Source organism: Thalassophryne amazonica, chromosome 11 (assembly GCF_902500255.1).
Source record: "Thalassophryne amazonica chromosome 11, fThaAma1.1, whole genome shotgun sequence".
In the NCBI taxonomy this organism is placed as follows: Eukaryota; Metazoa; Chordata; class Actinopteri; order Batrachoidiformes; family Batrachoididae; genus Thalassophryne; species Thalassophryne amazonica.
The window spans coordinates 61,506,459-61,628,354 of record NC_047113.1 but is presented as its reverse complement, the minus strand read 5'-3'; the positions used below and the strand labels follow the sequence as shown (position 1 = coordinate 61,628,354).

General features: G+C 40.4%; 4 protein-coding genes and 1 long non-coding RNA gene across 9 annotated transcripts in view; 4 read left to right on the top strand and 1 right to left on the bottom strand.

Moving 5' to 3' along the window:
- The first annotated feature begins 552 nt into the window (after nucleotides 1–552).
- On the top strand, nucleotides 553–24,031 carry gsr (glutathione reductase). 3 transcript variants are annotated; one of them, XR_004563714.1, is made up of 13 exons: nucleotides 553–883; nucleotides 5,035–5,061; nucleotides 5,150–5,238; nucleotides 8,205–8,274; nucleotides 8,403–8,550; nucleotides 8,635–8,689; nucleotides 8,780–8,879; nucleotides 9,009–9,263; nucleotides 15,590–15,701; nucleotides 18,311–18,442; nucleotides 18,596–18,729; nucleotides 22,989–23,232; nucleotides 23,341–24,031. XR_004563714.1 is itself a non-coding variant. In XM_034181949.1 (12 exons), exons 1-12 carry the CDS (start codon nucleotides 638–640, stop codon nucleotides 23,136–23,138), a joined length of 1,518 nt encoding a protein of 505 aa, XP_034037840.1. In that variant the 5' UTR covers nucleotides 553–637; the 3' UTR covers nucleotides 23,139–24,031. The 3 variants fall into 3 exon arrangements, 2 of the variants coding, with proteins under 2 accessions (XP_034037840.1, XP_034037841.1); XM_034181949.1 differs by having other exon boundaries at nucleotides 22,989–24,031; XM_034181950.1 differs by having other exon boundaries at nucleotides 749–875; nucleotides 22,989–24,031.
- A 7,389-nt stretch (nucleotides 24,032–31,420) lies between these two features.
- On the top strand, nucleotides 31,421–68,270 carry slc30a9 (solute carrier family 30 member 9). Of its 3 annotated transcripts, XM_034181946.1 has the most exons (18): nucleotides 31,421–31,531; nucleotides 31,830–32,019; nucleotides 34,819–35,019; nucleotides 35,236–35,280; nucleotides 35,539–35,638; nucleotides 35,806–35,898; nucleotides 36,002–36,084; nucleotides 42,365–42,423; nucleotides 43,154–43,221; nucleotides 43,884–44,042; nucleotides 44,980–45,115; nucleotides 45,210–45,249; nucleotides 45,358–45,429; nucleotides 46,241–46,348; nucleotides 56,651–56,816; nucleotides 64,605–64,734; nucleotides 65,047–65,160; nucleotides 65,302–68,270. In XM_034181946.1, the coding sequence occupies exons 2-18, from the start codon at nucleotides 31,911–31,913 to the stop codon at nucleotides 65,344–65,346; spliced, it is 1,728 nt and encodes a 575-aa protein (XP_034037837.1). In that variant the 5' UTR covers nucleotides 31,421–31,531; nucleotides 31,830–31,910; the 3' UTR covers nucleotides 65,347–68,270. The 3 variants fall into 3 exon arrangements, with proteins under 3 accessions (XP_034037837.1, XP_034037838.1, XP_034037839.1); XM_034181947.1 differs by lacking the exon at nucleotides 31,421–31,531 and having other exon boundaries at nucleotides 31,538–32,019; nucleotides 34,819–35,016; nucleotides 35,233–35,280; XM_034181948.1 differs by lacking the exons at nucleotides 31,421–31,531; nucleotides 31,830–32,019; nucleotides 34,819–35,019; nucleotides 35,236–35,280 and adding an exon at nucleotides 35,357–35,455 and having other exon boundaries at nucleotides 35,496–35,638.
- Nucleotides 68,271–69,747: 1,477 nt separating this feature from the next.
- LOC117520214 lies at nucleotides 69,748–70,842 on the top strand. Its single transcript, XR_004563571.1, has 2 exons — nucleotides 69,748–70,056; nucleotides 70,660–70,842. It is a non-coding gene; the product is annotated as an uncharacterized LOC117520214 (long non-coding RNA).
- Nucleotides 70,843–75,054: 4,212 nt separating this feature from the next.
- grxcr1a (glutaredoxin and cysteine rich domain containing 1 a) lies at nucleotides 75,055–83,097 on the bottom strand. The gene is made up of 4 exons (XM_034181945.1): nucleotides 82,340–83,097; nucleotides 78,558–78,797; nucleotides 76,935–77,000; nucleotides 75,055–75,471 (listed from the first exon to the last, which is right to left on the bottom strand). The coding sequence occupies exons 1-4, from the start codon at nucleotides 82,745–82,747 to the stop codon at nucleotides 75,292–75,294; spliced, it is 894 nt and encodes a 297-aa protein (XP_034037836.1). The 5' UTR covers nucleotides 82,748–83,097; the 3' UTR covers nucleotides 75,055–75,291.
- Nucleotides 83,098–116,548: 33,451 nt separating this feature from the next.
- atp8a1 (ATPase phospholipid transporting 8A1) overlaps nucleotides 116,549–121,896 on the top strand; it is a 265,900-nt gene continuing 260,552 nt past the window's right edge. Inside the window, exon 1 of the mRNA XM_034181944.1 lies at nucleotides 116,549–116,858. Coding sequence (XP_034037835.1) covers nucleotides 116,810–116,858 — 49 coding nt within the window. The 5' untranslated portion in view covers nucleotides 116,549–116,809. The remainder of the gene's footprint in view (nucleotides 116,859–121,896) is intronic.

Below are 121,896 nucleotides of genomic sequence, written 5' to 3'. Positions count from 1 at the left end.
ACTTTGATGATGATGTCGGCATCCATCCCACACAGGTGACTTTATTTTCCCAAATTTTAATTCTGTTCGGATCTGAAGCGAATCTGTGCATCTTGAAGCCCTTGTTGTGTCCATTTGTGCATCCAAATGCACCCGTCATTTTCAGTGAATAAATAAATAAAATAGCTGGATTTACCTGCAGACAGATTAACAGCAAAGGCTATTTTGGAACCAAGATGGCACCATGAGTCACGTGACTAGTTTTTTTTTTTTTTTGTTTTGTTTTTTATTTGTCGTGGCACACCAGGATGCACCCATCGTCTCATATGGCACAACACTGCCACCTCCTGGCTGTCATTAGTTAACACCAGGCCACCTACTTTCAACCTGAGTGGTCGGAGCGGTGTAAAATTATCACTTGACTACATGAACGATTTTAAAACTGTAGCTTTAAGCAGAATTAATCACTGTTGTCAGCTAATCACAATTTATATTTATGTCAATTGAAGCAGTTGCTGTAAATTGTACAGTGTGGCCGCTGTCGGGACTATTGTTTAAAGTGTTTGTGGGATTTAGGCGTATTGTTGTCATTTATAATGACGCAGCAGTGGCTTTCTCTTGACCCTCCCCTCGCGCCGTTTGTGGGAACTTCCTGGTTATGGCCACATTCATCCCTCTCATCCGCACAGCAGACCCACGATTTATCCGCAGGAAACAAATATTCTCCTTGTTCTGCAGGCTCCCGTTTAGCCGTCGCAGCATGGCTACAGATCCCACGGACACAACCCGCTTCGACTTTCTGGTGATCGGCGGCGGCTCCGGAGGTCTGGCCGGTGCTCGGCGGGCGGCGGAGTTCGGAGCTTCCACCGCCGTGATCGAGAGTCACAAACTCGGAGGTACCTGCGTGAGTACACATTAAACTCCGCCATACGCCGCCGTACTAAAGAATATATAAAAACATAGAAAATACAGTTACCAGCTTCACAGCCAAGCCCCCAGACTCATTTTGTGTTGTTTTTGTGTGGGGTCGTTCAAGTTCATGTATCACCGGGACGTACTGTAGCTAAAATTGAACGCACACCCAGTGAAAGCTGAATATGTGGAAAATCTTTCACACTGATATTCTATCTCTTTTTGGTGACAAGTCTACATTGTTTTTGGTGGTCTCCTGCAGTTCATAAGAAAAAAACTGATTTTTACTATTTTTGCAATCGTCATTGGTAAGTGCCTTTGTGTCGTCATGTACCAGTAAGTGCAGAGGTAAATAAATTTGTGATGGGATTTATTTATTTATTATAAAATTGAAATGAATGTCACATTTGACATCTATTGGGTTAACAATAGTTGGATTAAAAAATAAATAAAAATACAATAACTCACTCTAAAAAAAAAAAACTTTGAATGCTATTTTTTCTCAAATCTATTTGTTTATTAATTTTTGCACAGCACCTATAAATAATAGCAGGAGCTCACCGAAAGTAAATGTGTTTTTAAAATTGAAACGTGGTCACATTTTCTATATGAATGCATAATAAAACATTAATTCATGTCTGTATGCATTTACACATATTACTTATTTGACAGACATTTTAGGTACATGAACATAAGCAGTTAATTGATAAAGGGTGACCCTGGAAAATATTCTTTATAAATTTTGACAGTTAGTTGTTAATGCATGTCATTTACCAAAGGAAAAAATGTCAAACTGACTGGTTTCGGCTTCACAAGTGAGGATATGTTCCTTTTCTGTTTTTTGTTTGTTTGTTGTTGTTGTTTTACAGCAAACTAATTATATTTGATATTTAACTACTAATTGAACAAAAAAGTAATTTGAAGGTGTCACTTAGTGGACATTCTTATATAATTTTTCTGTGATGCTTTGAACTAAATCATAATGTTTAAATTTACTCAATAATGACAATAATAATTAGTTGCAGCCCTTGTCTATTTTTCTGTTTGCTGAGATGACAGTCCGGTGAGACAAAGTAAGAATTTTACAGAAGTAAGTAGATGATGTGAAACCAGGTAAACTCCTTCTGCTTTTAGGACTGTTTGTCACACAAGAAAAACACCTTTGTGAAAACTTGGAATGGACCTTCTCTGTGTTACAGTTTAGTGGTTGAATCATCCACCTCCATCTGTTACATCACATCCGTCTGTCCCGACAAAACCTGATTAATTGGCTCAGGAGGTCGGACACACTCTGTCCATCTGACATCTAACACCTGTTTCAGGTGTTGAATGTCACAGTCTCCCAAAAGCTGAATTACAAACCAGCAGAATGAAAAATTAATTCAAGCAAATAAATAAATAACACTGCCAAAATATTTCATAATAAAAACTAATCAATTGATTATCTTTCTTTTTACTTCACTGTCGCGGGGCATTGCTAAACACATATAGATCTGATCAGAATTTTTTCCAAAGGTAATTTAAATCAGACACTCCACCGCTTCAATTCCAAGAAACATACAGCCCAAATTCCAGTGAAGTTGGGACGTTGTGTAAAATGTAAATAAAAACAGAATACAATGATTTGCAAATCCTCTTCAACCTATATTCAGTTGAATACACCACAAAGACAAGATATTTAATGTTCAAACTGATAAACTTCATTGTTTTTGTAGAAATATTTGCTCATTTTGAAATGGATGCCTGCAACACATTTCAAAAAAGCTGGGACAGTGGTATGTTTACCACTGTGTTACATCACCTTTCCTTCTAACAACACTCAATAAGCGTTTGGGAACTGAGTTGTTGAAGCTTTCTAGGTGGAATTCTTTCCCATTCTTGCTTGATGTACGACTTCAGTTGTTCTGCAGTCCGGGGTCTCCGTCGTTGTATTTTACGCTTCATAATGTGCCACACATTTTCAGTGGGCGATAGGTCTGGACTGCAGGCAGGCCAGTCTAGTACCCGCACTCTTTTACTACAATGCCACGCTGTTGTAACACGTGCAGAATGTGGCTTGGCATTGTCTTGCTGAAATAAGCAGGGACCTCCCTGAAAAAAACGTTGCTTGGATGGCAGCATGTTTTGCTCCAAAACCTGGATGTACCTTTCAGCATTGATGGTGCCATCACAGATGTGTGAGTTGCCCATGCCATGGACACTAACACACCCCCATACCATCACAGATGCTGGCTTTTGAACTTTGCACTGGTAACAATCTGGATGGTCTTTTTCCTCTTTTGTCCAGAGGACATGACATCCATAATTTCCAAAAACAATTTGAAATGTGGACTCATCAGACCACAGCACACTTTTCCACTTTGCATCTGTCCATTTCAAATGAGCTCAGGCCCAGAGAATGCGGCAGCATTTCTGGGTGTTGTTGATGTATGGCTTTCGCTTTGCATGGTAGAGTTTTAACTTGCACTTGTAGATGTAGCTACAAGCTGTGTTATCTGACAACGGCTTTCTGAAGTGTTCCTGAGCCCATGCGATAAGATCCTTTACACAATGATGTTGGTTTTTATTGTAGTGCCGCCTGAGGGAATGCAGGTCACAGGCATTCAGTGTTGGTTTTCGGCCTTGCCGCTTACATGTACAAAGTTCTTCAGATTCTCTGAATCTTCTGACTATATTATCAACTGTAGATGATGGAATCCCTAAATTCCTTGCAATTGAATGAAACATTGTTTTTAAACTGTTGGACTATTTTTTCACGCAGTTGTTCACAAAGTGATGATCATCGCCCCATCTTTGCTTGTGAACGACTGAGCCTTTTGGGAATGCTCCTTTTATACCCAATCATGACGCTCACCTGTTTCCAATTAACCTGTTCACCTGTGGAATGTTCCAAGCAGGTGTTCATTGAGCATTCATCAACTTTCCCAATCTTTTTTGCCCCTGTCCCAGCTTTTGTGAAATGTGTTTGTTGGAGGCATCCATTTCAAAATGAGCAAATATTTGAACAAAAACAAAAAAAAGTCTATCAGTTTGAGCATTAAATATCTTGTCTTTGTGGTGTATTCAATTGAATATAGGTTGAATAGGATTTGCAAATCATTGTATTCTGTTTTTATTTACATTTCACACAATGTCCCAACTTTATTGGAGTATGTTGAATGTAATAACACTTCTTACAGCAGTGGGCATGGCGCACAAAGACGGAAGGGCTGACTCGTTGTTTGTGTTGGGTTTGTGATCGCCTTTGATTCTACTCAGGAGCATTGGTGGTGCTTAAACTCAAAGCTGGCTTGTCAATAGCTGACAGTGTACTGGAGTTTATCGGTTTAGTGTCATAAAAGTTAACTTTTCAGTTAGCGGATTAGCGGTTATTGAAGCTAACTTTTTGGTTAGCTGTGCCCACCACTGGTTCTGGCCAAAATTAAATATTTTATATTTCTTATAGGTTATGTTCACTATGTGTAAATGCAATACAGGAAAAAAAAATATGTGCAGGGTTTTTTTTTTTCTTTTTTCATTATTTTTTATAATTGTTTTATGAATTTTTAAATGTACTATGTTACACAGATTTGCAGAACATGGTGATATGATCTTCACTGTGTTCAGTGATGAAACATCATACATAAATTACATTTGTCCCCGCAGAACATGTTGCAAGAACATTTATTATCAGTTTGTTGACTTGACATGGAATGACTCTGATTGGATAAAATAATTTCCTGTAAGTGGTAAAATTGTGATGACCTTTTACAACATTTATGGTGTCAAACAACTGTGTTTTTTTCAGTTGGCTTAATTATCAGTGTAATTATTGGTGAGAAGGAAATGACCTGTAGATTTGTTAAATGTGATTGCATGAAAGCAGGCTGTTTCTCAGATTCATTGCTCACTGTGGTTAAAACATGGAAATTCATGTTTATACTCAACAGTTTTTACAAAAAAACTACCTCACCTACTACTGCTACTACTTCTACAAACCAAAGCATTTGATGGTCTGTTCATTTTGTGTACCTTTTAATTTGAACAAATTGTTTACTTATTTGTTCAAATTGTAATAATATATATATATATATATATATATATATATATATATATAATGTGTTGAATCTTAATTTCTGTATATTCTTTTTTTTTTTTTTTCAGGTTAATGTTGGCTGTGTCCCTAAGAAGGTCTTGCCCCCTCCACATTTCCTCATAATATGCATATTTTGAACTCAGTACTTTTTTGTGTGTGACGAGTCTTTCCTTTTCCACACAGGTTATGTGGAATGCAGCCGTGCACGCGGAGTATCTCCATGATCACAGCGATTACGGTTTTGATGTTGGAAATGTGCATTTCAATTGGGAGTAAGTTGTCTTTTGATGTCCTTTTGTGAAACAAAGAGCTGTTTCTTGTCTTTCCTGGAACAGTGTGATGTCTGCCTGTAATTTTTGTTGCTTCACTTTGAGCCACTTCTTCCTTTTTGTGTGTAGCTTTTGTTAGCTCACAGTGATTATGTAACATACAGCCGTGGAAGGAGTGACCACAATCTGTTGACTTATCAACCAAGCAAGCATTTACTTTCCTAACAGGGTGTGACTCTTTAAAGATATTGTTGTGAAAGTGTAGTGACACGGACCCACAACAGGGGGCGCAAATGAACGGTCAATAGATGAGCCAAAAAGTAACAATTTAATGTTGTGAAGGTGCACAACGAATACACAAACAATCTCAGAATCTGATAACAGTCAATCCATAAAGGTGACGTGTGGGCAGGCTCGAGGATAGAAGACGTCTGTCCTGAGAAGAGCCGGAACCACACGATTTCCGCCGCCACCGAACCTGGTGAATACTGGAGCCGCCAAGTCCCGAATTCCCAGGTGATCACCATCCCCGACTGTCGGATCTGGTACTGCTGGCGAAGAACAAAGACAGTCAAGTGTGGGTGTGTGTACACCCCGTAACAACAACGGTGGGAATGCCACCTCCACCTCTAACACACACTCGTGCAGCGTCTGTTTAACCACTTATCTGACGGGACGTAGGACGAAACAGTCGCGAGCCACGCCGGTCCTCTGGTTGACAGCTGCAACACAATAGCTCTTGGAATCAATTAATACAGGCAGAGAAGTTACCTCCATAGAAGTACGATATCTCGGCAACGAGGTGGAGATGACGTCTGGTCTTTATGGAGTGAGATGATGTAGAGTAGATGGGTGACAGCTGTCAAGAGATAATGAGTGACAGCTGTCACCCTCGGCTGTATCCGTGGCAGCAGCGCCCTCTCGTGCCTGAAGCCCGCACTTCAGGCAGGGCGCCCTCTGGTGGTGGGCCAGCAGTACCTCCTCTTCTGGCGGCCCACACAACAGATATGAGGGTTTAAAATCTACGAGCGTGTTACCCATGGGGATCCACAGGCCCTAAATTGGGTAGTCTTTATAAAATAGGTAGCTGACATTTTTCAAGGTTGACAATAAATTTTGCAAAGTTTCTCTAATGAGTTGGAATGGAGTGTTAGGCCAGAATGTTTTTAGAACCTTAGACCTCAACAGTTTTTAGAAGAAGAAATCAGCCCTTTTGCTTCCTGTTAATTACATCATTTTTTTAAATGTTAATTTACTGTCTTAATGTATTTAGAAATTGTTTAGGTTCTTGTTATCATATGCACACTATTGCCATTATTATTATCATTAGTATCATTATTATTATTTAGTTTTGTTTTATTATTACTTCTGTTTTGTCATTTGATTTTTAAATGGACCACAATGGAAAGTAAGTGTTTTCACTTTCTTGTCATCTCAGTATTTTTAACATTTGCAATTATATTATGCACTTAATTGAACTTACTAAGTAAAATCACGCACTCTTTCAATATATATTTCACACGCCACCCCCTGCTGGAATGGCGTGTGAGTCCAGAATATAATGATCACATGGTAGTTAGCTAATATCCATATTTCTGTGAAGGCTCTCAGTTGTCCAGGCGGTTTCCGTAGTAGAGAAGCTTGAATCTTCGACTAAATCCTCAGCTAAATTTCTTGCTCTGGTAGTCTGACTTCTGTCTTGACTCTACAAGAGCTGAGGAAATGTCCTCGTATCAAGCAACCCAGTCCAGTCGAAGATTCAAGCTTCTCTACTAATATCATAGTTTCTCTAAAAATATTAGTCCTATAAACTTTCCGTTTTGTCTGTGATCGACGTTATACACACATACGCATACATAGTTTTTTTTCTTTTCTGCATTCTGTTGCAAGCAGGTGCTTTTAATTTTACATACCCTCAAACAGAGACTGTGGCGGAAGACATCAAACACAGTAGTTTTCACTCATGGTACCAGCAACATGACACTTGACTAAACTGACTAAACCAATTGACGTATAAAAACACAATAAATTAATAACACTAACAACACTGTTAAACTAACACGAACTACAAAAACAACATTTAAAACCCCAAACTCCCATGGTGCATTACAGCACAATGTCCATTGTTCACTGTTGTTGGCTAATATCGCTAATTTCTCCAAAAAATATTACACTGGTCAACTCGATTTTTCTTGCATGGAGTTTTTCTATGGATTTTGGATAATTTGGGGCCCTGAATCCGACTCTGATGTTAGTTTTTGCCAATCACATCATGTTTTTGAGATATGAAAACATATTTCTGGTATCAAGTATTGAAGCAAAAACTGCAGTCTCGCACACCTCTTCGGCACCATAAGCGATATTATGGCTCTTGTTCACATTTTGTGAACCTGGTTTAAAAACTATGCTTTTGAAGCTGCTTTTGTACATGATTAGTGGCGTCAAACTTGTGAGTGAATGAGCAACTTTTACATAATCCAACAATACGGAACATGCAGATTGCAAAAAACGTGAAGTGATAGAGCAAATCTGAGCTCAAATTTGGATTCGGCACCCCAAAAATTACCCTAGATCAGTTCGCAAAGTCTATGCAATAATTTTTTTGTTTTTGTTGTTGTTATTGTTGACTAGTGTTAGTCCTATCGACTTTCTGTTTTCGTAGCGTTCATCCTTGACCCAAAATTCCTAAGCATACCAAAAGGCAAATGTCAGCTTTCCCCAGTTTGTCCATCATTGAAGCCATACACACACAGAGGCCACTTGCCTATTATAATATAAATTATACATGGTGGTATTATACATTTTATCCAATAATTACCAAGTATGAGAACTATACAGGAGGTGGAAACTATCAGGAAGAACTGATTTATTTTGTTGCACTTGCACGTTTTTTGAACACATAAATTACTTTTATGAGTAAGCAACTGAAAAAAGAACTTAACTTTTTACCTTATGTGTTGTGTTTGCAGAAGTCTTAAGGCCAGAAGAGACGCTTATGTTAGTCGCCTAAATCACATTTATCGCAACAACCTTGACAAGGTGATTTCCTAGTTATTTTTTATAGTGTCTCCGATCTGTATCATGCTTCTTTTATATGACTGACCTCCAGGAGAAGGAAAGTAATTGGTAATTTCGGTATGTGATGATGTTTTGTTTTATTTATTTAGGCAAAGATCAAAACGATTCATGGTTATGCTCGGTTTACAAATGATCCTGAGCCAACTGTGGAGGTCAATGGAAGAAAGTATACAGCTCCTCATATCCTCATTGCCACCGGAGGGCACCCTTCTGTTCTGAGTGATGATGACGTTCCTGGTATGAGTTCTGTTAGTTGTCATTTCCTTGAACTAGTGTTCCCATGAATGCTGATTTTTTGCAATATATTTTTGTTTGTTCCAGGAGCAAGTCTGGGCATCACCAGCGATGGCTTTTTTGAACTAGAAACTCTTCCAAAGTAAGCATACAGAAAGTCTTAATCAGTTTTTGTTCTCTTGTTGGATGTGTACTTGTGTAATTGTTCTTTGCTTGTTTGTTTACCCATCAGGCGTAGCGTCATTGTGGGTGCTGGATATATTGCCGTAGAGATGGCAGGCATCCTTAACACCTTAGGGTCCAAAACTGCTCTCATAATTCGACATACAAGTGTAAGTAAAAGCAAAGATTTGAAAGTCCATCTGTGATACTGAAATACTGAAGTGATTTTTATTATTATTATTTTAGCTCTACGATCATATAAGTATGTGGTTCTCTTCGCCTGTACGGTGTCTTTGTAGGTTTTGAGAACTTTCGACAGCTTCATTAGTGCGCACTGTACAAAAGAACTGCAAAACACGGGCATTGACTTGTGGAGAAATTCTGAAGTGGCATCTGTGAGTAAAACAGATAAGGGTCTGGTGGTGACAGTGGTTGTCAAAGATCCAGAGAACAAGAATGATGAGCAAAAGATCCGTACCATTGAGGAAGTGGACTGCTTGCTGTGGGCCATTGGCAGACAACCCAGTACATCTGGACTGAACATTGGCGCGATGGTAACAAACGCAGTGTTTCTTAGTGTTGTCAGTGCTGAAATTGCGATGTTCCAAAATTAACAAAATAACACTGATGGGTGGTGGGCAGGGCTGCATCCAGAGGGGATTACAGAGACCTTGTAACCCCCTCCACCCCACCTTTACCCATGAACAAAAAAAATGCACTCAGAATGTTTAAAAATGTTATTTATTGATAACATTCACCACTCTAGTCATACACTTAACAAAAATATAAACGCAACACTTTTGGTTTTGCTCCCATTTTGTATGAGATGAACTCAAAGATCTAAAACTTTTTCCACATACACAATATCACCATTTCCCTCAAATATTGTTCACAAACCAGTCTAAATCTGTGATAGTGAGCACTTCTCCTTTGCTGAGATAATCCATCCCACCTCACAGGTGGGCCATATCAAGATGCTGATTAGACACCATGATTAGTGCACAGGTGTGCCTTAGACTGTCCACAATAAAAGGCCACTCTGAAAGGTGCAGTTTTGTTTTATTGGGGGGGGATACCAGTCAGTATCTGGTGTGACCACCAATTGCCTCATGCAGTGCAACATATTTCCTTCACATAGAGTTGATCAGGTTGTCAATTGTGGCCTGTGGAATGTTGGTCCACTCCTCTTCAATGGCTGTGCGAAGTTGCAACATGGAGCTGTGCATTATCCTGCTGCAACATGAGGTGATGTTCTTGGATGTATGGCACAACAGTAGGCCTCAGGATCTCGTCACGGTATCTCTGTGCATTCAAAATGCCATCAATAAAATGCACCTGTGTTCTTCGTCCATAACAGATGCCTGCCCATACCATAACCCCACTCGATCCACAACATTGACATCAGAAAACCGCTCACCCACACGACGCCACTCACGCTGTCTGCCATCTGCCCTGGACAGTGTGAACCGGGATTCATCTGTGAAGAGAACACCTCTCCAATGTGCCAAACGCCAGCGAATGTGAGCATTTGCCCACTCAAGTCGGTTACGACGACAAACTGGAGTCAGGTTGAGACCCTGATGAGGACGACGAGCATGCAGATGAGCTTCCCTGAGACGGTTTCTGACAGTTTGTGCAGAAATTCTTTGGTTATGCAAACCGATTGTTTCAGCAGCTGTCCGAGTGGCTGGTCTCAGATGATCGTGGAGATGAATATGGTGGATGTGGTGGTTACACGTGGTCTGCGGTTGTGAGGCTGGTTGGATGTACTGCCAAATTCTCTGAAATGCCTTTGGAGACGGCTTATGGTAGAGAAATGAACATTCAATACACGAACAACAGCTCTGGTTGACATTCCTGCTGTCAGCATGCCAATCGCATGCTCCCTCAAAGCTTGCGACATCTGTGGCATTGTGCTATGTGATAAAACTGCACCTTTCAGAGTGGCCTTTTATTGTGGGCAGTCTAAGGCACACCTGTGCACTAATCATGGCGTCTAATCAGCATCTTGATATGGCACACCTGTAAGGTGGGATGGATTATCTCAGCAAAGGAGAAGTGCTCACTATCACAGATTTAGACTGGTTTGTGAACAATATTTGAGGGAAATGGTGATATTGTGTATGTGGAAAAAGTTTTAGATCTTTGAGTTCATCTCATACAAAATGGGAGCAAAACCAAAAGTGTTGCGTTTATATTTTTGTTGAGTATATAAATCAGAAGCCACTGTATATGAGCACCAGTGGCCACGATAATTATGATCTCACTTGTCTAAAGCCTGTATAAATGCTCATTATTATAATTAGTAGTAGTAGTAGTAGTACAACCCCAATTCCAGTGAAGTTGGGACGTTGTGTAAAACAGAATACAATGATTTGCAAATCCTTTTCAACCTATATTCAATTGAATACACCACAAAGACAAGCTATTTAATGTTCAAACTGATAAACTTTATTGTTTTTGTGCAAATATTTGCTCATTTTGAAATGGATGCCTGCAACACGTTTCAAAAAAGCTGGGACAGTGGTATGTTTACCACTGTGTTACATCACCTTTCCTTCTAACAACACTCAATAAGCGTTTGGGAACTGAGAACACTAATTGTTGAAGCTTTGTAGGTGGAATTCTTTCCCATTCTTGCTTGATGTACGACTCCGGGGTCTCCGTTGTTGTATTTTGCACTTCATAATGCGCCACACATTTTCAATGGGTGACAGGTCTGGATTGCAGGCAGGCCAGTCTAATACCCGCACTACATCTTTACTGCAATGCCACACTGTTGTAACACTGCAGAATGTGGCTTGGCATTGTCTTGCTGAAATAAGCAGGGATGTCCCTGAAAAAGACGTTGCTTGGATGGCAGCATGTGTTGCTCCAAAACCTAGATGTACCTTTCACCATTGATGGTGCCATCACAGATGTGTAAGTTGCCCATGCCATGGTCACTAACACACCCCCATACCATCACAGATGCTAGCTTTTGAACTTTGTGCTGGTAACAATCTGGATGGTCTTCTTCCTTTTTGTCCGGAGGACACAACATCCATGATTTCCAAAAACAATTTGAAATGTGGACTCATCAGACCACAGCACGCTTTTCCACTTTGCGTCTGTCCATTTCAAATGAGCTCAGGCCCAGAGAAGGCGGCGGCGTTTCTGGATGTTGTTGATGTATAGCTTTCGCTTTGCATGGTAGAGTTTTAACTTGCACTTGTAGATATAGTGACGAACTGTGTTAACTGACAGTGGTTTTCTGAAGTGTTCCTGAGCCCACGCAGTAAGATCCTTTACACAGTGATGTCGTTTTTTAATGCAGTGCCGCCTGAGGGATTGAAGGTCACAGGCATTCAATGTTTGTTTTCGGCTTTGCCGCTTACATGTAGAAAGTTCTCCAGATTCTCTGAATCTTCTGATTATGTTATGGACTGTAGATGATGGAATCCCTAAATTCCTTGCAATTGAACGTTGAGAAACGTTCTTAAACAGTTGGACTATTTTTTTTTATGCAGTTGTTCACAAAGTGGTGATCCTCGCCCCATCTTTGCATGTGAATGGCGGAGCCTTCTGGGGATTCTCCTTTATACCCAATCATGACACTCACCTGTTTCCAGTTAACCTCTTCACCTGTGGACTGTTCCAAACAGTTGTTCTTTCAGCATTGTTGACCCTGTCCCAGCTTTTTTGAAACGTGTTGTGGTGTATTCAGTTGAATATAGGTTGAAGAGGATTTGCAAATCATTGTATTCTGTTTTTATTTACATTTCACACAATGTCCCAAGCTCATTGGAATTGGGGTTGTAGTAATAATTAACATGTTGGGGTTTTTTGTTCCCTCATTATACAAGTGAATGAATGAATGAATAAGTTTATTCAGCACGCACATGAACAAAATACCAACATAATAAAAACTCTTACTAACATAACAAATCAAAAAACAAAAGAAAATACAACAATAACTCGAACGATTTCCCAAATTGGGTGCGGCCGAAAGGGCATGGGCTAAAGCAAAAGCTTATAAACGCCCACCCCGGCGTACACCAGTTACTATACACAGTTAAATACACTCAAAACGAGATAACAATCAGAAAATAACGTAACTGAACAGAACAGAACAATCAAATATATGATGTGCAAGTAAACAAAAAAGAAAATAGAACCACATAAACAATTAGCCTAACATAACATACTATAGTGAGAAATTGCATTGTTTTTATAGAACCTTTTAACACCTACCAGTGAATCACATGATTTAATACTATCAGCACAATTATTCCATATTCTAACACCTTTTCCAGGAATACAGTGACTTTTAACTGGACACCCTCATTTTAAACAACTCCTGAACGTGTAGAGGCAAAAGTTTATTTTTAACTTTGTACATGATCTGTATCGTAAAATAATCAACCAAATCTTGAAATTTCAAGATACCCAGACAAACAATTGGTTTGTTGGTTCATAGTATGGTTTTTTACTTCTAACTCTTATAGCCCTCTTTTGTAACAGAAAAACTGAATTTGTTTTTGTTTTATACGTGTTTCCCCAAACTTCAATACAATAGGTCATACAACCCCTGGCAATAATTATGGTATCACCGGCCTCGGAGGATGTTCATTCAGTTGTTTAATTTTATAGAAAAAAAGCAGATCACAGACATGACACAAAACTAAAGTCATTTCAAATGGCAACTTTCTGGCTTTAAGAAACACTATAAGAAATCAAGAAAAAAAATTGTGGCAATCAGTAACAGTTACTTTTTTAGACCAAGCAGAGGGAAAAAAAATATGGACTCACTCAATTCTGAGGAATAAATTATGGAATCACCCTGTAAATTTTCATCCCCAAAACTAACACCTGCATCAAATCAGATCTGCTCATTAGTCTGCAGCTAAAAAGGAGTGATCACACCTTGGAGAGCTGTTGCACCAAGTGGACTGACATGAATCATGGCTCCAACACGAGAGATGTCAATTGAAACAAAGGAGAGGATTATCAAACTCTTAAAAGAGGGTAAATCATCACGCAATGTTGCAAAAGATGTTGGTTGTTCACAGTCAGCTGTGTCTAAACTCTGGACCAAATACAAACAACATGGGAAGGTTGTTAAAGGCAAACATACTGGTAGACCAAGGAAGACAATAAAGCGTCAAGACAGAAAACTTAAAGCAATATGTCTCAAAAATCGAAAATGCACAACAAAACAAATGAGGAACGAATGGGAGGAAACTGGAGTCAACGTCTGTGACCAAACTGTAAGAAACCGCCTAAAGGAAATGGGATTTACATACAGAAAAGCTAAACGAAAGCCATCATTAACACCTAAACAGAAAAAAACAAGGTTACAATGGGCTAAGGAAAAGCAATTGTGGACTGTGGATGACTGGATGAAAGTCATATTCAGTGATGAATCTCGAATCTGCATTGGGCAAGGTGATGATGGTGGAACTTTTGTTTGGTGACGTTCCAATGAGATTTATAAAGATGACTGCCTAAAGAGAACATGTAAATTTCCGCAGTCATTGATGATATGGGGCTGCATGTCAGGTAAAGGCACTGGGGAGATGACTGTCATTACATCATCAATAAATGCACAAGTTAGTTTATGATGATATTTTGGACACTTTTCTTATCCCATCAATTGAAAGGATGTTTGGGGATGATGAAATCATTTTTCAAGATGCCATAGAGCAAAAACTGTGAAAACATTCCTTGCAAAAAGACACATAGGGTCAATGTCATGGCCTGCAAATAGTCCGGATCTTAATCAAATTGAAAATCTTTGGTGGAAGTTGAAGAAAATGGTCCATGACAAGGCTCCAACCTGCAAAGCTGATCTGGCAACAGCAATCAGAGAAAGTTGGAGCCAGATTGATGAAGAGTACTGTTTGTCACTCATTAAGTCCATGCCTCAGAGACTGCAAGCTGTTATAAAAGCCAGAGGTGGTGCAACAAAATACTAGTGACGTGTTGGAGCGTTCTTTTGTTTTTCATGATTCCATTTTTTTTCCCTCTGCTTGGTCTAAAAAAGTAACCGTTACTGACTGCCACAATTTTTTTCCTGATTTCTTATAGTGTTTCTTAAAGCCAGAAAGTTGCCATTTGAAATGACTTTAGTTTTATGTCATGTCTGTGATCTGCTTTTTTTCTACAAAATTAAACAACTGAATGAACATCATCCGAGGCCGGTGATTCCATAATTTTTTGCCAGGGGTTGTATATGGGACAAGTAATGAATGATACAGCATGACCAACGAATGTTGGGGGAGAAAATAATGTGCTTTGTACAAAATTGAAATAACTTTTGAAATTTTAGATTTGACATAATTTATGTGGGTTTTCCAACTTAATTTATCATCAATAAAAATGCCAAGAAATTTAGTTTCAGATACAGTTTCAATTTCAACATTGTTCAATGATAAGTTTCTATTTAAATTCTTAGGGTTATTTCCAAATATAATACCCTTAGTTTTACCAAAATGAAGTGACAATTTATTAAACTCAAACCAATATTTAAAATTTAATAATTCCGTCTCCATCCTTTCCAAAAGCTGTTCCAAATTATCCCCACTACTGAACACAGTTGTATCATCAGCAAACAAAATACAACGCACAGACTTTGACACCAAACCTATATAGTTAACATACAATAAATCACAACAGAGTATAAGTCTTAAGACTTCCCAAACTAGTAAACAAAATTTAAACCACTTACGAGTATACTTCACACAAAACAGTAATGTTGAAGAGCAGAAACCAGTGTTTAAGGGGTAAGGGAAAACTTTGGGGATTCTTTTTATTTTTTTCATCCTTGTACTACATTATGTGATGTTCTTGACTTGGCTAACAGTATGTTACAGTTTTGAAGCTTTGCTTTCATTGTCAGGGCGTGGATACAGATGAGAGAGGTCATATCTTGGTGGATGAGTTCCAGAATACAAGTCGCCCTGGGATCTATGCATTGGGGGATGTTTGTGGCAAAGCCCTCCTTACACCTGGTATGAGTGGCACTAACAGCCCAAATCTTTTATTTATCTATTTATTTATTTTAAACACAGTTATAGTAGAAACATAATTATGTCAGCTGTAGTGTTTGGCCCAAAAATGATACGAGATAACTAATACTGGAATGTCTGTAGCTGCCACGAGAGCCAGAAAACACAAGCCTGTGTTGTCTACAGTGCAAAGTATGGTGTGGGTTTTGAGTGGAAACATAATTTTGACACATATAGTGGGGTAATTTTTTCCTTCTGCTTTTCTAAATCATAATACAAGAAGGTGATTTTTTTTTATGAGTTAATGTTTTGCACAAAGATGAGGCAAAAGGTTTTAAGGTTGACATGCTCCTTTTGCATTTCTGTGAAATCTGTCTATTGTATCCCGGGCAGCACGGTGGATTAGTGGTTAGCACTGTTGCCTCACAGCTAGAAGGGCATGGGTTCGATTCCCACCTGTGGCCTTTCTGTGTGGAGTTTGCATGTTCTCCCCATGTTTGCGTGGGTTTCCTCGGGGTGCTCCGGTTTCCTCCCACATCCAAAGACATGCGGGTGAGGTGGATTGGAATAGTGATGGGATGAACAACACTGGTGCGTCAACACTGTGCCGAGCACACAAGAGTGAAACCCCGTATTGGTGCGTGTATCGCTTTAAGACAAAATCACGTGACCGATACAGGAGCTGTGTCATTCACTGCGCCAAATTGTGTTTATAAGGAAACAAACTGTATCGACATGTTGCGGATTTGTTGGATGGAGTTTTTGCTGGTGGATTTTTGCTTGCCCTCACCTTGTTCCACTGACTTCATGGATCGTTCAAAGACGTTTCCCCAGTCTGGAATAATTTTGATCTTTTGACATCAAATAAGATTACATATGTTTGTACTCCTTTACAGTACTGGAAGAATAACCAGAAAACATATCCACACCTTTATCAACTCGCACTGAAATGTTTATGCTCACCATCTTCATCTGTACCCTGTGAAAGAGTTTTTTTTTTTTTTTAAGGCAGGGGAAACTGGTGTGTAAGAGGAGAAATTGCCTTGGAGCAAAGAAACTTCAGAAACCTTTGTTCCTCAATAAAAATGCATAAATGAATCTACTTTTAGTCTTTTATTTCATATCAAGTTAACAAATTTCCATACATAAGTTACAAATTTTAACTCTGACTTTTATTACAGACAAATTTGATATATTTTACAAACCAACTCAGTTTAGCATTTACACAAACAAGGTTTTAAGCAAATTTTAAACTCTTCTCATGAACAGCTTAACTCGACACACAAATTGAGCACATGAAATTATGCAATGATGAGATCATATTTTAAATAGAGGACTGGCGATTAACTATTTCACAGGCTGATGTTGCGTTTGCAGCACGTTAGCTTTTCCATCTTATTTTCATTTTATTTACCTGCAATGATTTTATAACTACTGCAGGGGTCACTATTGAGCGACCAACACTGTCAATACAGTGCTGACACAGTTTGTGTAGTGTGTCAGTACACTCCTTGAGGTATCATCATCCCATCACTAGATTGGAATCTTTAAATTGTCGGTAGCTGTGTCTATGGGTGTGTATGTGTTTGTTTGTCTTTGTGGCCCTGTCACAGACTGGCGTCCTGTCCTGGGTGTACCCCACCTCACGCTCTATGACTGCTGGGATAGGCTCCACAGCCCCCCGTGACCCTTGATTGGACTAAGCGGTTGAAGATGTGTGTGTGTGTGTGTGGTGTGGTGTATGTGTGTGTATACCCATCTCCCTTCCCCAAAACAAGGGTAAAACACCTTGCAGCTCAACCTGAGTTTAAAAAAATAGAAATACAGTATTGTGGTGAAACCCAAAGACAGCAGTCTACATCTCACTCTGAAATCCACTAAAATAAAATGTTTTTCTGTGCAGGATTCAAGGCTGTTTATTGCCATAATCACCACAGATACATTTGTAAATATAGTCCATGGAGGAGTGACATTAGACTTCCCTGGTTTGGTGTAAAGGTGTCACTTTACGCTGTACACTTTTAAAACTCAGAAAAGGATGAAACATTATAAGGTTTCATAAAGATTGAGTTTTCTTGCATGTAAACAATAAGAAAAAGAAAAACCAAAGACTAGCAGTGTTCAAAGAATCATTTCCCTCTGTTGGGTGATGGAGGTAATAAGAAATATCTAATAACAGCAGCAGTTAAAGCTGCAGTGTGTAGGATTTAGTTCATTAGCAGAAATGGAATATAGCATTCGTAACCACCTGTTCATTCAGGTATATTTACCTTGTAACAATGACGATGCATTTTCATGAGCTTAGAATGAGCCCTTCATGTTTACATGGTAGAGGACCCCCTCATGGAGGCTACTGTCTTGATACAGTAGCGTAAAAGGGACATACTTACTCCACCTTTCATATTTTACAGTGCAGCCAGAGGAATCAGTGCTTGATCCCCTACACACTGTTTACTGGGTGCTAGTGTAGGCTAACAAGTTTGAGAACTCTCATTTTGGTGAAATGGAGGGTCATACATGTTTATTAGCCAAGGAGAAAGCAAGGGAGCATGAAATTCCCACAAAACAAAAAAAACACACTAATTCTCGCTATGTCTTCTCTGTACGGGCAGTTGCCATTGCTGCAGGCAGAAAGTTGGCACACAGACTGTTTGAGGGGAAGAAGGATTCCAAGTTGGACTACTCCAGCATTCCCACAGTGGTGTTCAGCCATCCACCTATTGGCACTGTGGGTCTCACAGAAGGTGAGTATATGATCTTCAAATGTGTAGAATCAGGCATACTGTAGACCTTTACCACTTTAAAAGGCCTCATTTTTGTCCTTTTTTTGGTGTTGTGTACTGAAAATGCTCTGTTGTTCCATTTGGCTAACCCCTTGACTCATGTTTTTGTCACAGAGGAGGCAGTTAAAAGTATGGGAAAGGAGAATGTGAAGATCTACAAGACTGCTTTCACTCCAATGTATCATGCGATCACGAGCAGGAAGAGTCAGTGCATAATGAAGCTGGTCTGTGCCGGCAAAGAAGAAAAGGTAGGAGTCATGTCTTTATGAGGTAATGGTTACGTTGTCCTTTTTATACTTTATTTATAACTTCATTTTACGAGAAACAGAACACAATACACACATGCCCTCCCACCCCCAAACAAGACATGTTAACTGAAGACGAGAGAGAAAAAAGCAACAAAAAATCAAAAAGGCAGCAATAATGGCAGTACAACCTAATAACAATAATAAATTTGTAAATGTATAAAAAACAAGCAAAAAAAAAAAAAAACATACGTTGCTCCGTCATGTTTATGGTTTATGTATTGACAAGGAGATGTTTAATTTATAGTGGGTTTTTTACATAGTCAAAGAAAAGACACTAAATCACCCAAAATTTCGCACGACAGTTATTTCTGCAGAGCATTTCCTTCATCCAGCCATTAAATGAAGGAGGTTTGTCTCACTTCCACTGGAGAAGAATGAGTCTTCACGCCATTAATAAAGCAAAAGCTTTGACCCTTACTTGCAATCTAGGAGCAGTGATCTCTGGTGGAGGAACTTTGAAAATGGAAATGTATGGGAAAGGTGTTATTTTGTCCTTTTTACCGGCTATTTTTCAAGATTTTTTTTTTTCTCCATTCCTTCATTTTCTACCACTCATCCGGGTCACGGTGGCAGCAAAGCAAGCAGCTCATCCCACGCTTCCCTGTCCTTGGCCAAGTCCTGTAACTCTTCCAGGGGGATCTGGAGGTATTCCCAAGCCATCTGGGAAATATAATCCCTCCAGTATGTCCTGGGTCTTCCCCAGGGCCTCCTCCCATTTGGACATGCCTGGAAGACCTCCCTAGGAAGATGGCCACAGGGCATCCTCACCAGCTGTCCGAACCACCTCAACTGGCACTTTTTGATGCGAAGAAGCAGCGGCTCTACTGTGAGTTCCTCCTAGATAGTCAAGCTTGCCATCCTGTCGAGGAGTGTAAGCCCAGATACCTGACTTAGCGCAGCGCATCTGAACAATTATGGCGAGATGTTACATCGATAGTAAACATAATTTTACAGATTCATTATCTAACTCATAAGAAGGAATGAAAATGCAACTGTTTTACCAAGCCATTACAACAAATAATTACCTTTGAGATGATTCGAAATGCGTTCTCCACCGCACGATGTGCACAAGACAAGCTGCAGCTGTAGATAACTTCTCTGTGATTCTGGGAGTGATGAGAGATGGTATCATCAGCCAAGTTCTGAGAGCAAATCTGTCATCGGCTACAAAATGATTATTTTATTTTATTTTTCTATAAAGTAGCATCAAGCAGGACAAAAGCAGGTCGCATTGGCACTATGAATTGCACGGCAGTGCGGGGATCAAATTCATGCAAGTGTCACGGTGAGTTTAATGTTGAAGATTTACACAGATCCGATATGTTCCAGCTTCCATATTCTGCAGACATAACAAAGCACAATATCAACATCCATACAATTCAGACTGAGCACACAATTAATTCCACATGGTAAAACCATTTTTGTATCGTACTAAATTAATTCAGCTTTGAGTAAAGTTCCGTTCCAGGTGGTTTCTAAATCCTCAGATTAGGTACAGGCCCTTCAAAAGTTACAGTACAAATCCAATAATCAATTCTTTTGCAGCTGATCATTCATGAGTCACATTTTATTCCAGGCATTGCCAGGCAATATTGTATATACATGGTATACAACTTCATACTCATGCACTGCACAGGCATGGCGCTCAGCAGGATAAACCAGTTTATCACCCAAAAGTCACGGAAAAGTAACAAGAACTACCAAAACCACTTATTTATGGAAGGAAATGTTGTCTCCTTCTTCCTCCGGTTGTGGCATTGCCAACATGCGCAGCTTTCTGGCATTTTTCAGCTGTTTATTGACGAGCTTTATGATCTATGTCGGTGCACACTGGCCACTGAGTTGCCCTGTTCCAAAATTTAGTGGGGGAGCTAAACTCCATGTGTGAATGTTCTGTCGAGTTGAGCATCCTGACAACATTGTGCTGTAATTACAGCGTGCACATGCAAATTTTAACTTTTTAAAATTGAAAAGACATTTATTGCTGTTGTATTTTCATTCCTCGGTCACTCGGTCAGTAAGGAGAGGCACGTCAACCCGACGGGGGAGGTGTGGATGGGGGAGGTGTGAAAGTCTGGGTAGAGAGAACTGCGTATGCACAGTTGTGCGGAGGGCTGGTCTCTCAACAGGAATGACATCTTGTCAGAACACCGGCACGCGTCTGTGTGACCGAGGACTCTCGTACTCATATATGGCTCTGTGAAATCACATTACCTCAGTCAAGATACAGGAGCAGCTTGTCATGTGCCAACACTGCCATCTTGTGACCATAGATGATAATGCAGTATATGTTCATCTATATAAATTGCACCGGAGTGTAAGTTGCAAGACCTCCCAAACTATCATCTTCAACCATTTTTCCGGGTTCGGGTCACGGGGGCAACAGCTTCCCTTTCCCATGCCACACTGACCACCTCTGACTGGGGGATCCCGAGGCATTCCCAGGCCAGTGTGGAGATATAATCTCTCCACCTAGTCCTGGGTCTTCCCCAGGGTCTCCTCCCAGATGGACGTGCCTGGAACACCTCCCTTGGGAGGCGCCCAGGAGGCATCCTTACCAGATGCCCGAACCACCTCAGCTGGCTCCTTTCAACGCAAAGGAGTAGCGACTCTACTCCGAGCTCCCCACGGATGACTGAACTTCTCACCCTATCCCAAACTAGTAAAAAAAAAAAAAAAAAAGACTTATGCTCCAGAAAATGTGGTATCGGTATGTATGATCAAAAATACAGTATTTTGTACTTCAAATGATCACATTCACCATAAACCACATTAACATTGCTCAGGTTCAGATGACTTTATTTACTTTATTTTTAGCCTTTCCAATTTACACAGTAAATATTCATAATAAAAATTAAATAATACATGAAAAATCAACAACACTCAGTCAACATATCATCAGATCGAGGCACGACTCAAAGAGAGAGAGCAGCAAACATCCAACAACTGCAGATCACCACATATGAGCTGATGCATGTTGTTAAAAAAAAATTTAATGCAGTGATGGTGGTGGAGTGGCGGGGGGTATATAAACTCTTGCAGTATTTGGTGTTTTTTGCTAAAGAGGCGAACATGCTGTCAACAAGAAGATGCCACATTTATGTTTTCTTTAAGAAGTCCAATATTGGCCCTGAGGCTGATTGGTGTTGGAGCTTTATCACTGGATTCCACAGCATGAAGTGCAGGGATTATACTTCTCCGTCACTGTGATGGTTTCGCACTGACGCTATACTTACAAAAGGTGAAAGCTGGACGCAAAATATCAAATGTACAGCATTCAAAACGTTCAAAAATCAGTTTTTAGAATAACGTCTGTTTGTGTTTTCCCTCCTGGCAGCGAGTCTCTGTGTCTCTTCATTTGTGTCCTGTCTGTACTCTGCTGCGGGGGGGGGGGGTTGTTTGAGTGTGTCACAGAACAGTGAAGGCAGAGTGCAGAGTTTTACAAACTTGTTTTTAAACTTTTCTTTCAAAGTCTGAAGTGTACAGAAGTGCATTGCATTCACTGGATTAAAAAATAGACACCTTATCTCGTAATTACAAGAACATTATCTTGTAATTATGAGAAAAGATCTCGTAATCACGAGATCAGGATCTTGAAATTACGACATCAGGATCTCGTAATTATGAGAAAAGATCTTGTAGTCTACAAAACCTCATGGATGGGACACCAGCCAATCAGAGGTTACTTTCCCAGCCAAAACCAGTACCTATTCGTAGTTGGGTGGACTGAGACAATGCAGATGAGGTGTTTTCCCAATGACACAAACAGGTAGTGTGACCTGGAATCAAACCCAGGTCTACATGTTGGTAGCTCATTTCCTATCCTGCTTAACTACTTGTTCTCTGTACAGTGTTAACATTGATTCAGTGTTTAGTCCTGAGGAAAACACCAAAAGCCAACTTTTACCAGTGATACCTCAAAGATTCAAATCAGAAACCTTTCCTTTGAAATCAGCATGTCTGTGCTTGTTCTCCGTGGGTCCTTATCAGTAATTTGGGGTAATATCGACATTGTTTTGAAGTGGAACATTCACTGAAGAACCTGAAAATCACATTTAGAGGGATTATTGTAAGAGTGTCTGATATTGGAAGTTGCTTTAAGGCCACAGCTGTTTGAACTATATTGTCTTAATTTTTCACTCTTGTGCACCAATTAACGGCGCAATTTCTCAAAACCTGAATGGTATCTTCTCCTCCAGGTGGTGGGGCTGCATATGCAGGGCCTGGGCTGTGATGAGATGCTGCAGGGCTTCTCTGTGGCTATCAAGATGGGCGCTACCAAAGCAGACTTTGACAACACTGTTGCCATCCACCCCACATCATCTGAGGAGTTTGTTACAATGCGTTAATGTAACCAAAGTCTCTCTTACTTTCTTATATGAGCCAGCAATCACCACCGAGCATATGAGAACATATACGTTGGCCACTTCATTTGGTACACTTGTTTCAACAAACAACTTATTTCAAGGTCTTGCGGGAACTGAGTTCTGGAAGGTTTGGCCAGGTGGGAGGGAGGTGAGGGTGGGATCAAGAGGATCTGCTGCAGTTCAGCCCAAGGAAAAGTGACTGAAGTGAGTTTGGGTCGTGGTTGTTGGTACTCAACAGGATGGGTTGAGTATTTCAGAACTTGATGATCTACTGGTATTTCACACACGGTCTACAAAAAAATGGCCCAAAAAAGATGAGGGCTGTGGTTCTCTGAGCAAAAATACCTTGTTGGTGGCAGAGGCCAGAGAAGAATGTCCAAACTGTTTTGAGTTGATAGGAAGGCTCCTTTAACTTAACTAACCACACTTTACCACCAAGAAATGCAGAAGACCATAGCTCAATGCACAACACATCAAACCTGGAAGCAGACGAGATATGGAGTCTACACTGGGCATAAGCTCACCCGTATTAGGCAGTAGAATGTTGGAACTCTGTACCCGGTCTGATGAGCCTCAGTTTCTGCTGTGACAATCAGATATTGGTGTCAGAATCTAGCATAAACAGGAAAGTGTGAATCCATCCTGGCTTGCATTGACATTTCAGGCTAGTGGAGGTGTAATGACGTGGCAGGTCTGTGCACCATCAAGACAGTCTGGGCTGAAATCTCAGGGCAATGTTTTCAGCACCTTACTGAATCTATGCCGTGAAGAATTAAGGCAGTTCTGAAGACAAAATTTGACACCACCCTGCAAGGTGTACCTAATGAAGTGGCCACTCTGCCTCTTCACTACTTAGTACTACATTTACACTGCTTGAAAAATCAGACATATTTCCACTTTCCCTTATGCAAGTGACCTTATTTATGAGAATTATTTTTCAAATTTTTACCTAAATGGACCAAGTCCAAGTTATGGCTTTAATAAAATTGTATTGTGGGTCTTGATTACACTATGTAACAAATATTTATTTTTGTTTTGTTCCTGGGTACACAGTGTGTTTTCCTAACCAGTTATGCCTTAAATAAATAGAAAATAGCTGTTATTCCACAGAAACTTTGCTTCTGTGATCGGGACAATGATATTTTGAAATTTGTCTGTTTTTCAAGAATATTCTCGATTCGCCTTCACTACTACTGAGTAGTCTTCTAGAATATTCTTTAACTGCTAGAACTGTCCAGAATTTTCTAGAAGTTTCCAGAATTATCTAGAAATTTGAAGATACTTTTAGAACTTTGTAGAATGTTAAAAAAAATAAAATCAAAGTTTGTGCTGAATGTAGTCATTTCTCCATAGACTTTAGACATAAGCAGTTGAAATATAACACTTAGAAGCCAGGAACAAAAATTGTGTTACATAGTGTTATTGATTAAAATTTTCCATTTTAATTGTGATATTAAAAAGGTGGATCTGGATGTTTCTGTTAAGTGATTGCATTCAAACCTATCTACCACTGTGTATTAGTGTGGTTTGTCAGTTATTTGTCAAATATATTGAAAACACTGCTGCTTCTTGAGTCAATGAGTTACTGTCAATGCAAGGGTATAAACATCAACTGTACTGTTACACAGAGTCAGTATACCTGCAGGTGTTTTTTTGTTTTGTCTTTTCCTACGTCATGGTGGCACAGTAGTTTTGTCTTTATTGGTGACTAATGCAGCAGTGATTTGCTTTATTTGTCAATAAAATGGTTGAAAATAAAATTGATACAGTAGATAAAATTGATGAGGATAACAAAGTAATAAACTTATTTCCATTGTGGTTTTTGGCGGTGGGGCGGTGGTGTTCAGTAGTGTGCAGGGCAAAGAACAAAAAATTAACTCTGCAAAAAGGCACAAAATACTTGGAGAAATAAAGGGCAGAATGACTTACGAATAAGATGATAATGTAAAAACATATGTGATACAACAGTGTACACCAATAATACAAATATAAACTTGCTCTTTGACATGTTTTGTGAAAGTATCTTTCATAGATAACACATTCACAGAAGCAGGTAACTGGTTCCATAGTAAAGTATCAGTAGGTTAAAAAGTGTGATTTATGTGATAACAAGCAAAGCTATTGTATTTCTGGTACAGTTATGAAATGGCAAAGTTGTTTTTTTGAATATACTGGAGATTTACTTACTATGGTAGGTGTTGCATATATAATTCAATTTCAGCTGCTGAACACGGCAGTCAACTGGTAGTGTACCTAATTTCCTAAATTCATATTCACCGATATGGCTTCTTGGAGGTAAATCCAGCATATACAGTGGGGTAAAAAAGTATTTAGTCAGCCTCTGATTGTGCAAGATCTCCGACTTAGAAAAATAACAGAAGTCTGTAATTTTCAACTATGAGAGAGAAAATGAGAAAAAAAATCCAGGAAATCAAATTGTAGGATTTTTTTTTTTTTAATTATTTGTAAATTATGGTGGAAAATAAGTATTTGGTCACCCACAACCAAGAAAGATTTCTGGCTCTCACAGACCTGTAACAACTTCTAAGCTCTTCTGTCCTCCACTCATTACCTGTATTATGGCACCTGTTTGAACTTATCTGTATAAAAGACAACTGTCCTCAGACTCCAAACTCAACCATGACCAAGACCAAAGAGCTGTTGAAGGACACCAGGAAGAACATTGTAGACCTGCACCAGGCTGGGAAGAGTGAACCTACAATAGTCAAGCAGGTTGGTGTGAATAAATCAACTGTGGGAGCAATTGTAAGAAAATGGAAGACATACAAGACCATTGATAACCTCCCTCGATCTGGGGCTCCACTCAAGATGTCATCCCGTGGGGTCAAAATGATCATGAGAACGGTGAAAAAAATCCCAGAACTACACGGAGGGACCTGATGAATTACCTGCAGAGAGCTGGGACCAAAGTAACTAAGGCTACACACTATGCAGAGAGGGACTCAAATCCTGCAGTGCCAGGTGTGTCCAGGTCCGTCTGAAGTTTGCCAGAGAACATATGGATGATCCAGAAGAGGACTGGGAGAATATCATGTGGTCAGATGAAACCAAAATAGAACTTTTTGGTTAAAAACTCAACTTGTGTTTGGAGGAACAAGAATGCTGAGTTGCATCCCAAGAACACCATACCTACTGTGAAGCATGGGGTTGGAAACATCATGCTTTGGGCTGTTTTTCTGAAAAGGGGACAGGACGACTGATCCGTGTTAAGGGAAGAATGAACGGGACCATGTATCGTGAGATTTTAAGCCAAAACCTCTTTCCATCAGTGAGAGCATTGAAGATGCAACGTGGCTGGGTCTTCCAACATGACAATGATCCCAAACACACCGCTCGGGCAACGAAGGAGTGGCTCCATAAAAAGCATTTCAAGGTCCTGGAGTGGCCTAGCCAGTCTCCAGACATCAACCCCATAGAAAATTTGTTGAGGGAGTTGAAAGTCCGTGTTGCCCAGCGACAGCAACCAAAACATCACTACTCTAGAGGAGATCTGCATGGAGGAATGGACCAAAATACCAGCTACAGTGTGTGCATACCTCGTGAAGACTTACAGGAAATGTTTGACCTCTGTCATTGCTAACAAAGATTATGTTACAAAGTATTGAGTTGAACTTTTGTTATTGACCAAATACTTATTTTCCACCATAACTTACAAATAAATTCTTTAAAAATCCTCCAATGTTATTTCCTGGATTTATTTATTTATTTATTTATTTATCATTTTGTGTCTCATAGTTGAAGTGTACCTATGATGAAAATTACAGACCTCTCTCATCTTTCTAAGTAGGGGAATTTGCACAATCAGGGACTGACTAAATACTTTTTTACCCCACTGTATCTGATAACCTCATTCTGAGTAACTTGGAGCCAAGCCTTTGTCCTCTTAGAGAGCCTACTAGTGGATCTGGAAAGTATTCACAGTACCTCAGTTTTTCTACATTGTTTTATGTTAACAGCCTTATTCCGAAATGGATGAAATGATTCCCCTCCCCCCCACAAAGAAATCTACACACAATACTTCATAATGACAATGTCAAAAAAGGTTTTTTTGAGATTATTTTGTAAATTTATTAAAAATTTAAAAACTAAGACATAGTATTCACAGCCTTTGCCATGAAGCTCAAAATTGAGCTCAGGTGCATCCTGTTTCCACTGATCATTCTTGAGATGTTTCTACAGCTTTAATTCAGTTGACTGGACATGATTTGGTCCTGATGGTCACTCTGTCAGACCTCCAGTATTCCTCTGTGGAGAGAGAAGAACCTTCCAGAAGGACAACCATCTCTGCAGTAATCCATCAATCAGGCCGGTGTAGTAGAGTGGCCAGACATAAGCCACTCCTTATTAAAAGGCACATGGTAGCCCACGTAGAGTTTGCCAAAAGGCACCTGAAGGACTCTGACCATGAGAAACAAAATTCTCTGGTCTGATGAGACAAATATTGAACGCTTTGGCCAGCATTATGCTGTGGGGATGTTTTCCAGTGGCAGGAACTGGGACACTCATCAGGATTGAGGGAAAGATGAATGCAGCAACGTACAGAGACTTGCTCGTAACCTCAGACTTGGGTGATGGTTCATCTTTCAGCAGGACAATGACCCTAAGCACACAGCTAAGATATCAAAGGAGTGACTTCAGGACAACTCTGTGAATGTCCTTGAGTAGCCCAGACCTGAATCTGATTGAACATCTTTGGAGGAATGGGCAAAACTGCCCAAAGATAGGTGCACCAAGCTTGTGGCATCATATTCAAGTAGACTTGAGGCTGTAATTGCTGCTAAAGGTGCATGAGCAAAGTATTGAGCAAAGGGTGTGAATACTTACGTACATGCGATTTATTCGTTTTTTTAGATAGATAGATAAATACTTTATTCATCCCCTATAAGGGGAAATTCATCTGCCCGAGAGCATACATACATACACAATTCATCCATACAATAAAATACCAATAAATAAGACAAATATAAAAACACATGGAAATAAAACTACATTAACAAGAAGCGTTAAACAATCTCATGGCGGCCGGGACAAATGATCTTCTATACCTCGCAGTCCTGCATCTCATAGAGAGGAATCTGTCACTGCGGTTACTTTTCTGAGCAACCACAGTGTTGTGTAGAGGATGAGATTTGTTGTTAACAATAGAATTCATAATACACCTCATCCTGCACTCCACCAGTTCACCCACAGAGACCGCCTCCCGCCCCATCACTGACACACACTTCCTGACAAATTTGTCCAGTCTGTTGCTGTCCCTGACAGACAAGCTCTTCCCCCAACACACAACAGCAAACAATACAGCGCTGACCACAACAGATTGATATAAAAGGAAAAGCATATCGTTACAAACGTCAAAAGATTTCAGTCTTCTGAGGAAGAACAATCTGCTTTGTCCCCTTTTATATGCTGCATTTACCTGCGCCGACCAGTCCAATCTATTGTCAGTGTGGACTCCAAGGTACTTGTATGTGGGGATCACCTCAGTGCCCACATTGTCCATACTGACTGGTAGGTGTTGTGCTTTCCTCTTGCCAAAGTCAACTATCATTTCCTTTGTTTTGCTGGTGTTCAACACCAGCCCATTGTACGTGCTCCAGTTGAACTCCTTGATAACTGCCCTGTACTCTGTCTCATCCCCCCCACACACACACAGGCCACCACAGCTGTGTCATCAGAATATTTCTGCATATGACATGTTGGATTCCTGCAGATGTATACGAGGTCTATTAGATAATAAACCGACCCATTTATTATTTTTTTTAACTATATGGATTTGAATGACGTGTGATTCCACCAATCATGCTTGAACCCTCGTGCGCATGCGTGAGTTTTTCACGCGTCAGTGACGTCATTTCCCTGTGGGCAGGCCTTGAGTGAGATGTGGTCCCGCCCTCTCGGCTGAATTCCTTTGTTTCACACGCTGCTCGAGACGGCGCGCGTTGCTTTATCAAAATTTTTTCTGGACCTGTGAGGAATATCCGAGTGGACACTATTCGAGAAATTAAGCTGGTTTTCTGTGAAAAGTTTAACGGCTGATGAGAGATTATGGGGTGTTTCTGTCGGTGTAAGGACTTCCCACAGAGCAGGACATCGTGCAGCGCTTCCAGGCGCAGTCGTCGGACTGTTTCGACCTGAAAACATCCTAATTTAAGGCTTAATTCACCCAGGACGTCGTGAGAGAACAGGGAAGATTCAGAAGAGGCCGGCATGAGGACTTTATGCGGACATTCCACTGTTTAAGGACATTTTTTAATGAAAGACGTGCGCGCAAATTCGCCGAGTCGTTTCCGTGATGACTCGGCAAATCTGTGTGCGCCGCGACAGGAAAAACACCTCCGTGTTGAAGACCATTTGTAAAATTCAGGCGGCTTTTGATGGCTTTCAACAAGTGAGTAACTGAGAAATTGTTTAACAGCTTGGGCATGTTCCAACTTGCCCGTTAAGGTTTCCAACGGAGGTATTTTTCCTGTCGCGACCCCCCGCGGTCGGGTCCAGCCCGACATGCGACTCTGCCCGCACGTTCTTTCATTACAAAATGTCCGTTAACAATGGAATGTCCGAATAAACTCCTCATGCCGACTTCTTCTGAAAGTTCTCTGTTCTCTGACGACTTCCTGGATCAACAGAGCCTGAAATGTGGAAGTTTTCAACTTGAAACGGCGAAACGCTGCCGCCTCGAAGCGCAGATCGCCATCAGGCGCCGTGGGCCGTCCTTACGGCGACACTACCAGACCAAAATCTCTTATCAGCTGTTAAAATTTTTACCGAAAACCAGCTGAATTTATCGAATGGTGTCCACTCAGTCTCTGAGCCATTCCTAAACAATGAAAAAATCGATGAGAGGGTGGGCCACTCCTCACTCAAAGACTGCCCACAGGCGAATGACGTAACCGACAGGCGTGAAAAAACTCTCACATGCCCACGAGGGTTCAAGCATGTCTGATGTAATCACACGTGATTCAAATCCATATGGTTTTTGAAAAAAATAATAAGGTCGGATACTTTTCTAATAGACCTCGTATATACAGTGTGAAAAGAAAAGGTGAGAGGATTTTTGCAATAGATTTGCAAAAATGTCAAAAAACGTTTTTTATGTTGTCATAATGGGGTGTTGTGAGTATAATTTTGAGGGGGAAAAAATTAATTTACTCCATTTTGGAATAATGCTGTAACATAAAATGTGGAAAAAGTGAAGTACTGTGCCACAAACTGCAAGCATTGTCAAAATGAACAATCAAAGTATAAAGCAGTAGTTTCTTTGTTTTCAGGTTAAATTTTTTGACATTCCTGTAGAGGAATTTAACGTTTTTAAGATTTAACCTTAACCTTGTTCATTGTTAGTGGCCTTGACAGCCATCAAACCCAGGATTTGGAAATGGAAGGGACTGGAAAACGAGCTTCTTTCAAGCATCATGTAAAAACATGTAGAGATCGACAGAGATAACGAAAAAGCCTCTGAGTCACTTACAGTCAGGAAAAATCCTTTCCATTGCATTGTGCGGCATTTTGACCATGTTATTTGACTTTTATTGCTGTTAATCAGAAGACAAGGCACTATTGCAGTGCCTCACCACCACCAGGTCTACATTATTTGATGTTATCATATAACATCAGAGGTCTGAAACATTTGTTAGCACCAGAAAAGCTTATGTCTGAGCCAGTAAGTTGAGCCACCAAGTTTAATTTAATTCATTCTTTGCATTGTGAAGACATATGAACATTACATTATTACTGTTTGGATTTTTGAATACATAGCGCAGACAGCACACACTGACATTGGATTTGACTCACGACCATGACATGACCTGTGTTGCAATACAACCCCAATTCCAATGAAGTTGGGATGTTGCATGAAATGTAAATAAAAACAGAATATAATGATTTGCAAATCCTCTTCAACCTATATTCAATTGAATACATCACAAAGACAAGATATTTAATGTTCAAACTGATAAACTTTATTATTTTTGTGCAAATATTTGCTCATTTTGAAATGGATGCCAGTGGGATATGTTTACCACTATACCTTTCCTTCTAACAACACTACGTACATAAAAAGTATTAAGTTTTCAGTAATTTGCAAAAAATGTATTTATTAATATGGATATTTGTTTGCATCCTACGTCAAAAACAAATATACTGAATTAAAAACACATTTTTAAAAACAAATGCCCTTGGTAAGTAAGGTTGATTGAATATCGCGATGTCTCGAAAGTCGTTTTGAAAACATTGACGCCCTCGCGAGATTAACGTCACCATCGGTCGGGTCACGTGTGTATGTTTGTAGCAGCAGTTTGGCCGTAGATTCTTTGTAGTGATTATAGATTATGCAGTGCAAACGTCATGATAGAAAGGTTTGTTTTCTTCCCCGAGTTACACTAAATAACTGGACGGGTTAGACGTTAATGAGATTTTGCTGTGCGCTTATTAGCTATGATAGCTAACAGTGTTAGCTAGCTAACTTTAGCATCTTAGCTAGCCGGTGTCGAGACATTATAAGTAGTTAACCTGTTGGCAAATCATTAAACCGAAAGCTCCTACATGTGAGCCTTACCGCTAGAATACGCGATACGTTTCTGGAGATCGTTGCCACTTTATTACTATGTGACGGTCGGCAGTGAAAGCTTGGCGTTATAATCTGTCTGGGTTAAGTTGACAGGGGGACTGTGGGGCTGTACGTGACGTCACCTAGCGATTTCCAATTCTTCAGTACCGAGTCCCGTCACAGCCACGATGTTCCCCAGCCTGGCCCACAGACCGTGGCGTGTGTTCTGCCGAGTGTCGCTACAGCACAGGGCCTCGCTGTGCCACCGATCCGCGAGGACTCCCCATATGGGCTGTGGTGAGAAATGACAGTTCAAACTATTACCTGGGTACTTTGTCCGCAGAGCAGGTAGATCAGTGGGTAAGGACGTGGGTTTGACTGGCCACAGTACCTGTCAGTTTGCCTGGAAAAGACTGTTCAGATGGATTGTTGTGAATGTGTACCGGTGTCACGATTGTCAAGCAATCCTAGAACACTCTAGTGGTGTGTTGAGATTGTCATTGTTATGAAATTGTGATGCATTTGTCATGTTTGGTGTTTTAGAAAGCTAACAAGAACTATATGGTTAATAAATCTGTACATAGCCGTTTTGATAATTCATGTATGGCCAAATTTCCGTTTTGAAATGACAATCTTAAACCTTGTCTCTGGTTCCAAAATAGTTGTAATTTTGTGTGGTTATGATGGTTGTCCTGTGCTTGAGGTCAAAAAAGAAATTATTGAGCAAGACTGGGCTTAGAACCTGAGGCCTTTCGCTCAGAAGTCTGATCCCCAACCACTTGCGATACGACATCTCACACTCTTTAGTGTATTGTAGCTTTAAGTTATCTTATATGCTATGTACAAATGGTTAACCCTAACCCTATGCAGATAGCTCAGTGGATAAAGAGCTTGCCTGCCAATATGTAAACCTGGATTCAGATTCCACTCATGCTACCTGTCTATGTCCTTGGACAAGACACTTAATCTGCTTGGTCTCAGTCCAGCCAGCTGTCAATGGGCACCACCCCTGGTCGGGGAAGTATCCTGCAATGGACTAGCATCCCTTCCAGCAGGAGTCCATTATGCCACAGAAATCGGACATAAGCATCAGCCCGATGGCCCTATAAGGACTTAAAAACCTGAACTAAACTTAACTATATTTCAGTCAGTAATAGGGTTGGGTATCAAGAACCGGTTCTTTTCAGGTATCGTTAAGAAATTATTCGATCCACTGATATCAGTAGCCACTTCTGCAACGTGGCTCTGCTTTGAACCTTGAACCAATGAAGCAGTGCTTTGATCCGCTGCTTCATTGGTTCATTGCTTCGCTCCTCTTCAGAAGCGGTAACTCTGCTTCTTAATCCCTCTCAAAGCCATTAAAATATGTAAATCGTGAGTCACTTTTGTGCGGATTAAAGTAACTGGGACTCCTGTCTTGTTGCGAGAAAGAAAGAAGAACCGTCCTCCGTTCCGTTCGCACAGCTCCAAACACTGCACTGCTCCCTGAGTCAAGTTAGAAAGATAGAGTCCGCTCGGAATTAATAACTTCAAAGCAAATCGCCATTTAAATCAAATGACAGCTCTTTCCAAACATTGAAATACAGACAATAAACTGCAATCGATCAAAATGGTTTGTTTTTTTTCCCTCCATAAATGAGACGTCCTGGCTGACGTGCAGCAGCCCAAGACTGTATGGCTGCAGAGCTGCAGACTCCAGCAGCCAACTGACTTCAGCTCAGATCATTAATGTCTGAAAAGAAATGCTTTTGACAAACACTACAGATTTTGTTCATTTCTATTTATGTCCAGAGATCAAGGGTCCGGTAACCAATTTCATGGTAACCATTTCAATTTGGCCACTAACTCACTTACAGTCCTCATGGTCTATATCTGTTTTAATTCTTTTTTCTTGTTTGTCTATATGTGGTTTTGCAGATAGTAGAAAACAGATGGACCATGTTGGCCAGTTTTTCATCTTTACAAGTACAACACATTTTTAACTTCTTAAAAAGGGCTTACATCCATGCTTTTACACTCTCCCACCAACCCACAAAGATTTCATTAAATGGTGGTGCTTGAAAAATCTTGTTTCATGGTGTCATAAAGAGGTGATGTGGAGGAAGAGACGGAATTGTGACTGCCGTATTGTGTAATTTGGATAGTGTCTTAGTGGTCACCATGGTTGCCACACAGCCAGAAGGTCCCAGGTTTGCTTCTGGCCTGGCCCTTTCTGTGTGGAGTTTGCGTGGGTTCCCTGCAGGTGCTCCGGCTTCCTCCCACTACCCAAGACATACAAGTTATGTAAATTGGAGTCTCTAAACTGACTGTCGGTGTGAATGTGTATATGTGTCAGACTACGATAGACTGACAGCCTGTCCAGAGTGTACACCACTTCTTGCCCAATGTTCAATAAGAAAGGCAGGTTCCAGCAACCCCCCCCAGTCGATGACCCTTAAATGGAATTAGTGGGTTTAAAAATGGATGGATGTAGAAATTTGTTTCCAAAGCAGTGCTTACCAATCCTGGTCTTCTGGGCCAAAAGTACTGAATGTTTTCCATATCAGTTCACTGTTTCATTGTTCAGCCAGCTGGTGATTGGCTGAACAAACTTGACTGAGCTAATCTGGCCTGGCCTGAGTACATCAGCGACAAATGGAAAACGTGCAGCATTTTGGGACCAGAAGAAACAATACTAGGAAACACCGCTATAAAGCATACCAGACTGACCACATGAATTCCAAGTGAAAACCCAGTTTGAACCATTGGTTACAAAAACATCACCTTCTGGACAGTGCCTTCAGCTCGTTGTCACATTTTCAGACAAAAGGATTATAGTTTTTGGAAACTCAAAAAGTATGAACTGTTGTCAGAGTAAAAATTTCAGAATCTTCCTATTGTCTTAATACCTTCAACATATGGGTTTTTGAAAAGTTTCAATCGGGCTGCGGTGCCCATCTATTGAATTGGTATGGGATGGCGATGATGTGGCTTCTCCCAAATCTCAGGCCTCAAAGAGGAGACAGACTGTTTCTTTTAGAAATGTTAATGGGAATCAAAACAAGCATTCACAAAGACAGCAGAGTGTTCTCATATTTCTCATGTTTCATTGCACAGGTTGGCAAAGTGTGGGCATTCACAGCTTGTGGTTCAGCCTGCCAGACTGCCGTAGAGCTTATCTTGGCTTTAGACAAGTCCAGTACTACTCTAACTCTGGTTCCAGCAAAGATGATCCTCCAAAGCCATCATCGGAAGAGGTTCCAGTTGCAGACAAGATTGGGTCTGGTGCTACAAAAGCCACTGCAGGGTCATTAGGTGATTCTCTTCACAGTTCTGACTACTCTGCAAGTTTTTGAAACGTAGTCTGTCAGGGCTTTGCATTGTTTTTCTTGTATTTTATGTTGTGTGCACTAATGATTAATAGTTCCTTTTCACAACTTCTACAGTTGTTCTGGTCTGGAGTAAATGTTGTATCTTTTGGAGGAGAAAAGCCCTCAGCTTTAAAATAATTACTAAACTGTTCTGTTGTAGGCTTGACACCTCAGACACTCAGTAAGGTTGAGACCATTCAAGTAAAAGGTAATGAACTGCTTTCACAGACACAGTACATCATATCAAACAGTTTTTAACAACAGTCTGTTGATCTGGATTTTGCATCTTGCACAATAATATGGATGTGACATTTTGGACAGTCACTGGGACTGATACTGAATTAGGATTCATTTTATTTTTTCATATTATACTAGGTCATCAGGAAAAAAAATACTGAAAGATTATAAAATATATTAACAGAGAAGAAAACCCATTTTGCTTATTTTTCTGTTGTTTTGTCCTCAGTACGGGCTGTTCTGAAGAAGAGGGAGTATGGAAGCAAGTACACTAAAAACAACTTCATCACAGCAGTCAGAGCCATGAATGAATTCTGCCTCAAATCAAGGTAATGTCTGTTTGTGAATCATTTGAGGAACTTTACATTATTTCCCATTGACTCTCACAAATAAATATTTTATCAGCAATAAAATGTGGAAAATCAAAAGCTTCTATACCTTTCAGTTAAGCCAACCTGCAGTTTTTTTGTTTCTTTGGTTGTCATCTTGATTGCAGTGACCTGGAACATCTACGGAAGATCAGAAGGCGTAGCCCCCACGATGACACAGAGGCTTTCACTGTGTTCCTGCGGTCAGATGTGGAGGCAAAGTGAGTTGCATAATCTTCTGATGCTTTTGTCCCTTCAACTTGTAGCTCAGTCTGTCAGCGTTGGGTATATATGACTTTTGTTATATTTCTGGGTACCTGGTAGAGCTGTGGATGTGTGGGGAAGTCCCGAAGCTCTTGCAAGAGAACGAAAACTCAGGAAAGAGGCGGAAAGAGAGTTCCAAGAGAGTAAGTTGTTTTCTACTTGCATTTGTTTTTGTTTTTTTTGTTTTTTCTTTTTTGGGTGGGGTGGGGAGTGGGGCAGTTTATTCCAGTTTGGTGCCTGGTTTTGTTTTGTTTTGATTGTGGTTGTAAATAGGGCTGCCAATAACGTGTACTGATGTGTCTTTAGTAATTTCTTTTGGCTCCTTCCGTTTTTGCTTGCTGCAGCTCGCTCTTCCCCCAAAAAAACTCTGTCATAATTGTGTTTAGAAACCAGTCACCATTTGTTTTATTATACATCTGTGTAGTTAATAAGTAAAATAATCTCCACGGACAATTTGCTCGCACGCGCATGTAAAATAAAAAGAAACTCCGCTCCCGCAGCTGTGGGGCTGCTGCTTGCTCCAAAAACTCTGTCATAATTGTGAAATAAAGGACAAAAGAGACATAAGTCCTGCTCACAGGCTGCTACCAGAGACAGGACATGTTCACATTTTCAGTCAAAATCCAGACATCTCCACATCACTACATATTCAGTTCCTGATTGGTCATCGCGGCACGACGAGAGGAAAAAGTTCAGATTTTTTAACTTGGAGAGGAGGGCAATGCAATGTGATGCGACGCAATATCGCGCCACAAACGCACCAATCGCTCAAAATCGCTTCACTCGCGTCGCTTCATTCGCATCCATCGCATCGTGGTGCGTGACTTGGCGCCGAAACGCATCCTTACATAGGGATTATATGGCAACCTGTCGCTGCAGTCACTTGCGTCGCGGCCGGTGTGAACGCGGCATAACACCGCAAGGGCTTCCTGATGTAACTCCAAATTTATATTGTCATGATACTAGAATTTCAAATGCAATACTGATACTGAAGAAAATACTAGATTAGATAGAACTTTATTAATCCCTTGTGAAGACTCCCTCAGGGAAGTTGAGGTTCCAGCAGTATTGTATAGCAGCACACAGGGTAAGAAGCACACAGAGTATCAAAAGTAGAAATAAAAACAATTTGCAAAATGTAAACACTTCCTTCTGCACCAGACTCACTCTTCCACCAGGGGCCTGTACTACGAAGCGGGGTTAACTTACTCAGATGTAACCCAGGGTCAACCTCTTAAACTGGGGTTGACAAAACCTGGTTTTCTCAAGTGGTGTTAATCGGTACTACGACGCTGAATAAGATGTTGATTTGTTGAACCTGTGTTAACCTAATTGGAGTTTGTGCGCGTTCACATAAAAAGGGCAGGTTGCAGCACATGTCACCATTTTTCAATGATGGCGCGGTCACCTTACTTTACCGAAGATGAATGCACGATTATTATGCGGAGCTACGAGGAATTTAAATTAATGTTAAGGGGGGAAATCGAACACATCGTCTGCCAATAAAGCAAGACAGGCTTGTTGGCAACTTATTGCTGATCGGGTAAATGCGTAAGTACAATTCAATTGTTCTCCAAATCTGTTACAGATGATTAACCTGTGGAATGTCTAATATGTGTAAAAAAATGACCTTCTGTCATTAATTACGCCCAGATGTAACACGATTCAGAAGTGGGCATAGGCCTACTAATAAATGTTAGGTTAATTTAATGTTTCCTAAATAGGCTACCTTGACTGTATGATTGCTATTCCTAATCCTGTCAATATTTCAGATGCAATAGCAGTGCCAAACGCACCTGGCAGCAGGTGAAGATGAAATATAAAAACATCCTTCAGAATGGTAGGTTTATATTCATAGCTTGATAAGCCCCACTTCGCCTAATTAATGGACATGTATTAGACCTATTTTGATATTAGTAATTACCCGCGATTGCATAAAACCCTTCTTTGATTTGCATTGCGGATAAATGGCCAGGGAAAACGACAAATGCAGCCAACAGTTTAGATAGAGCAAGTACTACCTTGCGAATCATATGACATACAGTATTCTTGCTCAGATGTTCAGCATCACCGATGGAATACATAAATTGTCCACTGGCAAAATAGGCACAAGGCACATTATCTGCTCGATCGTCGGGGCATTGCTACACTGTAAAAAATGACTTGTTTTTAGAAGAAAACGCTGGCAGCTGTGATTACCAGGGAATTCCTGTAAAACATACAGCAGCACAGTAGATAACATTACAGACATAATATGTATATGGATTTACAGTGAATGAACCACGGCTGACTCACATTAAAAGAATTGTTAAATCTACAAACAAGAGCTCTCTTTTTTTTTCACATTTAACTGCAGTATTTTTTACAGGAATTCCCTGGTAACCACAGCTGCCAGTGTGTTCCTGTAAAAACAACAGTCTTTTTTTTACAGTGTACGATGGGTGATGTTACAGACTTCTGGCCCGATCAGCTGACAAAGATAACGAATTCCCTTGGCTGAGAATCTATATCTTTCATAGAGAATATCGTCCGGGTATGCCAGCGGATTCTGGCGGTCTTTAAAAACCCTCGCCCTGCGAAGAGAGCCCCTCACAATTTGTGCCCCAATATCAAATGGATCATCCAGGTAGGCCGGCATTGTCTTTGGAGTGATTGAAGGTGGATGGACGGTACTTATAAAGGGCGTGGTTAAGCAAAAACCTCAAGCTAACCTAGAACATAACCCGCTCGGAGCAGGTTTGGCACACAGCATAAATTGCCATGGCAGCATACCTCGATCAAAACCTATCCACCTTTCATAGTACGGGTTAACCGGGACTCCACACTCATCAGCTTACTCCCAAAGTTACCCTGATAAGCCAGTAACCCCGCTTCGTAGTACAGGCCCCTGGTGTACTGTCCCTCATTGTGGCTGCTGGGAGTGTAAGGAGGTCCCTGCTCAGAATCAACCCACCCTAAGGCAGCAGGAGCGATTTGCATCCCATGGCGGGTTCTGAGAGATGCTGCTCATCAGCTCACAGGGGTGCCAACAGATGTGTTTAACATCTCCCTCTCCCAAGCTGCTTCAAGATGGCCACCATCATTCCTGTACCTAAGACCTCCACAGCATCATGTATGAATGACTATCGCCCTGTGGCGCTCACCCCAATAGTCATGAAGTGCTTTGAGCGGCTGGTGTTGGCCCACCGAAAGGAAACCATCAGGAGCACTGTGGACCCTCATCAGTATGCTTACAGGAACAATAGGTGCACATCTGATGCAGTGTCAGCAATTGTCCTCCAGGCCCTCACCCACCTGGAGAGCAGTGACACATATGTCATGCTTCTCTTCCTCGAGTTCAGTTCAGGCTTTTAATACGATCATCCCACAAACCCTCATTAACAAGCTGGCACTACTGGGGCTTAGACCATCACTGTGCAACTGGGTACTGGACTTTCTGACCAACAGGCCGCAGTCTGTGACAATCCATGGATGGTTGTCTATATCCTCCATTCTGAACACCAGCTCCCCTCAGGGATGTGTCCTGAGCCCCCTGCAGTACACTTTGCTGACTTACGGCTGCTCAGCCAAATATCCCAGCTGTCATATTGTCAAGTTTGCAGACAATATGGCCATGATGGGACTAATCTCCCACAATGATGAGGCAGTGTACCGACAGGAGGTTCAACATCTAGAGGTGTGGTGCAGAGCCAACAATCTGTATAAATGTGATGAAGATGAAGAAAGTGATCATGGACTTCAGGAGTAACCACTCCACAATCACAGGCACAGCTGTACAAGTGGTCTCCAGCTTCAAGTACCTGGATCTGCACATTCCTGACAATCTCACCTGGTCAAACAACAGCCAGCTTCCTGAAAAAGGCCCACCAATGCCTCTACTTGCTCCTCTCCCACCCGCTCTTGTCTCCAATGCAGGTGTGGTGGAGAGCGTCCTGACAGTCCATCACTGAGTGGTACATTCACTGTTCTGCAGCGAACACGAAGGCTCTGCAGCGTGTGGTGAAAGCTGCACGGAGGATCATTGAGCGTAATCTTCCTTCCATCAGTCACATTTACATCAGCCACAACAGTGAGATGGGTCCTCCGGAATTATGAAGGACCCCACTCAACCCGCCCATGGACTGTTTGTTGCTCTACGTTCAGGGAGAAGGCTGCACAGCATCAAGGCCAGAACCTCCCATCTGTGGTCCAGCTTTTTTCCGGAAGCTATCAGACTGATTAACAAAATGTCACACCCCTAACGCAACGCTGCTAAATGGGGCTGAGTGCAATGTGCTCACAATTCACTTTTTGCAGTTTACCACACTGGCTCTTCTGTTTAACTTACACTCAACAAAAATATAAATGCAACACTTTTGGTTTTGCTCCCATTTTGTATGAGATGAACTCAAAGATCTAAAACTTTTTCCACATACACAATATCACCATTTCCCTCAAATATTGTTCACACACCAGTCTAAGTCTGTGATAGTAAGCACTTCTCCTTTGCTGAGATAATCCATCCCACCTCACAGGTGTACCATATCAAGATGCTGATTAGGCACCATGATTAGTGCACAGGTGTGCCTTAGACTGCCCACAATAAAAGGCCACTCTGAAAGGTGCAGTTTTGTTTTATTGGGGGGGGGATACCAGTCAGTATCTGGTGTGACCACCATTTGCCTCATGCAGTGCAACACATCTCCTTCGCATAGAGTTGATCAGGTTGTCAATTGTGGCCTGTGGAATGTTGGTCCACTCCTCTTCAATGGCTGTGCGAAGTTGCTGGATATTTGCAGGAACTGGTACACGCTGTCGTATACGCCGGTCCAGAGCATCCCAAACATGCTCAATGGGTGACATGTCCGGTGAGTATGCCGGCCATGCAAGAACTGGGACATTTTCAGCTTCCAAGAATTGTGTACAGATCCTTGCAACATGGGGCCGTGCATTATCCTGCTGCAACATGAGGTGATGTTCTTGGATGTATGGCACAACAATGGGCCTCAGGATCTCATCACGGTATCTCTGTGCATTAAAAATGCCATCATTAAAATGCACCTGTGTTCTTCGTCCATAACAGACGCCTGCCCATACCATAACCCCACCCCCACCATGGGCCACTTGATCCACAACATTGACATCAGAAAACCGCTCACCCACACGACGCCACACACGCTGTCTGCCATCTGCCCTGAACAGTGTGAACCGGGATTCATCCGTGAAGAGAACACCTCTCCAACGTGCCAAACACCAGCGAATGTGAGCATTTGCTCACTCAAGTCAGTTACGACGACGAACTGAGTCAGGTCGAGACCCCGATGAGGATGACGAGCATGCAGATGAGCTTCCCTGAGACGGTTTCTGACAGTTTGTGCAGAAATTCTTTGGTTAGGCAAACCGATTGTTTCAGCAGCTGTCCAAGTGGCTGGTCTCAGACGATCTTGGAGGTGAACATGCTGGATGTGGAGGTCCTGGGCTGGTGTGGTTACACGTGGTCTGCGGTTGTGAGGCTGGTTGGATGTACTGCCAAATTCCCTTTGGAGACGGCTTATGGTAGAGAAATGAACATTCAATACACGAGCAACAGCTCTGGTTGACATTTCTGCTGTCAGCATGCCAATTGCACGCTCCCTCAAATCTTGCAACATCTGTGGCATTGTGCTGTGTGATAAAACTGCACCTTTCAGAGTGGCCTTTTATTGTGGGCAGTCTAAGGCACACTTGTGCACTAATCATGGTGTCTAATCAGCATCTTGATATGGCACACCTGTGAGGTGGGATGGATTATCTCAGCAAAGGAGAAGTGCTCACTATCACAGATTTAGACTGGTTTGTGAACAATATTTGAGGGAAATGGTGATATTGTGTTTTTGGAAAAAGTTTTAGATCTTTGAGTTCATCTCATACAAAATGGGAGCAAAACCAAAAGTGTTGCGTTTATATTTTTGTTGAGTGTACTTTCAGTTTAACTTATTTTAGTTATGTTTGCCTTATTGTGTATTTTATTTGTATTTATTTTGCTTTTTTTTTTTTGTTTTCTTTTGTTTGTTTGTTTGTTTTACTTTCATGCCTTCACCGGGCCTTGAGTATGGAATTCCGCTCTTTTTGTGTATTATATGCTGGAATGACAATAAATGAACGTTGACCTTGAATTTTCCCTCCGTGCAATGACTTTTTGGCTGAGACCCGAAGAGGCTCAATATACATCAAAGAAAGTCTATTGAAATGGTAAATGATGATGATTTTTTGCTGGCTAAATTGTGAAGTGAAGAGATGTGATTAAATTTCTGTGGATGATCTGAATAATTGATTTTTAAATTTTCATTGTGAGTTGTACCAAAGTCCTACTCGCTCTGTCAGTGGCAGAAATACTGAGTACCAGCATTTCTTTTGCCTGTAGTTATTTTCCACTGATATACGTTTCTTCTGTTTGACCTCCAGATATTTTTCGAAATCAGCAGTTGTTGAAGGAATACAAAGATTTTTGGGGGAACACTAAGGTGAGCATCTTATAGACACTTCTTCCAAATCATTTTACAGGTGCATAACAAAAACAGCACCGTGCACAGCAGGTTGCTCAAAAGCCTGCTGTGATTTTTGCCTGACCTTTGTCCCTGTTCCAGAGGTCACTGTATCTATGTGACAGTTGTCCTTTTGTCTCTTTACTGTGATGCTGCTATTTCTCTGTCTGTACTGTTCTGCACTCCTCTAGTATGTCCTGATAAATCCTGTATTCAGCTGGTTTGTTATGCTGGAATGCACCAACAGTGACATGATCATGACAAAGGCATAAGCTGCATATTGACAACACACCATGTAGTGTTTTTTTTTTTCCTCACAAATTAATAACTTTGTAATCCCAGAAATTGAGTTTTTGTCCTATATTTTAGGGTTATATTTTCTTGCAGATTTGTAAAGATAATATCTTTTCTACTCCTTACAATTGTTCTATTTTTTTCCTCTTTTTTAATCTGTCATAATCAAATCTAATTTTCTGGAATGTGTTCTGTATTGAATTAATTTCAAATCTGTTTTATGGTGATTCACTTTTAACTTTTGTGTTTAACTTGTATTATTTTCAACATTTTGAATTTTAATTTTTAAAGAGAAGCACAAAATAATGTGAAAGTCACAATTAATGAACTCACTCATCTTTCTTCTGTTTTTGCCTGTGATAACACTTTACTTTTCACTTTATCTTTTTTTTAAATGTCTGTTTCTGTTACGAAGCCTCGATCGGGTAAGAGGATGACATTTCTGCAAGGGCCAGGGCGAGTGGTGATGGTTGCTATTTGCATGTAAGTTTTCTTACTGCAGACATTTAAGAGGGAAATCAGTCGTGTTCTTGTCTGGTTATTGCATGTGTAGGAAAAGTACAGCTGATCTAAATATTGTCTAAACTTTGAAAGTTTCTTTTTAAATCTACAGAAAAATCTCAACTTAACCTTTGAGTCTCATTGTCAGTTAGTGTCTGCAGTTAGGTGCATTTAATGCCAGTACTGGTCCTGAAAACATACCCGGCTCTGTCTCAGGGCATCCCTACTTCCTTTAACTTTATTTTCAAGAAGCACCATATAAATTTTTAGTTTGTGGCTTCCACACACTTTGGTGATATTAACAAGTAAAGAATTTACTGAAACTTTGGGTTACACTTTGGCTCACATGAGATCCTGTGTCTGATTGGATTATGATGATTTTGTTAAAGGACATGTGCAGTCACATGAATGCACCATTTGGTTTGAGGGTCTGCTGAGAGACATGAGAATTAATTAAGTGCTTGTTATGGGAAAGCTCATATTTGTAGCTAAAGAAGTTTCTAATGTATGAAAATAGACAAGAGTTTATGCTGAAATGGAAGTGCTTTTGTCATTAATTTAGTTGTCTTTAAACATACAGGAAGCTTACTTTATGTTTTTATTGCCTCTTGTTTACTTTATGGATGTGTTTTGTCTGTTTGCAGCAACGGTCTGAATTTCTTCTTCAAGCTCCTGGCTTGGGTCTACACTGGATCTGCTAGCATGTTCTCAGAGGCCATCCACTCGCTTGCTGACACATGCAATCAGGTCCTCCTGGCACTTGGAATCAGCCAGTCTATCCGCAACCCCGACGCCGTGCACCCGTAAGTAACACGTCCTGTATATTGTGAGCAGACAATTTGGGTCAATTTGGGTCTCCTCAGATCTGAGCATTTCTCCTGTAATCCACTGGACTACAGGAGAAATGGTCAGAACGCAGTGAAGGATAGAAAGCAGTGATGACTATCACCTCATCCATTGTCAAGTCAGCAATTAACCTGATCTCTAAAACCTTTTTTTGGTAATCCAGTCATGAAATAAACATTGTACAGTGATGCCTTAGAATTATAAAATTTTCAGTAACAGTGGAATGGCTAATACAGCAGAGTGATTAGTCCATTTGCTTCCAGAGCAGAAGGTTCCCAGTTCTAGGCCATTCCTGCCCACTCTCTATGTAATGTCGAGTTGCGTTAGGAAGGGCATCTAGCGTAAAAAAACATGTGTAGCACTTCTGGGGTATTTTTTATTTATTTATTTTTGCCCTGTCTGTCCTTCTGTCTATTTTGATCCAATTTGAGCCATACTTTGGTAGAATGCTTGAGCATATGCCAAAGGCAAAGTGATTTGATTCTGAGGAAAAGTCAGTTAAAAGTTGAAGTTGCAGACCAAGGTCAAAACTTTTGCCCAATGTATATGTATAGAGGTTATTTAGAATCATATTGTTTACAGGGAAATGCTATTCTGAAGTCACATATCACCTTTATATTGGTCACACAACCTTTGACATTGACCCAAGCCCAAGGTATTAATTGTTTACTTCTAACAGTTTAAAAGTTTATGTGGATGGAACATGGTGGAAGGGTTGTATGTTAGTCGAATCACAAAGAATTAATTTGCAAGATTCTGTATCAAAGATTTAAGCCACGGGTGTTGCACTCTGAGTTACCCATCTTGCTGAGTTTCTTGGGCAGAGTCTTTGAAACTAAAGCATTTCTTGAAGACAGCAGGTAATTCATGACACCTTCTTAATGGCGTCTGCAGGTACGGCTTCTCGAACATGCGCTACATCGCCTCCCTCATCAGTGGAGTCGGCATCTTTATGATGGGAACGGGTCTCTCTTGGTACCACGGCATCATGGGATTGTTGCACCCAGAGCCAATTGAATCTCTACTGTGGGTAAGTTCATGGAGAGGCGCTTGACTTTTTAATATCATGTTGAAAACACAATAGCTGCCATAACATCAGCTGGTGTTCCATTTCTCTGTGACAGGCCTACTGCATTTTGGCTGGCTCTCTCGTGTCTGAAGGAGGTTGTTTATTACTAGAAAAATAAAAATAAAATGAATACATGGGCCTTTTCCATTTGGCCAAAGATTGTGTATTTTGTAATTAAACACGTATTTGTTTGTTTCTCTCAGCCACATTACTGGTAGCTGTTAATGAGATAAAGAAGAGTGCACAGAAGCAAGGACTGAGTTTTTATGAATACGGTATGTATGCCACAGATGTATTTTTATTGAAGTTGTCTTTTGCTACGATGGATTTATGTCATTTGGACTCCAGAAAGCTCATATGTATGAGATTAGAGATGTTACAAGGACTGATGATTTGGTACCAGGTCGAGACCAAAATTCTGAAAACATGATTTTCCAAGTTTCTGTAAAAGCTTCATTGCTTGGTGTGTCATACTGACTGCTTATTGTCAGTCTGAAATCTACTGATCAAATAATTTCTAGAACAATACTATAATATTACCACTTATTTCTTTTGGCTTCTCTAGCAAGTAATAAATGGTAAAAATTCGTGGAATGGGAAACTAGTGTTAGCAGAGGTTTGAACTCGAGGTTTTATTTCTCATTAAATTAGACATTTTCTTGAAAGTGGCATTTCGATGTATATGATATTTGCCTTGCTCATGCATCGTCCTAGCCCCTCTTCGGGCAGACTTTCATGTGGAGAGTCTTGGGCCCTCTGATGGGAGAACAGGCTATACTCTGGTGTTCAGAAAATACAGTATTTTGTAATGTTGAACAAGAATCTACAATGTTGTGGAACTCTTTGTCCACGATTTAACCAACTGTTCCCTTAACCAACTGTTTTTTGTGGGGTGGGGGGGGGGGGCAATTAATTGTAAAATAAATAAATAATAACTTATTCACAGGCTGAAATGGGATGGCAATAATTGCAAACAGTCATATCTGTCATCTGGCAACTACATGTATGAAATACATGTAGTTTTCCAAAGGCACCACAGTGGGAGTGGTGTGTGACTGAGAGGCTGCTTTTATTTATTTTTTGCAGTACTGCAGAGTCGAGACCCCAGTACAAATGTTGTGCTGCTGGAGGACACTGCTGCTGTGCTCGGAGTCATCCTGGCTGCTGGCTGCATGGGGCTGACCTCTCTAACAGGTACAGTGGTCACTAGGGATGGGTATTGATAAGATTTTATCGATATCGATGCCATTATCGATTCTGCTTATCGATCCGATTCCTTATCGATTCCCTTATCAATACCTCTTGTGAATCTAAAAGTAGGCTTTAGGGGTTTTCTATGTATTTCATTGAGTCTTAAAGTAAATAAATATGAAATTGGTCACTGTATCCTTGATTTCTGGACATAAAAATAAACAAAATGGTGTTTTGCTTTGAAGTTATTAATTCCGACTAGATTCTATCATTCTAACTTGACTTGGCAGAGAGCCGCGCAGCGTTTGGAGCTGTGTGAACAGAACAGAGGACGATTCTCGTTTCTTTCTCGCAACAAGACAGGAGTCCCAGTTAGTAACTTTAATCCGCACAAAAGTGACTCACGATTTCACATATTCAGGGATGAAAGTGGTGGAAAAACAAAAAAAGCTGAAACCCAAAATTACCCCCCCAACACCACGTGCACAAAAATGTTTGAATTCTAGAAGCTCTGAAATGCAATCTGGGACTATTCCAGACGATAAACTGCAGAGAGTGCAGCATCCATTTAGTGAGAAAAATCAACTTTTCTTATTCATATTTATTCCAGTAGTATTCTGCTCTTACTAGGATGCAGCAGTTTTCTAGCTTGGCAGATAGTTCTGGAGGAAATCACTGAAGAAATTAACACATTGAAAATATGGTTTGACTGAAACAAACAGTCATTAAACTTAAATAAGACAGGGATGAAATGGAGGTGAAAGAGTCACTAGGTGTTCACAGGAAACACTTATTTATTTCTGTATGTATGTATGTATTTATTTATGTTTATTGTTGTGTTTTTATTCAGGTTCTTTTTGTCTCTTTCTCTAAAATTGTATATAATCATTAGATTAGTTATTATTACTATTATTGTTGTGCTTGCTATTATTAATATATAAACAAATAAATTTAAAAAATATTACAATTTGTAATACATTTGACTCTTTTACGACAACAAACGCTTGACAGCTGCAACTGCTTAATGCTAACTTTAGCATTGAAAATGCCATAGACATGCTAACGTGTTAGCATCGGTCCCGTTTTTAAGTTATAAAATACATCTATCAACTGTTTCAGAAGACCATAACAGGTCAGTTTAACATAAAAAAGGTAAATAATACTCACAGCCATATGCTCTTTAGGGTTTTAGCGGGGGAAAGCAAAAGAAAAAATTAATCAGCGAAGCAATGATCGAATCACTGCTTCGATTGGTTCATGGTTCAAAGCAAAGCCGCGCTGCAGAAAAATTGATTACAGACCCACTGCAGGGTCTGTAATCAATGTAGAGAAATTATAATTTTCCTGACAAACACCCCCAAAACAACGGCCACTCTGAAGGACCGATAAGGGAATCGTTAAGTAAAAAGGTTATTGATGTCGGTGGATCGAATCATTTCTTAACGATACCCGAAAGGAACCGGTTCTCGATACCCATCCCCCCCTAGTGGTCACCCTCTATTAAGGTCACCTGTACTGCAGACTAAAAGTGGCCACATCAGAGGGGTGGCCTTTGTTGAGGGGGAGACAGAATCCAGCATATGTATCATACAGTACTCGATAACATATTGCTACAAGCGTGAAGTATGGGGAAAAGCGTCTACTTTACACTTAGAGACAAACCATGTCTTCCACTGAATCTCAGTTCAAAACCTCACAGCACAAGAATTGTATCCTTTGAAGTCACAAAAATTATGTAAAATCAAAACAAGATCAGTTAACAAAACAGTTTAACACATAAAATCTTTACTTCTGGCAACATCTGATGCCTTGGAAATGTCATCCATTGCCATCAACACATGATGAAAGAGTTTTGTCCTGTAGTGCATCTTCAGCGTTTGAAAGTTGTTGATCTGTTTTTTACCAACACTGAAATAACAGCTAACTTTCAGGAACTTTCTCATTTAAACAAATGACTTTCACCTTTTCTTCTAACATTAAAGCTTTTCTTTTCTGAGATGTGGATGTTTTGCCAACAGGAGCCATTTTTCTTTCTTTTCTTTACTGGGGTAATCTGGTAAGCTCACATTCGCGGGAGAGTTTTGATGCGACTTCTGTGGGAAAATCCATTTTTTTCTGGCCACCAGTCTGAGGTTGGTCCAATGTTCCAACTTGGAATTCAGGCTTCAGGGAGCATTCCAGTTGAACTTCTGGATTGGAACACACTATTATTCCTATCTTTACTGAAAAGGCTCAGCTTCTTCTGAGCTTCAGTGGTGTACTTTCTTATAAAATGTGACGTGGTGAACAAAACACGAGCAGACACACGATCTTGTCTGACATCTGTGCATGTTAGATAAAATGGCACCACAGTAATAACATGAAGAATGCCCAGGTTTTTCCTTTTTTTTTTTTATTTAAATGGCCATATGTGTTGGGTATTTTCTGCCTCCAAACATTCTTAAAACCTTGATAAGACAAACAGAGTCAAGAAACACCAGTGAGACAAAGTCAATTTTAGCTCGCGAGGAGTGCAAGTCAGGCTGTACACCAAAGCTACACTAAAGTCTGGCCTGTGCTCCCGCTCTTTTTATTAAGGACTTCCCTACATACATGGGCGGTACAGCTCCTAAGGGGAGGAGTGATAGCGCGTGAGCTGTTGCCGCAGAACCGCTGATTGCACAATACATTCAGGACGTTCAGAACCTTTTTAATCTTGGGCTCGATTAAGATGTGTTTAAGACATCTATCGATTAATCACACTTCTTCTGACACAAGGACTAATGTATCATAATCACACTGTGGTTGGAACATTCAATTCTCTATTCTTTATCTCACTGCTCCGCTTACGGCTGCATTCTGCCTGGGTCATCTTCACATATCCTGAAAAAGAGCTTAGCGTGCACACAGAGATACCACAACTTGCAGAAACACGTCATGTCACATATCTTAAGTAACCTTCACCCATCACATCAGTACAGTACACTTTATCAGAGCAGAGAGAACTACATTCTACCAGAGCAGAGAACACAAAACATGCATGATAAAATAAAACAGTGTATCTACAGAATAACTCCAACATTCCCCACTGTTTATCATGCATTCCAACGGTATTACATCTTCACCTAAAAGTAAACAATTGTTACTAAGCAACCACTTCTTATTCAGATTTTCAGCTGCAATTTTCAGGCACCACAGACTTTAGGTGCGTCAACAAGTCCTTGGCTAAAACGGGAATGGCTTTTACTGGGAGGAGTAGGGACACTAAAGCACAGTAGCCTGACACATTCCTAGGCAATCTGTCAAAAATTCTATTATCTCCACACCACCACCACACGCCACTTCGGCTGACTGGTATAAATGAACCGTTTATCTGTATTATTCGACTACACCACTTGTCTTATTACATTTTCAGCTAAAGCTTCATAGGCTAAAAGTGTGTTAACTCATCACGTCAACAGTTCAAGCTTGAACTGGAGTTGTGAGCTTTTCAATATCATCATAATTCTCAGCACAGTCATTATAGTTTTCTCCACTAAGGTCTGACTGTTTCAATGCTTGATATTTTGGCATAGTTTGTTGGAAAGCCAGATTACACTGTACAAATGTATTTGACACCATTTTGCCAACCATTGTTTTGATATAAGGGATCACACAACACATGCAAAGTCCAATCAGAATTAGGACTATAATAACTGGTGTCACCATTTTCAATAGTAACTGCCACCATGGTCCTGAAGTCAACCAGGACCAGGGATTCCACCGGTTCACGGCTAGGGTGTCTTTATGCATTGCATCACAAAGTTTATTCAGCTCTTCCAATGCGTCCTGCACATCCACTGAATGAATGGAGTCTGGGATGAAAGTACAGCATGTTGTGTTCAGCAGAACACAAACTCCTCCCTGTGAACCAGTAAGCAAGTCTAAAACCATGCGATTTTGCATCACCATGGTACGTAAAGCATCTATTTCAGTGTTTAGAGCTGCTACTATTTTTTCAGTTACATTCATGAACAGACCCAATCGATAATTCAGAGTTTCAATCATTAATGAATTTTTCCCCACTCCTATCCAGGGGAACAATGAATGTGCTATTTTATCTCCTACAGACCACAATTTTTGGTCCTTTGGTACATCCGAGCCCCACATGTGATCATGTGGTAACACATCTGGGTATATCAATCTCCTCCGTCTGGTGCTGCCATTCTTCTCTGTGGAGGTCCTTGGCACTACCACATATGTATGGTCAGTCACCTGGGTAGGTGCACACACACCACCCCAATTTGGTGGGAGACTCATGTACAGTCTGGAACCACAAAGCCAATAGATGTCATCATACACCGGAGTACCATTTACAGGTGGTAGCAAAAACTTACTAACATAAGCACATGATTCATCCGTTCCCCATGGACAGGAGCCTGTATAATTACATCCCCGTCCAATGTGATGAAGATAAGTACCATCCACATATTATGTTTTGGTTAGGCTTAAATTATTTGATAAAACATACGTTTGGGTACACAGACGTTTCTTAATTTTACCTACAGTTTTATTCCCTGTCCCGTAAAAGCAAATTGGGAATGGCCGTTGTGATGACAATTTAACATGATGATATTTTTGCGTTTCCCTTCAGTCTAGTCAATGGAGCAGCACTTGGGCACGCTTGTACGTCCTCTGTTGAAATCCCTATCATATAAGTGGTTGCACTGAGGCAAGTGGTGTTAGAACTGCCCCCGAAATACAGTTTGATTATGCATCCGTATGATAAGACATTCTGTCACCCTAGCAGGGTACGGTTTAGCCGTCAGAGCTGGGTGTGTTGAGGATATAGGTATTTGCGAACAAACATAACAATTAGTAACGTAATTCCATAGCCAATAAATGAACATATCTGTACCACATATTAGTATGGTATATATGAGGGTGTCCATCTGTCTCATTCACATTATGAATAAACCTCTTCTGACGTTGCTTGCGTTGTTCTCTGGCTCAGTCCACAGTGAGCTGCAATTCTTGGGTCAACCACCAGGCCAGGAATCCGAGGAGCACGAAACACACTAAGATCACAACGCAACCGGCTGCCCTACCAACAGTCCGGCAGCGGCGGCGCTGAGCACGCCGCTCCGGGGTCTGCTGTAGTTCAGTCATGATTGCTAGGATACAGTGTTGTTAACCACCTCACCTAATAGTGCAAGGATCTCCCTGCTTCACTGGCATTGAGACAATCTATTGCTAATTAAATAGACTCCCTTTGTAGCCAGACTTCCCCTTACACTGTGGAGGCAGCCAACACACGCTGTATCTTACAGTGATGTATCCACGTTGATCTCTCCGCTATCTTTACTGCAGTTGGTGTTGTTAACAGCACTTGGTATGGACCTTCCCAACGAGGACTGGACCAGTTCTTCCTCTTAATCACTCTGATGAACACCCAGTCTCCTGGCTAGACTACTGGAAGGCCGTCCTGTGGAAGATCAAAATTATTCGGCAGTAAATGTGTTTAAGTTATCTCTTTCTGTGTTAATGTCTTTTTCATAAAATTTGCTAATGTTTGTTCCTCATCTGCTGTTTTAGTATCCATGTCAAAATTGGTAGACGATATGGTCGTCCATAAAGTATCTCAAATGGTGTTAAACCTGATGGTGTTGGTGTTATTCTCATATACAATTTTACTAGGTCCAAACATTCAATCCAGGTTCGTTTTGTCTCTTCTATACATTTCCTTAATCTTATTTTTATTGTGCCCTTTGTCCTTTCCACTAATCCTGCACTTTGTGGGTGGTAAGCACAATGATTTTTTAGATTAATCTGTAGCGCTTCTCCCACATGTTGCACTATTGTATTAACAAAATGCGCTCCATTATCTGAATAGGCTGTTTCTGGTATTCCAAATCGTGGAATGATGTCTTTGCACAATGCTTTAGCCACTGTAAGTGCATCTGCATGTTTTGTGGGGAACACTTCTACCCATTTTGAGAACGCATCAATTATGACTAAACAAAATTCTTTTCCTTCATGTTTACTCAGCTGTATATAATCCATATGAATCACTTGAAAGGGATATTGTGGTGTTGGAAATTTGCCTCTTTGGGGTCTCAAATTGCCTTGTGAGTTGTGTTTCGCACATGTCATGCATGCTCTACAATGCTGTTTTGCATATGCATCGAACCCATAAAGACAAAAAATAGATTGTAATTGCGATATCATACCCCCTGATGAGACATGCGTCACGCCATGGCTCATGATAGCTGCCCATTTAAACATATTTTTTGGCAATATGGGTTTCTTTTGTGGTCATAAGTACAAATCATTTGCATATGTAGCTCCTTTATTTAACCACATTTGTTTTTCTTTTTCAGTTGCCTGCTGTTGCATGTCAGCAAGCAGTGTATGACCTAAATGCAAATCCGGAGGGGTTTCCTGTACAACAAAAATAGAAGAAGCTGCTGCTGCTGCCGCCTTCGCAGCTCTGTCAGCAAAATCATTTCCTTGTGAAACTATATCAGAGCCTTTGGTGTGAGCCGCACATTTGCATATAGCAATTTGTTTAGGCAATTTCACAGCTTTCAGTAGTGCAGTTAGGAGTGTGGCATGAGTCACTGGCTTTCCAGATGATGTCACCATTCCACGCTCTTCCCACAGTTTTGCAAACACATGCACTGTGCTGAAAGCGTACTGGCTGTCTGTATAAATTGTTACAGCCGTACCTTTAAATAAATGACAAGCTGCAGTTAGAGCTACTAATTCAGCTGCTTGCGCTGAGAATGATGATGGCAACGAAGTAGAATCCAATACTTCTGAATTTGTGACAACAGCATATCCAGATTGTGTTTGTCCATAAGCATTTTTAGTGGAGGATCCATCCACATACACAATTGTACTGTGTGGGATGGGCGTATCCAAAAGATCAACACGGGCCTTCATACAAACAGTTGCTACATCAAGACAACTGTGCGGCTCACCATCCTCAGGTAAAGGTATCAATGTGGATGGATTCAATGTTGTACATCGTTCTACCGTAAGGTGTGGTTGAGATAATAGCAAGGACATGCACGAAAGATGTCTTGCTGGGGACAAAAAGCTCATGTTTGTCTGCAACAGAAGTGCAGAAACTGCATGTGGAACTTTCAGTGTCAACTGATGGAATAGAACAACATTACTGCTACTTTGAACAGCCATAGAGGCTGCAATTACAGCTCGCACGCAGTGAGGCAATGCACTTGCTACTGTATCCAATTTGGAAGAATAGTAAGCCACTGGTCGTAATTTTGTACCATGTGACTGTACTAAGACACTTGTCATGAAATTATTTTTACAATCCACTGTTTGAGTAAATGGTTTACTATAATCTGGTAGTGTCAAAACTGTAGATGACACTAACGTTTGTTTTACTTTTACAAAAGCTTCCTCAGCTTCTTTGTTCCATTCCAACACAGTTGACATTGAAATATCATCTTTGTACATCAAATCAGAAAGTGGACTAGTCAATTCTGCATAGCAGGGAATCCATGCCCTGCAGTAATTAGTCAGTCCAAGAAATGACATCATCTGTCTTTTAGTTTGTGGTTTCGGAGCATATAAAATCGCTTCCTTCCTGTCAGACAGGATAGTACGCCCTGTGGCTGATAATTCATGTCCTAAATATTTTACTTTATCCCTACACAACTGAACTTTGTTTTTACTCACTTTGTGGCCATTATTAAATAAGAAACACAATAATGCTACTGTGTCAGTTATGCAGTTTTCTCGTGTGTCAGAGGCAATCAGAATGTCATCAACATACACTAATAGTTGGCTATCTGCCGGTGGAACGAAATTGGCTAAACATGCTGACATGACTTGAGAATAAATAGTTGGACTCTCTGCGTAACCCTGCGGTAATCTGGTAAATGTATATCGTTGTCCTTTAAAGGTAAAAGCAAACCAGAATTGACTATCTGGGTGTCAGCACTAATGAGGCATTAACTGGCACTTTATACAATTTAGTTGATGGGCTGAACTCCGTTCGTGGTCCAACTCTGCTCCAATCAGTGGCTGACAAAGCTGTCATGACTATCAGTCCCAAATCTTACCATTCTGTCAAATATGGTTTACAAAGTGACACATGTAATGGCATACCTGTGAATCTCAATTTTAAAACATCTTCAGTGGCACCTGTCACTGTTATGACGGCTGTTGAGTTGCCCATCATGAATCAAATCTGTCATTGTCAGCTTCACAGGTGAAATGTTTTTCAATTTGTTTTTCATACACTGGTGTTCCTGGCAATATGCCACTGTGGACCTTAAATACACTCTCAAATCTGCATCTAAACTCTGTCCATGGCTCTCCTTCTTTCTGAGCTGTCCTGGTAATTTCAGTATAATTTATTTTTGGTCCTACTGCTAAGTCATAATGCTGTGGTTCGTCCTCTACCTGAGGATATAATGATTTTCCAGACGGTCCTGCCGCCTGTTTCTGAGGTTCTTGTGGTTCTTGTTGTACTATTACATTTTTCTCTGCTTTCCCTACTCCTTTCTCTTTCCTCATTTTTTCTAGTCTCCTTTTCTCTGCTTCCTCCTCCCAAAACGCCACTAAATCTGCCCCTCTTGCTGTTTTTTTTTTTTTTTTTTCTCATCACCTTTATGTTCCTTTTCTAACCTTTCCTTCAACTTCTGAATACTAGTCAGGTTCAGTCGTCCGTCAAAGTCATGTTTATTTATCCAGGTCTCCAATTTCTTTGTTGCTTTTGGATTTTTTGCTTCCATAAATTTCCAGTCGTCAGTTGATAAATTTCCCTTATTTTTAGACGTCTTTCCCCCCATTTTTATTATTATTCTTTGTTATAATTTGGACTTCAGACGGGGGCACACCTAGGGTGTTCTAAATCTGAAGTTTTCACTTTCTTTGGACGTGACAATTAATTTGCCGTCGTGTGGTTGATTCCTTTCACCTCCCCGTAGGAAGCGGAATCACTTGCCTCTGCATCCACACACACGGTTGTCACTTACGTTGTCCAAAGTATTACACTTTCACACTTTTATTCCCAAAACCGGTATTACTTCGTATTTAAAACAGAGGAGTCCGTACCCTCCTTCCGGAATTTAACTACGTGCGCTCCTCGCAACCGTAGAGGAGTCCGCCCTCCTCGCGGAGTTTAACTGCTTTACATTAACAGACGATTCCACGCCATCGCTTACGGAGTTTAACTGTTTATGTGATCACACTTTTATTCCCTACCGGTACGCGTATATAAACAGAGGAGTCCGCACCCTCCTTCGGAATTTAACTACGTGCGTTCCTCGCCATCGTAGAGGAGTCCGACCTCCTTACAGAGTTTAACTGTGTTTCATTAACAGACGATTCTGTATCATCGCTTGCGGAATTTAACTGTTTATGTGATCTGATCACCACTCACTCAGTACTGTTACAAAGAAATTTTACTCACTGACTCGACTTCCTGTCTGTCTTCTTCGGGAAAATCTCGTTAACCAGACGATGCCAACGGCGGTCGACAATTGCAGACACGATCAATCGATCGGACCTTGGCCAAGGATTTACGTCTGGACTTGGCGACCCCCGCCGGACACCTCCGGTATTGTTGAGATCCCGGACGAGCCCCCAGTCAATGTTGGGTATTTTCTGCCTCCAAACATTCTTAAAACCTTGATAAGACAAACAGAGTCAAGAAACACCAGTGAGACAGAAAGTCAATTTTAGCTCGCGAGGAGTGCAAGTCAGGCTGTACACTAAAGTCTGGCCTGTGCTCCCGCTCTTTTTATTAAGGACTTCCCTACATACATGGGCGGTACAGCTCCTAAGGGGAGGAGTGATAGCGCGTGAGCTGTTGCCGCAGAACCGCTGATTGCACAATACATTCAGGACGTTCAGAACCTTTTTAATCTTGGGCTCGATTAAGATGTGTTTAAGACATCTATCGATTAATCACACTTCTTCTGACACAAGGACTAATGTATCATAATCACACTGTGGTTGGAACATTCAATTCTCTATTCTTTATCTCACTGCTCCGCTTACGGCTGCATTCTGCCTGGGTCATCTTCACATATCCTGAAAAAGAGCTTAGCGTGCACACAGAGATACCACAACTTGCAGAAACACGTCATGTCACATATCTTAAGTAACCTTCACCCATCACATCAGTACAGTACACTTTATCAGAGCAGAGAGAACTACATTCTACCAGAGCAGAGAACACAAAACATGCATGATAAAATAAAACAGTGTATCTACAGAATAACTCCAACAATATGTTTAAAAAGTGCACTGATATGGATTACTCTTTCTTTCTTTCTTTGTGTGCGTGTCATGTTGCTGTGTTTCAAGGTAACCCGCACTATGACAGTCTGGGTTCTCTAGGCGTGGGCGCCTTGTTGGGCACCGTGTCGGCCTTCCTCATCTACACCAACACAGAGGCATTGCTGGGACGCTCCATCCAGGCTGAACATGTGCAGAAACTTACAGAGCTCTTGGAGAACGACCCCGCTGTGAGGTCAGCACTGAGAAACACAAAGAATCCTAAGGCACCGCTCCACCGTAAACCGTTCCACATGGTCAAATATTGAATCAACTGAATTCAGAGTCAGAGTTGATCACCTGGTGCTTGCTGGTCTGCACGCTGATCAGCTCCTGGTGACTTGTACTTTTATCTTCATCGCTAGTAAGTATAGGAGTATAAGTCGCTTTGGTCCAAAAATGCCTCTTTAAGACAAAAGAAATTTATATATGTTGCATCGGAGTATAAGTTGCATTCATCACATCATGCAAGAAGAAGCAAAATGGATTAAATTGCTGTATTATTCATTTTTACGGTACATGTATTAAGGAGCAGAGCTAACAAGCTAATTGATGTCACTATAAGGGCACAAAATATAAGTAAACTGTTTCTTTCAGCTGCTGAACAGATAATAATGTGAGGTGAACGTACAACGCGATGAAATGTTTGAAAACCCGGTGAATCATTTCTATATTTACAACAAAAACACTGCTTTACCCATTGGAAGCTAAGAGCTAATTCATTCAAACTGCTTCTTTAAGCCACTGAAAAGGTGAAGTGAGGTGAATGTACAATGTAATTTGAAGTCCTTTTTAGTACATTTATAAAACAAACAATAATGTACCATATCTTCCAAATAGAGGAGAAAAAAAAGTCCACTTTCATTTAAAAATCTGGTCTTCCAGTAAAAAAAAAAAATTATAGTATTTGTTCAGATCAAAGAACATTTTTCTTTTGTGATCTTTTTTTTTTGTTTTACTTTATTGCCTTTATCAAACTTGCAGGCAATACAAACACAGACATTCATTCAATGCAAATATACACAACCTAACCCTCCCATAAGAGGCTATAAACAAATAAAAACAAAACCAATTACAACAACTGGGACAAAAAAAAAAAAAAAATCAGACAAACCAAAAGGTCACCTTGTCATTAAATGTTATACAGTAATTCGTGGTTGTGCAGGGTCAAAGTAAATGCATGATATAGAATTGTACATTACATTTAAGGTGTTAGCATAATTTCAGTCCCCGAATGACTGGGGCCCATCTTCTTATGAATAGTGGTACTTTAAACTGTAAAATAGCAGTCATATTTTCCATGGTATGTATCTGCTCAATCTTCTGTATCCATTGAGCTTTTGTGGGTGCACATGGTTGCATCCAATTAACAGTAATTTTTTTTTCGCAGTCATTAACAGAATATGTAACATGTAGCATTGGTCCTTAGAGAGCACATTCTCTTTTATTTTCTCCAGTAAGAAAATTAAAGGGTCCAAGGGGATCTCAACTCTAAAGACAGTGTCCAATTCTTCTTTAGTTTCCAAAATGTTTGTATCACTGGGCAGTCCCAGAATATGTGGGCATGGTCCCCAACCATGCCACAATTCTTCCAGCAAGTGTTGGGGGTATTACTTGAAAACTTTGACACCTTGAGAGGTGTTCTGAAGAATCTCAATTTCACTTTCCAGTCATTCTTTCCACATTTGGCCCCCAATCCCTTTATGACTTGCTAGACATATATTTTCCCAAGCTTCATCTTCTATAATTGCATTAAGTTATAATTCCCACTCACTTTTAATATGTAAGGTATTGTCTGAAGTGTCTTTCAAAAGATTCATATAGATATTTGACACTTGATGTTTTGATGATACATTGTGTTGAGAAATCTCTATAAAATACCTTTCAACCTCCATTGGATCTCTTTTTATATCCCAGTCTGTGTGTCTAGTGAGGTAACTTTGTATCTGCATGAATCTAAACAAGTCAGTTGTAGGCAGATCAAATTTTTCCTGGAGTTGTGAAGATGATCTTAGTGTGTTGTTTTCAAACAGTTGGTCAATGCTAACCAGACCCTTTTCTGTCCATCTCCTAAATGCCAAGTCTGTCAATGATGGGAGAAAATCAAAGTTTCCCAAAATAGGCATTACCCTTGATAAAGCCACAGAGCCTTTTATTTGTTTTTGTGTAGTGTTCCAAATCTTTAGCATGTGTTTAACCCATGTATTATCTATTTTTATCTTCTTCTGAGCCCTTTGGTCAAGAAAAGTAAGCACAGACAATGATACCTCTATCAAAGAATTCTGTTCAATGGATAGCCATCCAGTTTCTTCGGCTTTGGTCATCCATATCACTATCGCCCTGAGTTGGGCTGCACAATAGTACATTTTAAAATTAGGTAATCCCAGCCCACCCCTTTTTTTGCTTACCATCAGTATTTTTAAACGTATTCTTGGTCTTCTATTTTGCCAAATAAATTTTGAAATACGTTTTTCAAGACACTTAATTGTTGATTGTGGAACGGGAACCGGTAAAGATTGAAATAAAAAGAGGAGCCTAGGTAAAATATTCATTCTTACTGACTCTATTCTGCCAAACAGGGACAGGGGTAGTACATCCCATCTGCTTATATCTTGGTTGATCTCTTTAATTAGTTCATCATAATTACAATGGAAAAGCTGTGATGGCTTCGGTGTCAGAATGACTCCTAAATATCTAAACCCATTTTTGGATTTCCTAAATGATACTATACTATCTAATTGTTGGGGCCATTCACCACTTATCATCATTGCTTCTGATTTGCTAGTGTTTATGTTATATCCAGATACACTGTATTTTTGTAAACTATCTAAGAGTGCAGGGATTGAATCCATGGGCCGGTCTATAAATAACAATATGTCATCAGCAAATAGAGCTAATTTGTTTTGACTCCCTCCATCATCAGGGGTGCCTAATATGAGAGGGTTTGATCTTATTAGTTCTGCCAGTGGCTCTGTGCTTAAGGCAAATAAAGAAGGAGATGAGTCTCCTTGGCGAGTGCCACGGCTCAGTGGGGAAAAAGTCTGAGCAGTACCCATTTACTCTTACTCTAGAGTTAGGGTTTTGTAGAATAGGCAGATCCAGTTAATAAATGTGTCGTTGAAGCCCATATGTCGGAGAGTCTTTTGTAAGAAAGACCAGCAGGCCCTCTCAAACGCTGTCTGCGCGTCTAGGCTGAGAAGCATTGAAGGTGTGGTCCTTTTGGCTGCGATAAACTGTAGATTTAGGGCTCTCCTAACATTATCAACACCATGTCAGTTATTGATAAACCCAGTTTGATCAGGCTTTACCAGCTTATGTATGATTCTCTGAATTCTTTTTGCTATTATTGAAGTAAGGATTTTAAAATCAACACACAAAAGGCTGATGGGGCGATATGATGCACATAGGGTCGGGTCTTTATTTTCTTTGTGTATAACACTTATAATTGCCTCTGACCAAGATGCAGGTGCTTGTCCTTCTTTTATTGCATAGTTATAAACCTTGCACAGGATTGGAGTCAGCTCATCTACAAAGGTTTTATAATATTCCCCTGTGAAACCGTCGGTTCCAGGAGATTTGTTATTTTTAAGTTGTGAAATAATATCGTTGATTTCTTCTTCTGTAATTGGCATTGACACCATATCAGCCTCTTCTGATGTAAGTTTAGCCAGGTTGATGGATCTAAAAAAAGACTCCATCTTCTCATTTCTTTGTGGGTCTGACTGTTCCTCATATAGTTTTCTATAGTGTGTGGCAAAGGCCTTTGTGATGTCTGTGGGTTGTGTTAGGATTTCATCCTTATCTGGGCATTTAATTTTGTGAACTGCCCTGCTACTTTGCGCTTTCCGCAGTTGGAATGCTAGTAGTCGGCTTGCTTTATTCCCCATTTCGTAGTATTTTCTATTTATAAATCTTAAAGCCCCTTCCGTTTTGTAAGTTAATAGGTCATTCAATTCTTTCCTTGTCTCTTTCAGTGCATGTAAAGTTTCTTCTTTGTTAGATTGTTGATGCTCTCTTTCTGATTGCTTTATTTTTTCTTCTAGCTTGTTCTGACCATTCAACCTCTGTTTTTTTTAATCTAGAGGAAATTGCAATAATACAACCCCTCATCACAGCCTTAGCCCCCTCCCACAGAGTTACTGGAGAAATTGTGCTGTCCTCATTTGCCTCAAAATAATGTTTTAATTCCTGGCGGATTTCTTGTTTAATCATATCGTCATTTAATAATGATACATTGAGTCTCCAGTACTTAAATGATTTTATTGGCCCTAAATCCATCTTTAAGGTGACCGGCGCATGGTCTGATATGGTGATTGGCTCTATTTTGCACTCTTTAACCCTATACAGATCTGGTCCTGATATTAGTATCATGTCTAGCCTGGAATAGCTACCATGTACCTGTGACATAAAGGTGAAGTCCTTTTCTTTGGGACGTAAACGCCGCCATACATCCACTAGGCCAAGTTCACTTGTCATTGCCTGTAGTGTAGTTGACTTTCTAGATACAGTGCTGCCCCCTGCTGGCAACCTGTCTACATGTTGGCTCATAACACAACTAAAATCTCCCCCTATTAACACCGCCCCTTCCATTATGTCGGCTAGTAAGCCAGCTGTGTCTTTAAAAAAGACAGGGCTATCCTCATTTTGTGCATATAGATTGAGCAGAGTTATTTTTATGCCATTTATATCTCCCTTTACAATAATATATCTACTCTCTTTATCTCTAACTGTTTCTGTATGATTGAAATATACTGATTTATTAAAGAGGATGGCCACCCCTCGCCTCCTCCCCCTTTCAAAAGATGAACTGAAAACTTGATCCACCCATTCCCTTTTAAGTTTAAGGTGCTCTTTCTCTGACAAATGGGTTTCCTGGCGCATGGCTATAGAACATTGTAATTTTTTTTAAATGACTCATTTTTTTCCTTTTGATTGGATTGCCTAATCCCTTCACATTGTAAGTAATACAGTTCAAACTATTCATAACTATTCTTATGCTGTTTCATATTACTCCTTGACATTTAACCCCATATAGTGACATTCTTGCATCAGTAACCCAACCATTAATCTTTCAAGGTGACAATAACAAATAAAACAAAATATAAAACATGTATAAACCTGAACACTGAACTTCCACATACCCAGTATGTTTGCTATAAGCCTATAACCAAATAAGAAAACAAAGCCCTGTAAATTAAGCAAAGCATGTCTCGGTGTATCTTGGGCAGAGGATGGTGACAGGTCCTCTGTGGGGTAAACACAAAGTGTCTTTGCTGCTGCCGTCCTGCTCTTGGATCGGTTGCTGATCAATGCGAGTATACTCACAGTTCAGTTGAATTCCGTCCCGTGGAAAAGAAACGGGAAGTAATGATAGTCCTAACGTTTGGCACATCCAGAAAAATACAGTCTCAACATGGATGACTTCCCAGCTTATTCGATATGGGCCTCTGGATTCACAGATGGAATCCCGCCCACGGCAACCTCCTCTGTCTCACCCACGATATGCCACCCGCTGAGACATAGTTCCTCCTCCACCCGCGCTCTTTCGTCGACCTTTGGATAAATGTTATACTCGGCCAATTTTGGGAAGGCATCCTTCAGCGTAGGGTATGTATGATCCCCCGTTTCAGTGGTCAGTTTGAGTTGTGCTGGATAAAGGCACTTGGCTTTAATGCTCTTCTTTTTCCGTTGTTTGATAATCTCTCACACGCTCGCCCTCTTCCTTTGCAGTTCCGGAGAATAATCATGGTCGAAGTATATTTGTTCATCTTTGTACATTAACTGTTGGCTCCATGCTTGTCGGAGTATCTTCTCTTTGACGGAGTAATCAAGGAACCTTACGATCAGTGATCTGGGTGGATCATTGGGTTTCTTTGGTTTGGACGTCAGTGAGTGGTGTGCTCTTTCTATTTGTATAGAAACGTCTGGCATCGGTTCGAGAACTAAACGAATCAACTCCTCGACAAACTTCTTCACATCTTTCCCCTCGGTCCCCTCAGGTACCCGGTATATTCTCATGTTGTTGCATCTCATTGTGTTCTGTAATTCTTCACACCTAGCCGTCAAATCTTTCTCTCGGCGTAGCAAATAGCATATGGATCTCTCGTATCGTTTCCCGTCATCTTCGGTTTACACGTTCTTCCACCTCCGTGGTTCTTTTCTCTAGTTTTGTCATTTCCCCTTTTAGTTCTGCCATTGATGTCTCCAACTTCTTAAGGGTTTGATTATGTTTCTTCCAAGTTCTCTGACCTGAGCTTTGCAAGCTCGGCTAATATTTTAGCCTCAGGGCCTTCACTGCCTTTCGCTTCATGCTGACTTGGCTTCAAAGTATCGCTTTTCTCTTTCGAAGTCTCTGGTTTTGTAGTCGTGGCTTTTCTTGTTGTTGCCATTGTTAATATGTCATACAGCGTCGAGTAATAACTTAAGTTAGGTTATTTAGTAATTTATTGGACGGAGCTCAGCTTCTAGATTGCTGCTCACCGCATGACGTCACCGGAAGTCCTCCTTTTGTGATCTTTTCCTGGTGATTCTGAGGGCCCCTTCTGCAAGCAAAGCATCTTGGGACAGATGTACGCCACACCATAGCTTTGGGTGAGAAGCACGACTAAAAATCCCGCACTGTAGCAGGGAGCTGTCGCCCCATTACCTCCCACTCTCCTGCCGGCTGAAGACACGGACCGGTGAGCTCACCTCACAGGTGGCTTCTCCTTCTGGATGGGCTCCTTTCGTGGATCCTGTCAGCTACAAACTTGCCAGGATTACGTTTTGTGATTACAATTTGTTTGAGTCTCTTTCATAGACCTCAGTCAGCTCTTTTAGACTTTTCCTCTTCCTTGTTTAACTGTGGCTTATCAAACGGACTTTTGGAGTACAGCACTGACCTCTTGTGGATTACTTTCTATGTGGAACACTTCCCAAAATGACAGAGCGGCCCAACACAAACTTACGGTAAGTTCAGCTCACAGCTCACTATCCGTTTACCGTTCGCGTTGCTGTGGAAATGAACGTTGTTTCATTTGTGATATAACAGGGCACTGCACACACACAGACATGAATGTGTCTGTGTGTGTCCTGTGTGTTTTTACGGTGCAGTGTTATGTGTCATTATGCTCTTTGCTATTTAATAAAAACATTTATTCACATATATTCCCTGAGCTTGAAGTGAGCATGACTGATAATTGTATTTTAACTGGAGCTGACATGAGTAAAAGCTCAAAATAGTGACGCCGTGAAGATCACTCGAGGAAAAAAAAAAACACTTTAAATGTGACACGACTTGGTTTTAAACTCGTGCAGAAAGTAATCAAGCCCTGTTAGGAAGATTCCACTCCTCTTGTTTTTTACAACAAAAAGGCAATTTAATGGTGTGTTTCTCATTTCAAGTGAATCGTGATTTTTATTTATTCATTTTTTTTTCATATATAAGTTGCAGGACCTCTCAAACTAGTAAAAAAAAAAATAAAAAATTGCAACTTATGCTCTGGAAAATATGGTAAACATCTGCAATTGGAAACTACTTTTGCTGCAAATTGAAATTCTAAGAGGCATGGTTTCAGAATAATAATTGCTTCTTTAATTGGCAACATGGACCGTACTTTATTTATTTTTTTATTCTGCTCAGATTTCAGTAAACTCTTGCCTAAATGCTTTTTATATTTTGCGTGTCGTATTGAAAGTGTTGCAGCAGAGATCTGCTGTCTGGTCCAGCAGAGAAGCTGTGCTCCCTCATTAGACATTTTGTACCTGCGCTACCCCAGTAGTGGGAAAACCTCAGCTTCAGTGAGTAAAGGTCTAACAGTGTGTTGTTCCTACCTGTGCACCTCAAACAGTTGATTTCACTGATGAGCTCATCTACCTGCCTGCAGAGTTGAACTGATTCATTTAGGGGTTGGATGGAACAAATATGTGGTCAGGCATTTCCTCACTGAAACTGCCGTTTTCCACCTCTGAGCTTTCCTGACATCCTTTATTTTGATGTGAGCAGAGCCGTCCACGACGTGAAGGCCACGGACATGGGACTGAGTAAAGTTCGCTTCAAGGCTGAGGTGGACTTTGATGGCCGGGTGGTGACACGGTCTTACCTGGAGAAACAAGATATTGATCAAATCCTCAATGTAAGTTTTGCTTGTTTTTGCTTCATATACTTTATTTTTCCTTTTGAGCATTTTGGGTGCCTTCACATGTTTAAGATTGTCCCTGAAACCTGAAGACAGAATGTCACAAAATCTCTGTCCTCTTCTGATAGTTCAGGGTGGTGGCACTGAATAATTTTGCTACCCAGAATAAAACGGTACTTGGTTCTAAATTAATAGAAGTGATTTTTTTTAACATAACAATGTTTTTTTTTCCTGAGTAACTCATCTTTTTTTTAATATAATTTGTAAACTATCCAGTACAGAGTCAGCTCTGAGGTGTGACTTTTGCAGGAAATCCAGCAGGTGAAAACTCCAGAGGAGCTGGAGACCTTTATGCTGAAGCACGGGGAGAACATCATTGATACTCTGGGCGCTGAAGTGGACCGCTTGGAAAAAGAACTCAAGGTAATGAAACCTCAAACTGGCCCTGTTTGTGTCTGCTGACCTGTTGTTTCAGAAAACTCTTCCTTAGATTTTATTGGAATTATTTTACTGAGTAAAGGTATGAGTTGTTTGATTGTGTGACCTTGTTTTGTTGTCCCACAGGAGCGTAACCCAGAGGTTCGTTACGTAGATTTGGAAATTCTATAATACACATTTCTGCTGCGGAAACATCCTGTTGTTACAAAGAGAACCTGCAAGAGGAGAAACTTAAAGAGCCGAGCTACCTCTGGATCCTGATGTCTGACCCCCACAAAAACACCTTCATCTCTCCAACAAATCAACGGTTCTTGCTGTGGAACAGTCCAGAATCCTGTACAAGGGTGGTGTATGCCCCGAGAGCGAGCTTTATTTGTATTGTTTGAACTCCACCATCAGTTCAGCTTGCAAGCGATCCTCCTGCATCCAATGGTGACTCTTGTCTGTTCCATTGAATTTCAAGAGAAATTGTAACGTGTCACATGATTATTTTTATTTATTGTTTTTTTTTGTGGGGGGGGGGGGGATTTACATTCCTGAAACAATTATTTGGATATTGTTTGATCCGGGACAGGTTCTGAATGGAAAAGCAAGACTAGTATCTGCAACCAGATTTCATGTTCTGATAGAAATTCAGGAGCTATATATTTAAGCAAGATGTTTTTAATTACTAGACATATGTAGGTTTTACGTTTAAAGACAGAAAAAGTAATGATATTGATGCTACTGCAGGTTTCTTATCAAAATCTGAATTTGAAAAGATTTTTCTCACAATTACTCAAAAAATATGCAAACTTGAGAGTTTTCTGGAAGCACTAAAGAGTGGGCTCGCGCTGAACAGACAGGGTAAACATTAATGCTACTCCAATGGCCTGATTGCACACAATAATCATTTTTGATTTAAACTGGCCAACAAAAAATTGTGTTTTATAATGCAACATTTTGGATGTGCCGCGTTTCTCTGGTGCATGGTCCGGCACACAAATGCCTCCGTTTTGATGACCCTGGTACCTAGAGAAGACCAAGCGTACTCCCACATTCCATCTGACTTCCATCAACCAGTTGTCTGCCCATCCAGGACCCAAAGTGGTTCTGTTGTGTGGTTGATGTGGCACTAACACATGCTTTGCATCACTGACTCGACACAGCATTTGAAAATCCTTCACGTCCAGGTTTTAATGTTCCCACTAATGCTGGCTGATGGAATGTGTGGCTTTTTTATTGGACATGCTTTTGTTTGAGTAATTTCCTGGAACAGAGTAATTTGTTAGAAAGTAGTTCCTGGAGTCTGGTCTGTTGAATTGAAAGCCTTTGTCATTGTATAGAATCTATTCAGGCGTTGTGACAATTCCTCGGGCACAATGGTCTCACAAGAAGGAGCGGAACAGAACAGTACATACAGAACAGTTTTACCTGGCATATTCTCGGGTTTTAGCGCTGCACAGTCTTCACTGTTAAACGAGAAGGGGTGATGCAACGTTAACATGAATGGCAGTAATCCAATTCTTGACCTTCTTACAATTAAGACCATATTTTAATTATGGTCATGAGTTATTTATAGAATATTCCATTCATATTTGCATTTGGATGTTGTAGAATATTATGCACAGCCTTGTCAAATGGAACATTTTATCTTTCACCAAATTATTCTTTCCATTGCACAAATGAAAAAAAAAAAAATTATATTACGCCTAAAAGCGATGCTCGTCATTTGATGTTTTATTAATTTATAACCAAGAGAACTTACATTTTGGTGTGTGTCACTGGGCCTTTGAGATCAAGAGGTTCCAAACAGTTCAACACGAAATTAGCAGTCCAATCCAAACAATGGGACTTACCAGATTTGGTCGACATCGACATCTGTCATGGTCTTAAAATGACGACATAGTCCGTACTTGAGGCCGTGCATTGATGTCTTCATGTACAGACTGCCGTCTGTGTTCCTCAATCCAGCGAAAATTCGCAACAGATATTTGTCAAATTCATCCCACAGCGTTTCTCCTTCAAGCTGAAGATGTCCCAACGAACACTGCAAATGTCTCCAGACGGCTTACGGCGTACTGTATTTTTTTTTGTGTGTGTGTGTGTGTGTTAGAAGAACGAGCACTGACATAAGCTTGTTCAAATCGTCATCTGTCACCAAAACAAATCTCCGCCATGTTTGTTTTTAAGGTAAGCGGCCTCGCTGCTAGTGGTAGTAGCGTGCAATGGTACAAAATGTATGAAACCAAATTTGCACGGTAAATGGAACAAAATGGCAGATTGGATGAATGATTAATTTCATGTGACATGCAAACCACCAATCAAATGACAAGGATCTATTTAGGAGTTATATAAATTGCAATTACTGACTCATGGCCTCATTACGTCCCCTGTGCCGCACGTCAAAAAGTGCTGTGAATCCAACTAAAACTGGAATACACCACACCTTAATGACATTATTTCTTTACACAGTGTGTGGTCGAGTTAATCAGAACATGCTGTTAACATGGCAAGATTTTATTCAGATTATTGTCTGAATCGGGTTAATATCAGAATGTTGCTGGTGGATACCATCGTCCATGTTTCAAAGATGGGACAGAGATCTAGGAAGGGTCCAATAAATTTGAAAGGTCACCAGGCCAGTTAGCACAAGAGCTTAATGTTTGCCCCTGAAAGAGTAGCACTCAAATATGCAATTCATAGAAATATTCAAGTGAAAATACAGCGAACCTTTCAAAACTTTTTTACCCAGTAGCATGCCTCGTTTTTGCTCTTACCAACGTAGTCCCGTGACACTGGCACTTGATTGTATTTTTCCAGAGGTGAAGTGGTTCTCCTGTATGTTTTACTGCTGAAGTCTTTCATCTTTGAGAGCCACTTTTTTGTTTTTGCAGCCACAGAAGTGACTGCGCGTGGAGACACGGGTGCGTACTAACAGAGTGAAACAGCAGCAGGAGGCGGGTTCGAGTCATTTCCCTTTGGCAGAGGGTAGACATGTATTATTGAATGTGTTAATTGTGTCATTTCCCCTTTTTAGTTTGGACAGTGCTGCCACCACTGAAGGAGTTGAAGAATAAATATATGGTAATTTATTAAATTATTTTGGTTTCTTTAATTTTGTTGTGGTATGGTTCTTTTTTTATTTTTTTGGTTTTTATTTGCAGTTTTGGATGTGCCTTCATGTCAAAGATGTGCTTAATGGTATTGCATGAAGCAAGTGAGACAACAGAATGAGCTGCTTTTTGTTGCTGCTGATCAGGTAGAAATGTCTTTCACACGTGTCTGGTGCCGTGGAGAGAACCTCAACTAAATACTCAACAAAAATAAATAAATAAGCTGACCAAGGCTCCAGTCAGTAATGCTGCTCTCCACCATTAGAAATCAACTTCAGATGAGGAACTCCTAGTACAGATTGAGCTCATAGACTGTATATACTGGATAAAGCCTGAGTGACGTCACCTATAGGTTTTAGAGACCCAAAACATGATATGAAACAACAGGTGGCGATGAACTCATTAATGCATAAAGGGATGGCGCATGGGTGGGTCACGCCCCTTTGAGTCTGACTGTCAAAGCACACAGGCTAACCTCGTTTCAGTTCATATTTTGGGGGACTGCACAATGATTTTCTTTGGTGTGGACTTTAAAACTTATGAGCCAGTTATTTAAGTCAGTCACTCATCTTCAACTGCTTTTGCAGGTCTGGGTCACGGGGGCAATTAGGCCTCAAGGATGAAGCTTCCGACTGCTGGTAAAAGCGCTAACACTGTTTGTATACGACATAGAAACCCTTTAATATCCTTACATTTTTTCAATAGAATGTAGCAAATATGAATATGCGCTACCAAATGGTTGAGTTGACCGTTAAAAGGCGTGAATAGCACAGCAGAGATGTCTTAGATGATGCATTAGGACATTTTCCCAAGCAACATGGTGTATTATTCCAGGCATTTGTGATAAAACACTCCAAACAAAACACAGACTGAGTTACGGCCAGGCAGTGCAAGAGGAGTGGCTGAGCTCAAAGCAACCATGCCTACAATTATACAGAATTTTATGGCTTGAAGTGTCAAACTTAGAAGTTGGGGGAAAAAAAGTCACTCCCCATACAGTTGTCATGGAGGAAGAAACTATAGAGACCAAAACTGTTTTTGTACCAGATTAGAAACATATTTCTGCTCTAAAGTTGGACATTTTAACATGGACTTCTACGGGAACATGCTCCTTTTTGAAGCCAGCCATAAGTGGCCAGTCATAGAACTGATATTTTTCATTTCTAAGAAAGCTTCAAATGATGCCATTGAAGTTAACCTATAGATAAGCCCCTTTCCGTTAAATCTTTTATCATTACCCATAATGCAACATATGGCTATGCAACCGTGCATGCTCACAAAGTCATTGGAAGAGTTCCAGTTTGGTACTTCTTGTACACTCTGTGCAGAATTATTGCTGTTCTTTACTTCAGTGTTCTAGCAAAAAAAAAAAAAAATGCACTAAAAAGTTATTGACAGTTGCAAATTGACAGCTGCCAAAAGCTTTGGTGATGTTATAATAACCGTATTGCTGAAACATCTGAAATATTGGTGTTGAAAATGTGAATCCATGTGAACAGAAACACAAAGCAGATCTAAAGGCTGCCCTCAGATTTCAGAGCCAAGTTCTGCACTGGATGGTTTGAGGTAATCGAAGCCTGGAATGTATAAACCTGGTCTAGCTGTGAGGGATGGGGGGGTGCAGTAAGTACGGTGACGTCAATAAAAACAGTCATTTCCAACCAGTCTGCGCATTGACCGACTGTTCAAAACATTTGCACGGCGCCGCAGTTCGGACCACGCTGGACCCACTACCACCTGAAATAAACTGAGGAAGCGAGAGACAAACGGACAAACTCAACTGCAGGTTTTTTTTCTCCCCCTATCATTCATTGTTGTCTTCACATATATATATATATATATATATAATTTGGCTGTTGCGCGCGCGCGCGCCTTGTTTGTCATGTCTCGTCCGTGTCATTCCCAAAGTGCCCGTGCCGCTGCCTTCATGTCATCCCCTCCGTGTCCGGTAGAATGTTGCGTGTGCACGCTGATTTTTGTTCACCACAAAACCGTGCACCGCCTGCAGATGGTGTCGGTTATTAGAATAGAAATAAGCGTCGAAGCGCGCGCGCGCCTGGACATCATCATCAACTGCTGCTTATTTGAAAAAAAAAAAATGCGTGGATGATTTTTGTCATATATATTTTTAATGCATTGTACTTTTTTCTTTTTCCTTTTCCCACTATTTTCGTCCTGCAGATGGGGGGCGCACCAAACCTGCACAGTTGGGGTCTTGCATTTTCATACAGCCTCCCTTCCATTGATACAAGCTCGTGTCCTCCCCCAAAAAACAGCCATCGCTCATTTGCACGGATAAAAATAAATGGATTTTGTGCAACATTATTCCACCCACGCATCCCCCGTTACGCGCCCTCTTCCTGACAGCTGATTGTCTTTTTAATCGCAGGAACAAAGTGCAGAAGTCTTCTCGGAGGACGAGGCTCCATCTCCACCCTGCTCTACGCTTTTAGCCTCTTTACAGTGCTGCCTTGTCTAATGGTGTTCAAGCAGCATTGTACAGGGCTATGACAGCATAGAGAGCTCAGCCTCTGGATGGCAGCCAGAAAGTGACATCATCCGTTAAAAACACGCACTGAAAGGCCACCAGCGCACGCAAAGTGCACAAAACAGGCGTTTTGCATGTGGAGGTTAGGGGGCTTGTTGAATTATTAAAGGCTGCCATAATAATAAAGCAAGGAGTGACGTCATATTCTGTTTTTTGCATTTTGAGAATCTAACTATGCATCAAAAATAAGGTACTGTAGGTTTACAATGTAAATCGCTTTGGTTATGATTTTTATTGATTTTATAGAATTTTGTGTAACCTGCATCCTGGGTGTGAACACACAACCTCCAGGATGGGAGGCAGGCACCATGAGGCTAAGGGCCATGGGCCATAGCATCTGTCACTAGAGCACCTTTTAGCCTTGGGGTGCGAGGTTTACATACTTCTTCTACACATCACCACCTGCTGGCCTCCGTTACACACATATCCGGATGGACAATTTGTACACACTGGCCACTTCATTAGGTACACCTTGCTAGTACTGGGTTGGGCCCCCTTTTGCTTTCAGTGCTGCCTTAATTCTTCCAACGAGGTGTTGGAAACCTTTCACTAGAGATTTTGGTCCATATTGACATGATGGCATCATACAACCCCTGGCAAAAATTATGGATTCACCGACCTCGGAGGATGTTCATTCAGTTGTGTAATTTTGTAGAAAAAAGATCACAGACATGACACAAAACTAAAGTCATTTCAAATGGCAACTTTCTGGCTTTAAGAAACACTATAAGAAATCAAGAAAAAAAAAAGATTGTGGCAGTCAGTAACGGTTACTTTTTTAGACCAAACAGAGGAAAAAAATATGGAATCACTCAATTCTGAGGAAAAAATTATGGAATCACCCTGTAAATTTTCATCCCCAAAACTAACACCTGCATCATATCAGATCTGCTCGTTAGTCTGCATCTAAAAAGGAGTGAACACACCTTGGAGAGCTGTTGCACCAAGTGGACTGACATGAATCATGGCTCCAACACGAGAGATGTCAATTGAAACAAAAGAGAGGATTATCAAACTCTTAAAAGAGAGTAAATCATCACGCAATGTTGCAAAAGATGTTGGTTGTTCACAGTCAGCTGTGTCTAAACTCTGGACCAAATACAAACAACATGGGAAGGTTGTTAAAGGCAAACATACTGGTAGACCAAGGAAGACATCAAAGCATCAAGACAGAAAACTTAAAGCAATATGTCTCAAAAATCGAAAAATGTACAACAAAACAAATGAGGAACGAATGGGAGGAAACTGGAGTCAACGTCTGTGACCGAACTGTAAGAAACCGCCTAAAGGAAATGGGATATACATACAGAAAAGCTAAACGAAAGGCATCATTAACACCTAAACAAAAAACAAAGTTACAATGGGCTAAGGAAAAGCAATTGTGGACTGTGGATGACTGGATGAAAGTCATATTCAGTGATGAATCTCGAATCTGCATTGAGCAAGGTGATGATGCTGGAACTTTTGTTTGGTGCCTTTCCAATGAGATTCATAAAGATGACTGCCTGAAGAGAACATGTAAATTTCCACAGTCATTGATGATATGGGGCTGCATGTCAGGTAAAGGCACTGGGGAGATGGCTGTCATTACATCATCAATAAATGCACAAGTTTATGTTGATATTTTGGACAATTGAAAGGATGTTTGGGGATGATGAAATCATTTTTCAAGATGATAATGCATCTTGCCATAGAGCAAAAACTGCTAAAACATTCCTTGCAAAAAGACACATAGGGTCAATGTCAATGAGCAGATCTGATTTGATGCAGGTGTTAATTTGGGGGATGAAAATTTACAGGGTGATTCCATAATTTTTTCCTCAGAATTCGGTGATTCCATATTTTTTCCTCTGCTTGGTCTAAAAAAGTAACCGTTACTGACTGCCACAATCTTTTTTTCTTGATTTCTTATAGTGTTTCTTAAAATTTTTTCTACAAAATTAAACAACTGAATGAACATCCTCTGAGGCCGGTGATTCCATAATTTTTGCAAGGGGTTGTATACAGTCACCCATTCAACCAGTCTGTTCAGTGTTCTCTGGCATCAACAAGGCATTTTTGTCCACACATCTGCCGCTCACTGAAATATTGTTCTTCTTGTTCCTGGATCATTCTCTGTAAACTCTAGAGATGGTTGTGCATGAAAATGGCAGTAGATCAGCAGTCAGTTTTGGAAATACTCAGACCAGCCTGTCTTGCACCAACAACCACGCCACCTTCAAAGTCACTTAAATCCCCTTCCTTCCCCATTCTGATGCTGGATTTGAACTTCAGCAAATCATCTTCACCACATCTAGATGCCTAAATGCATTGAGTTGTTGCCATGTGATTGGCTGATTAGCTGTGTTAACAAGCAATTGAACAGGTGTACCTAATAAAGTGTCTAGTGAGTGTACAAAGCATTAACTTGCCATGTCACCATAAAGTTTCTAGTTGTGTCAGACAAGCGGACAACCACTAATATCAAAAGACAAGTCATTAACTCATATCACCTTTGCCCTAGCAAACCCAAAGCAGGTACCACAAACATTCAAGTTCTAGTATTACTACGTCCATGACTTTAACTCAGTGACTACATAAATAATGTGGCCTAAAGTCACCTCCGCACTGCAGTAGTGGCCTGTAAATTTTAATATCAAGGTTGTGTGTCCCCTTTCAGTCTGTTCAGTGCACAATGTTTCCGCAACAAATCAGCTGTTGGCATCTTTTTCAACATTGGTGCAGGCTGGCAGCAAAAATAAAATCCTATTTACAGTATACATGATTATATTGACATGTGCATTTGATTACAAGCTATACAAGATAAGACTAACCACAGATGGACTCATCCACTAAGAATCAGAATTAGCTGTGGTTTTGTAGACTGCGTATGCTAACAGTTTCTTTTTCACAGTTGAAAATGACACCTGACTTAAACCAAAACCTTTCACCACATAAGTTGTATGACATGCAAGTACACTTTCTATTTCTATATTGACAACTGCACCTGACTTTGAGATTAAAATAAACGCTTTCACCAAATATGCTAACCACTAAAGCTTGACCTCATGCTAACGCTTTCTGTGTCATTACTGAAAATTCTGTCTGGTTTGAGTTTAAACCAAAAGCTTTCAGTGCATACGTGAACACTTTGTTTCACAGTAGCAAATTGTAGGCAACTTTGAGATTAAAACGGAAGCATTCGACACACATGATAGCTGCTAACGTGTGAGCGTGAATGCTAACACTTTCTGAACACGAGTGAAAACTGTCAGTGACTTTGAGATTAACATTAAAGATTTCAACACATACAGTGTGACTGCATAAGATAATGCTTGTATCGTAATTTGAAATTGCAGTTTTTTATGTAAAATTTTAGATGTCTGAGGTTAAAAACACCCAAAAAAACCTGATTATTTTGCATGTGTACATAGAAAGCAAATAAATGCGCAACAAAAGTTGAATATTTGTGCCTAAGTGATTTATTAAAGCATCTCTTTCTCTTTTTATCTGCAAAGATTGAATGTGGTTACATGACACATTCATTTTATTGACTGATTATAACTTTTAATGCATATCCAGGAAAATTGGCCATTTTATGTGAAACTTTCCATTTGAAAGTACATCTTTGCTTCATGGTGTTCAGAGGTTTGCACATAGAATGAAAACACAGTGCTGATAACGCAGTTTTTGGCATTCCACTGTGGCCAGAGGTCCAGTTTCATGCTGACTGCAAACTGAGCCTCGGACTTTCTCTGTCTGACTCGTGTCTCTGTCTGATATGGGATTAGCATCATTAATGAAGGATCCTAGTCACCAGGCTAACAAGCTCAGGTTCACCGCGTGAAACGAGGCCAGAAATGCTTACGTGTTTGTAGCTGCAGACACTGAGTTTTTGGTTAGAATTAAAGGGGTTGTACCGTGCACAATCTGCTTTTGGTGTTGCAAGTAATAACTTGGCTTACTGTGGTGCTAAACTCTGCAGAATGTGAGAGTAGATTGTTTACATAGAAACTGCCATGCTATCAGCAAAATTTGGCTTGAATCAGTGCGTTAGAGTTTTGTAACATATGTCACAGAAGTCCATATCTGGACTCCTAGATCTTGTGAGACACACCCACTGCACCTGTTAGGCCTTACTGTGACACACCCACACACTCTGTAGGAGAGAGGAGGCGTGGCCTTAAGAAGCTCCTTTCCATTTAAAGCTACATGCACAGAAAAAAGTTGGAAAGTGTGTGTGTGTATTATTTTCTCTGAGGCTACAAAAAGCCTCCTTGTATATACAGTATTACCTTATTGAACAGGTGTATGCTATTTGTACACTAAACCATCGCTGAGGTTTAACAAACACAGCAACAACACCATCTCCATAAGTTCAGCTTTAATTAGAAATGTTTGATGTAAAAGAGTCCTGCCGTGTGTCGCTTCACCATCCACTTTCTTGCATAAGGTTTCGGGGAAGGATGGATGTTGGGTTCGGCACTTGAATCCTCACTTGCTGCAGCTCTCGCAGGGCTGCAAGCCGTTCTCGTTGCAAGAAGTGCACTTGAGGGCTTTGAAAGAATCCGTGAAGCAGTTGCGGAACACGGACATCTTGCTGCCATGGCACATCGAGCAAGGGATGAAGGCAAAGCCCCCACAGGTCTGGCACGGCTGGAGATGCTGAACCCTCTGGAGAAATGACACATTTTATATTTCAAGCATAAGCTGGATATTAAAGGTTTTCATTTAGCTGAGAGGAAAAAAAATGCTCAAAGGACCGTATCAGCCAATATGTGTTGCTGGTTTCTGTTAATTTTGGTAAACTGTTAAAATCAAGTTGCTGGGCCTGGAGCCTATCCCAGCAGTCATAGGGCATGAGGTGGGGTACACCCTGGACAGGATGCCAGTCAAACAAATACATTCACACTTGGAGGCACACCTACGGACAATTTAAAGTGTCCAATCCACCTAACCTGCATGTCTTTGGATGTGGGAGGAAGGCGGAGCACCTGGAGGGAACCCAAGCAAACACGTGGAGAACATGCAAACACCACACAAAAAGGCCACAGGTGGGAATCAATCTCATGACCTTGTTGCTGTGAGGCAACAGTGCTAACCACTAAGCTACCATGTACACTCTATGAAATGAAATACTGTTTTTACTTAATTGGTTCACTGCAAAAAGGGGGTGTCTAATAACAAGATAAAAACACTAAATCTAAGGGAAATTATCTTCCTGCATGGGCAGATAATTTCACTTGACAAGATGTCTTGAATTAAGAAGGTTAAATCTAGAAATAAGCATGTCGAACACTTAAAATAAGAAATTAACTCTTTAAACAAGATAAATTATCGAACATTTGTGGAAATGTTAAAAGCAAATGGAAAAGCAAATTGGACCAAATTTTTTTACAGTTGATTGTGTATTATGCTTCCCATTTAAATGATCAAGTTTTATTGTTGTGGTTGTATATATTCTGATATCACAAACAAGCAATACAGTCCTTTAAACCTTTAATCATAAATTGTTAATTTCAGAAATGAGAGTCATCTGGATTAAAGCTGCAAATGAGACGTAATCAGCCATGCTGGAGACTTATCATATCTGTGACCTTTCAGCACTGCATACATCTTCTAACAGCCCGCAGTAATGAGTATTCTTTATAGAATTCAAATGCCATCTGTCTGCTTTAAGATTTTTTTTTCTTGTTCAGTTGAACATCCAGATTAAAACTGAGGCATGAGGAAAAAAGTCATGCAGAAATATTCTGCACAGCATCAACAGTCTGCTAATGTGTCTTAACAAATGTGTTAGAAGCACAATATTTTAATATTATAATATTATACAATATATATAATATTATAGATCATATATATAAATATATATATTAATATTATATAATATAATATTATAACATATAATAATATAATTTTAATATTTTAATAAGCACACATTTTCTATTAATGATGTTATTTACACTGATCTTGAATCTGCACTATCACATCAACATTTAATTATCTCTTTGATGCAAAGTGAATTGTAAATTAAAACCATCCTAATTGTGACAGGAATATGTTTCTAATAAAGGGGTTTTATGTATTGGAGCAAAGTCAGTTATTCAAAATATGATTTGTAATGCAAACGCACCTACCTCAATTTTTGTGAGAAGATCTTGAAGTTCTCCTGATTCATTCATACCAAGTATTTTTTCAGCACCCTGCAACACAAGTGTCGTGTCAAAATTGAACTTGTAATGAAATGTAAAAATATTTAAGAGTCATATTGTGCACCTTTTTCAGCGAGCTAATAAAGATCACTTGTTGTTTCAGAGATACTGATGTCTGAAGGAAAAAAATCTGTACATGCAGAGGTGATGCATCCTTAAAAAAAATCTGTAAGAAACTGTTTCTGTAGCTAAGTGAGTGTGGCTTACAGCAGAAGTGAAAGTTCAGATAGGGACTTCTGTGACCAGTGTTGCCACAGTTACTTTGAAAAAGTAATCCAATTACTGATTACTCCTTGAAAAAGTAACTTAGTTACTTTACTGACTACTCAATTGTAAAAGTAACTAAGTTAGATTGCTAGTTACTTTTTTAGTTACTTTTCCCAGCTGCCGACAACAACCCTCTGCCACCTCAACATGACAATGATACCTGTTTTGCCAAAACTCACTTTATAGTCACCCTTTCTTGACTTCAATGAAAATAAATACTTGTTTTATAAAAAGTAAAATAAAGACGTCTTTCTTGACCTCATATTTAACTGTTGACAGCACTGTAACAGTAAAACTTGCCATTTCGAACCTACATTGTTTATAAAGGTAACTATTAAATTCTAACATTTTTCTAACATTTAAATTCTCTCTAAACATTTTACTTGTCGAAATTATTATTATTTTAAGCAATATTAGTTGTAGTAAAAAACGGCTTCAAAATTGCACCTTTAATCTAGGGGTGTTGTGGGGGGGGACATCCCTCCCTCACGCCCCCATTCCATCTGGATTCGCCCCTACTTTGGCGTTTGAGCACAAAGAATGGATAACATTTATTTATGCAGAAAACATGACCAGATTTACAGGTAAGAAAATTTGATTGCGTTTTCACATCATGTGGTCCTCAGAAAGAGAGTTTAGGTGCATTTGAGTGGAAAATAGTGTTAGTTGTTGACGCGTCGCGGAGGATCAGCTGTTTTAACGTGCAGATACAGAGCAGCTCAGCTCAGAATTCTAAATAAAGGAGGAAAAAAAGTATAAAAATGTCTTTGTAAAGCTCAGTGCAGGTGTGCTGATCACCGCGCTTTAAGAGGAGACGACGAGTCGAGCAGCTGCAAAAAACCGCGGATTAAAAGCTCACAGCTCACTTAAAGTGGGACTTCAGTCGAACCCCGACCTCCTGCCCACGGACCAAGTTTAATGCTGCTGTCGACCCACAATGAAAAATAATAGTAACGCACAGTGACATGGAGAAGTAACTTTAATCTGATTACTGATTTGGAAAGATTAACGCGTTAGATTACTCGTTACTAAAAAAGTGGTCAGATTAGAGTAAGTAACGCGTTACCGGCATCACTGTCTGTGACATATGTCACAGAAGTCTCAAATGAACAGTTTCAGGTCTAAATTTTTCTTACATCAGGAGAAATCCTACAGGAACAATGGTGGATCTGTGCAACACTGATGACATTCACGACCATGTTTATCTGAATAAGGCCAATAAAAAATAATTGTGCACAATATGTCCCCTTTAAATCCAGAAAGAATGAAGCTCTTGCAAACCCCAAAGTAGTGTCCATCAATGAACACCACTGGTAATGATGGAGGTTCTCCCACACGTTTGCACCGCTCCTCCAATTCCTTTCCATATTCGCTGTCCAGGGCGATGTTCTTCTCTACAAACTTCACCCTGTGGTTCTGGAAGATCTTTCGGACCAGCTCGCAGCGCTCAAATGTGGTCCGCACGACTCGGAAGCTTGTAGTATAGATCACTATCTGCCCAAACTCAAGCGATAACTCCATCTAACAAACAACAAACAGGTTTGTTTCAGTGATACTGACAGTTTTTTGTTTTTGTATTTATATCTTGTTTCAGTTGATTGTCATGGTTGAGATTAACTGAGATTAATTTGAAATTAACAGCTGCCAGGAACAATGCATTCTTTGCATCGCCTTCAGGTTACAAAGTACAGTAAGTCATGTAATTTAAATTCATTTAAATTAATTCAACTAAAGGCAGCACAGTGGCTTAGTGGTTAGCACTGTTGCCTCACAGCGAGCAGGTCATGGGTTTGATTCCCACCTGTGGCCTTTCTGTGTGGACTTTGCGTGTTCTCCCCGTGTTTGCGTGGGATCCCTCCAGGTGCTCCGGTTTCCTCCCTCATCCAAAGACATGCAGGTTAGGTGGATTGGAAACTTTAAATTGTCTGTTTTTTGTCTGTATGTGGCCCTGCAACAGACCGGTGTCCTGTCCAGGGTGTACCCCGCCTCACAGCCTATGGGCTCCTGCCCCCCGCAACCCTGGAATAAGCGGTTGAACTAACCTTTCTATAATTTTAGCTGTAATGGTTCGAATGATAGGGGGTACTGGAGAGGTCTGACCCATCCAACAATGTTGGATTTCCCAAATTAGTTTGCCATGGAATAATGTGGCAAAAGAATTCATGGCCCTGTGTGGACATTCCCACACAGGGCCATGAATTATTTTGTCAGTCAATTATTCAATTATTTATGGCTTCTGAAACTAGAGGGACTGTATATAAAAATGCTCTCTGCTGCTAGTGGCACTGCTCAGCCTCCATGACAGTAAAATCCCTGGGTGGCAGAATTCCTGTGGTGTTAGAATCCACATGACCTTAACAAGTAAAAGTTATGTGAACTTGTTGAATTAATAACCCAATAATGAATTAGGTTGACCCAAATTAACAGGTAAAATTTATGCCAATTTGTGAATTTAATTTGGACAGATGTAATTCATTTAAGATGTATCCCGCCTCATGCTCTACACTGAAAAAAGAACCAACTTAAAAATGCATTACAATTGGTAAAACCTGATGAGAATTAAGTTGTTTGAACTTAAGTTAGAAAGTTAGATCAACTCTAACTTACAAACGTAAGTTCAAACAACTTAATTCATTCAGGTTTTACCAGTTGTAATGCAATTTAAGTTGGTTCTTTTTTCAGTGTATGACTGCTGGGATAGGCTCCAGCCCGCCCCGTTACCCTTGATTGGAGTAAGTGGGTATAGGAGATTAATGAATGAATATTAGCAATTCAAGTAATTTAATCAGGTTTACTCTTTTTTTTTTAGAGGCAAGATACAAACATCATGTCACTGTTATCCAATCATCTACATTTATGTATTTCAGATCATGCTGAAGTGATCTATTTTCACTTATAAAACATCCTTTTTCATTTGATTAATTGATGCTATAAAATTATTTTAAAACTGTAAAGGCCCAAAGGGGTAAATGGTTTTTATGGCCATCACAATATGTCCTTGAGCATCAGACGTCCTTGACTCACAAGCATTTTCAGCTTCAGGCTGAAAGAAAGATTATCTCTTATGATCAGGATGAGACACCTCAAGTCCACAAGGAAGCTGTTTGTTCACACAAAGAAATGTCTCCTTCAACAAGACCACATATGTCACCTCCGTGTGAGTGTAGGTCTTTATCCAAGAATACTAGAAAGCAAAGAGCTGAGAATTCATTAACCTGATTAGGTTCTCTTGAAACACTTAACGAAATGCATCATTAAACTTTAATTGCTGTATGACCTTGTCGTCTTTTGTGAACTTCATGGGTTCCTTTACTGTAAGCAGACTGCAGTCAGAGGACATTCTTTAAGGATGCAACCCAACTCATATTTAAGAAGTGTTGCCAATCAAGTCCCTGAGCACTTTTCTCAAGACAGTACGGCATGAGAGTGAATGGAGTAGGCATCATGGGATTTAAAAAGCTTTTGGTCAAAACAGCAACCAAATAATGCCGGTGACCTACTTTGTAAGAATTATGGTTCACCAGGTGCAATTTTTCAACACTATATCGATCATAGAAGACAGAGACATTCTCTGTGTTTACAGCTGATGTACTCATAGATCTCATGTTGAGAGTTCTTTTGTGAATTTTATTAAGGGCATATTGAACAAGCAGTCAAACATACAACTGAGAAAAGGACAAAACAAACAGGCAATACAAAAAAAGAAAACAAAACATGGGTGCAATATAAAATATGTTGAGAGCCTCTCTAGGATGCTAGCCAAAGTGGAAGTGACCGTTTAGTATCACCCAAACTAGCGAATATGTTATACAATGAGCAAGGAAGGTAGACGTTGAATCTTAAGTAGACGTTCACAATGTTTATAGTATGAGTACCACCAATGGGTAACCACTAACGGTAAACCATCAATGACGATTGCTTTGTTTGCAAGACAATCTTTTCTGAATGATTACTTTATGTAGAATCCATAGGAGTGTACTGGGCAGCCGCACTGGGAGTAGTAACGTACACTCAAAGTAGCAACGAAATAACACTAATACCCATACTTTGTAATTGTTGGTACATTTGTGGTAATACAACTCTAAAGAAATATGACTGGCTTCCTGCAACTTTCCATCTACTATACCCATTTTTAATCAACCCTGTCTCAATCTTGAACGTTAGCTCCTTCTGGATTTTTTTTTTTAATCTATCACTAATGTAGCACATGAAAAAATAACCCCTGTAGAAATTTAATAATATTACCAGTTGTATATGTTGTAAGTGCACATAAAATGGAAGAACCTCACTATGCACACAGTATCTCCCAATTTGATGACTTGGTTTTGCCTTGTTGGAAAGACCACAGCAGACGGTCACCCCAATGTGTCTGGTCTGCTTGAGGTTTTCTCCTGTAATCAAAGAACACTGAGGGGGATTTTCCTTACCACTGCTGCCAGTGTGCATCACGAGTTTATTTCGTGCTCCCATCATGAAATGATTAAAATTTCCGTGACGGGGTTTTTTTAACTTACTATTACTAACTCTACGCCTCCCCTATCCCTAACCCTAACCATAACCAAACTGTACTCCTTCCCCTAACCCTACCCCCCCCCCCCCCCAACACACACACACACACACACACATCACTTTTAAATTGGTGCTCCCATTACGAAAATTTGGCACTTTTTGTGACAATATCACAAACCAATAGATTAATGTATATTTCGTGATGCTGAATCACATGACATGCCGTGAGATATGGTAGATGGGGTGGGTAAGGTCTAGGCCTTACTTGTGTATAACATCTAGAGGTTACTCGTGTTATTGTGCAATTTTATTCTTCAAAAAAAAAAAAAAAAAAAGTGGTTTGAGTTCATTACAGATGGCCTGCTGATACTCACATATTTCCTTTTCAGGGATTTCTCTTATGATGCAATCATTAAAGGTAAGTAGAACACACAGAGGGTTCGAAGCTAATAATCATAAAGCTGTAAAAAAAAATGAACTTGTTCCAAAGGTCCTTTAGGCAATACTGGGATTGTGTAAAAGCAGATCCACTTCTGGCTTTTTGAAATACTTACACTGTTGGAATTGGGCAGGTTTTCAAACAGTGTTTGACCGGCGCTGACTTTGTGCTTGACGCCCCTCACAGTTCCGTTTTTGCTCAAAATGTTGACCCTCTTGGTGGTGAACATCCAGTCTTTGGTGGCCCCCGCGTACAGCAACAGATCATCAGGTTCGCTCTCGCTGTCGTCCAGCTCAGAACCCAGGAAGACATACAGGTGGTGTGTGTTTGTGTCTCCACTTGTAGACGGCGTACTGGCCCGATCAGCATCAGAACTGCTGGTGCAGTCTGAATCCAGGGAGTCTGACGGCCCTTCATCTTTAAACATCTCCTTCAGCACCCGGCCGCTGCTCCCTGAAGCCACGCGGAACCTCACCCGCTTCTGTGGCTTCTCCTGTCCTGAGGTCAGCATCGTTGCGTCCATCAGAACACCACGAGGACATTACATGGTCCACGACTCTGCGCTCTGGCTCCTTCTGTGATGTTCAGAGATGACCATTTGCATGGTTTTGTTTCCCATGGATTACTGCTGCGTTTAATCCTCACCCTTTGAACGCATCTAAAAACAACTGAGACCCTAAGCTGCTTTACAGTCAGACTCACACGGCCACTTAATAATGCAAGCATTGCTGCCATGGCAACCCAGCACGCCGAGCCCAAGTAAAATGATAGTCATCTTTAAATTATTCAACAGAGTCTTCACCAAAGCTTTGACAGGAGACTTTTTACGGTCTGACTTCATATTAATCAAACATTTCTCTCATGCAAGGTTCAGTTACATCTGATTATACATTTTTTATGAATTACACTTCAATCTTTCACAACAGTTGATAACAAATTAAAAAGACAAATTGGAGATGTCTAATGTTTGTATTTCAATAAGTATCACATGTAATGTTTTTAAATTAAATTTAGAACTCTGGTTTATTGGAGCAGTTGGCTGTCCCTTCTGACGGCCTAAATTTTAATGGTGGTCTTGTGGAGTCTCTTTGGAGGATCTTTGGTACCACTGGAATGACTTTGTCAAGCGAGCAGTTATTTAGGGAGACTCAGGTGAGCTGTACTGCTAGCATAGTCAGCGACGACATTTCTGGCTAGGTGCTGCTTTTGTCTGGGCATGATCCTGCATAGGGGTGCTTTAGTGTTGAGAACCAGGGGTGCCGAAAAGGGGAGAGAGAATAAATTCTAGGCCCCCAATATCAGGGCCCCTAATACAATTATAATACTGACAAAATAATATTGGGGGGAGTGGCCCAGTAACATTTCTTTTATAGGGCCCAAAAACCCTGGTGGCACCCCTGTTGAGAACCCCAGCAGGTAGAGAAGACCAAGAGGACACATGTACCTTTCAGCTGGCTGTGGCCATCAGATGGATACTTGTGCTGGGTGGGGATGAATCTGGAGTTGATTCTAAGTGTTGTGTTTGCATTTTGTAGCTGTTCATTGGAACTCTCAATATGTTTTCCAAAGAGGTGCTGATTCAACTGAAAGAGGCCATAATTCATAATCAGGCTGTGAAAAAAATAAATAAATAAAAAAAACATCCTTACAATAAAAAGAAGAAATGCACTGGTAACAACAAGAAACCAAAAGGCCTGGAGGACCAACAGTACCAGTGGCACATCTAGTCGCTGCCACCCCCCAGGGAGTTTGGATTTTAAACATACATAAGACAATGTATGCATGAACACTCTGAATAAAGAATAGATAATAGAACAGAATAGAACAGCAGTAGCCAGTAAACCAGTATTGATCAGTATCGCTGGTATGTTGTGTATTTATATTTAATTTGCAAACTGTTTTCTTTTTTACTTTCACTTTTCTTCACTTTTCTGTGTGCCTCTTACCCTGTGTGCTGCTATACAATGCTGCTGGAACCTCAATTTCCCTGAGGGAGTCTTCTCAAGAGATCAGTAAAGTTCTATCTAATCTAATATAATCTAGACTAGCCTACATGGTTTTACTAAATTTATTTTAATTTGCAACTAACATAATTTAATCATTGGTCTTTATTATACAAATATATATGGCAATTTAAAGAATTCTGGGGGGGTTTGAAATTCGGGCAAATTGGGTATCCCCCCAAATAAACCCCACCTCCTATGTCTATGGGATTTGAGCTTTTTTCTTTTTCTTTATTGTTTATTTGATGAGGACAATGCACATTAATGAACACTTTGTACATTTTCATGCCTTAGTGTAAATATGCCAGATTTAGCTAAAAGCTACTTTCCATCTGTAGTCCTCAGACACACAACAACAAACAATTACAATAAATAAATTAAAACAAAACATGAGATTATGTGCAATACATCTCACCTGTGTTGACAGGTTTGATTGTTTGTGAGCCATTTTTTAAGCTAATTTTTAAAAGCACTCAGGGTGGGACTGTCTGGTATCCTTGTTGGAAGGCTGTTCCAGTTTGTACAACCCTTCACAGAGATGGTGTTTTGTCCTGTGGCAGTTCGTCTGAGGGGCACCTCACAGTCCCCTCTAGAAGCAGACCAAGTCCTGAGGTTAGGATCTCTATGTCTAATAAATTCCTCCAGAGAAACTGGTTGCAAACCCCCTGACCTGCTGACCAAGGGGTGTGATAAAATCTGGGAAAAGCCGGTTGTTGCAGAATTTGGAAATAAAAATTAGTGTATTAAAACAATAATTAGCTTTCAAGATTGCCTTAAAATTCAGCAAAAAGGCTGAAGATTTTATTTTTCCAGGGAGACGCATGTCGCACTCACCCCCCCAGGGGGCGTGCCTTTCCCACACCCAACCTAGTCACAACACCTCCCAACCCACCTGACTCTAGATCCACCCCTGAGGAGCCACCTAAAGTGTATAATGGCAGAATTCTTTCCTTGAAGATAAACCCCTTCAAAACATCTGTCCGAGTCAAAACTCTTTGAATTCAAGCTGAAAGTTGAATTGTATTGCTGTCCAGCTATTTCCGTACCTCCACCAACAACAGGCCGGCATTCAGAATGCCTCATTTCCCATCAGCCCTTTGTGGTATCATGAGGTAACAGTGTTAATAAAAGAGCTGTAGTAGGGGGTCACCTATTTCACTCTGTTAAATACTTTATAAAAAGGGGGAAAAAAGGACCTTGAAGCAAATCCTGATCACCTTTTTGGTCACTCATGTCACTGTGGAATTGTCTTGTGTATCAGTTTTTGTTATTGTCGAGTTTGTGTACCAAAATAAATAAATTCAATTCAATTCAAATTCACCTCCAGACTTCATCTGCTTTTCCCCGACTCCAGAACCGTCTCGCTACAAAACGTCATCAAAATCTTCCAGCTATTATTGGAGATATATTTGACCTCGCAGTCTCTGCGCTCCTCTGTGAGCTGAGCTCAGCACGTGGTCACAACAAAGTGACAGGATTTATATTTGGACTGTCACATTAAATGAGCAAAATTCTTGTGGACAGATCTGTGATCGGTACAGTGAAACTGACTTAATTGTGAAAGTGTAATCAATGAAATGCACCGTAAATATGAGGGAAAAACAGGTGACACATAATGTCGAGATATTCCCCAGAGGAATCAAGTCAAGGATCGAAGTGTCAGTCATTTGAAAGACACGGGTCAGGGTCAGTGACCTTCAACTGGACACATCTGAGAGAGAGAGAGAGAGAGACACACACAGAGAGAGAGAGAGAAGGATGTAGATAGTGTTCTTTTTTGTCAAAAATACATAAAACCTCACCTTGTATCAGTGTAATTTACAAAAACAAGTAGATGAGCACTCTGTGCATTCCTTTGCTATGAACAAAAACACTCTTGAAGTCCATTCTTTTAAATTGGTTCACCACAAAATGTTACATTATCTGTTCCAGACCCAAATGTGTATATTATTAAAATGTATCTTACATTGTTCAATTAAAATAATAATGCTGTGGTTTCTTTTCTAGATCTATCTCTAAATTTAATGATTTGCATTCCAGATTATACTGAACATGGAGTGAGCCTGAAGGCAGAAGGGTTTTAGCCATGCTAATGCTCCCAGAACCATTTTAACGAAAAAAAAAAAAAAAAAAAACGTCCGAAGGACTTAAATGGCATATTGAGATAGTGAGGAGCTTCCAGGCATGTGAGAGGCAAATAAAGAAAAATGCTCCAAAAGGTGGGGGGTCAAGAGGGCCCTGGTTTGGGGGGAGGGAGGTTAGCCATGCTAATGCTCCCCAGAACCATTTTACTGAAAAAAAGTCAGGATCTAAATGACATGGCGAGTAGCTTTGCTCATTAATGTTGGCGACATAAACATATTATTTACTGAAGTTGTAAATTACATTGATCATTCAATAAATCTGTCAATCGAGAATACAGACCTTTCTGTTCTTGATAGTCTAATTAGCAATGACATTTTCATGAATACTTTTAATAAACCCACATGTATGTATCATTAAAGCCTACAATAGTTTATTATTAACAAACTGTGTCAGTCTATTTAAAGTACCTTCATCTCAACACTTTCATACACCCAAACAATTTTGACACGATATATTTACATGTTTCCAGCAAACCAATAACCAAAATGTCAAAATGTTATGTTACTGCACTGAAGTAAAATGTTAAAAGCAGTGCTGCCCCCTGTGTCTAGAATGAGTAACTACATCCTTAACTGCAAGATATTTACTGTACACCTTAAAAATGTAAACAACCTTTTTTTCACATTTTCTCACTTGGTGGACAAGGAAAGTAGCTTTCAGCATCTCACACTCACTCATCTTCAACCGCTTACTCCAATTAAGGGTTGCAGGAAGCAGGATCCTATCCCAGCAGTCATAGAGTGTGAGGCGGGGTATACCCTGGACAGGATGCCAGTCTGTCACAGGACCACAGAGACACAAACAAACACATTCACACCCGCACGCACACCTACAGACAATTCAAAGTTTCAAATCCACCTAACCTGGAATGTCTTTGCATGTGGGAGGAAGCCGGAGCACCCGTAGAGAACCCACGCTAACACAGGGAGAGCACGCAAACTCCACACAGAAAGGCCACGGGTGGGAATCAAACCCATGACCTTCTTGCTGTGAGGCAACAGTGCTAACCACTAAAGCACCGTGCTGCCCGCTTTCAGCATCTGTTAAATAATTGTAAGAATTTTAATTTCTCCATAACATACATGTTACAAGAACACGTCTTGTGTCGTGACTCTTCAGAAGTGTCCATGTATAATGACAGAGCAAATCTTGTGTTTGAATTTGTCCTGCATTGCTATTACACAAAAAGCAGGGCTTCCTGCGCTCAGAAGGGGACCGATCCAGATTATCAGTGTCACGGTGACACCGATCAGCAGCCTGTTCACAGCAACACTTCAGTCTGCTTTTTATTTCACAAGTGATGAAGTGGCTTCCAGGAGATGTGTCACATGTCAGCTTAAAGTAATGACAAGGCCACTGGCTACAGATGCACTTCGACCTCAGAGGTACCGGCGGTAAGAGCGACACTCCTGTTGTCGCCTGTCACTTTGTTTGATGTGTCAGTCAGGATATCTGGAGGCTGCAGCATTATTGCTGAAGTTCCATCAGTCTGAACTCAGCAACCTCAATCCCACGGCTGGTGACTTCAATTAAATTAAAAACAAAAGTATCTTATTGCTGGTGATACCCAGTGTTAGATGTCAGTAAGGTGAACTATGGGGAACAGAAAAAAAAATGTAAATTGCAATGGAACTGAAATGAAGTTGATTCATGTGAACCTAAAAGAAAACTGAAAAGTGCACTTACAGAGTGCAGAATCCACCGCTGTCCTCCAGTCATATCTCCATACTGACGTTTTCCTTTTATCACATCACAGGTTTTTTTTTTAGCTGATTACTGATCTTTGACACTACACACTCATTTCCTTTATCCTGAACTTTGATCCCCATCACTTTTTTTTTATCCTGATTGCTCATCTTTCATCATAATCACTCATTTTATCCTGCTTGCTGAAATTTGATAACCCATTTTTTATCCTGACCTTTGATCTTGATCGCTCACCATTAATCCTGACCTTTGAGTCTGACCTTTCATCATTTTCACTCATCTTTGAGCCCAATCGTTGATCCTGATCCCTTAACTTTGATTGTGATTACTGAACTTTGATCCTAATCACTTATCTTTGCTACCAGTCTTTGATCCTGATCACTCACCTTTGATCCCGACTCCTGATATTTAACCCGTTTATGCCCAGATTTTTTTTAAAGTGTTAAAAGTTGCATTAGTACCTTTGAGATTTTTTATTGTGAGTAGAAAATGACAGTGATACACTTCAGCAACAATTGTTGCCAGTGGGGAAAAATGGGTTAATCCTGATTGTTGAGTGCAAGTGTTCATTTCTGAACACTTGCAATAATATTATTGACTGTGTTGCTCCTTTTAAGATGATGCATCCCAAACCTAAATCTGAGCCATGGCTAAATGACCTCAGCCGTGCTTGCGAGGCGTGAATGCAGGCGAGCTGAATGCAAGTGGAAGAAAGACAAACTTCATGTTTCTTATGATCTCATGAGGGACAGCTGGAAAAGATATCAAAAAATTGTTAAACAGGAAGAGACAAAACACTTTTCTGATATAATTTCCAGTCATTTTAACAAACCACGTGTTCTTTTTAAAGCAATTGATTCTATTTTAAATGTTCCCCAATCCACCTGTCTTGAGGTTTCTTTTGAGGTCTGTGAAAAATTTCTTGTTTATTTTGTTGTAAAGGTAGAAAATATTAGGGCTCACATATCCCCCATTTATGTGACCTTTCTATTGCTCACACTTGCCCTGCTGTCCTGAACCAGTTTGAGCCAGTGTCTCTCTTTACCCTCAACAAAATTGTCTCCCAGCTTAAACCCGCCAGCTCTCCCACTGATGTTATCCCACTTCGCCTTTTTAGAGGGTTGGGAGAGTATTGGTCAGAATGTCCACCAAATTATAAACAGCAGCCTTGTCTCAGGCACTGTTCCGGTATATTTTAAACAGGCCACAGCGGAACCTCTGATTAAAAAGCCAAATCTGGATCAGAACATCTTGTCAAATTTCAGACCAATATCGAAGCTTCTTTTTATTTCCAAGATCCTTGAGAAAGCTGTACTTTTACAACTGCAGTCTTATCTTGATGTTCATGGCATCCTTGATATCTTTCAATCTGGTTTTAAAGCTTTTCATAGCACTGAGTCTGCACTTTTAAGGGTTTTTAATGATATTTTACTGACCATGATTCTGGTAATGCAGCCCTTTTAATGCTTAGATTTAACAGCAGCTTTTGATACGGTAGATCGTGCAACTCTCATTGCTCGTCTGGAACAGTATGTGGGTTTAAAGGGTACAGCACTTGATTGGTTCAGGTCCTACCTGTCAGAGAAAAGTTTTAAAGTTAAAATTGGCGATTGTGTCTCCTCATGTGCTCCCCTACCTTAGGGAGTTCCCCAAGGGTCCATCCTTAGACCAGCTCTCTTCTCTCTATACCTTCTCCCACTTGGGCAAATTTTTAAAAACACAATATATATCACTTATATGCAGACGATACCCAAGTATAGCTCCCTTTAAAAAGAGGCGACGGCAGCTCTGCCACATGTCTGCTGGATTGTCTCAGGGAAATTAAAGCCTGGATGGCCCAGAGCTTTTTAAATTTTAGTGAAGAAAAAACTGAAATAATCATTTCTGACCCTAAGGGAAACTATGATGCCTTTCACAAGAACCTGGACCCCCTTTTACCTTATTTTAAACCCACAGTTTCTAATCTTGTTGTAAAACTTGACAGTGATTTTAAATTGGACCAACAGATTAACTCTGTTGTAAAAATCAGTTTTTATCACTTGAGGCTTTTATCCAAGATTAAATCTATTCTATCTTTTAGTGATTTTGAATGAGTGATTCATGCTTTAATTTCCACACGCTTGGACTACTGCAATGCACTTTATTTCGGTGTTAACCAGGCTTCCCTGGTGCACTTGCAGTTGGTCCCATCCACGCTGCTGCTCGCCTTTTAACGGGCATTAGAATGCATGAACACGTCACCCCAATCCTTGCTTCTCTTCACTGGCTTCCAGTCCATTTTAGAATACATTTTAAATTTTATTGTTCATTTTTAAAGCACTAATCGGATCAGCTACACAATGTATTTCAGATCTCTTAAATGTTTACACTCCCTCACGATCTCTTAGGTCAGCTGACCAGCTCCTCCTCATTGTCCCTAAGAGCAATTTAAAAACATGAGGAGATCGAGCCTTTTCTGTGGCGGCCCCTAAATTGTGGAATGAGCTACCACTAAAAATAAGGTTGTCCCCCACCCTACCTACTTTTAAATCTCATCTTAAAACGTATTTTTATTCATTGGCTTTTAACTCATTGTGAGAGTTGTGTGACCTCTGTTCTTGTGTGATCTCTGTTTTCTGTTTGTCTTTTTGTGTCACATCTGTTTTTGTGTGTATATCACTGTACAGCACTTTGATAAACTTTTATGTTTTTTGAAATGTGCTATATAAATAAAGTGGACTGGATTGATATTTGATTTTGATCACTCAGTTTTGATTCTGACTGCTGAAAGATCAATGGAAGGATGAGGATCAAATGAACCCTTTCAAAAATGATGTGTTTTATTGCTGTTTGTCGTGCATTGACCGTGTAGTTACAATCAGGGTCGAGGGTGTGGTTCTGACCTTTGATGCTGACTGCTGATTGATAGATGAAATATCAGCAATCCTAATTACAGGACCAAAGCAATCAGGACCAGATAACAATGATCAAATATAGCAAAGATCAAAGCTCAAATGCAAGATCCACTTCTTGATCCAATTCCATACTCAAACTGAATCGGTTGTTTCTGGACCCAAGGCCTACTTGTCCACCAAATTTTGTTGAACTCCACTTTTGTATCCTGCACAGACAGCAACAAAAACAATACCTCTGTGGTGAAGATCTCAAGATAATGAAATTGATTGTGCAAGCTGATCAAGACTAACATGAGCACAATGTACACTCAACAAAAATATAAACGCAACACTTTTGGTTTTGCTCCCATTTTGTATGAGATGAACTCAAAGATCTAAAACTTTTTCCACATACACAATATCACCATTTCCCTCAAATATTGTTCACAAACCAGTCTAAATCTGTGATAGTGAGCACTTCTCCTTTGCTGAGATAATCCATCCCACCTCACAGGTGTGCCATATCAAGATGCTGATTAGACACCATGATTAGTGCACAGGTGTGCCTTAGACTGCCCACAATAAAAGGCCACTCTGAAAGGTGCAGTTTTGTTTTACTGGGGGGGGATACCAGTCAGTATCTGGTGTGACCACCATTTGCCTCATGCAGTGCAACACATCTCCTTCGCATAGAGTTGATCAGGTTGTCAATTGTGGCCTGTGGAATGTTGGTCCACTCCTCTTCAATGGCTGTACGAAGTTGCTGGATATTGGCAGGAACTGGTACACGCTGTCGTATACGCTGGTCCAGAGCATCCCAAACATGCTCAATGGGTGACATGTCCGGTGAGTATGCCGGCCATGCAAGAACTGGGACATTTTCAGCTTCCAAGAATTGTGTACAGATCCTTGCAACATGGGGCCGTGCATTATCCTGCTGCAACATGAGGTGATGTTCTTGGATGTATGGCACAACAATGGGTCTCAGGATCTCATCACGGTATCTCTGTGCATTCAAAATGCCATCAATAAAATGCACCTGTGTTCTTCGTCCATAACAGACGCCTGCCCATACCATAACCCCACCGCCACCATGGGCCACTCGATCCACAACACTGACATCAGAAAACCGCTCACCCACACGACGCCACACACGCTGTCTGCCATCTGCCCTGGACAGTGTGAACCGGGATTCATCCGTGAAGAGAACACCTCTCCAACGTGCCAAATGCCAGCGAATGTGAGCATTTGCCCTGCTCAAGTCGGTTACGACGACGAACTGGAGTCAGGTCGAGACTCCGATGAGGACGACGAGCATGCAGATGAGCTTCCCTGAGACGGTTTCTGACAGTTTGTGCAGAAATTCTTTGGTTATGCAAACCGACTGTTTCAGCAGCTGTCCGAGTGACTGGTCTCAGACGATCTTGGAGGTGAACATGCTGGATGTGGAGGTCCTGGGCTGGTGTGGTTACACGTGGTCTGCGGTTGTGAGGCTGGTTGGATGTACTGCCAAATTCTCTGAAACGCCTTTGGAGACGGCTTATGGTAGAGAAATGAACATTCAATACACGAGCAACAGCTCTGGTTGACATTCCTGCTGTCAGCATGCCAATTGCACGCTCCCTCAAATCTTGCGACATCTGTGGCATTGTGCTGTGTGATAAAACTGCACCTTTCAGAGTGGCCTTTTATTGTGGGCAGTCTAAGGCACACCTGTGCACTAATCATGGTGTCTAATCAGCATCTTGATATGGCACACCTGTGAGTTGGGATGGATTATCTCAGCAAAGTAGAAGTGCTCACTATCACAGATTTAGACTGGTTTGTGAACAATATTTGAGGGAAATGGTGATATTGTGTATGTGGAAAAAGTTTTAGATCTTTGAGTTCATCTCATACAAAATGGGAGCAAAACCAAAAGTGCTGCATTTATATTTTTGTTGAGTATATTTTAAATTTAAATTTATTTTCATTTATATACCGCCAAATCACAACAGAGTTGCCTCAAAGCGCTTCACACAGGTAAGGTCTAACCTTACCAACCCCCAGAGCAACAGTGGTAAGGAAAAACTCCCTCTCAATCAATCAATTCAGTCAGTTTTATTTATATAGCGCCAAATCACAACAAACAGTTGCCCCAAGGCGCTTTATATTGTAACGCAAGGCCATACAATAATTACGGAAAAACTCCAACGGTCAAAACGAACCCCTGTGAGCAAGCACTTGGCGACAGTGGAGGAAGAAACTTCAAGCAGAGCAGACTCAAAGGGGTGACCCTCTGCTTGGGCCATGCTACAAAACATAAATTACAAAACAATTCACAGAACAATTCACGGACGAATATACAAGAAATGCTATTGGCACACAGGACAGGAGGATCGCCAACACGAACACAACTCCCATCTCTGGATGGAGCTGCACCTTAAACAGAGAGGAAAAAAAAAACAGAATCAGGCATCAGAAAGACAAGAAATACTGTATAATTTGTCAGCATTAAACAACAAGAAAAACAGAGAAATACTAAGGTGATTGCCGGCCGCTAGCCCTAAACTTCACTAAAAGATCCAGATTTTAAGTAAAGTTGAGGCCGCGGCCCGCTCCAATTACTAATAAAATGAATTAAAAGAGTAAAAAGCATAAAACAAAACTGTACCAGTATGCTAGCCATATGAAAGGGAAAATAAGTGCGTCTTAAGTCTGGACTTGAAAGTCTCCACAGAATCTGACTGTTTTATTGACACAGGGAGATCATTCCACAGAACAGGGGCACGATAAGAGAAAGCTCTGTGACCCGCAGACTTGTTATTCACCTTAGAGACACAAAGTAGTCCTGCACCCTGAGAACGTAAAGCCCGGGCCGGTATGTAAGGTTTAATTAGGTCAGCTAGGTACGAGGGTGCCAGTCCATGAATAATTTTATAGGTTAGTAGCAGAACCTTAAAATCTGATCTCACTGGGACAGGAAGCCAGTGAAGGGATGCCAAAATGGGTGTAATGTGGTCGAACTTTCTGCTTCGTGTCAAAAGTCTGGCTGCAGCATTTTGAACCAATTGGAGACCCCTAATGCTAGACTGCAGTAAACCAGAAAATAGAACATTGCAGTAGTCCAATCTAGAAGAGATAAACGCATGGATCAGGGTCTCAGCATCAGCCATAGACAGGATGGGACGAATATTCGCTATATTTCACAGGTGGAAGAAAGCAGTCCTAGTAATATTTCTAATGTGGAGGCCAAAGGACAACGAAGGATCAAAAATTACCCCAAGGTTCTTCACTTTGTCAGTATGATGTATAACACACGAGCCAAGGCTGAGCGTTAACTGGTCAAATTGATGCCGATGTCTCACTGGACCAAAAACCATCATTTCAGTCTTATCAGAGTTTAAAAGTAGGAAGTTTCTAGACATCCATCTTCTCACTGCTGCAAGGCAATCTTCTAAGGATTTTATATGAACGAGATTACCAGCAGTTATTGGCATGTATAACTGAGTATCATCTGCATAGCAGTGAAAGGTAATCCCAAAACGCCGCAATATGTGCCCAAGGGGTGCTATATAAAGGGAGAAAAGCAGGGGGCCTAAGACAGACCCCTGTGGAAACCCAAATTTCATGTCACTAAAGTTAGAGGTAGTGTTACTGTACAAAACACAGTGAGAACTGGTCAAGTATGACGTCAGCCATGCAAGGGCACTCCCAGTAATTCCAAAATGATTTTCCAGCCTATCAAGTAGAATATGATGATCCACTGTATCAAATGCAGCACTGAGATCTAACAGCAACAGAACCGTAGTGGTGTCCGAATCCATTGTAAGTAGAAGATCATTCACCACTTTAGTGAGAGCCATCTCTGTGGAATGATATTTTCTAAAAGCAGACTGCAGTGGCTCAAAGAGATTATTCTCAGTAAGATAGTCTACAAGCTGCCGTGACACCACTTTTTCCAGAATTTTAGAGAAAAATGATAGAGTTGATATCGGCCGATAGTTTGTCAATACACTAGGGTCAAGATTAGGTTTCTTAAGTAATGGTTTAATCACTGCAGATTTGAAACATTTAGGAACAGATCCAGAAGTTAAAGAAAGATTCATCATTTCCAGCACAGTCGGCCCAAGAGTGGACCACAGGTCCTTAAGCAGTTTTATTGGTATAGGATCAAATAAACAGGTTGTGCTTTTTGTTGACATTACGAGTTTTGTCAGCATGCCTAGTGAGATACTGTCAAATTCTGTAAATCTAGGTAATACCTCACTAGCGGCGCCCACATCAATAGCAGGGTGTAGTGGCTGGATTAAGGCATGCCGGGATATGTTTAACCTGATGTCTTCTATTTTCTTCCCAAAGTAATCCAGGAAATCTTGTGCTGTAAAAGGAGAGTGAACTACAGGTGGTTGTCCATGCAAAAGTGTTGCCACCGTGTCGAACAAGAACTTTGAGTTATGCTTGTTTTTGTTGATCAAATCAGAGTAGTAGGTCCGCTTTGTAGCCAATAATGCATGCTTATAGTCTAAAGCCGGGTTCACACGGCAGGATAATTAGGCCGATATCAGACCCGATCTTCCCCTTCCGACAATCTTAAGGACGCCCCGACAATCGTGATGACGTCAAAGATAATCTTATCAGATATTCCTCCCGTGTGTGTTGTGTTCAGAGCGCTCTGATCTGCTCGGAAGGGCGTCAGGAGCGCTCCGATCGCAAATCGGGGATATTCAACATGTTGGATTTTTTTGGTCCGATATCGCAGCGTGTGTTGTGTCCTCCGACTACAAACGAGCTCACAGCCTGCTGAATGTGACGTGCAGCCAATCAGAAAGCGAGGTGACGGACGACCGGAGTGGAAAATAAAATCAAAACAGCTGTTCTGACTTACCAGAAAGTCCGGTGGTCGCGCTGTATCCACTCCTTTAAAGAACACCTTTTCTTTCTCTTTTTGTATCGTTTTTCCATCTGTTTTAAATAGTCCACGAAGTACCTCCGTTAGTTTACTCTGAAGTCCCGTTTAATCTCGTGAGATTCTGCGAGATTTCCTGTCTGAACTGTGAATGTCAGTGCGTGAAATCTGTCCGTGTGTGGTGTTGTTATTACAGTTTGGCTGGACACCACACACTGTACAACCAAACCTGTTAGAGCTATGATTTTTTTTTTTTATCTTCACGTGTGTTGTCTCTCAGGTTTTGGGAACCTAAAGATAATTTTAAGATCCTCTTGTGTGAACCAGGCTTAAGATAGCATCACGCCACGCAAGGTGAAATACTGCTAATTTTGAACGCCGCCATTTCCGTTCTAGACCTCTTGCTTTATGCTTGAGGTCACGCAGATAATCATTGAACCAAGGTGACTGTGATTTGAGGGAGCGCGGTTTTAACACAGGTGGTGCAATCATGTCGAGTGTAGTTTTGAGCACTGAGTTTAAACTATCCACAATTCTGTCTACTGACTGGGTATTTGTCAAATGTGAAGCTAAGACATCAGGCAGTCTAGCTTCGAGTTCAGTCTTAGTTGAGGAGTTGATGCATCGCTGTAATGATATATAAGGTTGTTGTTCCACTAAACACGCAACGAAAATGTAAACTTAATAAGTGAGTGATCAGAGACCACTGATGTAAGAGGCATGATGTCAATATTCGTGACAGCAATACCACGTGCAAGAACTAGATCCAGGGTATTTCCACTAATGTGCATCGAATCCCGAATGCATTGCCGAAATCCTAATGCATCCACAATTTCCATAAATGATTTGCAGAGGGGATCAGAAGGCTTATTTATATGAATGTTAAAGTCACCAATGATCAGAATGTTATCTACACTAGTTGACAAGTTGAACACACCAAATTCATCTAAGAATTCATGGGCCAGGAGGCCTATATACAGTGGCAAAGTAATACGACTGATTTTTATTCTTCTGACCTTGGCAATGTGTAATATCTTGAGCAGAGCGAAGAATCAGATGCTCAAATGAGTTATATTTGTAACCCCCAAGGGGACGTGACTAAATGTATATGCTGGTGGGCAGGCCTCAATTTCCAGCAAAATTACTTTCAAGGGAACATATTGTAAAATAACTTTTGATTTACCTTTATGGGTAAGATATTGTTGGCAATCTGTGTTAAAGATCCACAAAGTCCCACAAACCTTGGACTTTGCAGGTACGAACTACCCTGCTATACGTAAAATGTAGTCCTGAAACAACTCATTTTGGACATATGTCACCATGCTCTGTCAGGCACATCAACTCTATCTGTATTTTTAATTACAGACTGGAGTTTTAAGCCATCTGTTCTGGTCTGTCCCATGTCTGTGTCTTATGTTAGTTGTCATTGTGTTCTGTCCCATCTGTCTTATCTGTTAGTTGTGTGGTTTTGCATGCTTTAGCTATTTTTGAGGTCCACTTTAGTTTTTAGCCTTTGTTTCTTGGTTTTGGGACTTTGTTACTTTGTGATTTGGTATTTAGTTATGGTATGTGTTTGCTTCTACTCACCCCCAGAGTTCTTTGTGGTGTGTGTCACTCAATCTTTGTCAGCCCTGTGTGTCTGTTTGAAGGCGTGTCTCTGTCACCGGTTCTCCCTCACAGCTGTTTCACATTCCCAATCACACCACATGTCACTGGTCTTGGTGTCACTACTTAAGTTTGTCACAGTGTGGTCAGTCAATCAATCAATCAACATTTATTTATAAAGCACTTTACAGCACCGACTGGTGTCCAAAGTGCTTAACATTAAAAACACAAATTCACAAAAATAAAACACATATAGAATAAAATTTTAAAACAACACATAAAAAGAACATACAAATGTCAGAACATGTCACCTCCCCACTAAGTGTTAAAAGCCAGTTTAAATAAATAAGTCTTTAACTTAGATTTAAAAAGTGCTAGGTCAGGAATAGTACGTAACTCAAGAGGTAGCTCGTTCCACAGTCTGGGGCCAGCTACCACGAAAGCATGATCACCCCAGCGTTTATATCTTGACCTTGGAACATCTAAGTAAAGCTGGCCAGACGCCCTTAATGTCCTACTGTAGGTGCGCAAAGTTAAAATTTCAGACAAGTAGGGAGGTGCAAGGCCATAAATAGCTTTAAAAACAAACATTAAAATTTTAAAATCAATTCTAAAATGAACTGGAAGCCAGTGGAGTGAGTACAGGACGGGCGTAATATGCTCACGTCTAAAAGTGTTTGTTAAAAGACGAGCAGCAGCATTCTGCACCAACTGGAGACATGCAAGAGACGACTGATTAATGCCCGATTAAAGTGCATTACAATAATCAAGTCTGGAGCTGATGAAAGCATGAATGGCTGTCTCAATATCACATCTACTGAGAAAGTGCTTTATTTTAGCCAAAAGGCGAAGTTGGAAAAAACTAGCTTTGACAACAGAGTTTATCTGTTGATCAAACCTCAAACAGCTGTCAAATATCACTCCCAAATTCTTGACAGCTGGTTTTACATAGTTAGCCAAAGCACCAAAAATTTGGTGTTACCACATTTGGTATGCCAGAGCGCTCAAACACCATGATCTCAGTTTTATCATCATTCAGGTAATGGACGTTTTGGGACAGCCACTGCTTTACATCACAAATACAATTAAATAATGATGACAAAGCATCACTCCCATTAGTCCTCACAGGTAGATAGATTTGCAGATCATCTGCATAACAATGAAAGGACAGGTTGTGCTGGGTTATAACTGACCCCAATGGCAGAATGTACCAAGAAAATAGAATGGGCCCAAGGACAGAACCCTGCGGCACTTCACAAGACAGATGAGCAGTTGATGAGGAAAGGTCCCCAGTCATGACAGAAAAGCTCCTTTCAGCCAAATATGATCTAAACCACTTAAGTGCAGTACCATGAATGCCAATAAAATGTTCTAACCGGGAGACAAGTACTGTGTCAAGTATCAAAGGCTGCTGTGAGGTCCAACAGAACCAGCACAGCAGGATTCCCTGCATCCACCGACAGAGTAATATCATTATGAACTTTTAAAAGTGCTGACTCAGTGCTGTGTCGTGATCTAAACCCAGATTGGAATTTTTTTAAGGATGAGATTGTCTTCTAAAAATGATTGTAACTGTAAAAAGACAACCTTTTCTAAAACCTTAAATAGAAATGGCAGATGAGGTCTAAAATTAGATAAAACTGACGAGTCCAGGTGAGGTTTTTTAAGAAGAGGTCGAACCACAGCATGTTTAAAAGCAGCTGGAACAGACCCTGATCTAAGACAAGCGTTGATAAAAGTTAGGAGACCCGCCCCAACAGTATTAAAAACCTCCTTCAGCACCTTAGCTGGAACAACATCTGAAGGACAACTTGTAGATTTTATGTGTTTTATAACATCAGCAAGAGATGCAAAAGAAATGGGCTCAAACTGCTCGAGCACAGCAGAATGTGCACAAGGAGCAGACAACTCAACATTACAGCTCTGATCAGCGTTCTGTCTGACTGATGAAACCTTATCAATAAAAAACTGAAGAAACTCCTCACAGGTTGAGGTTGTAGCGTCCATCAAAACAGAGGTGTGTGGATTTACAACTGAGTTTATAATCTGAAATAACACACTGGGACGATGACAACTGCTCGAAATAATATGAGACAAATATTGTGCTTTTGCCTCCTTCACAGCCTTCTGATAGTCAGTTAGACTGTCCCTCAGAAAACCCAGAGACACCTGTAGTTTGTCCTTTTTCCATTTTCTCTCCGCCCGTCTGCAGCATTGGGTGAGGGCACAGGTTGTGGCATTTAACCAGGGGTCGGATTTTGATTTCCTGGATTTGCAGTGCATTGGTGCAACAGAGTCCAAAATTACTGTGCATGTGGAGTGGAAAGAAGAGAGGATGTTATCTGGGAGTAATGGAGAAACCAGTCCATTCATGACATAAAACTGAGAGTCCATGAAGGCAGCAGCAAAGTCCCCCGCTGTCGAGGAGGTAACCAAACGGTGGCGAGAAACAGGAACAAGTGGCTTACCAGCAGATGGAGGAACAGTAAATTCAAAAATAACAGGAAAGTGATCTGAAATAGCAATGTCTGATATGTCCTTAAGTGAAACTGAGAGCCCACAAGAAATGACCAGGTCCAAGGTGTGTCCAAGATTATGTGTTGGTCCAGCCACAACTTGTGTTAGACCAAAAGAGTTCAGGAGGCTTTTAAAATCATCAGCCAGCTGATTAGAAGGACAACAGATATGAATATTAAAATTCACCAAAAAAACAGGTCCTCAGTTGCCTGGTTTTTTTGGTTCATCGTGTTCAACCTGTACTCCTGTCTGTTTGGACTAGTGCTAGGGTTGTTTATGTGGTGAGTGATGTCAAAAAGAACTGGGGTCTTTGAACAAACCACATGCACCATTTGAACAAAAAGCCCCGAATTCTCCATGTGCTAACTTTTGTTCCAGAGTCAAGGGCGGCCTCCATGTGGGCGGTCCTTAGCCTGTCGTGAATCAGTGGCTATGTGATTGGCTGCAAAGTGAAGTAGGCAGGTATAAGCGGGTGTCATGCTCACGTTGCGTTCAGGCGGTATTTAAAAATTTTATGGTGTACAGTGGTCCCTCGCTATAACGCGGTTCACCTTTCGCGGCCTAGCAGTTTCGCGGATTTCTTTAGTCCAATTTTGCTTGTGGTATGTGGTATGCACTCTGACACTAGTCGGTATCTTTGAACCCATCAGCCTCTGGTAAATAAACCACTGTCTGGTCTGTGTCTGCATTTTTGGGTTCAATCCTGCTGCACCCTAACAACATCTGATGGTTTATATTTGCTTGCTGAGAAAGAATATATACATACACACACACACACACACACACACACACACATATATCAATCAATCAATTTTATTTATATAGCGCCAAATCACAACAAACAGTTGCCCCAAGGCGCTTTATATTGTAAGGCATGTATATATATATAATGGAAACACGATAAAAGAATGCCCATTGAGTTTAATATTCATAACTGATTGAAAAGCATAGATGCCATATTGAGCCGAGCTTCCATTTTATCACGTTTCGACAAGACACCGCTTGCTGACGTTGATCTTCTTCAGCTTAATGAGCTCATCTGTTAGCCCGACTCATCAGGAGTATTAATGCAGCCTTGTAGCTGCCTCAGCTGCTGTTACAGAGAACATCTGAAAAAGCGTGTTAATTGTACCTCTTTGTCTGCACTTGTGTAAGAGATTAGGAAGAGAATGACAAATGGTTTTTAATTTTCTGCATCTCTTCTAAGCAGATGCATATTCCATGACAATTTCATTAACTGTTTGATCGGTGGCACGTTTATGAAGGCCGCAAGTGTTTACGATCAAATGAGCAATGAAATGCAGTTTCAGAAGGTGATGTGCACGCACACAACCTATCTACTGTGGGCAACGGGGAGTCACGTGACTCCACAATGACTCATCATTTGCGATTAGGAGGCCATCAAAGCCTCTTACCCACACTCATCAACAACCACAAGGGGGCAGAATGCAATTCAACTACTGGCTAAGATGTGTCCAGTCAGTCCCTGGAGACCAGGAGGCTGCTGCATGACTAGGATCAATAACTAGTGAAAAACACAAGTCACACACGAGCTGCACGTAACGTACATTTACGTTAAAAGGTGACACATGAGGTCTGTGTAGAAATTATGTTTTTGAAACTGTTTTTATGTGTTTAACACTGGTTAGTGGTTAGCACGGATGCCTCACAGCAAGAAGGTCGTGGGATCGATTCCCGCCCTTTCTGTGTGGAGTTTGCATGTTCTCCCCATGTCTGCGTGGGTTTCCTCCAGGCATTCCAGTTTCCTCCCACAATCCAAAAAAAAAAAAATTGCTTATTTCAGGTCTTGCTCCTTGCTCTGCCCCTGACCAAGGCAGCGTCTCCACATCTGGAGTTGGTCCCCGGGCGCCGGACTGTGGCTGCCCACTGCTCCTAGTGGTTGGATTGTGTCTAAGTGTAATTAGGATGGTTAAATGCAGAGGACAGATTTCGCTGTATATGTACAATGACCATAAAAGCTCTATTCTATTATATTCGATATAAATGGAATAGATATAAATTGACAACTAGGATTTTAATTAAGGGTTTAAAAACCAATCAAAACTAACCACACGGCGTTCCAGAAGTAACCAGTATGTCACCCTCTTATCAATACTCTCTTCAAAGCGCTATAGAATACCATCGCTCACAATGAGTTTTTCTTCATATCTTGGGCAATGTTCAAGCTCCAGAGATAAAATGCAACTAGCGATCATATGTATTGAAAACAAATATAAATAAATGTCATGACAAAATGGGAAAATGCATCAATGAATGTTCCCACACATTGCTGCTGGAGAATAATCAGCAAATAACAGCGATCGATTGTACGCAGTAACCTATGCAGGGTTTTAATCAGCATTTAAATATACAGTAACTTCATGTTAAATGTCCCAGAATTCTCTGAATGAATGGAACTCATCATTGAGAATTAGTCTGTAAATTAATGATTCCTTTAATGGCTCATGCAATATTCATTCCATTAAATGAATGAAAAAAAAGTCAAAATTTGTTTTATATAATGGCTAAAATAGATCCTCGTCATTTGATATTTTATTAATCAGAGGGAGTATTTCTTTACCACTGTCACCTGAGTGCTTTGGGGGTGAAGCGCCTTGAGGCAACTTTGTTGTGATTTAGCGCTATATAAATGAAATAAATTAAATTAAATTAATTAAATGCCAGATCACTTGTTGAAATAGGACATGACCCAGTCCTCCCTCCAAACACACACACACACACACACACACACACACACACACACACACACACACACACACACACACACACACACACACAGACAAAGTGCCCCATTTCCCTCGAGCAAGCTCTGGGGTATAAAAAGCTTTGATGTAGACTGCACACATGGTCAGACCTCTGTGGAGATGAGTTGCATTCAGATGTGTGTGTGATGCTGATGGAACAGGAGTCCATCTTTCAGTTCCGATCCTCATCTGCGAGATTCCCCCGTCCTCTCCAGTGTGGCAGAAAATCCATCATTGCCTAGTGCTGTAATCATCCTCTTTCTGTGTCACTTCCTGGGTTGACCTCACCGTTTCCTGCTCTTGCAGTTCATTTGACATCACACACTTTGTGTAGACAGGATCTGGGACAGAGAGCAAATCAGAGTCAATCAGGACAACTAATCCGCTGTAACTTGAACTTTCACAGCAAATTAACAGTTAACATGCCAAAATGCTTGCTGGCTATCCTACACTACACTTCTTCTTTTTTGGCAGTCCATCCAATCCAATGTTGACTGTTGCATTTGGCAAATGTAAACACGGTGCACGATGAGACAAAACAGGCAGTGTCATATCCCACTGGTCTTCGTCTTTGGACCTACACATCTGGTTTCAAGTGGTGCACAGGTGTCCCACAGACCTCGTAGACATGCAGGTTGCCCCGTAGTGACGGGTCTTGTGTCTGTTGATCTCATCCATTGATCAATGATGTGGCTCCTTTACATGCCACCTAGTGATGTGCCATTGGCCCGTGAGTTCCTCTGCTGCAGAGCACCAAGGACATCTTGCTGCCAATACCCTGGAAAAATTATACTATACTATACTATACTATACTATACTATACTATACTATACATTTCCAGGAATTTGCTTTGGATGAGTTTGAGTCTTTTCTTATTGGTAATGTGACTAATACAAGTGAGGGGGTAGCCATTCTTTCAGTACAACAAAGTGTAACCTAATTACGAGATGGAGCGAAAAAAAATAAGTTTTTATTATGAATTTAAATAATTCAACAGAATCCAACTCTTTTCTCAGCAGGCAGACTATTCTGCAAAAAGGAGCATGATAGAAAAAAAAGGCTCTGTGACCTGCTGACTTCTTTCCCTCTGGAACACACAGTACTCCTCCATTCTGTGAATGCAGTGCACAGGCTGCTACATAAGATTTAATAAGATCTGCCTAATACGAGGGCACTAGTTCATGTAGGACTTTATGTTATTAACAGAACATTAAAATGTGACCTCATATGAACAAGCCACTCAAGTGAGACTAAAGCAGGTGTAACATACATGAAACTGAAATTGTTGATGCACTGAAAAACCGAAAAGCACTATTGACTATTATACCACAGGTGCCTGGTCCTACATATAAACACAACTGAACAAGGTTGTTGGAGAAAAGTGCATAAAGGTGAGCTCAAATTTGGACAGATGGTGGCAGTTTCTGTGATGACCCAAAACCACATGTTTGCATTTTGGACTGAATTTTGATCAGTTAACATCATTTGTGCTAAAATCTTATTGTATCATTTGTTTGCATTTGAGTCACTGTAGGCCAGAATGTGTAGAGTAGGCCAGAGTGTGTGGAGTAAAAAACAAACATGATAATAAGGAAAATCTTTCAGGTCACATTGATAACAATTTAAAAAATACATAAATAAATTTATTAATAAACATTTCTGCAGATTAAATTTGATGGTAGCAGAAATCTGGATGGGTGGTTGAGTGAGTCATTGTGTGGACTGACTGGTATGCTATAAAACACAAAACCATTGCGCGCTCACATGCACGCACAATCGAAGAGGCAGGCTTCTTGTCACTGTTGCTTAGCAACTGTGGGAGCTACAGAACCAAATCCCCATGGTCGCGAGCTGATGTTGAATTAGGTGAAGTGAAGGAAATAAAGAGATTGTTTCAACTTGCATTCACAGGAGGAAGCAGAACACCATTAGGCTGTTCCTTTTTCTCTTTATTTTTGGACACTGCGTGATATCTGCCCTCTTTGTCTTGCAGGTTGCAGTTGCATCTTCAGTTCCTCAGAATGATGGGGGTGGAAACATTTATTTAATATTAATTGGAGCATGCCTTTGCCATCTTCTACTGCACAAAGTGTACACACTCTTTCTGTTTTCAGGAGCGTAATCTCATTTCACCATAATCCCTCACAGCAATATTAAAATTTTAGGCAGAACATGCAATGCAGTTTAAAGAAACACACCTCAAGAGTGGCAATGCTTCCAGACAATGTGCACAGTTTGGAGTCTCAAGCATGTGCACATGCACCACTTGACTACAGGTGCAATGGACATCCCAGGTGCCATTAAGCTGCTGTAGTGTATCTTAATGCTGCAGTTCTCTCACGCAACTGCAGTGGTGCTGCTGCTGCACAAATGCTGCCTCAGTGTGATTTATATTTCAGCTGCAGCAACAGCGCACGTTGATGTAATGTAGCATCAAAGCCGAACCCAAGAGACACGTGTGATGCTGCTTTCTTCCTATTTGCCTGTGCATGTATTATATTTGTTCATGGTGGCTGTGAACGGACTGTAAAGAATACTGCAAACTGCAGTACGTCACCCTGCATTAGATCATCTACTGAGCTGGTCTCAAGACAGTAAAACTCAGTGACTGATACAAGTGTTGACCTCGATTTGTCCCTCAGAGATCACAGCAGAACTTCACAGGTTTAGACACATTTCCTGAAACTTGAAGCATTTTTTTTAAAACAGGATCTTAGCTTTTACTCAATCATTTTCAACCACTTAGTCCAATTAAGGGTCACAGGGGGCTGGAGTCTATCCCAGCAGTCATAGATGTCTCCATATACATTTCTATACACTTTACTTTCTCTTGTTCCCCCTTTTTTAATATTATTATATTTAAGTAAATTTTGGAGGAGTGGGATACAATTAGTTATATCTAACAGCTAACGTTAGCTTATCTAACCGGCTGTAGCGTTTATCGTATCTTACAAAATAGTTGGTTCTTTTGTGTTTGATAACCCACATTAATTCATACTTTTGTCCACATTAATTTTATATGTATTTATTAATACCGTTATTGTAGGTTTAACTACGCTATTATAATTTATACACTAATTACCGTTTTTGTTTATCGTGTTAGCTTGCTGGGTACGGTTGACTTATTAACGGCTAATTTAGCTCTTCTACTATAACTATCTTATTTTCGTTATTTGCAATTTTATTTTACATGGTGTAGATTTTTAATGATTCATCAGTTTATATGTTCTTTTAAAGATATCAACATATAGTACCTAAGTTCTTAGGTTTCCATTTGATAGCATAATGATTATACTTTTTATTTTCCTATAGTATGCTAGCAGAGTTACTTTAGATAGATACCAATACACTCATAGCTTCTGTTTCTATAATAAAATACCAGATTTATAGCTTAGCCTACTAACTATATTTAATTTTACTACTAGTCTATATACTAAATTACCTATACTACAATCTTCTCCTGTGATGTCTTATCTTTCTTATGTCTTATTATTTATTATATTATATATACTTTTTTCTTGAGCCACTTGGGTGGGTAGGGAGAGTTCCCATGGGATTAAAAAGCTTTTCAACCTACCATCCGTGGTTCTCAAGACCAGGCACCCAAGTGTCTCTACTCTACTCTTTTTTACTCTCCTATTTTACTCTTCTTTTTTAGATATACCTTTATATACTGGCATAGTTCCACCTTAGAATTGGAATATAATATATAAGATATACCTTACTGAATTTTCATAGAGCATGAGGCGGGGTACACTCTGGACAGGACGCCAGTCTGTCACAGGGCCACATATATAGACAGACAAACGCATTCACACCTGCACACACACCTACAGACAATTTAAAGTTTTCAATCCACCTAACCTGCGTGTCTTTGGATGTGGGAGGAAGCTGGAGCACCCAGGGGAAACCCACGCAGACATGGGGAGAACATGCAAAATCCACACAGAAAGGCCATGGGTGGGAATCAAACCCATGACCTTCTTGCTGTGAGGCAGCAGTGCTAACCACTAAACCCTAGCTTTTATGTTGTGCAAAAATGGGACAGCCATCAGAATGGAGCACAGAAAGTGAGCTACTTTTTAATTTTTTTTTAATGATCTTTAAAGGATCCCATTATTCAGGTCACCAGGTGTCTTTAAAAAAGACATTTAAAGCTTGTAGTATGGAAGTAAATCTGTACCATTAGAGTTTGAAGTTGATTTTTTTTTTTTAAGGTTGAAATTGTTTAGCATCAAAATATTCAGCCTCAAAAACTTCAACCTAAAAAAAAAAATCAATCTAAAAAAAATTAAACCTCAAAAATTCAAATTCAAACTCCGATGGCACAGCTATACTTCCAACTGTACAGAATAGACACAAAGGTGGTATGGCCTTAACAAACAAACAAACAGTAAAAAAGGACTTGTTTCTGTGCCTGTTGCTTTAAATGCAAAGGAGCTGCAGCTTGCCACCCCCCTCTCTCTCGATTTCCTAAGGCCATGCGGGTGTGCCACACAGCACAAACTGAGGCAGAACCACCGCTGGACTGATAGTATTGCACACCGGGCATTTGCCGCTGGCCTGATGGCCTACTGGCCTGCTGATTTTTTTTTTTTTTTTTTTTACGAAGTAAAGCGAGCTGTGAGCTTTTCATCCGCGTTTTTTTTTTTTGTTTTTTTTTTTTGTAGCAGCTACGACTCGTCGTCACCTGCACTGAGCTTTACAAAGACTTTTTTTTTTTTTTAAAGTTTAACAAAATATTTTTACAGACATACACACACACACAAAAAAAATTAGAACATAGAGCAAACAACATGCAGGGGTGTACTTAAAAAAACAACATTCAAAACATTGAATTAAAAATGAGAATACAGAGTGTCATACAAATTCAGGATGCCTGGCAGAAATGTAACTCCTCCATTTGCTCCATTGAAAATGTAATTCGTTCCATTGTGAATAGTCCTATAAACAATCCTGTGCCAGTCCTCTAAAGATGGAGCGTGGGAGCTCATCTACTTTTTGGTGATTGCTTTACGGGCTGCCGTACTTAACATGCCGTGTAGACATCTGGTTTCTTTGTCTGTGTCCACTGAATGTAAAAGTCCAAAAAGAAGTTTGTCCCAATTAAAAGGGAACTTCAGACCCAGAATTTTTCCAATTTCAGAATGAATACAAATCCAAAAGCTATTGACCAGTGGACATGACCAAAACAAATGGAAGTGTTTTGCACTTTGGGCTCCGCAGTTTCTCCAACAATTGGAGGAGCTTGAATAATATTTGGTTTGTGCTGGAGTGATAAAATATCTACACAAGCTTTTCCAACCAAAACATCTCCAAACATTAGAGCTGGATATTTTCCATTGAAATGCACAATATTTAGACCAAGTAACATCAGAAATCACCATCTTTGATTCCCTTTCCCATTTTTGTTTAATATATGATGTATTTAAATCCTTGGCTGCCTGTATGTCCTTGTATAATTTCGAGATTAGTTTAAAATCTGTGCGATATGTCTTAATAAAAATTCTAAGTATTGGAGTTTCAAAAATATCCTTATTTCTAGGCAAGGTTTTTTTTGTAGATGATGACGCATTTGGAGGAACCTGTAAAAATCTGAATTACTTAGTTGATATTGCTCCCTTACTGATTGAAATTCCCTCAAAATTTCCTTATCATACAACATACAATAAGCTCTTAAGCCTAGACCGGCCCAACTTTTATATGTTGCATCTAGTTTATTAGGAGTGAAGTCCAAGTCATAAGCACACCATCTTAAAATCCTAGCTTTCTCATGCCAACCATTCTTATTAAGACAATTTAGCCAAAGTTTCAGCGGTAGATTAATCCATTGATTACCTTGTTCTATCTGCTCTTTTATCAGTCTTTTGTGGCCTAACTTTGCCTGAATTGGATAGTTTTCAGACTCAGCCATCTCTAGCTCTTTCCATCTTGCTTTATAGTCTGGATTACACCAACACACTAACGTCCGGAGTTGTGCTGATAAATAATAGTCCCTCATGCACGGTAGAGCTAATCCCCCTTTGTCCTTTGCCAGCTGTAAATATTTGTATTTTAATCTTGGTCTTTTCCCCTGCCAGATAAATCTAGAGATTAGTTTGTCCCATTCATTAAACTGTTTATCAGATATTTCAGTTGGGAGAGTTTGGAACAGATAAAGCAGTCTGGGCAGAATATTCATCTTAACTACATCAATACGTGACTCAAAACTTAAAATTGGTAGCATGTTCCATCTTTTAATAGCTTCATTAATTTTATGACTCAATGGCTTATAGTTCACATCATGTAAATTTATAAGTTTTTTAGGTATGTTCACACCCAGGTACTTCATCTGCTCCAAATCCCATTTCAATTTAACATTTGTTCCTATTTCTTGACTGGGCTCACAATTAAAGGTTAATATCTGTGTTTTTGGAATGTTAAGTTTATAGCCAGATATTGAACTGAAGTCCTCCAGGAAAGATAGCAGTTTGGGGAAAGACAAGTTTGGATTTGTTAAGTATACAAAGACATTTTTATGCTTTTTTTCCTCCTTTATTTAGAATTCTGAGCTGAGCCGCTCTGTATCTGCTGCTAAAAACAGCTGATCCTCCGCGACGCGTCAACAACTAACACTATTTTCCACTCAGATGCACCTAAACTCTCTTTCTGAGGAACACATGATGTGAAAACACAATAAAACTTTCTGACCTGTAAATCTGGTCATGTTTTCTGCATAAATAAATGTTATCCATTCTTTGTGCTCAAACGCCAAAGCAGGGGCGAATCGAGATGGAATGGGGGCGTGAGGGAGGGATGTGCCCCTCATAACACCCCTAGATTAAAGGTCCAGTTTTGAAGCCTTTTTTTACTACAACTACTAATACTACTTAAAATAATAATAATTTCGACAAGTAAAATGTTTAGAGAAAATTTAAATGTTAAGGTGCGTTTACACATAAGCAAGACGCGTTACGAATGTCATTTTTCTGTCATTCGTGACACATTCCTGACGTTCTTAATGTGACTTAACGCATCTGAATAGGTTTCTTAATAGTGCGTGTTAGTGCGTGATATTCTTGATATTCGTAGAGCATGTTTTTGCCTGTCAAAAAATCGTCCACGAATGTCACACACCACCCTCATTTCGTCTCACGTCGTGGAGGTCGCAACTGCGCGTACTGATCCATCTTGATGAGTATTGATCCTTAATAGAACGTGAAAATGTTCGTAGTGGTTCCTGTGATGGTTCTTGGAGCCCAAACTGTCACACGTTATTACGAAGTCACACGGAAACTGTCAAATTTTGACACAACTTGTAACGCGGCGTCACATTTCACTGCACGCCACGACGAATCAGTTTTCTGTCACGTGCACACAATTAAACTCGGCTCCAAATGTCGTTCCACAGTTCCTGCTGAAGCTCCTAAGGATGCTCCTGCAGGAGTTCCACCTACTGTAACTGATAAGCGGGAGAACGAGTCTGAACCAGAGGAGCGAGAGGAGACTCACGTGCAACCAGACATCTCTGCACCTCCTCCATTTCGGCAGAGGAAGAAGCACGCGCACAATTAAACCCTGCACTGCAAAACATTGTTTGATTGCTGACACCAAGTCGGCTAAAAGTCAAATTTCAGTGCTCTTCAGCGCACTCCTGCAGGTGTTCCACCTGCTGCATGTGCCTGATGTTTGGGGAAATGCTCCAGACGAGAGCCGCATGAAGCCACACATCTGGCTCTGTCCTCCTCCTCCTCTCTGCACCACTCTATGGCACAGAGCCCAACTATGCATGCAGTCACAAAGTTCTTCTGAAAAACTGGAGCGATCTGAATTCGGTTGGATGAATATGGGTGTGTGTGTGGAGACAATTCACCTTGTTCACAAGGTGACAGAACTTAACGATGCACTGTTACGTGCAATAGCGCGTAACAACACGGAACACTATTCTTGACCGTGCGTAATGGTTCCTGATAATTCTCCGGCAACATGTGCCATTAATCATAACGTGTGGTAACAGGTTGCAGCAGTTCCTGAGGACACCTGACGCCTCTGCCCCGAATCATCACATTCGTGATCAGCGGCCAAGAATGTGTACTTCGTGGCATTCATGACTTGTCGTCGTTATGTATAAACGTAGCATTAGAAAGAATTTAATAGTTACATTTATTAACAATGTAGGTTAGAAATGACAAGTTTTACTGTTACAGTGCTGTCAACAGTTAAATATGAGATCAAGAAAGAGGTCTTTATTTTACTTTTTATAAAACAAGTATATATTTTCATTGAAGTCAAGAAAGGGTGACTATAAAGTGAGGCGGGGACCACTACGGCCATGACGGTAAGTGAAGGTTAACTTCAGCTATTAATTGATGAACAGCAACCTAACTTGTTCATAAATCAGACATCTGTGTGTGAGAGAGACATTATGATCTTCTGGTCCGAAGTAAAGTGCTGTCTAACTGGATCACTCAGATATAAATTAAGGTTGGATATAATTTTTGTTCGTGCTAACTCTGCCAGTCACGTAACCTAACCTAGCAATGTAACCTGGGCAAATGGTGTGGATGGCTAGCTACCATGCTGTCGCTGCCAGGTTGTTTCTTTATTCTTTATTCTATTTGTGTGACGGTTGTGCGTCGGTCATACGAAGTATGCTGTTTTGCACAGTCTGCAGTGCGGTGGCGTGGTATAACGACGTCCTTGTCTAAAATGTATTTTCCCAAGTCCTGGCATAATTTCACATACCTAACATTTTACTTTAAATTGAGAGTAATTCTCTAAGTTGATTAGCAACACAAATTGGTAATAAAAGAAATCCTTGATGTTACTTGTAGCTTGTAGTGAGATAGACAACTGTCTCCATCTTGTGGCCTTTTTGTGTATTGCAGTTTCAAAAGTTCAACCTTTGTATCCAGTCATTGGTTCAGTCATCCAGTCATTTCTTGCTTTATATGATGAATTGTATCACACAAGTAATGATATATTATTTATAGTATAGCCTACAGTATTTCTATAACAAATGTTTTTATATAATTTCTATTTCTAAATTTAAGTAACAAGGCTGAATGAAATGACGGCTTATTATGTCTAAAAAGTAATGTGACCTACTGTCAATAGATCGTACTTTTGATAAGCCTATGATAACTGTATTTCGGGAGAACTTTTTATAATGCTTCTTATAGTGTTAAAATGTATGTGTCTCCTGGTGCACATTGATCGGTTAAGGGACCAAAAAAAAAAAACACACTCTCACAGCAGGCTTAATTTTTTTCCCCTTCGATACCTGGTGGTGGCCTGGTCTTGGTTAAAAATGCCCGGCCTGAAAAATTTCCCCAGTCCAGCCCTGGGCAGAACAAATAGGACTTCAGACACTTACATCTCAAAAGTGTTAAATGAGCTGTTTCAGGCTTTAAGATGGTTATAGCAGCAGAGAAATGTGGGAGTTTGGCCATGCTTAACATGAAGCCTCAACCACATGTAACTGTAAAAGGTTGATATAAAAAAAAAACTGCACAAAATAAAGTAATCACAGTGTGAGGTCCTTTAAATGTTGTTTTAATGGGAGGTGGATATATCTGCCTCCAGATTATTGAGCTCCAAATTGTTCAAAATTAAACAATACATTATGAAATAAATCGTCATATGAATGAATGCAGACTTTTATAAAGTACCACCATCAAATTGTAAAATAATAATCATTTTTAAATTTCAGTTGTTATTCGGAAATATTTTGCATTAAACTTGTTTAATGTTGAACAAATTGTGGCTCCATACGACACATCCTGGAACTTCTGTTTTAACACACACTTAATGAACTCATTATTCCAGACAGGTCGTTTGTCAAAAATTCTTTATCACAGTGTTTTCTTTAACACAGTAGTCGGCAGGTTTGAATGAGTTATACCAACGTTGCTGTAGCATCAGAATTACCTTGTTAACTAGTCCATCATGAATAAGATGCACTCATTTTTTGAAGATAATATTTTATTAGAAAACAAATATTTATTAAATATTAAAACCTTGTAACAGTAAATGTATAAAATCCTCTCCACTTGCAGAAACAGGCTTTATCATGGATACAATTTTTTTTTCAGTGAACACAATTTATACCTGAAATTACTTATTTTATACTTGACACATGTCTCAGAGATCTATACCTCACTTGTTCTGTATGAACGACACACCTTCAATTTGTTGGAGTGTTCAGCTATGTCAGATTAGCTACAAATAAGAGCAACAAACAGTTGACGTTTCTCACTTGATGGCCATTCCCGGCCATGCCCAGCTTATGGTTACTGCGCACAGTGTTTAATGATAGATTATAATGGACGGGGAAACCAAACACTGTCACTACGAGCTTTTCCTTCATATTTGGGCATGCATCCTGTAAAATGTTATGCATGAATAGATGAATAAATAATGAATCCATCCCCTCCAGTCTGTTCACACAAGAACTCAAAAACAATCAAAGCTATACATCTCCAAATTAAAAGGCCATATAATTAGAATAAACTCATTAAAATCGGGCGAACGTCAATGTACCTGGGCCCAGTTTCATAAAACAGTCTAATCTTAAGTTGACTAAACTCAGTCAATTAATCTTTTGACGTTAGTCATTGCACAAAGCGTTTAGTTGACTAAAGTTTCATGTTACCCAACAAACGTTTTTGGCCTGCTACAGAGGAGGCTAATCTTATTTTAGTAAAAAAAAACTTCAGTGTCTTACCTCAAAAATGGCAGCTATCATGGACCACCACTTGATGGAACACCCCTACGTTGCTCATATTCCTCTAAAAGGAGAGCTTCCTCCTCTTTTGGCCACAGTTGAAGCAGACAACTGTCATGATGCGTTTGTGACAGTTCTCACATTAGCCACCGGGTGTTGCTCTTACGGAGAGCAACACTGTGTGCACAAAAAGGCTTGATGGAAGTGTAGAAGAAGAACTGCTTGGTAAGAGCTAAGTACGTTGTTCTGCAGTTCGTATGGGTCTGTACATGTTAATAAAGCCAGTTAATGAAACAAAGACTGGATAGTTCATGGCAACAACCAACCCGGAAGTAAACAAAACTCATGCGCATTTTAGGCGTTTCTTGGCAGTGGCGCCCGCGAGGCCTCTATGCCCGTGAAAATTGTTGACTAATGTAAGGCAGTTAATCTAGAAGTTTAACCGTCGATGTGAAACACAGATTAGACGGATAATGTTGGACGACTAATCGTCGTCGACTAAAGCTGGGCAGACACTGTACGATATTTTCAATCTTTGTACTTGGCTCCAGCTCAAACTGTGCGACAAAACCGCTGGGTGTTAAAGTTCAGAGCGCACGATTTATGTTCTCACACTATGCCTGATGCTCTGATGTGGGACTCGTGTTTCCGGAAGCAAAATGTAAGCAGAAGCCTTTTTTCTTTTACTTTTTTTCAAACTTTATTTACATTTCTTATTTTTACAAAAACTCTCGATGGGAGACATCAAAGTTTTAACAAAAAAACAACAACAACAACAACAACAAAACAATGCAAGACTGTAAATGAGTTGAAGAATAATGGGGGAAAAAGAAACAGAAGCTGCTCTCCCAAATAGATGATCACTGTTTATGCTTTCTTCGGTGTTTGCACATGCACAGTGCGAGAGACTGGGGTAATTCAACTTGTAGAACTTATAGCGCTGCTTCAGCAGCGCGGAACCCTCACAAGGGCCGACCAGAAAATCAAGCAGGTTGATTTTCATCTGACCATACGATTGTTGATCTGGAGGTGGTCGTGAGAGGTTAAACACAGCTCGTTACTCCATGTATACTACACAATGCAGGACACACGATTAAGCTGAAACTCGGCGCGATCCAAAAACAATCTTGCACGAGTGAAAAATCGGCTGAAAAAGGGCTAAAACTCGCACAGTGTAAGCCCATCTTAAATAAATTTAGTAGACTAAAAGATTAGACCACTTTTTGAAACTGGGCCCATGACATTCATGCCCATGATGAGCATACATAAACGTCCGATCACAACTGTAAATACACTCATGGGCGCAATTTGGTGGGGGATAGGGGGGACATGTCCCCCCCAACCTTTTCAACCAGGGGGGACAGAATATGGTATGTTACCCCCACCTTCTGACATATATGTGTGTACTTGAAACATGCTGTGCCAGTCTTATGTGCAAACCATGTCAGTCTTATGTGCAAAACCACGTCAGAATAGTGTCTTTGTTTCTGCAAGGTTGTATTTTTAGCAGCATTGACTTGTTTACAACACCTGTTTCTTTTTTGTCATTTGGAATTATCTGGGACAGCATTTGCCCAGATTTGAAACCAAAAATAGTTGCCTCTAGGGACTAGTGTCTACACATAAGTATCAATGGACCATATGCTAATTGACTAAATTCTGAAAGTTAGAAAAGGAAATCAGAAAAGCTATCTGGGACCTCAGAAAACCCATCAGCAATTATTGCTTGATCTCCAAAATCAGTCTATGTAAGCGAAATTATGTTCAGTATGAGTGTTGTCATTAGTGCCACTTCGAAAATTAAATTCATGATAAGTAATTTATCCTAAACTTATGATCTGTTGTTTTTTCAAACTTATGCAAAAACAAATCTTGAGAAAAAAAATACAGTATGCGATAGTTAATAATTATTAAGAGCCTGTTCTTTCATATTTATGAATACATTTTACCACATTACAGTTGTTTTTTTTTAATGAAAACTCAACATATTTTTTTTTTTAGTTCTACACATGTGGTGATACCTTATTTACACCAGGATGTTAATCAAATCAATGTTGGCTATTCTCAGAATAAAATACTTATATCCACAGTTTCAAATAGCATAAGTCAAATGATGTCCACTTTATGGTCTTCTCAAAACATTAAAATTACTGTTCTGGATGCTCAGAATGCATCTGAACTTATCTAGAAACCGCTGGCTTCTGGGGGCCTAAAGCGGCCCCCAGACTCCACGTCTATGGGCTTCGGCCCTACGGGCCTCGCACTTTGTCCACCCCAATTTCTAGTTCTAAATAGCGCCCTTGAATACACTAAATTGGAGAAGTAACCCATTATTTTCTGATTACTGCACAGCGGGAGAAGCTTCATCAATACTTCAGTATGAATTTTGCAACAAAAGAAAAAAGGAAGTAAGGGAGGCAGCTGTCCTATTTGTGAAATGTCTGTGAGATTGACAGACCAGAAATGTACTAAACCAAAATAATAACATATCTTCTGATTGCTTAACACCAGTCACTTTCTGCAATTCAAATAACAAGTCCACATAAGGAATTATGTCATACTTTTCTCTGTCTGTTTTAGCAGGTGTGGCTTTGAAGTTACATCTTTGCTTTCATTTTCAAAGCCTATGACTTGGCGGCTACCAAGGCCACTGCTGCTTGTGCAACAAGTATATTGTTGACCGTTGCACTCTGATGAGTTCTCCACTGGTTAATATTTCATTGTATTTTGCACAAAAATATTGCGGTCAGTCTGTTTCCACCCAGTGGACGACTGTTACTTCTCCAACCTGTGAACCACATCCACTGCAGAGGAGGAGGGGGGAGCGCTCACATTAACATACGACATTGTAGACAATTATCAAACCTGCTTTTTGTAAAACAGCGTTAGTCGATGTTTAAAATACTCAGTTAATAGTTCTGAGGTATTCGAAATATAAATACTTTAGTATGTATATTCTCTGGACGCGGTGTGTTCACACCCGCCCCTGCGTGATAGTGGTACGGTCCATACTGTGAGCCCCGCCCCGCCCCCCACCTCACTTCACTTTTGCTGAAGTCCATGTTCACTTCGGCTCCTTCTGGAGGCTTCCGTCGCTTCTGTTCAGCCGCCTTCGCTGGGATGCTGGGGTAATCCGTGAGGCGGTGAGCTCCCCGGGGGAGATGATTTTATCACCGCTAGGACTTCATGCTGGTTCTAACTCGTGCTTCTCCAGTAAATTCCCGGTGTGAGAGCGGCTCTCCTGTGTAGTTTAAGCCGCTATTTTTTTTTTTAAAGAAAACATTCCTTGACGGCTAAAGGAGCAGCAGCCGCAGGGAGCAGAACTAGCAAGCCGCGGCCGCTTGACAGGTGCCATCGCCCGGCTTTACGCAGCAGACATGCCGCCTGTCCAGAGAACGATGTCGGACGTTCGGAGTCGGGTGGAGGGTATGTAGAGCCATTTCCTCTTGTGTTCCTCTGTTGGAGAACATTTAAATACTGTTGTTACTTTCTGCGTAAAGGCCGCTAACTTATCTAACGCTGTGATTAATAGCGGCTCCCACACGAGGGTCAAGGAGGGTAACAATGACTTTTCCCAAACGGCTTGCTGGAAAAAAAAAAACAAACAAACAAAAAAAAAAACTGCAGTGCAACGTATTTCATTAGAAGCCACCCCAAAGTGATTGGATCCATGTTTGACCGAAGATACACACGGTGAAGCTCGGATCTTAATCAGATGTTGTCTGTGTTCTGCTTGAAGCTATAGTTGCCATGAATAGTTTGGGGCTGTCCCAGCATCCGTCCATCCAACCTGGGAATCACATTCATTGTCCTACCCATGTATCCAAATTACCACAATATTTGATGGGATGTAAGTGAAAATGATCTAGTATTGATTAATCTTTTGGCTTTTATCTGTAGTGGGTGTGCAAGAATCGCCCATGAGTCTTCTAAGTGCAACTCCTTCCAAACCAGTTGCTGTATTTCAGTGCAACAGCATACATCAGATCTGCATTAAGAAAAGTAATTCGAGTTCAACATTGTAAAAAAAAAAAAAAAAAAAAGATCATTTACATTTGGTCTTTGTTTGATGATTAATGCTAATACAATAACATGCTTTTGGAGGGCGGTATGCATTTTTAGAGGCCCGACGTTCACGCCCAGTCACCCAAAATGACAGATATTCGAATATCTGTCATTTTGGGCGACTGGGCGTGAACGTCGGGCCTCTGAAAATGCATACAGCACGACAACAGCATGTTATTTGCGTTATCACTTTTTACTGAGATACACAACACGTAACGCGTACATAAAAAGTTGGCTCACTGTCACAGGTATAGCCAGGTAGCGTCAACGTAAGTCTACAATACCGGCCTCGCAACGCCTCGGTAAAGTGATAATAACGTATGGTATTGTTGTCCCATGCAGTTTTGCAAATGTGGACAAACTCTGAATATCTCATGTTTCTGAAACGGGCTGCTGTTTTTGGAAGGATTGCTGTGTGCTTTCAATTTAGAACCCTGCTTTTAACTTTATTTCAGCTGCCTAGCAACCTTGCAAATGAGTTAAGGATCAGGAAAAGGTTGGCATTTTAATTTTTCTGAAATGCGGAAAGTTTGGAAATCTCTTATTTTATTTATTTGGTAAATTAATTTATTTCATAGCCCTGCGATAGACTGGCGATCTGTCGAGGGTGTACCCCACCGCTCACCCTATGACTGCTGGGAGAGGCTCCAGCCCCCCGTGACTCTTAATTGGAGTAACTGGGTATAGGAAATGAATGAATGAATGAATTGTATATACATAAATGCAATTAATACATAATTGTTTGTACAATGCTATGCCATTTGGACCACAGCTTTGTGCATTTCCAGAAGTCTTGTGCAATAGCAGAATTATATGTTACAGGTCCTATTCCTGAATATTTCTCATTCAAATAATGCAGGGAACATTGACATCATAAGAACATCTCCCTCTTAATCCGTTGCTGAATTTCAGTTAAAGTTCACTCAATGGAAGATGCCTATATGAAGATGTGCATGAAGGAAAATAATTTTGGTCCAACAGCTTTAAGTGGAGGTGCGTGGTGTTCAGAGGAACATGTAACACTTACCACAATGTCACAAAACGTCACATTTGCCATCACTTGCCAGACTGTGGTGGGTATTTTGATTGTGTTTAAAACACTTGCCACTTAACTTCACTCGCCCCATGTTCACCCCTTACATGCCACTAACTCGACGCGTGCATAATCCACACTCACATACTGATCCTTGACCCCAGCCGTAACCTATCTCAGTGCCACACTTGTGATGTATGGTTACTTCCGTGGATAGAAACTGTGCATGTAAACAGGAAATGGAATGGATGCACACTTGGATGGAACTATTCACAGGTTGGGGCCTGTAGACAGGCACTTTGTTCAGTGAAACGTGCATTACAGTTTCCCACAGTCCAAGGTGGTGTCTTCAGTTTGCTTGTGTTGTTCATGTAACAACAAGTTTAGTCGGTTTACCCTGATATAAATGAGAAAAAGCACTCACTAGATCAAGTGTTCAGAGCGCTACTATGCCACACCCACTTTTCAAAGCATTTAAAGAATATGTTATATAGGATTTCATATAATAAAGCTCACTTAAATATATTCATTTTCCATATAATTCATCATTTTAATATATATTAGCATGGGACCAGAAAATTCTTTGACTTCTGATCTTTATGATTGACTGATCCTAACTAAAATCAGCTCACCTATTCTCATCAAAGAGGCCCAGCGTATCTGCTATGACTAATCAAAGTCATGTTGCTTTTAAAATTTAAGCATACTGTAGTTTCATAGACATCCGAATAGGGATGGGTAAAATACATCTATATAAATATAAAATACATCTATCAACTGTTTCAGAAGACCATAACAGGTCGGTTTAACATAATAAAAGGTAAATATTACACAGACATATGCTCTTTAGGATTTTAACGGGGAAAATTTAAGATAAAGCGAAATAAAACGATGAATTAACGAAGCAGCAAATCGAAGCACTGCTTCAGTCTGTGAATCACTGCTTCGATTGGTTCAAGATTCAAAGCAAAGCCGCGCTGCAGAAAAGTTGATTGACTCGCTCTGAAGGACCGATAAGGGAATCGTTAAGCATTCTTGAGCATGCTGGAAGCATAGAATATTTGCTGATTTGAGTGAATTCAATAATAATAATAAAAAAAAAAAAACCTGCTGCTGTTGATTATTTATTTTTCTTTGTCAAGTAATAAATAATTGGACTAACTGTTTCATCCTCAATCATCGGTTTTTCATTGGGACTAATAGCTATGTTTTAAAAGATTTAGGTTGATTGTTTGTCAGAATGCTGGGAAATGAAGAGCCGAAATGACGAGATCGTTTCCAAAGTGCACGCTGTGGTTATGCGGGATCGTCGCTTGACTGTCCGAGAAATTGCTGAGGAAGTGGACATTGGCAAGACTTCGGCACATTCCATCATAACGGACGATTTGGGCATGAAACGAGTGGCGGCGAAGTTCGTGCCGAGGTTGCTGACGGCGGAGCAAAAGCACCTCCGTGTGGAAGTCTCACAGGACATGCTGGACTCCATTGACATTGATCCCAGCTTTATGGACACCATAATCACCGGAGATGAGTCCTGGGTGTACGGGTACGACCCGGAAACCAAATTTCAGTCGTCACAGTGGAAGCATTCCACGTCGCCAAGACCGAAGAAGGCGCGCCAAGTGCGCAGCAACATCAAGGTAATGCTGACTGTTTTTTTTACTCCCGTGGTGTGGTACACCACGAGTACGCACCACAGGGTCAAACAGTAACAAAGGAGTATTACAGGGATGTCCTCCGTCATCTACGTGATAGTGTGCGGCGCAAGAGACCGGAGTTGTGGGCCGGAGGAAATTGGCGCCTCCACCACGACAACGCGCCAGCTCATTCCTCTCATTTAATTCAGACTTATTTGACCAAAAACCAGACTCCGGTGGTTCAGCAGGCGCCTTACTCCCCTGACATGGCCCCTTGTGACTTTTGGCTCTTCCCAAAACTTAAAATACCATTAAAAGGAACCCGATTTGAGACAAGAGAGGACATTATGGCTGCGACGACGGCGGAGCTGCGCGCCATCCCGAAAAAGGCATTTTTGGAATGCTTCCAACAGTGGCGACAACGCTGGGAGAAGTGTGTGGAGTCCCAAGGAGAGTACTTCGAGGGTGATTAGGTTTCCAACCCTCCAGGTAAGCCAATTTTTTTTTCCCAGCCAATGGTCCGATACTTTTCGGACAGACCTCGTAATAATAATGCACCCACTGTAGTTTGGCCAGGACCTTCACTGTTTCACTGTACCAGTAATGTTCCACTGCATCCTGCTTGTGTTTGCCAGGGAAGGATGGTGACGTACATCACACACCTTTGTAGAAGGGGATTAATTAGCTTTACAACTCCAAAAGGCTGTTTGCAGTAGTTAAGCTGGTCTTGTTGAAGCATTAGTAGTGAATATTTAAGGTGTATTTGTTGATGGAAATGTTAAAAACCTGCAGAAGGTTGAGAGTGCTGTAGACTTGTGAATTGTTTAAATTGTGACCAAAAACATAGTTCAAGCAACCAGTTATGAGACATTATTTATTACTAGTTTTTACATTAATTTGTTTCATCATAGTCTAGAGCTGAAACGATTAATCGAGTAATTCGATTACAAAAAATGTTTGAGAAGACCGTAGAGCATGTGCCCATAACTAATGTAAGCGCTAATCAATGTAGCAGGTGATGCTACACGTTTACAAAGCCACATGCTGAGTAAAATAAAGCCTTTTAAGAGAAAGGGTCTGTGCTGATCGTCTGAAACAGATTTATTATGCATTTAAAGTGAAGCAGTGTGTTTATTTTATATATATATATTTTTTAAAACATGGCTTGCTCCATTGGCTGCTCTCCACCTCCGCAGATGAAGCGAAAAGAAGCACACTTTAAATTAGTCATGTTTAACTATTAAAAAAAATGGCTGTATTCAGATTTGATAAGAGTTTTTATCAACAGGCTGTAGAGTTAATTTATCAGTGCAGCTGTTGTGGAAATGCACTACACAGCCGTTTTTTCAAAGGCTTTGTTATTCGCCAAGTATCTACAGAAAACAAGGAATTTGACTTCGGTTTGAGTTGCTCTGTGCGGCATGTAGAAATATACTCGTACACTAAACACTGAATAAATCACAGCAATAAAAAGTGCAAATGAATTGTGCAATAAGAAAAAAAAAAAAAGAATGTCCTATCCACAGACTGAAGATTTCACAGAGCACCTGGGCTTATGGTTTGGCAAAGCTCCAAAACACTTAATGTGAAAAAATAATTACCTCGGAAAACAGAGAGAGGGAACATCCTAAACTTAAAAATCTGCATGATGGCACAGCGACATTGTGCCATTGCTTAGGGAGAGCCCTGCCACTACTGATACTGTTTAAAAATACAAAAGTACTTTTTT

Coding starts and splice junctions, on each gene's coding strand:
- gsr (XM_034181949.1), top strand. CDS start 638: ATGGCCACATTCATCCCTCTCATCCGCACAGCAGACCCACGATTTATC. Junction 8,880..9,008: donor TCATAATTCGACATACAAGT/GTAAGTAAAAGC, acceptor GTGTCTTTGTAG/GTTTTGAGAACTTTCGACAG. Junction 18,730..22,988: donor GTGCCGGCAAAGAAGAAAAG/GTAGGAGTCATG, acceptor CTTCTCCTCCAG/GTGGTGGGGCTGCATATGCA.
- slc30a9 (XM_034181946.1), top strand. CDS start 31,911: ATGTTCCCCAGCCTGGCCCACAGACCGTGGCGTGTGTTCTGCCGAGTG. Junction 35,639..35,805: donor GAATTCTGCCTCAAATCAAG/GTAATGTCTGTT, acceptor TCTTGATTGCAG/TGACCTGGAACATCTACGGA. Junction 42,424..43,153: donor ATTTTTGGGGGAACACTAAG/GTGAGCATCTTA, acceptor TCTGTTACGAAG/CCTCGATCGGGTAAGAGGAT.
- grxcr1a (XM_034181945.1), bottom strand. CDS start 82,747: ATGGACGCAACGATGCTGACCTCAGGACAGGAGAAGCCACAGAAGCGG. Junction 77,001..78,557: donor TTGATGGACACTACTTTGGG/GTTTGCAAGAGC, acceptor CTTGTGTTGCAG/GGTGCTGAAAAAATACTTGG. Junction 75,472..76,934: donor ATCTTCTCACAAAAATTGAG/GTAGGTGCGTTT, acceptor TCATTTCTCCAG/AGGGTTCAGCATCTCCAGCC.